Source organism: Prionailurus bengalensis, chromosome E2 (genome assembly GCF_016509475.1).
Source record: "Prionailurus bengalensis isolate Pbe53 chromosome E2, Fcat_Pben_1.1_paternal_pri, whole genome shotgun sequence".
In the NCBI taxonomy this organism is placed as follows: domain Eukaryota; kingdom Metazoa; phylum Chordata; class Mammalia; order Carnivora; family Felidae; genus Prionailurus; species Prionailurus bengalensis.
The window spans coordinates 12,581,289-12,707,395 of NC_057352.1; the positions used below are offsets into that span (position 1 = coordinate 12,581,289).

General features: G+C 42.5%; 3 protein-coding genes, 2 long non-coding RNA genes and 1 other non-coding gene across 10 annotated transcripts; 2 read left to right on the forward strand and 4 right to left on the reverse strand.

Moving 5' to 3' along the window:
• Positions 1–268: 268 nt before the first annotated feature.
• On the reverse strand, positions 269–2,979 carry LOC122493928. Its single transcript, XR_006300066.1, has 2 exons — positions 2,781–2,979; positions 269–799 (listed from the first exon to the last, which is right to left on the reverse strand). It is a non-coding gene; the product is annotated as an uncharacterized LOC122493928 (long non-coding RNA).
• Positions 2,980–13,179: 10,200 nt separating this feature from the next.
• LOC122493930 (zinc finger protein 227-like) lies at positions 13,180–26,444 on the reverse strand. 3 transcript variants are annotated; one of them, XM_043598673.1, is made up of 7 exons: positions 26,354–26,444; positions 25,680–25,842; positions 23,910–23,979; positions 23,408–23,469; positions 21,168–21,294; positions 19,987–20,109; positions 13,180–16,264 (listed from the first exon to the last, which is right to left on the reverse strand). In XM_043598673.1, exons 4-7 carry the CDS (start codon positions 23,465–23,467, stop codon positions 14,148–14,150), a joined length of 2,427 nt encoding a protein of 808 aa, XP_043454608.1. In that variant the 5' UTR covers positions 23,468–23,469; positions 23,910–23,979; positions 25,680–25,842; positions 26,354–26,444; the 3' UTR covers positions 13,180–14,147. The 3 variants fall into 3 exon arrangements, with proteins under 3 accessions (XP_043454608.1, XP_043454609.1, XP_043454610.1); XM_043598674.1 differs by having other exon boundaries at positions 26,163–26,382; XM_043598675.1 differs by lacking the exon at positions 23,408–23,469.
• On the forward strand, positions 26,081–35,683 carry LOC122493935. The gene is made up of 2 exons (XR_006300068.1): positions 26,081–26,186; positions 35,562–35,683. It is a non-coding gene; the product is annotated as an uncharacterized LOC122493935 (long non-coding RNA).
• Positions 35,684–44,439: 8,756 nt separating this feature from the next.
• On the reverse strand, positions 44,440–59,209 carry ZNF226 (zinc finger protein 226). 3 transcript variants are annotated; one of them, XM_043598677.1, is made up of 5 exons: positions 59,057–59,209; positions 58,483–58,530; positions 51,466–51,592; positions 50,528–50,620; positions 44,440–47,115 (listed from the first exon to the last, which is right to left on the reverse strand). In XM_043598677.1, the coding sequence occupies exons 3-5, from the start codon at positions 51,497–51,499 to the stop codon at positions 44,930–44,932; spliced, it is 2,313 nt and encodes a 770-aa protein (XP_043454612.1). In that variant the 5' UTR covers positions 51,500–51,592; positions 58,483–58,530; positions 59,057–59,209; the 3' UTR covers positions 44,440–44,929. The 3 variants fall into 3 exon arrangements, with proteins under 3 accessions (XP_043454612.1, XP_043454614.1, XP_043454611.1); XM_043598679.1 differs by lacking the exon at positions 51,466–51,592; XM_043598676.1 differs by lacking the exons at positions 58,483–58,530; positions 59,057–59,209 and adding an exon at positions 52,693–53,462.
• Positions 47,862–47,945, forward strand: TRNAQ-UUG. The gene has a single exon. It is a non-coding gene; the product is annotated as a tRNA-Gln (tRNA).
• Positions 59,210–69,169: 9,960 nt separating the features above from the next.
• On the reverse strand, positions 69,170–115,938 carry LOC122495282 (zinc finger protein 234-like). The gene is made up of 11 exons (XM_043601018.1): positions 115,831–115,938; positions 110,839–110,929; positions 108,350–108,476; positions 107,736–107,828; positions 97,586–98,977; positions 89,913–90,072; positions 88,322–88,389; positions 85,357–85,464; positions 83,886–83,980; positions 81,196–81,322; positions 69,170–72,771 (listed from the first exon to the last, which is right to left on the reverse strand). Exons 2-11 carry the CDS (start codon positions 110,851–110,853, stop codon positions 70,904–70,906), a joined length of 4,053 nt encoding a protein of 1,350 aa, XP_043456953.1. The 5' UTR covers positions 110,854–110,929; positions 115,831–115,938; the 3' UTR covers positions 69,170–70,903.
• Positions 115,939–126,107: the final 10,169 nt, after the last annotated feature.

Genomic DNA, 126,107 nt, shown 5'->3' on the forward strand with positions numbered 1-126,107 from the left:
CACCAGTAAGTCCTGCAGACTTTTTTCTCCTAGTCTATCTATTTTCTGTAATTTTTTCCTAATGTCCATGGCCAACTGGTTTACAAAGGCCATGATAACAGCTGCCTTGCTTTCCGGAGCCTCTGGATCCATGGGGGTATAGGTACGGAATGCCTCCATGATCCGTTCTAGAAAGGCAGCCGGAGATTCATCTTTTTCCTGTTGCACATTTCCTACCTTGGCCAAATTGGTTGGCTTCCTAGCAGCCATTCGGAGACCCCCCATTAGAGTCTGGCGGTAGACCCGGAGCCTCTCCTTACCTTCTGCTGTGTTGAAATCCCACTCGGGCCAAGTTAAGGGGAAGGAGGCATCTATCTGAGCCTGGTTGGTGGTGGGATTCCCGTCTGCACCCGGAACTAGTTTTCAGGCCTTATTGAGGATTCTTTCTCTTTCCTCAGTCATGAACAGGACCTGCAAAAGCTGCCGGCAATCGTCCCATGTGGGCTAATGGGTAAAAAGAACAGAGTCTAATAAATCAATAAGCCCTGCTGGTTTCTCGGAAAACTTAGGATTCTGAGCTTTCCAATTGTAGAGGTCACTAGTGGCAAAAGGCCAATAGTGATGGGGTTGATTCCCCTCCGCGTCTGGGGGTCTGGTGGCTCGCAGGGGCAGAATAGTAGAGTCAGCGGCAGAGGTGGATTGCTCCCTCTGAGTCCTTTGTCTGGTAAAGGGCGGGCTTCCCACTGGAGCGTTTCTGCCTCCCGCTTTCGGAACAGCTTCTGCCTCCCCTGGAGGGGGACGATGGTGTTCTTCCGGCATCCTAGGGGCGGGTTATACAGGGGAGGAAAAATTAATTCTTCTTCAGTCCCCCCTTATAGGACAGGGTAGAGGGGTGCTGAAGGCTGGATAAGACTTTTCTTGTTCTCCTCCTTCTCTGTCCCCTGCAAAGCAAGAATGGGTTTCGGCTCCAGAGGGCGTGGGGCTAGGAAGGGCTTAAGCCAAGAGGGTGGGTCTTCTACAAGGTCCTGCCAAGTGATAATGTAAGGGAGCTGATCAGGATGGCCCGTCTTAGGCCAAGAGATGATACCCCTGACTCGGTGGATGGCAGGGAGGTCGAAGGTCCCCTCTGGTGGCCATCCAACATTGAAAGTTGGCCACTCGCTAGAACAAAAAAACTGCAACCGACCCTTTCGGACTTCCACACTGAGGTTGTTAGCTCTTCCCCTCACATCCTTAAAGTGATCAATCATAATACTTAGAGGAGTAGTCTGAGTCTGTCCCATAATGTCCGTCCAGTAAGTCCACAGAACAAAACAGAGAAACACAGAAACAGACAGAGGGCCCCTAGAAACAGTCTTCCAACTCCATAGAAGCAAAACTGAAAGCTAGACGACGGCCTCACACCGACCGGCGGGAGCGACCCGCCTCGTCTCAGACCTTTGAGGGGAATCCACGTCCCTCCAGAAGGGGGATCGGAATGTCTTCCGAAACTCCCGGCCCGTGGTCCTCCAGTGCGTCCACTTAGACCGCACCAGGCACTACCAGAATTTCAGAAATGAGCTCACACAGAAGAGACAGGGAACGAACAGACACTAACCATGGCCAGTCAGGCTCTCCGGGTCGGGGGTCCCTCGGGGGTCTTGGGGATCCTGGACGAGGCCCCAAATGTTATGCCCAGAATTTGTGATTCCCCAAAGACCACCAGGGAGCCAAGTCCAATGCAAAAGCAAAGAGCCTTTATTTGAGCTAGCTCGAGCTCAATCCCCTACCTGCACCGACACAGCGGTGAGATGCCGGAGAGAGAGAGAGAGTTTCAAAAGCACAAAGGTTTTATAGGGATCTAGGGGCAGTTGGTGGGGTGATGGTCATGGCCTTAGCCGAGGCTGGGGAAGGGTCATAGTCCCGTTGCGCAGGTTGCCGTGCGTGATTTGAATGGGAAGTTTGAACGGGTGAGCGGGAAGTTACTCCAGGGGAGTAGGCGTGGTCTGAGGTTTGAGCGGGAATTTCTTTCTGTGGTTCTCCCAGAAAGGGGGCCATGTCAGGGACACAGTCACTCAAGATGGAGGACACAGAACAAAATGGAGTCGGCCAGCCTAGGTCCGCTCGTCCAGTTAGCAGGACGCTGGGGGTCACTTCTCCTCTGCACCCTCTGAGAACTTGGGGCAGAGACAGGAAAGGAGGCTGGGAGAGATCACAATTTTGTCTCTGGTCCAGGATAAATCACGGAGGACAATCACAGGCCCGAGCTGGGAGAGAGGCCAGCCCTTCTTTTAAAAAGGGGGTGGGGTGGGGTAGTGAAGAGTCAAGAGGAATCTTAAATGGCCCTGCTTCGCGCAGGCGTCAGAGAAGGGCCGGCGACGCTGCAGCGCTGAACTCACCCCGGGCTCACAAGCTTCCAGGAACCGAGCGCTTCTTGGAAAGAAATCGTAGATTGGTAACAACCGGCCACCGTCCCTGTGCCAGGATCGCTTTCAAGCATTCTTACATCTACTTACTTCACGTAAACCCCACTACACTAGTGCCTACTAGGAAGGTACTACCCTTAATTCCACTTTACAGAGGACAAATGGAGAAAGTAAACAAGTCCACAAAATGTCGCTAGAAGGCGGCAGAGCGTGTAGGAGGCGAGAGAAACCGAGGTCGCGACCCCCGCCCGCCCACAACGCCAAGGTGACACACCCCGCCGCCCCGGCCCTCAGCGGCTTCTATGCCTCGTCTATTCCCCGAGTGAGAGGGCGACACTTGCGGGCTCCGCGCCCGGGCAAGCTTGGCAGAGACGCAGGGGCTCGGCATCGACTCACCTCCCAGAAGGTACCGATGAACGCGGCTTCATCCTCCCAGGGCGGAAGTGCCCTGTCGGCCACCGTCCCTAGACTACGCTTCCCAGAACCCTCTGCGGTACAAAGGGCTTATAGCTTCTTTCCGTGGCAGTGGCTGTGACTCCCACAGGCCTGGACTACACTTCCCAGAATCCTCCGTAATGCGACTCTAAAGGTTGCCACTTTTCCCCCCCTTAAATGTATAACAGTTGCAGTTAAGTCCGTTCTCAGGTGCTATTAGCGTTTGACCTTTCTTTTCTTTTTCTTTTCCTTCTTTGCTTGTTTAAAAAAAACCTTCCTTAGGAACGCCTGTGGGTGGCTCAATGGGTTGAGCCTCCGACTCTTGATTTTGGCTCAGGTCATGATCTCAGGGTCTTGGGATTGAGCCCAGCTTCTGGCTCTGCGGCTCTGCGCTGAGCGTGAAGCCTACTTAACATTCTTTCTTTCTCCCTCCCCCCACCCCCTCAGTCTCTCTGTCTTCTTCTCTTTAGGTTATCACAAATTACATCTTTACACCTTATATACCCCATTAATATAGGTTTATAATTGTCGTTTCATGTTTTTTTGTTTTAAATCATATAGGAGTTATCCATTGCCTTCTGGATTCCATGGTTTCTGATGAGAAATGGGTTGTGAGATAATAGAAATATATATTTGTTTCTGCCCCCCCCCATTCCTCTCATAGAGCTCCTGAAACCCTTATAATTTTCATCTTTTGTTCCAATATAGACGGAACAAAATCAAGCACATGGCACCAGTCCTTCAGGTGATTCCTGATGGAATCATCCCCCAGATGATTCCGAACAGACAAAACACAATTCTTTGAGAACACAGTTAGCTCTGGTCCCTCTGAAGCCAACGATCTGGTTCCTACCAGATGTGAGTGTAGGCTGTCCCCATCAAGACCATTGCTGAGTAGGGGAGGTGGGTGAAGCAAGGGCAAGTAAAATACCACAAAGCTCCCCTACCATCTTCAAGTTGTTTTCTCAATTCACCATTCACTGGGTGGTTGTACATCTTTAGCCATCTTCCAGATCCCGGTGAAGTTGATTCTGAGCTTTTGACCTTTTATTGTTGTTTCTGTGGAAGCTGGGCCCTTGGAACTACTTTCTCCATAATTTTTGCTGACATCACTCTGCAGTTCTTAAACAGTGCAATTTTAAGGGGTTAAAAATGGGAATATTTTCTTTTTCTTTTAATTCCAGTATAGTTAACATACAGTGTTATATTAGTTTCAGGTGATTCATATAGTGATTCAACAATTCTATGCATTGCTCAGTGCTTATCATAAGTGAGACTCTAATCAAATAATTAAACTGTTCAAATGGAAACATGAGCTCCAATTTGCAATTTGGGGAGAATTTTTAAATTGAGTTTTTTCCTACACTTGGTAGTATGATCATATGGTTCATAATTAAAATTATACAAATATACATTGAGAACTCTTATCCCATCCTGACCCCAGGTTTGCCTTTACCAAATGTCCATGCACTAAGTTTTGTTAGCTTTTGTGTGTGTGTGTTTCTAGTGGTTCTTCGTGCACATAACACAAATTCAAGAGGTATATATTCAAGTTAAAAATCAATTTTAAGGGGCGCCTGGGTGGCACAGTCAGTTAAGCGTCCGACTTCAGCCAGGTCACAATCTCGCAGTCCGTGAGTTCGAGCCCCGCGTCAGGCTCTAGGCTGATGGCTCGGAGCCTGGAGCCTGTTTCTGATTCTGTGTCTCCCTCTCTCTCTGCCCCTCCCCCGTTCGTGCTCTGTCTCTCTCTGTCCCAAAAATAAATAAACGTTGAAAAAAAAATTTTTTTTTAAAAATCAATTTTAAATATTCCATAATATATGACTATTCTTTGTGAAAGTGTGAGTTAATTTTTGGAACTAGTTCTTTGATTATGTATTAAAGTAAAAGGGTTTAAAAGTGAAGGACATTAGAGAGCTACAAAATATAACCAATGACAAAGTGTATACAAACAAGGCCCTTCTAATGCTTTAAAAAATATATCCTTCAACATACAATGGAATATTACAACATGGATGGACCTAAACAGTGTTATGCTAAGCGAAATAAGCTAGACTGAGAAAGTCAAATACCATATGATTTCACTCATAAGTTTAATCTTTAGGGGCTCCTGAGTGGCTCAGTCAGTTGAGCATTGGACTCTTGATTTTGGCTCAGGTCATGATCCCATGGCCATGGGATTGAGCCCTGTTTAAGATTCTCTCCCCACTCTCCTTGTGCCCCTCCCCCACTCATGTGCACGACCTCTCAAAAAATATATATAAATATATTAAAAATTAAGTCTTTTAAAAAAATGAACAAACAAAAAGCAGAATCAGACCTATAAATATAGCAAACAAACTGATGGTTGCCAGCAGGGCGGGGGTGGGAAGTTGAGAAAAATGGGTGAGGGGAATGAGAGATACAGACTTCCAGGTACAGAATGAATAAGTCATGGGAATAAAGGCCACTACATAAGGAATAAGAAAGGTAATAGCAATTTATCAGGACAGATTGTAGCTACACTTGTGGTGAACATAGCATGATGTATAAACTTGTCAAGTCACTATGTTGTAAACCTGAGATTATTGTAACATTGTGTGTCAACTATACTCAAATTTAAATACACACACACACACTTCAGTCATTTCATTTATTACATGAAGTGTCTTACTGATAAGGGGTAAAACAGTTTCTAGGTGAATGAGTATTTTTCTATGGGTTTTTCCTTCGTTTTTTTAATTAAAGGTTAAAATAAAAACATAGCTAGACACATTATATTGAAACTGCAAAATATACAAGATAAAGAGAAAATTTTGAAGATAGCCAGAGAGAGGGGGAAGGACACAACACACACACACACACACACACACACACACACACACACACAAGGGACAAAGAGACAGAGAATTACAGAACAATTCTTATCAGAAACTATGCAAACCAGAAGACAATACAATATAGAAAAAAAAAAAATCTGTCAACTCCAAATGCCACACCCAGCAAAAATACCTTTCAAAAATGAAGTAGAAGGGGCATCTGGGTGGCTCAGTCGGCTAGCGTCTATTTTTGGCTCAGGTCACGATATCAGTTTGTGAGTTTGAGCCCTGCATCAGGCTCTGTGCTGACAGCTTGGAACCTGGAGCCTGCTTCAAATTCTGTGTCTTCCTCTCTCTCTTTCCCTTCCCTGCTCGCATTCTTTCTCTGTCTCAAAAATAAATAAATATTTTTAAATTTTTAATTAAAAAAATTTTTTAAATGAAGGAGGAATAAATACTTCTTAAAACCAAAACAAACAAACAAAAAAACTGAGAATTCATTAGCAGACTAGCACTACTAGGAATCTTAAAGGAAGTTCTTCAGGCAGAAAAATAAGATAGTACACAGAAATTTGGTCCTACAAAGAAATAAAGATTGCCAGAAGCAGTTAAAATTTTAATTGGTATTTTTAATTGCTCTAAAAGATAATTGTCTAAATCAAAAACAGTAGCAATGTATTATGGCTTTATAGCATGTGCAAAAGAAAAATATTTGACAAGTGCACAAAACGTTGGAGGGAGGAATTGTGGGTATATGGCTGTATAAGTAGAATACATTATTTGAAGGTAGACTGTGATTAATTATAGACGTATATTGCAAGTCCTATGGTAATCACTAAAACAATTACAAAAAGTGATATAAATAATAGGTCAATATTGGACATTATATGAATTCACAAAAAAACTTCCAATTAACAAGAAAAGGAAGAAAAAAACAGTAGGCAATGAAAATATAGATTTATATCCAAGCATATCAATAATTATATGAAATATAAATGGCACAGAGACACCAATTAAATATAAATGGCATACAGACAACAACAGAAATTGTCAGATTGGAATAGGACATACTATATGTAGTCATGCACTTTGTATTAATATATTAGAAAGCTACAAATCTGTTTTGTACTTTTTATACTGTTGGATACTTATACTCAAAACTTTTACTAGGGGGGCGCCTGAGTGGCTCAGTCGGTTAAGTGTCCAACTTCAGCTCACGTCATGATCTTGCAGTCCGTGAGTTCAAGCCCCACATTGGGTTCTGTGCTGACAGCTCAGAGTCTGGAGCCTGCTTCAGATTCTGTGTCTCCCTCTCTCTCTTCCCCTCCCCTGCTCATGCTGTGTGTGTGTGTGTGTGTGTGTGTGTGTGTGTGTGTGTGTGAAAGATAAATAAACATTAAAAAAAACACTTTTACTAGGGTATTGAATAAATTTAGTCTTGCTAAAAAAAAAAAGAAATTGTCGGATTGGAGAATAAAGCAACAATAATCAAAAGAAAGCTGGAATGGCTATGTAATTTTAGGCAAGCACTGATTTTTAAAAAGCAAGAGTGATTATATGATAATCAAAAAGACATCAAGACAAAGAATATTACCAAGGGAAAAAGGAACATTACATAATAATAAAGGGGTAATTGGGCCAAAAAGGCATGAAACACGTATGCACAAAGAAATAGAGCTTCAAAATATATCAACAACTTAAAGGACTGGATGGCTAAACAAATCCACAATCACAGAGACTCCACCACCCCTCACCAATCAATAGGATAAACAGAAAGAAAATCAGTAAGGAAACAGAAGAGCTCAACAACATTATTAATCAACTTCACTTAACTGACATTTATAGAATGCTTTACCCAACAATAGCAGAATACACATTCTTTTTTAAGGGCATATGGAACATACACCAGGATGGATCATATCCTGGACCATGTAACTAACTGCAACGAATTTAAAGGAAGTGAAGCCACATAAAGTACATTCTCAGACACAACAGAATTAAATGAGAATCAATCACAGAAAAAATTAGGAAAATCCCCCAAATCTTGAAATTAAATTAACCATGGTCAAAAAGGAATTACAAATGGAAATGGGAAATAAATTAAATCAAATCAAATCAAAATATAAAGACAATATATAAGAACTTGTGGAATGCAACTAAGGCATGCTTAGAGGGAAATTTTAGAGTATTGGGAGACAAAAGCAGAAGGAAGAAAATAATACATGAAGCAGAAATCAATGGAACTGAAAGGTGAAAAACACCAGAGCAAAAACAATAAACTTCGAAAAGAGGTTACAAGAAATTACCAATGGCAGGACTGCAAGACATTTTAATAGATCCTAAAGACATTAAAAGAATAATAAGGGAATTTTATGACAGCTTTGTGCCACAGGTGACAACTTGGATCAAATGGACAAATTCCTTAAAAAGACACAAATTACCTAAATAATTCAGGAAGAAATAGACAACTACAGTATTCCTGTATCTATTAATGACATTGAATTCAAGTTTTAAAAGCTTCTAAAACAATGAAACCAGCCCTAGACTGCTTATATACTACTAACCTTTAAGAAAACAAAACAATTCCTCAAAAAACTGAGCAAACAGAAGTGGAGAGGGGTGCCTGTGGTTCCGTCAGTTAAGCATCCCACTCTTGATTTCAGCTCAGGTCATGATCTCACAGTTGTGGGATTGAGCCTCGCATTGGGCTCCATGGTGAGCATGGAGCCTGTTTGAGATTCTCTCTCTCCCTCTCTCTCTAACTCTCCCCAGCTTGTGCACATGGGCACAGTCTTTCTCTCTTCTCTCTCTCAAAATAAATATTTTTAAAAAGGAAGAAAGAAAATAGAAGTGGACAGAACACTTCTCAACTCATTTTATAAGGGCAACATTACCTTGTTACCAACGCAAGAAAAAAAAACATTACACGAAGAAAGACCATAGGCCAATATCCCTCGTAAACATAGATGCACAATTCCTCAACAATTACTATTAACAAGCAGAAAACAACAACATTTGAAAAGAGCAATACATCATGTCAGGTGGGTTTATCTCAGGAATGCAATATCATTCCAACATTTGAAAACTAATGTAATTTACCATATTCATAGACTACAGAAGAAGTGTATGACATCTTAACAGATGCAGAAAAAAAGCACATGAGAAAATTTAACATCTGTTCATGATGAAAAAATTTCAGCAAACTGGGGATAGAAGGATTGTCCTTAACTTTATAAAAGACATCTACAAAAACCTACAGTTAATGTAATACTTAAAAGACTAAGTGCTTGGAGAGAAAGGCAAAAATGATTTCTCTCAACATTCCTATTCAACAGCACTCTGGAGGATCCAGACAGTACAATAAGGAAAATAACCAAACAGACACAAAACCAGATCGGATAAGAAATAACGTTGCAGACAACAGACAATTTGCAGACCATATATATAGAGGCTATAAAGAATGAAAAAAAAATTCAGGAAATACTTAAGTATAGGTCTAACAAAACACAGGCAACATCTGTGTACTGAATAACAAAAATTACTGATGAAATAAAAGATCCAAATAGAGCTATGCCACATCCACAGACTGGAAGATTTAAGATGTGAAATATTCCAACACACTTCCCTTGAAAGTCCCAGCAAATACTTTCTTAAAGAAATCAACAAGATACTTCTACAACTCAAAGCAAAAGACCTAGAATAACTAAAGCAAATTTGAAAAAGCCAAGCTTCTCTACTTGATTGACAGGCTTATTATAAAGCTAGAGTAATTAGGAACAAGTGGTATTGATACAAGAATAAACACAAAGATCAATGTGACAGAATAGAGTCCAGGAAAAGAAAAAACCCATTCATATATGGTCAATCAGTTTTTGACAAAGATGGAAAACCCAATTCAATGGAGAAAGGATTGTCTCCTGAACAAAAGTGGTGTTGGAATAACGGAGCATCCACGTTTTAAAATGAACCTACATTTTGTACCATGTACAAGTATCACAATGAATGATCAAACATGATCAAAATGGATCAGAGACCTAAATGTAAAACCTAACTTATAAAACTTCTGGAAGAAAACATAGGAGAAAATCATAGGGACCTTGGATTAGGCAAAGATTTCTTCTGTATGACACCAAAAACATGATCTATAAAAGAACAATTTCAAAATTAACCTCATAAATATTTAAAATTTCCACTTGAGAACTTGGTGAAAATCTTTGCAAATCACATACCACATAAAGGATTTGTACTCAGAATATACAAAGAATCTGCAAAACTGAAAATGGTGTTCAGTTTGGTTACAAGTGCCAAGTTAAAGCTTTCAACGTGGCTGGTCTTTCTCAGTTTGAGTTAATTTTCAGAGTTGGCTCTTGAATCATCAAAGAAAAATGTTAGAAAATTAATGGCATTAGTGAGGTCAGAAACAGTCAAGGAAATACAGAATATAAAACGTATCCCTTAGGTTATTGATTTACTATAAACAAAAAAATAAAAGCCTGAGTAGAAATGTAACAAAGGCTTCCTAGATAAATCAGGTATTTTTCTATGGATTTTCCATTCTTACATTCATGATTCATTCCTGTGAGACAGGGAGAATGCTCTACAGAGCAATTTTAGGGGTTCTGGCCCTGCAATGTAATTCATGCAGATGGCAGTTAAAAGTAGCTTCAAAGTCTGTCAGAATGGAGTTCAAACTCTGGTCGTGCTATTTATTATCTACTGTCTCGGGGGAAATGACCTCTTAAAGCCTAAATTTTCTTACATGCAAAAATGGAGAAATAAATAACCTGTATTCTTAGCACTGCAGGTTAATCAGACATTAATAATAGCATAATAGCATATTGCTTCTTCATAAATGGCCAGAACCTTGTATTAAAAAAAAAGTTTTCTGATGTTGCTTTGGGCATTTTTTAGACTTCCTGAAGGTTTAAAGTGCTCAAAGTTTTAAATCCTGTGTTTTGAGAAGTGCTAAATTGAGCTAAAACTCTTCTGTATTATCACATATTATGTATATATCTCAGAAGAGTTTTTGAGAAACTGAAATTTGCTCAGACCAGACGATGGCAAACTTTTTATAAAGGCCCAGACAGTAAATGTTTGAGGCTTTATGGTCCATACTCTTTGCTTTCTCCTTACAATTCTTTACAAATGTGAAATTCCAAGGTCTCAGGCCATACAAAAATAGGATACAAGCCGGCTTTGGCCAAGAGCCTATAGTTTATTATTCTCTGGCTTAGAATTTAATAATATAAATATATAGTAATAATTTCATCTGTCGAAGATAATACCTAAATACCTACAGCTCTTACTATTATAGTTTTAATGCCCATAACAGAAGAGCTATTACCCACACTGAACACACAAGCTGCAGAACAGAGAGGTTAACCATCTTGTCTGCCCTTACTCAACTAGCAAACAGCTCAACTGGACAAGTCTGGTTCCAGAATCTGCTTTTTAATTACAATATACTGCTTTGTAACCAACATTCTGGTTTGGTCTCTTTAACATTAGTTTCTCCTAAAATACTTGTGTTTTGTTTTTTTTTTTCAAGAAGCAATGGAGGGGTGTGGTCCTCAATGGCCTGAAAATTGTCAAGCTCCTTCTAAGTATAGGGGGGAATGGGAGGTGAATAGTAGATGACATAATGCAGGGCTGGTCAATGGCCAGAACTGCTCCCCAACTCACCCTTCAAAGGAACTATTCCTTTACATTTGCTGTCCTAGTATCTGCAAGGGATCATTAACTGATGAGTTCTCATCTGGATATGCCCATCTTTGGATTAATGTTTCTATCAGATACTTTTCTTCATGGTCCAACAAGGATATATTACTTGGTTTAGAGTTGGTGACCTGAGACTGGGAAAACTTACGGTGGAGACTATGCCATTCAAAAGTCGCTTCTAGCTTTAGTTGTCCAATACTCCATTCTTTTCCCGTGAACAACAGAACCAAGTTGTAGCTGGGAGTGCATGTCCATACTCTTCAGTTAATATGTGGATGATACTGGGAGTAACATTCTTTATGCTTAGAGAATGAAGATGCAATTTGTAATGGGGCAAGGCTAGAAAGAACACTATACTGTTGAATTAAGAATTGGTGGTTCGAATTCATGGTTCATTCTTTCTACCTGTGAACATCCTTATCTACCTACCTATCATTTTCATCCCCTCAGTAGTGAGGGGCATATCTATTTCTCAGGCCTTAATTTCTAAATACCATTCCCCACTGTGAAGAACAAGGTCTCCTAAAGAAATAACAGATTCCATGGCTGGGGTGGGGGACTACAAGGTAAGTATGGGATATTATATTGTGCCAGAGTAAGGATGTGCTCAAATTTATGAAGAGTAAATAAGTAGGGGCACTGGCGGGGGGGGGGGGGGGGGAGGTGGTATGTCAGTTAAGTCTCACTCTTGATTTTGGCTCAGATCATGATCTCACAGTTCATGGGATCAAGACCCGCATCAGGTTCTATGGTGACAGTGCAAAGCCTGTTTGGGATTCTCTCCCTCTCTCTCTCTGACCCCTATTCACCCGTACACTCTCTCTCAACATAAATAAACTTAAAAAAAAAAATAAGCAAACAGTACAGATATTGGCTAACCTATGTTGAGGGAATGATGATGGTAGAAAACCACTCTTTTGCAACCATCAGTAAGTCGATTTAGGCCACATTTAGCAATGGATGCTAAAACCAGTGGACAAAAATGTGTTGAAAAACAAGCTATTTACAGAACCAGAATATACCTCCCCACAAAGTACTAATTACAAAGGTAAAAATGGTAACTTTGCAGTGGAAAAACCCAGCTTACCTACCTTAATCGAGTTAACCAAGTTAACATCACCTATTAATAGGACTAACATACCATGTTTCCTTATGGGATACACCAAGGACACATCACTTATGGAATCCTTATGCCAAAAAATGCATAATTTAAATCCAATAATGAGAAAACCTCACACTGATCCAAATTGTATAACACTCAAAAATATCAAGGTCATTAAAAATAAACAGTAAGGCAGTGATCCAGATTAAAGGAGTCTAAGTGAAATGTATAAACCTTGACTAGATTCTAAACCAGAAAGAATGTGATACATTATCAGGACAGCTGATAAAATTTGAATAAGGTTTGTAAGTTAAATAGTGTTATGTATCTGTATTAAATTTTCCTGATCACTATACTTGTAGCTGTGTAAGTAAATTAAACATCCTTGTTCTTAGCACATACACTGATGTATTTAGCTGCAAGGGGCAAGAGGTCTGTAACATACTCATGGTTAAAAATTCTATGTGTGCAGGGACACCTGGGTGGCTCAGTCGGTTGAGCAGTTAAGCATCTGACTTTGACTCAGGTCATGATCTCATGGTTTGTGAGTTCGAGCCCTGCATCGGACTCTGTGCTGACAGCTTGGAGCCTGGAGCCTGCTTTGAATTCTATGTCTCCCTCTCTCTCTGCCCCTTCCCCCCTAGTACTCTGTCTCTCAAAAATAAATAAACATTAAAAAAATTTTTTTAAGTTCTATGTGTACATACAGATATCAATATGTGTGTATATACACACATTCACATACAAGGAGAGAATGATTCAAACATGTTAACTCATCAATCTGAATAAAGGGAATACAAGAGATGTTATATAACTTACATTTTTTGGAAAGTTTGATATTATTTCAAAATAAGAAATTTAAAGAAATGCAAAAATACATATGAAACAAAATATCATCATTTAGCGATAACCAGAAATACCTATTCATCTATACCTTTTCTAATGAGATCACACAAAATCCCATGCCTTGTTTTTTTCAGGTTAATATATTCTGGACATCTTCCAATATCCCGAACTACAAATTTACCTTTTCCCATCTGATGTTCGCATAGTGTCCTACTGGATTAATAAATCATAAAATACTCTATCCAACTGATTGTTTGTTTCCTATTATAAACAATGATGCAATGACCATTTTTTTTATACATCTGTAGCAAATACAAATTTACTTCTGAAGATCAAAGCTTCATCCCAGGGGATCTATTCCTTAATTTTAATCCAATATACCATATGAAATAAAGCAATCATTGTATGAATTCTTGGTTATAGGAAATTTAAGTCAGTAATTTTATTCACTTTTCACAGCTTTACAGCTTTAGTAAAAATAATGGTCACTGTAAATAAGTATAAAATATAAGTTAAAGTAATCCAGAAACCTCCCTGACCACCCCACCCCTGCCCCCGCCAAAAAACTAGCTAGTATATATATGGCAAATATCCTTTTCACACAGTATCTTTAGGCATGTATGTACTTTTAAAGACTCTAGCAGATGGATCTTGCCAAGAGGGTTACAAGCTATTCCTCCCCCTTAATATTAGTTCCATTCCTGGCATTATGGTTCCACGTCATCATTTTAATGGATGTTAGAAAGATTCCATCTGAAGAAATCCCTTTCCACTCTCAACACTTGATAGGTCTTCACCAGCAACGACCCTCCAAATATGTGACGATGTACATCCTGACAGAAGCCATTAAGACATTCTTCACTTTTAACGATTCTTGCCAGTGTGGACTTTCTGATGGTACGTGAGACGTGAAGGGTGACTGAAGTCCTTACCACATACATCACATTTGTATGGTTTCTCACCAGTGTGTACTCTCTGATGGGCTTGAAGACGCGAACTCTGACTGAAGCTCTTACCACACTCTTCACATTTAAATAGTTTTTCCCTAATGTGAACACTCAGATGGACTCTCAGATTTGAGGGGAGACTGAAGGCCTTACCACACTCTTCACACCTATGGGGTTTCTCTCCTGTATGGACCCTCTGATGATGGCGAAGGTTCAAGCTCCTCCCAAAGCCTTTCCCACACTCCTCACATTTGTAAGGTTTTTCTCCAGTGTGGCCTCTCTGGTGGTATATAAACTGTGAACTATATCTAAAACCCTTTCCACAGACATCGCATTTGTATGGCTTCTCCCCAGTGTGGACTCTCTGATGGGACTGAAGACCAGAGGACTGACTGAAGCCCTTACCACATACACCGCATTTGTACGGTTTCTCTCCAGTATGGACTCTCTGATGTACCCGAAAGTCTATGGCCTGACTGAAGCTTTTGTCACACTCCTCGCATTTATAGGGTTTCTCTCCAGAGTGGACTCTCTGATGAGCATGAAGATTTGATCGCCAGCTGAAGCCCTTCCCGCACTCCTCACATTTATATGGTTTTTCTCCAGTGTGAATTACCTGGTGCAGTTTAAGATTTGAACTGTAACTGAAGTCCTTACCACACACATCACATTTGTATGGCTTCTCTCCGGTGTGGACTCTCTGATGGGTTTGAAGCTTTGATGACTGGCTGAAGCCCTTCCCACACGTTTCACATTTGAATCGTTTCTCCCCAGTGTGGACGTTCTGATGGACTTGAAGATTAGAAGCCTGACTGAAGCCCTTCCCACACTCCTTACACTTGTAGGGTTTCTCTCCTGTGTGAACTCGGAAATGGATATGAAGATCTGTATTACGGGTAAAGCCCTTCCCACACGCCTCGCATTTGTATGGTTTCTCTCCAGTGTGGACTCTCCGATGGCATATTAGCGGTGAATTATGACTGAAGCCCTTACCACAGACATCACATTTGTAAGGCTTCTCCCCAGTGTGGACCCTCTGATGTATGTGATAGTGTGCAGCCTGAGTGAAGCCCTTACCACACTCCTCACATTTGTAGGGTTTCTCACCCCTGTGGACCCTCTGATGAACACGAAGATTAACACTCCAGCCGAAGCCCTTACCACACTCTTCACATTTGTATGGTTTTTCTTCAGTGTGGACCCTCTGATGGCACTGAAAATTTGAACTCTGGCTAAAGCACTTACCGCACTCTTCACATTTGTAAGGTTTCTCTCCGGTGTGAGTCCTGTAATGAATGATAAGGCCTGTGCTGCTACTGAATCCCTTGCCACAACTGTCACATCTGTAGGACTTTTCCCCTGTGTGGTTAGACTGATGAGGATGAAAAGCGCTCTTACCGAAGCAATCGCCAGGTTCATGACATTTACTGTGTTTCTCTCTTGGGCGAATTCTCTGAAGAGCCTGCAGGTGTGGCCACCGCCTGGAGCATTTCTCTCCTGGGTGAACGTTGTAAAGTGGAAGCACTGAGCTATAACTGAAACCCTTTCCACACTCACGACACGGAAAGAGATCCCCTCCTGGGGGTACATGTCGACTGAAACCATCGCAAATGCTTTTGTCGCATTCATTGTATTCATAGGGTTTCTGTTCTGTGCCAGTGCTAATACAATCACTAAGTGACTGCTTCATGAAGGCCTCACATATACTCAGGTTATTTTTCACATTTACTTGCGGACCTCTACTCTGCTCCGGTGGCTCACGCGGGTAGGTATTCCCACAAGAATCCTGAGTTCTCAAAATAGATACACCTGCAGTGTAACTGGAGCTACCTGCTTTAGGATTCATTCCATTATTCTCACTTTCAGAAACCTGAACAGAATCACCGTGGAGTAACTGGGAACGCTTCCTCTGAAGACAGCTGGTTAAATCACTTGCCACCTGCTTCCAGATTTGCCAGCAGGATAGTTCTTCGTGTGAAAGGTATTTTAATGCAACTTTTCGAAGAGTCTCCATCTCCTTTTGATTCTTGCTGCCTATAAGAAAAAGCAATATTCAGAGATAAGGACAAGTGAATGCTTAGGTCCAGAAACGTCAGGATTTCACATAGAGGCCCTACGATAAGGCCTCCACAAACCATGGGGAGGGTCACGTCTATACCGTATCATGTAACCTTTTATGTGTTTCCATGCAAGTGGAAGCAAAAAATGGGGTCAACAGACTCTTAGCCACTAAGTGTAAATGTAACCCATTTTAGAACCATAAATTTCATAGATTAAAAGGAGAGCTTTAAGTTTGAAATCAAATGACTGCAGGGCAACAAAGACAAGCCACATTCTATCCTCCAATAACATCAATTAAAAGCCTACTCACCTTTGCCCTAGTAGGCTTATGGTAAGAGGCATCCTCCCCACTAAGATTAAAAAAGCTTATAGGCATTAAATAGTATTTTAGGTCCTGGCAGAAATCACACATAGTAAGGACACCACTGTATGAAATGCTTGTTTCAAAAAAAAAAAAAAAAAAAAAAAAAAGAAACAAAGAAAGAAATGCTTGTTTCAGTTCTAAACACACACCTAAATATTATATTTATGCTGGATAAAGATGTAAAATATCTGATCGAAGGTCATGGCTAAAAATGTATGGAAGCCACTGGCTTAAAATGTTTGAGCGGGGCTGGGTACCAAAAGTCCTTCATTAATTTGCTTAAGCGGAAAGTTACATTCTAATAACATAAGCTGAAAACTCTCAACAGGTATATATACACTTCTAGGTATGTTAGGTGAAGATGTCCATGCCCTAATCCCTGGAACCTGTATGTTCATGTATGTAGCAAAAGGGCTTTAGATCTGATTAAATTAAGGATCCTGAGATGGGGAAGTTATCCTGGATTATGTGGATGTGTCCAAAGTCATCACAAGGGTCATTATCAGAGGGAGGTGGGAGGGAACTGTCCCGGGCCTCACCCTATGCATCTCTGCCTTTTGCTGGTTCGGATTTGCATTCTTTTCGGGGCACCTGTCTGGCTCAATCGGTTGAGCACGTGACTCAATCTCGGGGTGTGAATTCAAGCTCCACGTTGGATGTAGAGATTACCAAAAAAAGAAAATCTTTTAAAAAATAAATAAATAAAAAGGCTGAACCTCACTCCTGAGGCTAAGTCTGCAGGTGAAAGCGAGACCCAGTGAAGGGAAGCAAGTATCCAACATCCTGAGCGCATCAACCATGAAGCGACATAGGAAGGGGAAAGGACAAAAGAAGGGGTACATCCATCACTCGCTCACAGAATTCATTGCCTTTGTATTCCTTTGATTATAATGCAGTTATAATTATAAGTACAGAGCTTTCCTGTGTTCTGTCATTTTAGTGAATGCCAGCTGGGTCCTAAGAGGGTAGCCCTGGAGAGCCCAGCTGGTGTCTGACGTCTTGGTGGGTGGTCTCATGGAGGTCTGTGCCCTTAACCTGTGACGCTGGAGCTAACTTCGGGTGTTTCGTATCAGGACTCACTACAGCATGTCAAAAGGCTTCTCACATTGCTCTATCAGCTAGTTAATATCACTAGGATGCAAATTACACTGGAAAATTTAGAAAGTCTGTAATTTTCTTTCCTGTCAGGACCCTTCTCGTGTCCACAGGTACATATACCAGTCTTCTGATGCCTGGAAATGTCCAGTTTGAAACTACTGAACATCTACCATATATGCGTTCTGTGATCGTTTAGGTGTTAGCGAGAGGGCAGGCGCTCAGCTGGGAAGCTGGTGGCTTCCATTCATATGTGGACAACCTGAGCCTCTTCCCTGAGAACTGATGAACTGAAATGCCTTGCGTCCTTGGCACTGATAATTTCTGATAGTTTAGTTATCCATTCTGATAACTGGGAATAGCTTTTATCTTCTAAGTTTACTCAGTATAAATCTTTACATATTCCAAGACATCTTAGAAATGAGAACTATAAGGGGCGCCTGGGTGGCTCAGTCGGTTAAGCCTCCGACTTCAGCTCAGGTCACGATCTCACGGCCCGTGAGTTCGAGCCCCGCGTCGGGCTCTGGGCTAATGGCTCAGAGCCTGGAGCCTGCTTCCGATTCTGTGTCTCCCTCTCTCTCTGCCCCTCCCCCGTTCATGCTCTGTCTCTCTCTGTCTCAAAAATAAATAAACGTTAAAAAAAAAAAATTAAAAAAAAAAAATTAAAAGAAATGAGAACTATGTTAGACATTCACTGGGAGACGATGTTCCAGAACAATCCATTAGTCACATTAGTGGGCTCTAAACCTATGAGCCACCTCTAGAAGTGACGGAGATGGGATGCCCACTTGTCTCCAGTATCTGTAAGCTTTTTGTTTTTAAGAATCTACAAAAATAAGCCCTTTAATTTGTCCTCTTGTGACCTGCAAAGAGCACTTTAGCACAGTTTTTGTATGTGGGGCATGGCTGCAAAATCCTGAAACATGCTGATGGTGAAGAGGTCAAAAAACCTTTGAGACAAGGTGACAGCAAATGCTACAAGATTTGTTAAAAAAGACAGACTTGGTCTATTATGCAAAACTGAGAAGTGACAATACTTAGGGTCGGCATTCCTGAGGTTGAGTCTGCATGTGAAAACGAGACCCAGTGAAGGGAAGCAAGTATCCAACACCCTGAGCGCATCAACCATGAAACGACATAGGAAGGGAAAAGGACAAAAGAAGGGGTACATCCATCAATCACTTGCAGAATTCATCGCCTAACTTATCACGTTTGCAGACAAGCTACTGTTTCATTTTCAGGCAGAGGGACAGCCTGTGGATTTACTTGATCTCGGAATATCTAATTTTTAACTTCTAAATGGGTAGAACTGAGAAATATGCCAATTAAAGAGAAAGGACACTAGGGAGAGAAAGGAAAGGAGATCGAAGAGTGAAGTGAAAGGTGAAGGAGAGAGAGAGGGCAGGAGAAAGGAGGGTGGTAAAAGGCTGGGCGGGAAAGTAATCAGCCTGTCTGGGGACATGGACACGGCATTCTTCCCATCCGGGAAAGGCTGCTATTGAAAGGCTGGTATTGTAGCTCACTTCTACAAGAACAGTAACTAGGTAACTGACTTACTCACTTAACAAGCACGTATGGGATCACCTTCTGTGCAGAAGGCCCACCCGAGGCTTTGAGTAGACACAGCAGATAAAACTGCCCAAATTCCTACTTCCTGGAGAGATAGAGGACGCACAAGTAAATAAAACTGTGTTACCAGGTCAGGAGGTGATCGGTGCTTAGACACAAAATAAGGCAGGGTGAGGGGATGGAGAAGGGAGAGGATGACACATTAAACAGCAGACACAGAAGGCCTAGCTGATGTAGGTGAAACCCGAGCAAAGACCTGAGTAAGGGAGTGGCTGCGGACTCTATGCCCAGGCAGAGGGGGAGCCAGTCAAAGGCCCTGAAACAGCAGACGACACTCCAAGGGGGCCAGGACACCAGGGATGATGGAATCCAGGGTAAAAGCAAGGCTGATCATAGAGGAACCCGGTGAGGCATCCACTGTGCAGGCCACTGTGAGGACACGGAGAGAAATGGGAAGTCTCTGGAGGGTTTTCAGCAGGGGAACGGCGTGATCCCACTTGCTCCCTAAAGAATCACTCAGGTCCCATGTTGAGAACAGATGACAGGAGTGCAAGGGAGGAGGCAGGGAGACCAATGTGGAGGCTGCTTTCCCAGTCCAGGCAAGGGATGACAGTACTGGGACAAGAGTGGTAATCACGGGCGTGGTGAGAAGCAGATTAGCTGGTACCTGAAGGAACAGCCACATGGTTCTCACTGGAATATCCATTTCTTTGGGTTTCTCTTTCCATCATCCAAAGCTTTTCTTCTGCCTCCAACTGGGACATCATATCTGGCTTGAAGGGAAGATGTCCTATGAAAAGGCAGATACATATTTTTAAGATGAACACAAAGCTGTATTTTTGTCCAAATTCTACAATCCTTAGAACCTCTAAAGTGACAGTTTAAGAACTTTTTTGATCACAAACCATAAGAAATGGATTGAGGTCATGACCTAGTCCGTGTCTGGACAGAGATAAAATTAGATCTAGCCAATGGCTGTTCTCATCCTATTTCTCACTCTCACACCACTCACTGCAAATGGTCAGTTTGTGCCTCAACGTGAGCAGGTCTTGATAAGGAACTTTGATGGTTTCTGCCCTTATTCTTGTTTATTCTATTTCACTGAAAAATAAAATTCCAGTACAATGTATTAATTCCATGACCCACCAGTGGGTCACAGCCATAATCTGAAAGATAAAGTATTTGAAAAACATAGAAGCCAATTTGTAATTTATAATTCCCATTTATAGTTAATTTTTAATTTTGTTTTTAATGTTTATTTATTTTTGAGACAGAGGCACAAAGCACGAGCAGGGGAGGGACAGAGAGAGAGGTAATACAGAATCTGAGGCAGGCTCCAGGCTCCAAGCCGTCAGCACAGAGCCCAATGCAGGGCTCGAACTCACGGACCGTGAGATCATGACCTGAGCCGAAGTCGGACGCTCAACTGACTGAGCCACCCAGGTGCCCCTCATTTATAGTTAACTTAAAGAGGATTTCTCAACTGCGGCACTATGAATATCGTGGACCAGCTACTTCTTTGTGGTGGGGGTTGTCCTACACGCTGTAGGTTTAGAAGCATTGGCAGCCACTAGGTGGCAGTAGCACCCCTCCCCTCTAGTTGTGATGATCAAAATAGTCTCCAGACATTGCCTAAGGTGGGGGGGGGGTGGGGGTGGGGGTGGAATTATCCCTGGACAGAACTTTGCCTGAGCAGAAAGACCAGGAAAAACTATGCCTGCAGTCCCAGGGATTAGAAAAACTTGTGCTTTCAAGGTCAGGGAACCATTTTGAAAGGTCCAAAGCTTTGAAATGAGGACACGGGCTCTCAGTAGGGGTGAGGTTCAGTGTCACTACGCCTGTTCTCACCCACTGAAAGCAGGTTCTCGAAGTTCTCCACCATCACATCTCGGTACAGCTTCCTCTGGGCAGAGTCCAGCAGTCCCAGCTCCTCTATAGTGAAGACCACAGCCACGTCCTTGAACGTCACTGCCTCCTACGACATCAAACACACACAACCTCGATCCCATAATCTCCACTGGAAAAAAGCCAGGATTGAAAAGGGTAAAGAGGATTACCAAAAATCTTGTTGCTGATTTGAAGGGAACCCAGGCAGATTTCAGTCCCAGAGCTGTCCCCCATTCACCGTCCCCTCCCGATCGCCCCACAAAGCTTGGATTCTGTCCCTGCAATTTTCACAGGCCTTTGGCAGTCCTCCAGGACAGGCACACGGCTTTCTGTGTTCAATGCATATGCCGTATCCACCTGCGGCATTCACAGCTGGTGAAGGCACAGACTGAGTTCAAATTTCAAAGTTTTAATTACAGGACCTTGGGGGAAATTCCATAACTTGCCACTATCTCAATTTCCTCTTTTCTTTAATGGTGTCTAAACCACAAGGTGTTTGAAAACGTTAGATGAGTAAGTGCATGCAAACCACAGAGAGTGGTGCCTGGCACATCTCAAAGTGCTCAATAAATGTGAACAATTACTATTATACGGTCTCATTCCATTTTGCGACCAGAGACTCTAACATTCCTTAGAATTTACGATTTGTCTTTAATCAATACAAATCATGTCTAATTAGTTCCAGATTTTTATTTTGTATTTATTTTTTCAGTTTATTTATTTTGAGAGAGGGAGAGCATGCACACCCGAGTTGGCGGAGGGGCAGAGACAGAGGGAAAGAGAATCTTAAGCAGGCGCCACACCCAACACGGAGCCCAACACAGAGCTCGATCTCACGACCACGAAATCATGACCCGAGCCAAAATCAAGAGTCAGTCGCCCAACCGACTGAGCCATCCAGGCGTCCCATAGTGACAGATTTTTAATTTTAATCAGTGCTGCAAAGATCCTTTTACGGAGATTTTGGCTAAGAGCAGCAATTGCAAAGTCACAGAATAAACCCTTCCAGATTTTTCAAAGAATAGCACATTTCCCTCTCAAAAGGTTTTCCCAGTTCACCTTTCATGCAAGAGTACAAGTGTTCCTGAATCTCTAGACTCTGGCCAAAGAGGACAGAACTCCTGTTTAAAAAAATCTTCGACAACCTAAGTGATAAATACACAGAAAGACTTTGTTCACATCTGCATACGTTTACTTATGAGTGACCATTATTTTCTCCATAAATTTGCCTTTTTTAACACTCCATTTCTCTTACTCATATACCAATTAGGTTTTTCTTTATCATAATAGTCTTTTTCTTTTTTTTAATGTTTATTTATTTTTGAGAGAGAGAGAGAGAGAAAGACAGAGCATGAGCAGAGGAGGGGCAGAGAGAGACAGAGACACAGAATCTGAAGCAGGCTTCAGGCTCTGAGCTGTCAGCACAGACCAGAGCCCGACACAGGGCTCAAACTCACGAACTGCAAGATCATGACCTGAGCTGAAGTCAGACGCTTAAACAACTTAGCCACTCAGGCGCCCCTCTTACTAATCTTAATAGAGTTATTAAGCCTTTCTTTAATGTATGTAAGTACAGCTGACCCTTCAACAAGGGTTTGAACTGCATGGGTCCACCCTATATACAAATTTTTTACAGTACTGTAAATGTATCCTCTCTTAAAATTTTCTTAATAATGTTTCTTTTCTTCTAGCTTATTTTATTGTAAGAACATAGTATATAACATATACAAAATATGTACTAATCAACTGTTTACGTTATTGGTAAGGCCTCTGGTCGACAGTACGCTTAAAAGATAAGTTTCTGGAGAGTCAAAAGTTAATATGTGGATTTTCAACTGTGCAGGGGGTTCAGCATAGTTTGAGGGTCAACTGTAGATCCCACCAATGCCAATATTGCACATACAGAGTTAAGAATGCACGTGAAAAAGGAATGCGGGAAAGTGCAAAGAGCTGGTTTGTAAGCAAAGCAGGAGTGTGCATCACTTTTGTCTATTTCAAATTGCTATTACTTTTTTCAGAGATCCTTTTGTGAAATAATAAAGATAAAACAGCACCCACACATGCACACAGAGTCTGGCCAGAACATGCACTCAAAATCTGTTGTTTTCCACGAACCTTTCCAAGGAAGAGCAAAAAGGATGTGCCTAATCTCTGAAAAGTAAAAACACACCTTGGGAGCCACAAAAGAATGCCTTATTTACCTGGAACGTGGTCATTTTCTCCTGCTCCTTCTCGGAAAGGTCAGAGTCCTGAGAAGGCATAACTGGGGAAGGACAAAGAAGCCATGAGATGCAGGCCAGGGCGGCCATGAGCCCATGCGGATCTTTGCAGAAATTATACGAGAGTTCTACTTCCAGTTGCAGTCACATACAGCAATGTAAGGAAAGCACGGAGTAGATTCCAACTACTAATAAGTTGGTTAGTCAGGGGCCACTGGACAGTCAATAGCCTGCAGAATCAAACGCAGTAACCCTACTATAAGAATTTTCCATCCCGGGGACAGTAGGAAGTGAAGGGCATTGTTAACAACATGTATAGGCTTAAAAAAAAAAAAAAATGTGGTTCTAAGTCAAAGGCCTCGGTTTAAATCCTGGAAATGATGCTTGCATGTATGTAATGTCAGGGGTGTTAAAGAAAAAACTCTGTGCCTCACTGTGGTCATCTGCACGTGAGGACAGGATACGAACTGCAAATCATACTCACCTCATGAGGTTTTCCCCGGATTAACAGCAGATGGAAAGTTCAAAGGGCCAGGAATCCTTTTTTCCTGCACCTGCAAAAAAGCAGATGATACTTTGCATTATAAACTGTATTTGCACAGGTCTTTTCTCAAAGCAGCAAAAAAGACCAGAAAAGTACCTGGACTTCATAACGCTCTCCTATGAAACTCACCTTTCTTCTCTGAAAATCCTAATTTTGACTTAAAATTTTCTCTTACTTAACAATTCTTTCCCCAGGGGTGCCTGGTGGCTGGGTTGGTTAGACATCTGGCTCTTGGTTTCGGCTCAGGTCATGATCTCCTGGTTAGTGAGTTCTAGCCCTGTATCAGGCTCTGCGCGGACATGGCAGAGACTGCTTGGACTTCTGTGTCTCCCTCTCTCTCTGCCTCTCCCCCACGCATGCTCTCTCTCTCAAAGAAAAAATAAAATAAACATTTAAAAAATAATAATTTGTTGCCCAGCTAGTAACATTTCGACACTGGTATTAGTTTTCTAAAAAGCATCATTTCGAGTCAGTTTACTTCATGAAGTCAATAAAAGGCTTCTTGGTAAGAGCCTTTTAATCCTATGTGCATAGAGATAAAGATACAAAATAAAAATCAAGAAACACAGAAGACAGATTGAGAGGCTCCAAGATTTGTCCAATAGGAGTATGAGGAAAAGAGAATGAAATAAATGGCAGAGAGGTCTACTTCAAAATTCTGAACAGTATAAATAAAAATACTCTCTTAAATCATACTGAAACTCAAGAATGCAAAGAACTAAAAACTGTACGTAAATAAGAACTAAAAACAACAAAAATCCTTAAAGCTCCCAGAAAGAAAATACGGTTTACCTAATAGAAATGACCATTAGACTGACAGAATCAGGGAAACAGAATGGAGATCTGAAACAACTGAACGAGATCTCCAAAAGGAAGGAAAAAAAAAATAATGGTCAACCTTGAATTCTATGCTCGACAGAGTGACTACTGACACAAGGCAGGAAAAAAAAAAAAAAAATTCAGCTGAACAAAGATGAAGAACATTTATAACTAAATGAGCCCTAAAGAAGAAATGGTAAAATAACAAAACAACAAAAAAAAAAACCCAAAACAAACAAAAAGACCCTTGTAAGTATGTCGGTAACGTCTTTGTGATTTAAAACAAACAAACAAAAAGCCCAAGAAAGATCTGACCAATTTGGAGGGTAGTCAGAACAAAAATATAACCTATCCCACAGAACCTACCCTACAGTTTAAAAAAAAAAGGGGGGGGGGGGCGCCTGGGTGGCTCAGTCAGTTGAGCATCAGATTTCGGCTGGGGTCATGATCTCACAGTCTGGGTTCGAGCCCCACATCCGGCTCTGTGCTGACAGTGCAGAGCGTGCTTGGGATTCTCTTTCTCTTCCTCTCTCTCTGCCCCTTCCCTGCTTGCTCTCGCTCTCTCTCAAAAAAAAGAAAACATTAGTCTCAGAGACAGATAACCGTTTTTTATCCCAAAGCAGTTGCGAGTAAATAAAAGAGGAATAAGACGAAAGGAGAGCAAAAGGAAGAAATGTAAAACGTGGTAAACTGAAAAATGAAGACATATTCAAAACATATGCGCGTGTGGTATAAAATCCACACTCACACCTGCCAACGGGGAGATTAAACACCGGCAGGCTGATGCGACAAATATTTGCACATTTTCCTACTGCGAATTTACTGGCTGACAGAAACCTGATGAACTGAAAACAGAGGACAGGACAAGAAAGTACCTTCGCTGGTACGTACCCGGGGCTATGCCGTGGGCAGCCAAGAAGTCCGTCCTTTCTCCCCTTTGCGACCCCAGGGACGCGGAAGAAAAGGACGCGGTGGGACGGCACGGCTGGCTCTGTCTCCGGGATCAAGCGTAGCGGACATCCCCAGGCGCTAGCGCGGGGTGCCTCGGGGCTTCCTAAAAGAGATCGATAGAGCTGGGGAAGACCTCGGTGCCCGGGACGACGACAGCAGGGCCACGCTGTCGATGCCCCTAGAGCCCTGAGCTCCCTGTCTTCACTGGGGCTTCCAGGCAAAGGGGCGCTGGTGACCGAATTGCTCTATCACGAGCGAGAGCCAACCCGTCATCCCGTGCCCCGCCGTTCTAAGCTCTGGACACGTACTGTCTCGTTCAGTTGGAATCACAACCCTACCCAGTAGTTTCTCGCTCGCTCGCTCGCTCGCTACCGGACGGAGGAGGAAAGTAGAGCGCAGAGAACAACTCGCCGGGTATTGTACCGATAGAAGTAGCAGCGCTGCTCGGTAAGTGGGGGAGGAGAGCTGAGGGAATCCAAACTTCTGCCCTCCGTCTCTCGGCCTCCGCCGGCGGCAGCGACTCCTCCATCCTAAAAAGGCCGCCTCGGTAGCGACTAGTCCCACGCTCAGGCCGAAAAGGCTCGGAGGGGTGGGGGGGAGCAAGGCTGACTCACCTCCCGACCGAAAAGATGGTGGCAGCCTCGCTTTTCCGGGGCGGAAGTGCCTCTGCCTACACGGCGCCCCAGAACTACACTTCCCGGAAGCCCCAGGGGGAACAGGCGGCGCAGCCGCCCCTTGTTTCCGGAAAGAGTTAAGGACTACATTTCCCAGAAACTCAAAGAGGAGGAAGAACTTTGCCCGCCCGCCTTAGGCCACTCCCTTCCCTCCCAGCAAATCTCCCAGCTAGTAATGCGAGGACTACAACGATCAGAAACCGCTTTATGGCTTCCCATTTTGCCGCCCTAAAGCTGTTCTGTGACGCCAGTGAAACTGAGTTTTTCCCACTGACAAACAAAACGTAATTAGCAAATATTTGAAGAGTCAGAGACTTAAAAACAGTTTGTAAGAAGATCACGTGACCCTTCAATAACGAAGTTGTACCTACTAGTAGACGAGAGAAAACGATAGCCTTTATTGTGCAGTTTCAGACACTTTTTAGATATAAAAACGAATGAAAGACCAAAAACAAAAAGTGGAGGCAAAACGTATTGTAGATTTCAACTTTTGTGAATAGCACAAATAATTAAGAACTTGGCTACTGAGGACAGCCAGACATACTCAAGAACAAAAAGACAAGCTTCAGCATATTTGTATGATCGATTTCCCAAGCGGGGGGGGGGGGGGGGGGGGGTTGTAAACATTCCTCAGAGAAATTTCCGAATTTGAGGATGAATACATTATTAATTAGATTTTTATCCAACAGTCACTGTGAAACTCTCGTTTGCTGATATCTATGATAGAACAGATGTTTCAAAGAAATGAGGGTGGAGAGCAGAGAGGAATACCTAAAAATATCTACATATCCACTACAATATATGTTTGCATTTCTTATTTACTGAACATGTTAGGAAAATAGGCATGAGCGACAGGAGGATGGACCTTAGATGTCCTGACAGAGACCCCCAACCAAGGACCGCCCAGGGACCACCCCATTCCATCCACCTAGCGGTAGGTTTGCGTTACAACATCCCAGCAGAGGAAGAGTTAAGTTTGTTGCACTTGTGCAGAAAGCAGCCTGTTGTCCTTATTTAGCTTAGATCTCTAGAAATATGAATAGAAATAATGTTGCGGTTTCCTTCCCCTGCAAGCATTTCGAATACATATTGGGAAAGGACATGTGTGGCTAATTAGTATGTAATCCAGGCCCGTCAATCAAATGTTGAGATCCAAGGACCCTCCAAAAGAAAAAATTGATATAAGCACATAGCCCAGAGTTTCTGTGGGGCCATTCCTTCTGTCATACACCGTTTCTTGTGAAGTACTTTGTGCATACTAGGGCCTATTCCAAACACTTGAGACTCTGGGACTCTCCATTCACAACTGTCTTTTTGAGGTAAATACTATAATTTCCTCCATTTTACAGTTTAGGAGGCAGAGGCAGAGGAAGGGTAAGTACTTTGTCCACGTTACTAAATTAGTAAGTGCCAGTGCCAGGTTTCAAAATTTGGCATTTGACACCCAGAGCCTGAGCGCTAACCACTCATTAGGCACATCTCGTATAATCAACACGAACAGATACTTAATTTCAATCAATTTTTTGGCCTCCCTGATGCCAAAGAGATAGAACATAACATGGAAATTCAGTTATCTTCACCTGCATTTCTATCCAGTGCCCTCAAGGCAAGTCACACAAACAGGAATCTTCTATGTCGTTTTCCGCTTCAAACCCGTCTTCCACTCATGTCCGGCCATGGTGAATAACTTGTACTCCTACAAAAAGCCTCTTTGTATCTACTGTTCATTACATCACACCCCACTGCTCTATTCCCTTCTAGGGCTTAGTCTTCATCTACAGCTTAAATCTTCCCTGTTCCCGTAAGACTTCTCGTGGGTTTTGTCTCATACATGAATAAAAGCCGTGTGTAATAACACAGACTACAGATTTGGAATCAGGCTGCCTGGGTTAAAATTCAGTTCTTCCACTTATTCTGTGAACTCTGTTCCATTTTTATTCACTTGCAAAATGGAAATAATACTATGACTGATATGATAAACAAATTAGTAACTACACTGAAGGGCACTGGAAACTCTACCTGACTCATAACCACCCTATAAAAAGCAAGTATTATCCTCAGGTGACGGGAAACATGAATAAGGGATGAGTGGTTTAGCAACTTTGCTTTAAGATCATTAAAATTAAGAGCAGGGCGCCTGAGTGGCTCAGTTGGGCATCCAACTCTTTTTTTTTTTTTGAGAAAGAGAGAGAGAGAGAGAGAGAGAGAGAGAGAGAGAGAGAGAGAGAATCCCAAGCAGGCTCTGCAGTAGTAGTGGGGGGCTCAAGAACTCAGCTCAAGTTTGGGGGGCTCAAACTCAAGAATTGTAAGATCATGACCTAAGTCTAAATCAAGAGTCAGACGCTTAGCCAACTGAGCCACCCAGGCACCCCAAACTCTTTATTTCAGCCCAGGGCATGATCGCAGGGTCATGGGATCAAGACCCACATTGAGCTCCACGCTGATAATGGAGCCTACTTAAGATTCTCTCTCTCCCTCTGCCCCTCTCCCTGGCTTGTTCTTTCTCTAAAGTAAATGAAAAAATAAAATAAATTAAATTAAATTAAAATAAAATAAAATAAAAATTAATTTTTAAAAAGAACTATTTCCTATGTTTGTTTTAATGTACAGCATTGAGATTAAAAACACAGACTTGAGGCTGTAACACGTTGGGCTCGAATGGCAGTTCTGCCTCTTAAAGCGTTAAGTTTTGGGCAAACAGTGTAAACTCACAAAGAGTAAATGAAAAAGAAAAAAAAATAATTTTCCTTGTCCAAAAGATGCATTTTCTCTGCCCTTTTTCTTAGAGCATTTCCATAGGAAACCCAGTGCTTTTTGGATCTTTTTTCTGACCTTTAAATACATATGTAAATCTTGTTAGAGGCTAAGTAACTTCTTACCAAGTTTCCAGAAGTGTTTTTCAAAGGTCTGGGCTTTGTCCCTTTTAAATGTAAATGTCCGGGCAAATAATCTAGTGTCCCTATCACTGTGGGAGTTTAACCAAGGTTTCTTTCTCTGCTAGCAGGGGAGATAAGATACATTTCATTATTCCCTTGGATAAGGTCAATTAACTAAGAAAATTCCCAAGAAAAATTAGCATAAATTTGTCAACGAATTTGCAGCAAATGGTGTAATCAAGCCCTCTTATAGGAAGACAAGATATCGTTAATACTGAGAATACGTGTACCCAGTAGTTAAACATTTAACAGTATAAAAAGCTTGTAACTGCTCGCCTGTATAAACAGGGCGAAGCTTCTTTACTTGTAATCTCTTCCCGCAAATTACCTACAATACGGTACTCTGAATATGAGTATTCAGTAATAAGCTTACTTTTCTACATTATGTAGCGAGAACTTTGTGTTAGTAGGAGGTTGTATTTCCAGCTACCTCTGCTGAAAAAATAAATAAAAGGCGAATAGCATTACCTGGCTCATAAGGCTGTTGAGGTCATTTCATAAATTAATTCGTATAAAAATGATGAGGGACCACTATACCAATGACACTACTTGAGAGATGAGCATAATGAGACCAAGAGAGATTAGGTAACTCGCATAGCGTTGTTCTGCTAGGAAGTGGCAGCGCTGACTGGTAGGTGAGGAAAGCCGGCTGGAGCGCCGGGAGACCGCAGACCAGGCGACACGGAGACCTGGGCCGCCCCGACCCAGGGAAGCCAGAGGCGCTGCAGACGGGAGGCTTGGCAGAGGGGGACGCAGACCTCTTCCAACTCCACCCAACGCTGCCTCGGGCAGCTCCGGGCTCGGAGAGCTCCCTGGGAGGGAAGACTCCTCTACTGGACAGGAAGGCGCGCACCAACCTCGCCCTCCTACCGCGAAAGCGGCTCTTTCCGACTAGAGGGAGCTCCTGGACCACTTCCCAGAATTCCCTCGCCAGGCCTTCCAGAAGCGGAAGTGCTCCAGGCTACATGTAGCCCAGACTACATCTCCCAGAATGCCCGAGATAAACGATGCCCTCAGCTCCGCCTCCTAAAGCGGAAATACTTCCGGGTACCCTGAGCGGCTGGGTATTAACTCCTTTAATGCCAGAGTGAATCTTGGCGGGATTGTGTCATTTTAGACTGCAAGGGTCTTCCACGGTGGCTCCTACAGATTCTGTTGTTGCAAGCTGATCAGCACTTTTTCAAGGCGCTCGGAAGGAGGTCGGGGTAGGGCAGTGAAGAATCCCAAAAAGCTGCCCTGTAGGAGTAAAAATAAGAGGGAAATGGATTGTCTTTGGTAGAGACCCAAGACAAACTCCAAATCACCTCACTAATTGAAATTGGATTAGAGTGAAACGTTACTGTCTTCAACCAGCTAGCAAAAACAAATGAAAATCTTTTCTAGAGAAAGAGAGCATCATCCTAGCCTTCAAATTATTTCTGTAATACTAAAATATATTAATAGCGGGCAAAATAGCCCTTGGAGATAAAACCATTATGAGGCATGGAAAGAAACACTTCATAAGTTTCAAATTATCAAGAATAACAGCTTTGCATGATCAAAAGCAAACTTTAAAAAGCAAAACTGACAGAATTACAGGGAGAAAAACATTCACAATTAGACTGGGAAGTTTTAACACATATTTAGGAAGAATGTAGAGTCTGGAGAGCATTTACTAAAACAGAAGAGAAGCTGAAAATTAAAATGGAAACATCCATCTCAGGAATTTAATAAACAGAAAACAAAAACTATAGTAAGTAGATGGAAGAAAATGATGAAAATAAGAAATTCATGAAATAGAAAACAAAATAGACTGAAGTTTTTGTGAAGGGCCAAAAGACGAGTCAATGAATAAACCAATAAAATTGACAACGTCCAGTAAGAGTGGCTAAGAAAAAAAAAAGACAGCAATGACATACTACCAATTTCAGTGATAAAAATGGAAACACCAATAAAGATATTAAGAAAACATTGTGCAGAAAATTACAATGATAAATTTGAAAATACATGTCAAATGGTTATAAACTCCTAGAAAACTCCAGCTTAAAGCTAAAATCAATTTCTACTCCTGAAACCAATATTACACTATACGTCAACTAACTTGAATTTTTTTTAATGTGGAAAGATACCTAAAATAAACGTATACAACAATTACACATAATACTTAGTGATAAAATGTTGAAATTTTTATCTTTGAGAACAGGAAACAGAAGAGAATGCTAAATACCACCCCTTTCATCAAATTGTACTGGTTCTTGTATCCAGCAAACTGGTCAAATTTACTTGTCAATTCCAATAACTTTGTTGTAAATTATTTTAGATTTCCTAAATACATAAACACGCCATTGGTAAATAATGACAATTTTGTTTCTTCTTTTTCAGTCTTTACATTTCTTATCTATTTTTCTTTCATTTGTACGTTGAAAAGAACTCTTGTTCCTTTTAGCCTATTCACACTTTTTAAAAAGATTTTTGCGGGAGTATTTTAAAGCAAATTGCAGAACCTTTTTTCAGTAAAATTAAATTGAAATCCTGGACACATGTGATAAAATAATTTTGTATTTATTCCTTTCTTTTCCCCATCGAACACTTTCATTTGCTCCTCTGACCCATAGGATATTATTTAATCTGAATTACAGTTGATTCGAACAACACAGGTTTGAACTGTGCAGGTAGACTTATATGTGGATTCTTTTTCAATAAATACAGTACAGTACTATAAATGTATTTTCTCTTATGATTTGCTTTAAAAATTTTTTTAAAGTTTATTTTTAATGAGACAGAGACAGCAGGAGAGGGGGAGAGGGAGAGAAAAAGGGGGACAAAAAATCCCAAGCAGGCTCCGCGTTTCCAGGACAGAGCCTGACTTGGGGTTCGAATTCACGAAACCATGAGATCATGATCTGAGCCAAAACCAAGAGTCAGACACTTAAAGACTGAGCCACCCAGGAACTCTTCTCTTATGATATTCTTAATAACATTTTTTTCTCTAGCTTACTTGAAAGTACAGTGCAACATTCAAAATACATGTAACAACATATTTGTGGGGAATAAGCTTAGGAATCCCCTGGGCTTACACCAATGGGTTAACAAGGCATAAAGAATTACAAAGCGATAGGATGCTCACACCCGAGTTTGGGTAAACAAGATTAGCAACCCAGAATAGGGAGGTGCAAAGGCACCCCAGAATAGAGAGGGGTGCAAAGGCCCCAATACAAAGTTATATGAGGTAAGCAAGATTAGGCATTCAGGAAGAAAACGCCCCCCCAATTTAGTGTTATAGCATAAAGCTGCTTTCGCAGGAGGGAAGGATCAAATTAGGTAAACAGGTAAATTGAGTTATAGACCACTGTGCTGAGGGTGAAGTTGCCCAGAGTGGAGATGATTAACAAAAGAAAAGGTGCCTTGTTAACCTTGAGGTTATTTCCCCTGTCTTATCCCCTAGGCTAGCTAAGATAAACATATACAGCACCTCCTGTCTGCCGTTAACAACCATCTGCCCATCTTCCCGGCACCAGGATTTTGTTTTATATTGACCCAAGCCCCAAACACTGTGTATCTTCAAAACCCCCTTTTCCCCTCATGCCCATGAGCTAATGTTCACCGATCCAATGTCTCTTTGTGCACACCCATCGTGTTTGTAAGGCTTTTGATCTTAATAAATATGGGGCAAGGACACTTATTCGGGGCTCTTGTCTTTTCCTGGACATTAACCATCTCTCACTTTTTATCCTGCATCCTTCTCTCTTGCTAGACGAGAGAGAACTTTAGACCCAGTCTATGACAGATATTAATTGTTTATTGGTAATGCTTTGGTCAATAGTAGGCTATTAAGTCTGGGGGGAGTCAAAAGTTATACACAGATTTTTTACTGGGTGGGTTAGTGTCCCTAACCCCTGTGTTGTTCAAGGGTCAGCTGTATTTCTTTTTGTGTGTCTTCTTATGCAGAATATGTGTGGTGTGTTTTTGTGTGAACATATTTTTAATTTATGTAAGTAGTATTGATGAGGGAGCCAAAGGCAAGCTGAGGGTAAAGCTAACACCATGCAACTCTCTCTCTCCCCCGAGGTGGGATATGTGTGACATTTCTCAGGTACCCCTAGCTGCCCAAGAACAAAGGAAAGGGAAAAACAAAGGGTTAAATGATGGAGATCACAATCATGCAGGGCATGAATCTCCATCAGTTTGCAACTGTCTTAATGATTTATAAGAAAAAAGGAAATCTCCAGAAACCTATAGACTCAGTTTCCTGGAGCCCCAACGTCACCCTCCCCTCCATAGTGATGTGGGTAACGAAGGCAAGAAGAAAATGTACACAAAATTAAATTTGTTTATAACCTGCAGCCCATTGACAAATACTTGAGATAGGCAGAGTAAAACATTCCTCCAAGAAACTCCCATCTTTCTTAATGTTAATGCCTTACTAGAGGGAAAAATAACTTTGGCTCAACCATAGCAAGATCTCCAGTATCTTGTGAGTCTTCTTTAGCATATGAAGGTCCTTTTGGAAACTTCCCCTTGCCTTTACCCACCCCCTCAACTCCCAGATATACAATCAGTCACTCCTCACAACCCCAGTGCAGCTCTTTCTACCCACTGATCATGTCCCCTTTATTTAGTAAAATCATCTTTTTGCACCAAAGACATCTCAAGAATTCTTTCTTGGTCATTGGCTCTGGACCCCATCATCACTCCAAAAACACGTCAGTATTGTGTTATAAAACTTAATTGATTTTTTTAACTTTCTTCATTCAGTATTATATCTTTAAGATTTGTCCATGTTTTTAGCATACATCTAATTTACTTTATAAAATTCACACACAACATCTTATCTATTTACTCTTCCATGAAAGATACCCAGTTTTCCATTGGCAATAATGATGTGATATGTCTCCATACTCCTATACAAATGTATGAGAATTTATTTAGGACACATATCTAAGGAGTGCGTTTGTTGGTTCACAGCATATCCATATACTTATATTTATAAATAATAGCTAGTTTAATCTTTTTTATTTTCAAGAGAGAGAGAGAAAGAGCGTGTGTGAAGGAGAGAGGGAGGAAGAGAGAAAAAGAGGGAGAGGGAAAGAGAGGGAGGGAGGGAGGGAGGGAGGGAGGGAGGAAGGGAGAGAGAGAGAGAGAGAGAGAGAGAGAGAGAGAGAGAGAGAGAATCTTAACCAGGCTTCATGGCCAGTGCAGAGCCCAACATGAGGCTCCAAACAGGGCTCAGTATGGGGCTCGATCCAACCACCCTGGGATCATTACCTGAGCTGAAATCAAGAGTTGGATGCTCAACCAATGAAGCCACCCAGGCGCCCTGCTAATTTAACCTTTTGAGAAAGTGCTGGACTGATTTTCCAAAGCCTTTGCACATTCCAAAACATCTCCACTCACAGCATATGGCAGTTTCAATTTCTCCACTTCCAATCATTTAATTATCAAGTTTTGTTTTGTTTTGTATATAGCCAATCTGGTGAATGTGGAGTGCTATCTCATTATGGTTTTGATTTACATTTTCCTAATGTTGACCATCTTTTCATGTGCTCACCGGCCATTTGCGTATCTTCTTTGGAAGAATGTCTATTACCAAATGCTTTGGCACATGGTTTAATTGGGCCATCTGTCTTTTTATTGATGATGTGGGTTATTTGTCTTTTATTACCAAATTGTAAATGATCTTTATATATTCATTCTAGTTATAACTTCATTATAAGAGATACAACTTCATATATGATATGAAAACAAATATTTTTTTCTCCCATTCTGTGGATGTCTTTTCACTTTCCTGGTGGTATTTTTTGAGACACAAAAGTTTCTAATTTTGATGATGTCCTACAAATCTATCTTTTATTGTTGTTCCTTGTGCCTCCATGTCATATCAAGAAACCACTGACTAATGCTAAAAGTTTTATAATGTTTGGTTCTTACATTTAGGTCCTTGATCCATTTTGAGTTGGTTTTTGAAAATTGTGTGTGGTACGGGGTGCAACTTCATCTGCGTGTATATATCCATTGTCTCAGCGCCATTTGTTGAAGAGACTGTTCTTTCGCCATTGAGTTGCCTTGGCACCCTAACTGGATTTTTAAAATTCATTTATCGTGTCCTACATTGGATAAACAAACTTGATGATGAAGAAATCAATTTAACAAACTTTGTCTTAATTTCTGGGCTTTTGAAACTCCCAAATTTCAAATTTTCAAAATTAACTTTATAATTTATCCTTTATATTTAGGGCCTTTAATCCTTTTGGAGTCTACCGATGCATGTGTTATCAGGTGAGGAACCACTTTGTTTTTCTGCATATACAAAAGAAATGCTTAAAAACGAGTAGTGCTATTTATGGATAGAAAATTCCATAATTTAAAATATGCTAAACTAGTATAGTGATCTACAATATCAGTGCAAACCCAATAGAAATGCTGGCTTTATGGGGTACCTGGGGCTCTCAGTCAATTGAGCATCCAACTTTTGAGTTTTGTTCAGGTCATGATCCCAGTGTTGTAGAATTGAGCCCCATGTCAAGTTCTGCAGTGAGCATGGAGCCTGATTAGATTCTCTTTCTCTCTTCCTCTGCCCCTCTCTTCCACTTGCATTTTATCTCTCTCAAAAAAAAGAAATACTGGGGTGCCTGGGTGGCTCAGTCGGTTAAGCGTCTGACTTCAGCTCAGGTCATGATCTCACTGTCTGTGAGTTCGAGCCCCGCGTCAGGCTCTGTGCTGACAGCTCAGAGCCTGGAGCCTGCTTCAGATTCTGTGTCTCCCTATCTCTCTGCCCTTCCCCTGCTCATGCTCTGTCTCTCTCTGTCTCAAAAATTAAAAAAAAATTTTTTAAAAACATCAAAAAAAAAAAAAAGAAATACTTTTTTTCCTGGAAATTGATGCAGTAGTTATAAAAATTTTGTAAAGAAGCAAAGGGCTAAAAATAGTTAAGATAATGTTAAGACAACAAAATGGAAGCCTTTATCAGATATTAAATAATATTATACAGCTACAGTATCTGAGACAGCGTGGTGTTTGCTTAAAGACGGCCAGATAAAAAAGGGAGGAGAATAGAGACCAGATCAAAGCAGACACTTTCATCTGATTCATGAAAATGAGACATTGCAATAGAGGGCGAGAGAAGTATTTTTATGTATGTTCCTCCATCAATCGGACATCCATATGGAAAAGTATATTTACTTCTACTTCACAGAATCTACAAATATAACTTTCATAAGGACTGTAGATCTAATTTTGAGAAGTAAAATAATGAAGCTTTTAAGAATAAAACCTTAAAAAATTTTATGTTTATTTATTTTTGAGAGCAAGAGAGACAGAGCTCAAGCAGGGGAGGGGCAGAGAGAGAGGGAGACACAGAATCTAAAGCAGGCTCCAGGCTCTGAGCTGTCAGAACAGAGCCCAAAGCAGGGCTCAAACCCACAGACCACGAGACCATGACCTGAGACGAAGTCAGACGCTTAACCGACTGAGCGAGCCAGGCGCTCCTTAAGAATAAAACCTAAGAGAGAATGTTTGTTACCTTAGAATAGGGCAATAAAATTCTTAAACAAGTCCAAAAGCAAACTACTAAGTGTTGACAAGGATATGGAGCAACCATAACTCTATCACTTTGCATGTGAGAGTGTACATTAGTTCAGTGACTTGGAAAATGTTTGGCAGTGTCTGCTAGAATTAAATATATGCATCACCCATGACATGCAATTCCACTTCCAGCAAGCAGAAAAATAAACACACTACACACACATCCCAAAATATACGCAAGATTTGGCCCCTAGGATGTAGTTTGCCTACCTCTGCTCTACAGTAAACACGTAAACAATTGCTTATAAACAGCAACATGGTTCAAGCTCACAAACACGATGTTGAGCAAAACAAGCGGGGCACAAAATAATATATACAACGTAATCCCATTTATGTAAAGATAAACAAAAGGAAAAGTAGTCAATAGTAATAGAAGTTAGGGAAGTGCACTTGAGGCGGGTGGGTAGTAACTGAAAAGGAGCAGCAGTAATGGTTTGTTGTGTCTGTTAGAGCCTACTGGTGGTAATGGTCTTGGTTATGGATGCCTGAAGTACTGGCTCAGACTCTGTATTACTTGTATAGAGCCCCACAGACGTTTCCCCAACTGGGGCCAATGTTGTGGCTGGACCAGCCCTTATTGGTTATTATGATCACAGGACACACTTCAGCAAAAAAACAGGAGTAAGATTTATAATTCCCATGTCCTGGAGGGTACATGGTATGCCAAAGGACCACACAGTGAGATCAGAGAGAAAGAGCAAGCTGAGACCTGGGGCTCTGCGTTTAATTGGGTCCAGGGGTGGGGTGTCTGGGGTTTCACAAGAGTTCACTTAATTATTTGAAACATACAAGTGGGATTAGAGGATGGGAGAGAAGAGACAGGGTCACCCAGGGTCTCTGAAAGGGAAGTTCATGAATGTGGGTGGCCTAGTTCCTTATCTGGTTGTTTTGCTAGAAACTGCCATATAGCTGGCAATATGTTTACCCAAAATGAGTAAGCGGATGCCTCAAAATTTTTAAGCAGATGCCTCAGGAATCAATAGGCTAATGTCAGGCACTTACACTGCAGGGTTCAATATCAGCCAGGGTTCAATCAGAAAAGTTGTGTCATTATGATTTTAGAGATAAGTGTATTTTTAAAAAGGAATTAGATTTGGGGCACTTGGGTGGCTCAGTCGGTTAAGCGTCTGACTTCAGCTCAGGTCATGATCTCGCATTTCGTAAGTTCAAGCCCCACATCGGGCTCTGTGCTGACAGCTCAAGCCTGGAGCCTGCTTCGGATTCTGTGTCTCCCTCTCTCTCTGTCTCAAAAAGAAATAAACATTTTTTAAAAAAATAGGAATTAGACTTTACACAAATGTGGGAGGAGAAATCAGAGTTTAGGAATTCTGAGAAGCCCAGCTCATCCAGCTTCTGAAGCAGAATTGTTAATGGGGAACATCGTGTAAGATCAGTGAATCCTGTGAACATTAATTTTGCTACAATTCTTTTTTCTTTTTGTAAAATTCTTTGCCTGGTCACAAGCAATGGTGGATGGAATATTATGAGAGAGAATAAGGCATTTTGTGAGGTCCACAGATGGTGTTTCTGGCAGAAGCACTGGACCGGGAAAGGCAGTTCCATATCTAAAAGCAACTTTTCTCCAGTGAAAACAAAATGCTGTCCCTTCCATGATGGAAGTGGTCTTGTGTAATCAAATTCCTAGCAGGGGCCCGGGTAGGTCTCTTTGGAGAACAGCACCAAAAATTTCCCTTCTCATTCAGCTGATCACAGACACCTCCTCATGAAGCCACAGGCATGGGTTGAAAGATGGGACTCACAGTAGCAAGAATTGGAGCTATGGAAACCTGAGTCACTCGTTCATGCAGCTTACTTGTGACTTCTGTTTAGACCCAACCTCATATGGATCACTTCAACATCAGCACCAGTATAGCTGCTGGTATACTCAAATTTATGACTTCATCACATGGTAATTTTCTGGCTTATGGCCAGATAGTTTCAATTAGGGATTGAAAAACCCAGAAGTTGCTTTCTCAGGATTAATGCTATCAGCAGAGAATGGCTTAATTTTGTTCCCAAATCCTAAATATGTATGCTGTAAGTTCTGTGCAGTGACCCTACCTGTCAGACACTTCATACATCATCAGATATATATCAGGGGTCACAAAATTATTTCAGTCAAGAACCAGAGAGTAAATATTTTAGGCTTTGCAGACCACACAGATCTCTGTCACAACTACTCAACTCTGCCATCTTAGCATGAAAGCACTGTGGACAATATGTATAGAGTCGTCATGGCTATGTTTCAATAAAGTTTTATTTACAAAAAACAAGTGGCAGCCAGATTTGACCCATGGATTGTAGTTGGCCAATCCTTGGAACTAAACTATGAAGACTGGAAAGTTGGTGTAGCCCTGAGCTGGAGCTATAAAAGTGTATTGATGCCCCTACCAGATGAAACTCAACTTCTTTGAACGTTTACTAACATTCAAACAGGTATAGGAACAGGTATAGGGAAAAAAAAGAAAAAGAAAGCATGTTGGTGTAATGGCTGCATATCAGGTGCCAGCAGATGATTGACGTGCTCCAGCAATAAAACCTCATCTGACGCTACAAGTGATGTCAAGTCCTAATTAAATTTACAATAATCCCAGGTCATTCCCCCAAGATCCACCTGTCTTTTTTCACAGGTCAAATAAGTAAATTAGGGGCGCCTGGGTGGCTCAGTCAGTTGAGCATCCGACTTCAGCTCAGGTCATGATCTCACAGTTCGTGGGCTCAAGCCTTGCATCAGGCTCTGTGCTGACAGCCCGGAGCCTGGAGCCTGCTTTGGATTCTCTGTCTCCCTCTCTGTCCCTCCCTGACTCACACTGTCTCTGTCTCTCCCAAAAATAAACATTAAAAAAAAATTTTTTTAATGAGTAAACTAGAGGGATATGATAGAATAACAGGACTCCTATCTATGACTTTCAAGATACTGCTGTGGCACTAATCTCTAGAATCCCTTGAATAATATGGCATTTCTTTTGTTTTTCTATTTTGGTACATACAAGGCAGTTACAGTGTTTATTTGTCCTTTCTTACCAAAATAGCCTTTGTCTCATGGGTGAGGGAACCAATGTGAGAATTCTGCCAGTGGTTGGGTATTTCTATTGCAATTTGGCATTCTGGAACTTCGGAAATAACCATACAATGGGTTCCACCACATATGGACCTGAGCAAAAGTTAGGTTATTATTTGTTGTTTATAAGCCCCAACTACTAACTGGTGGGCACAATGCATTTGAGGTTCCAGGAATTAATGTCATGTCTACTGTCCAGTAATCCCTCCGTATTCTACTTATTTCCACTTATCTAATGCAAAACTTCCATAAATATGGCTGCAAGTCACTTTGAGGAAGTCTAGAACAATTTATGGTATATACTTTTGGCAGTATATCAGATGCTTTCCTCAAGGGAACCTGGCCTGTTCTTTAAGATGCTCTGGAAATGGGAATGGACTCACTCACCAAGACTGCCAATGCTCCCCTCACCAATGAACTTCTTAAATCTTTGGCAAAGGCAGTGTTCTTTAAACCCTCCCAGGGCACATAGAGGGTTACGTTGAGCGGGTCTTACATGACAAATTCACTTCAGCAGTCTGACATTCCCATGTCTTTGTATACCTTCTACAGCAGTTCTTAGCTGGGGACAATTTTGTCCCCCACCCTGGGGCATTTGGCAGTGTCCTGAGACATTTCTTATTGTTACAGCTGTTGGGGGGGGGGTGCAACTGGCATCTAGTGGATAGAGGCCAGAGATGCTGCTGCAGAGATGCTACAATGCACAGGACAGCCCCCAACACCAAAGAGCTATCCAGTCCAAAATGTCAGTTGTGTCAAGGTTGAGAACATATTTTACAACATACTTATAAAGTTCTAGCATTTTGACTTTAGTGTATATAGGATAACTTTAGGTTCAGGTTTTAGTCATTTTACTGAACAAACTGTTGAAGGCATTCACAGATGCTCAAACAGTCTGAAATTGATGTTCAGTGCACTCGTATCAACAAATCCACCCTACTCCAATATTATATTACTTCCACCTGATCCCATACCCTTAAGACCCACAACCATATAGATTTCTCAGGTTTCTATTGATACAAATTATATAAAAATATTTTGGCAAGGTATAGTGTCTCCTCATGGTTATACTTTATACCTGATGGCTCCCTCCACTCCCACTACTTTCCCCTTCCCTGCAAGGATTTAGTTATGATTAACAGGTCTAGAAAAATGAGAGGCAGTAGAGAAAAGTCTTAAGGATCTAGTCTCCTGCAAGGAACCCATCTTGGGGGAGATCATAACAGGTTCTTCAGGCAAGAAAAAACTACATCAGAAGAGAGAAAAAGGCTTCCTTCTAATGGCAAAGGAGGCTCACCTAAGTTTAGAGATCAAAGGCCTCCGTTTTGTTGGAATCTACCCATATTATTTCTTCCTCAATTTTTCAGGATTCTAGTCCTTCCCTTTGATGCTCTGTACCATAAGAGAATCTACAAGTTTGTGAATCGATGTATTCTCATTCAGCTGGTTACTGAATTTGACTTTGGGTCTCCTTTTTGTTAGGAAGGAAGGAAGGAAGGAAGGAAGGAAGGAAGGAAGGAAGGAAGGAAGGAAGGAAGGAAGGAAGGAAGGAAGGAAGGAAGAAAGAAAGAAAGAAAGAAAGAAAGAAAGAAAGAAAGAAAGAAAGAAGCCAACTCTTTACAACAAGCCCTCAAACTATTAATATGTAGCCAAGTTCAAATCTAAGATAGGAAAATCCTCCAGAGGCCATGAGTGTGGGCCCATGGTGTCAAGTGGGAGTTGAAACCGAATGGCCTACAAAAGCCAATGGAACTGGATACACAGCTAGAGGTTTAATCTTTATGTAGATGGGAGTCAAGGTCAGAGGAGCCAGGCACACTGGGAGAGAGTAGTGAACTACCCAGTATTACAAAGGAAATTCTCTTTCACTGACTGAAGAAACAGGTAGTCCCCACTGCTACCAGCATCTTTGGACCAACCCAAAAGAACAAGATCAACCAGAAGGCCAGATACAAGAATCAAAAGGAAACCATTCTGAAATCCTGACTGAACCAGGTTTAAGGTCTGTTCTACTTGTAGTCTTTCCAGTTATGGGAGACAAATGTCTTTGGTTTAACACAGGGATTAACAGGCATTTTCTGTATAGGGCCAGAAAGTTCAGTATTTTAGGTTTTATGGGCCAGTGTTTGTCACAACTACTAGTGTCACTGCAATGAGAAAAGTCACAGATGATATATAAATGGGCATTGCTATGTTCCAATAAAGCTTTCAATACCTTGCCAAACTTTGGTTTAACCCATTAAACTACAAATTACCTTGAAATGACAGGCTATCCTGGTATCCATTAAACAAAACAAAACATGCAAGGCCTAGGATTTCTCACATCTAATGCAATTTGAGGTAGCATGGACTTCATTCACATAGCATGTGAAGGTGTGGTCCAAGAAATCAACTTGGAAACCTTTCACATTATATACATTATATATACATATATGTGTATATATATGCATGTGTATATATATGTATATGTATGTATATATACATGTGTGTATATATATGTATATGTGTATATATGTGTGTGTGTGTGTGTATATATATATATATATATATATATATATATATATATATATATAAAATCTCCATTGCTGAGCAAAGCCCTTTAACCAAGTAAGCATTAAATATCAGTAAAATGACTAAGTAGAAATGATATTCAAACCTCACACAGCTTGCTTCCATCATGCTAGATGTTCCCCTATGCACATCTTTTCCTTAGGAAATCTTTGTTAAATTTTACCTCAAAACAGATGTACTTTCGTTCTCCATCTTCAAGATTTGCCCAGTTACTCTGTAAACAAGTTTTTCATCATCCCTTTTCTCCCACAGCTCAAGGTTCTCTGTTTCATGGTGTCTGGAAAGAGCCAGCTACCACCCTGATCAGAGCAAGCCAGTACTGTGGGATTCCGTTCACCCAGTAGGGAAGTCTGACAAGAAGTAGGGGATGTACAAATCTCCACTGTTGGAGTTACACTAGAATCTTCTAAGCCACATAGATTTATGCCTAAGCTTCAAATATATTAATTACAAATACAGTTACACTCACTGTATGTATCTGTATCTTTGAATGACTACAGAATTTTTTTTTCTTTTTACAACTGATTTCCAGGGTTCTATTCCTTAATTTTGGCCTTACATGCCACATGATATGAGTTTACCGTAAGAGATATGTTCTTAGAAATTTTTAAAATTATATTTTACATAGTTTACTCTGCTGCTGTAAAATAACAGTATTTTACTATAAAACTGATGCTCAATGAAAAATCTGAGTTAAATACTATAAAATCTCTGAGAATCTTCCTTGCCACTATTTACATAACGTAAATATCCCTTCACATGACTGGATGCATTATTAACATATTCATAGACACACACACATTTGATTAAGGTACTTGATGTCCCTAAACTGCCTTAAACTGTTACATTCTTGTCTTGGCTTTAAGCCTTAGCCATCATTTTAATGAATGTTATTGTATATCAAAACATATTTATATAAATCCCTACTGATGAACATTTATTTCCACTTTAAAAAAATTCAGTTATGGGGCGCCTGGGTGGCTCAGTCGGTTAAGCATCCGGCTTCAACTCAGGTCATGATCTCGCGGTTTTTGAGTTCGAGCCCCGCACTGGGCTCTGTGCTGTCAGTTCAGGGCCTCCAGCTTGCCTCGGATTCTGTGTCTCCCTCTTTCTCTGCCCCTCCCCTACTCTTGCTCTTTCAAAAAATGAATAAATGTTAAAGAAAAAAAAATTTAGTTAACAGCACTGATGTGCTACTGACCTTTTCTATTTGAAACTCCAAATCGTAAGTTCATATTCTACCTTCTCCAGATCAAAGGGATTCCACATTCTACATTTTGATAAATACTGACCAGTTTCAAAACAAAAAGCAATTATTCAATCCACTGCTAGGAAAAAGCGTGAAAGTCAGTCATGCCTCAATGGTCAATGTGTTTGAGGAAATTCTCAAATTCCAACAAATAATTTTTCTTTCCTTCTTTCTCAGGGTGGGGAGAGGACGCAGTAATGGGATAGAGAACTTGACAAAAGTAATCAACTTCAAATAGCCTCTCTACCTAAGAAGTTTTGATGAAAGTAATGCTAAAACCCTTAGAAGGCAATGACGTCAAAGTCTGGATGGAAATATGGAGAATAAGACACCAATGATCAATTCAACATTTACTAAGAGATGTGTGTCATTAGTGGAACTTTGACACTTAAACCCCTGCTTTGATATTCTTGAAAATAACAATCGACAGTGTTAAGGTCTTATTATTGTAAGATCAGCAATTTTTTGGTCTATGCTGTCACAAAAGGTAACTGTCTGGGATTCTATTGATTTTATGCAGACTAAGTTCAAGGTCCAATGATAAGACCCAACCTGATGAGAGGCTGGAGAAGACAGGAGCTCATCACAACAGGGCAACGTCAAACTACCAGGACAGACTGCAGTACTGAGTGGTCTCAGTTCAACTGTCTCCCTGAACTAATTTCATGAAGGCCGATTTTAGGTCACCTCTTCTGAATATAAATTTTTGTGAAATTCCGGAGGTGATCTCAACACAATTTTCAAATAAACCATTTTCCCCATTCATTAATTTAACAAACACTGAGCACCTCCAAAGTCCCCAGCATGTTAAGACTCTGCAGATCCAGAACAAGTCGCTGCATTTATGGAGCTTACATTCTAACGGGCATTCATTCTAGCATGTCCATCAGACTTCTGTACAAGGCCTGATAAAACTTGTACTTTCCAAAGCCTCTCCCCTGAATAGTATTTAATAATAAAGCTCAAAGTTCAAACTGTACTTCGCTATACAACCCACAAGCATTCTCTGCTGCGTGGCCTCCCGACTACTGGGATATGTCAAGCTGGGGCTGAACACTGACTTTAGTGAAACAAACAAGTTCTTCTGAACTTTATGATTGGAAGAATTCACGGGACACTGGGGTTTTCTTTTTAAAAAATCATTTTATGCAACTATTTTCCTGGGTAGATTCTCTGCTGTTCTTACCACTCCTATTGCTTTTATAAGATTTATCACCGGCGTGGATCCTGTGATGAATGGTAAGGTTGGATCGCCAGCTGAAGCTCTTGCCACAGGTCTCACACTTGTAAGGTTTCTCCCCTGTGTGAACCCTCTGATGAGACTGCAGCTGCGAAGAGCGACTGAAGACCTTGCCGCACACATCACATTTGTACGGTTTCTCTCCAGTGTGGACGCTCTGATGCAGCTGAAGACTCGAGGCCTGACTGAAGGGCTTCCCACACTCCCCACACTTGTAGGGTTTCTCTCCCGTGTGGACCCTCTGATGCATGTCCAGATTCAAGCTCCACTTGAAGCCCTTCCCACACGCCTCACACTTGTATGGCTTTTCTCCGGTGTGCACCTTTTGATGGGCTTGCAGGTGTGAACTGCGGCCAAAGCTCTTCCCGCACTCTGCACACTTGAAAGGTTTCTCGCCGCTGTGGACTCTCTGATGCGCCAGAAGATTTGAGGCCTGCCTGAATACCTTCCCACACTCCTCACAATTATATGGTTTCTCTCCTGTGTGGATTCTGCAGTGGATTTTGAGATCTGCTCTACGACTGAATCCCTTCCCACACTCTTCACATTTGTGTGGCTTCTCTCCGGTGTGGATCAGCTGGTGAATCTGAAGTCGGGAACTCTGATTGAAGCCCTGCCCGCATTCCTCACACTTGTAAGGTTTCTCCACGCTGTGGGCCTTCAGATGGATTTGAAGATATGAACTCTGACTGAAGCCCTTCCCACATACCTCACATTTGTAGGGTTTCTCCCCTGTGTGGACTACCAGATGAACTTGATAATGGGAGTTCCTCCTGAAGCTCTTCCCACACTCATTGCATTTGTATGGTTTTTCTCCTGTATGGACTCTCTGATGGGCTTGAAGATTTGAACTCAGAGTAAAGCCTTTACCACACACATTACATATGTAGGATTTCTCTCCAGTGTGGACTCCCTGATGGGCCTGAAGACTTGAAGGCCGACTAAAGCCTTTACCACATTCCTCACATTTGTAGGGCTTTTCGCCCGTGTGGACCCTCTGATGAATGTATAGATTTGAGCTACAAATGAAGCCCTTCCCACACTCCTCACATTTGTATGGTTTCTCTCCTGTATGGACTCTCTGATGGGATTGAAGATGTGAATTCCGACTGAAGCTTTTACCACACGCATCACATCTGAATGGTTTCTCCCCAGTGTGGACCCTCTGATGGTCCTGCAGATGAGAGGCCTGACTGAAGGCCCTCCCACACTCCTCACAACTATACGGTTTTTCTCCTGTGTGGACTTTGCAATGAACGGTAAGTGCTGATCTACGACCAAAGGCTTTCCCACAGTCCTCACATTTGAATGGCTTCTCTACAGTGTGGACATTCTGATGGGTTTGCAGAAGTGAGTTCTGACTGAATCCCTTGCCGCACTCACCACACGTATAGCCTTTCTGTCCCACGTGAACTCTCTGATGAATACGAAGAACTGAGCTGTAACGGAAGCCTTTCCCACACTCACTACATGTATGAGACTTCACCTTTGAGTGTAACTGTTTATGAAGATCAAAGGTGGAGAGGTCACTGAAGGTTTTTTCACATTCATTACATCGGTAAGGTTTCTGTCCTGTGTGAATCACACTATCCTGGTTCAATGCTGAAACCTTCATGCCGTCTTTCTCATAATCATCGTGGCAATAAGATTTGTCACTTCTGTGTATTCCATGATTAAGGGGATGTGAAATCCAACCGATCGCGTCAACATCTTGTTTACACCGACACAGATGATTTTTCATGGAAATTTGCTGATATCTGTTCTGGTAACTCTGTGACTCGGTCAAAGACGTTTTCCTCCAAGAGTCCTGGACTCTCAGAATTGGAAACTCTGAGTTTTCAGTACCACTGGGACCAGCCACTTTACAATTTAGCATATAGTTCTCATCTTCAGAAATCTGAATAGACAGTCCCGCTCCAAGCTGGCAGGGGGAATCACCCTGCTTGTGAAACTGAGAACTATTTCTCATGGAGTTCTGCCATCTGGTTAGGTCACTTGCGATGTGTTGCCAGATTTGCCAGCAGGAAAGCTCTTCACGTGGTCCTCTGTCTTGAAGAGTCCTCAGCTCACTTTGACTGTTCCCTCCTATAGGGTCAGAATTCAGACATGAGGACAAGTGAAAGCACTGTTCAGGGTCAAGATTTCACACTTAGGACACAGTACAAGACTTTACTGAACCTCAGGATGGTCCGGCTTATCTTTTTCACCACGTATGAAATACTCTGGCTTATATACTGATAGAAACCAAGAGGTAGTCCATTAAACTCCCAACAGCTTAGCATCAATGAAACCTACTTGAAACAAAATTACTGCCATCTGACATACCATTTAAATGACGTCAGAAATGACATGTCTTTCCCACCACAATGCATGATCAGTAAGGACAAGCGTGTTGCAGTGTTGACAGCTTTTGACAGTGCGTAGCAGTTAGCAGGCACTCAAGAAGCGCATGCATAGATGAATCCCAGTTTGAGGTCTGAGATGATGATGATGATGATGATGATGATGATTAGAATTAGAATTATAAATCCCAGTTTAAGTGTGAACAGGACAGAGGAGCCAAAGAACTTTTACAAGTATTTGAAGTAAGAAAAGAAGGGGCACCTGGGTGGCTCAGTTGGGTGAGTGTCCGACTTCGGCTCAGATCATGATCTCATGGTTTTTGAGTTCGAGCCCCACATCAGGCTCTTTGCTGACAGCACAGAGCCTGGAGTCTGCTTTGGATTCTGGGTCTCCCTCTCTATGCCCCTCCCCTGCTCACACTCTTGTCTCTGTTTCTCTCTTTCAAAAACAAATAAACATTAAAACAAAAAAAAATTGAAATAAGGGGTGCCTGGGTGGCTTAGTCGGTTAAGCAACTGACTTTGGCTCGGGTCATGATTCCATGTTTGTGGGTTCGAGCCCCACCTCAGGCTCTCTGCAGACAGCGTGGAGCCCAGACCCTGCTTTGGATTCTGTGTCTCCCAATCTCTCCGGCCCCCCCGCTTGTGCTCTTTCTCTCTTTCAAAGATAAACATTTAAAAAAATTTTTGAGGGGCGCCTGGGTGGCTCAGTTGGTTAAGTGTCCAACTTCGGCCCAGGTCATGATCTCACGGTTTGTGGGTTCGAGCCCCACATCAGGCTCTGTGCTGACAGCTCAGAGCCTGGAGGCTGCTTCAGATTCTGTGTCTCCCTCTCTCTCTGCTCCTCCCCTGCTTATGCTCTGTCTTTCTCTCAAAAATAAATTAATGTTTAAATAAATAAGTAAATAAAAATTGAAAAAAAATAAAAACAAAACATTTTTTGAAATAAGAAAAGGACAGGTAAAAACAGATTACTAAGAAAGTGAAAGGCGGCACCAGAGGCAGCAGTACACCAAGGGGGTACTGAGGAGAAAATCAAAGGTGCTAAAGAAAGAAAAGCATGAAGACTTATGCACTAGATCCTTCTGAGACTTTTGTATTATCTAAAATTTTTTTTAATGTTTTTATTTTTTGAGAGAGAGAGAGAGAGAGAGGGAGAGTGCACGCGCATGAGCAGGGGAGGAGCAGAGAGAGGGGGAGACATAGAATCCGAAGCAGGCTCCAGGCTCCAAGCTGTCAGCACAGAGCCCAACGCAGGGCTCAAACTCACCAGGCGTGAGATCATGGATGACCTGAGCCGAAGTCGGACACCTAACTCACTGAGCCACCCAGGCGCCCCTGTACTATCTCTCTAAATATACCCTAATCACCCTCCCCATACTACCCTGCCAAGTAAGAATCAAATTTAGAGGCCAGGGACGAATGCCGACTCTTTGAAGACAGTGTGGAAAAATTCTGGATATAGATCCATTGGTCTTCAACAAGAATAATTTTCAGGGGCGCCTGGGTGGCGCAGTCGGTGAAGCGTCCGACTTCAGCCAGGTCACGATCTCGCGGTCTGTGAGTTCGAGCCCCGCGTCGGGCTCTGGGCTGACGGCTCAGAGCTGGAGCCTGTTTCCGATTCTGTGTCTCCCTCTCTCTCTGCCCCTCGCCCGTTCATGCTCTGTCTCTCTCTGTCCCAAAAATAAATAAACGTTGGAAAAAAAAAAAAAAAAGAATAATTTTCAAAGTGAAGAACGGTTTCTTAGTGAGCTGGGAAATCAATTCCATAGCTTACAATATTTAGAAGAAACAGATCAGAAACGATTAGAGAATCATCGCAAGCCATAAAGGTGTCATTATACGAAACGCCTTCAAAAGTCATACATTTAAATACATACACAAACACAACGTCTGAGGTAACAACGTTAAGATCCACTTCTTATTATACCTGTGGATTTTGGAAGCAGCAAATGGGATGCAGTTGGGCAAATCTTTTAAGGGAAAGGCTAACTCACAAGCTTGCTATTTTCTGAGACCTTTCATTCTCTGATACAAGAGACACGGAAACTGAATATTTTCCCTTCTATGGAGGAGCTGCCTAACTGGACAGAAGAATCCACAATTAAAAAAACAATTCCTCCCCAAATGAATATGCTCTGCTACTAATGGAAAGTCACAGGGAAAGAATGTTATTCAGTTTGGTTATAATGACAGCGCTGCAGGTTCTGTATAGGTTTCTGTACAAGTTGGTGCGGGTCAATTTGTACAGAAAGGCACACACACACATGCACACGCACGTATACCAGGGACACCAGAAACATCGGAATTAGGTCAGGAATTCATTTAAAGACAAAAACTGGTTTGCAATATCCCCTATTCACGTGGATCTGTTCACCACCTATCAGCTATCTCCACTGAAGGCAGGTTTCCCTCTAAGGGAACTCACTCATTTATTCAACAAATATTTACAGATCCCCTGCCATGTACCAGGACTGTTCTAAGCACTAAAGATAGTGAACAAGAAACAGAAAAATCCCCCCACTTTAAAAAATTACACTCCAGTGAGGAGAGAAAGGTAATAAGCAATGAACAAAAATATATGTGAGGTGAGGACCAGGGCTCAGACACAGAATAAAGCAGGGCACAGAGAGGAGAAAGGGGAAGGCATCTTCAACAGGGCGGTCAGAGCCCAACATGATATTAAAACTGAGTGACCCAAAAGAAGGAGAGAAGGGGCCTGAAGGATCGGAGGTGGAAAAGTATTCCAGGCAGAGAGAAGAACGAGTGAAGGGCTCTGAGACAGAAGCTTCCTTTGCGGTTCTGGGGAACGGCAGAGAGGACGCTGTAGGCAGAAAAGATGGGGCAAGAGGGAGGACGGATGTATTCGGAAAGTGGGGGATGAACGGCAGGCCACAGAGGACGTTCCGGAGGCTGTTGTCAGTGGTTCTCATTCTACGTGAATGAAGCCGTAAAAGAATTCTGAACAGAAGACTAGCCTGACCTGGCCTGAAGTTACAAAGGATCACTCTGGCTGCTACTCGAAGAACAGACTGTAGGAGGAGTCACACAATCCAGGAAAGAGGTGTGGCAACTTGGACACGGGCAACAGCACAGGGGTGGCGAGAAACAAGGATGGTCAGGAAACTGAGAACTCACACGTGCTTGGTTCTTACCCACATTTCTCTCCATCTGGGCTGCGGTCTTCATCGACCAAAGCTTCTCTTCTCTTTCTATACGCCATTTATCTTGTTTCAAGGATTGGTGTCCTGAGAACACGCAAAGTCACGAGTTAGAACGAACACACGAGAGGGGCGCCTGGGTGGCTCAGTCAGTTAAACGGCCAACTTCGGCTCAGGTCATGATCTCACAGTTCATGAGTTCAGGCCCCGCATCGGGCTCAGCGCTGACAGCCTGGAGCCTGCTTCAGATTCTGTGTGTGTCTCTCTCTGCCCTCCCCCCACTCTTGCTCTGTCTCTCTCTCTCTCAAAAATAAATAAACGTTAAAAAAAAATTAAAAACAAAGAACGAACACACGAGGGCTAAAATTTACTGGAAACTTTTTGAGTTCCAACTGCAGATTCGAGGTATCGAAAGTTGTGTTTTTCCAACCTGTTTTAAATCATGACCCAAATGCTAAATACATAGCATTTATTTCATGACCCAAATACATACCTAAAGATATGTACTGTTGAAACAACGTTTGAATGCTCTATTTCTGACCAATGTCCGTGTTCCCTAAATCCCTCCCACTGGCCCTCACACACTCCTGCACTCAGCCAGTTTTTGCTGCAGTGCGTCCTCAGAAGCTGATATCCTCTACCTTACTTATTTCATTCAAAGTTGCTCACAGACCTCAATAAACCAGTTTTACAATGCATTAATGGGATAGGAGTGAAATCTGAAATCGAATAGGCAAAGCGTAGCAGTATACATAGTCCATTTATAGTTCTTTACCAAACCCAAATAAAAAAGACCTGAAAGGTCCCGTTCACAAAGACCAGAGACATCCTGTGTCCCGTAGGAAATGGAAAAGTTCAATCCCCAAACTCAGAGAACCATCTCAAGAGCCCCCAAAGGTCACAAAGATACTCCAGAGGGGGGCTGTCCTCACCCACGGAGACCAGGTTCCTGAAGTTTTCTAACATCACATCCTGGTACAGCTTCCTCTGGGCAGAGTCCAGCAGTCCCAGCTCCTCCTCCGTGAAGGCCACTGCCACATCCCTGAACGTCACTGCCTCCTACGACAAACACACACAACCTCCATCTTACACCCGATGTCCACTGCGAGAGGTGGGAAGGATCGGGGGGAAGTTGCTCTGGCCCCTGAGCAATGTGTAGGTTTCCCAGCGCCGCTCCTACCCCACCAGTGCCACACGCGGATTTCCCGCAGCCTCGTCACAAGTGCTGCTATGAGGGGCACCTGGGCGGCTCAGTCGGTTACGCATTCGACTTGATTTCAGCTCACTCACGGTGTTTTGGGTTCGAGCCCTGCATCAGGCTCTGCACGGACAATGTGGAACCTTCTTAGGATTCTCCCTCTCTCTCTGCCCCTAGCCCACTCATGCTCTCTCAAAATAAATACAGAACCTTAAAAAAAAAAAAAAAAAAAGTGTTGCCATGGAAAGGAAAGCTTGTCTATTCACCCAGCCCTCTCAGTGAACACTATAAAAAGCAAACTCCCTAGAATTTGAATCGCTGTATCCTATACTAAAAAGGTTTTACTTTTTAACTAACGTTGCCAATTACCCCAGGAATGTTTAACAGTTTAGCCGCAGCACTGTTTGATGGCACCTGCCGTCCCACTGAGGTGGGATCAGGTGAGAAGTAGCATTCTGTGTGGAAATAATCCAAAGGGCATGCCAGGTCCCTGAATGAAACACTCTCTCCTCCTGTACCTGTCTTCACTTGAACACCACAACTCTGCCTCCAGATCCCTGGTTTTCTTGTGTGAACTTAAGCAGGTACCTTTTTCCCAACCCCTTTTCTTTATATTTAAAATGAAGATAGGGATGCCTGGGTGGCTCAGTCAGTTAAGCGTCCTACTCTTGATTTTGATTTTGGCTCAGGTTATGATCTCGTGGTTTGTGAGTTCGAGCCCCACATCGGGCTCTGTGCTGACCGTTCAGAGCCTGGAGCCTGCTTGGGACTCTGTGTCTCCCTCACTCTCTGCCCCTCTCCCGCTAGCTCCCACTCACTCTCTCAAAAATAAATAAATGTTAAAAAAATTTTTTTTAACAAATTTAAAAGACAAATAAAAACTAAAGAGAGAAGACCTTATGTCCAGCCTTGCAGGACTAAAAGGACATTTTTAACAGCAAAAAAGGCAAGCCCTACTCACCTTGAACAAGCTCATTTTCCCTTTCCTTCTGGAGAAACAGAATCCTAGGAAGACAGACTGAGAAAGGAGAAAGAAGTCAGTGGCAATCAGTCAGGTACGTCACTAACCTAGGGGACGGCTCACTGTGAATCAGCAAGGGCACTCCTTCCTCGGCACGGCGCGGGTGAACAAGCCTTCACAGGCAGAATGAGACATGTATACCAGTTACCCGCCCTCTATCCCTTCCATAGTAGTTCAAGGAACACCTGTCCAACCACAAAAACGGCTCCACCACAGTGCCCCTGTAGCTTCTGCTACAGGGAATCCCCGTAGGAATTCTTATCCCGGGTATGATATAAATTGAGACCGCACCAGTAAGAGCTGGCTCTGGAGTCAGTGTGCATGGGCTGAAATCCCAGCTAGGCTATTCAGTAGCAGTGGCATCTTGGGCAGATCATTAACATCTCTCTGCCTCGATTTTGTCATGTGCAAGTGGGGGAGAATAACGCTACCAACGAAGAGGTGGAAAGCTCCCAGAGCCCTGCCAGTTCCTTATTTCTTTGCAAATGCAGGGACACATTCTGCAGAATAAGACTCTATAGTTTAGATTCTCTCTACCGAGAGAATATTGTTAAAATACACAGAGATCAAAGGTTGTCACTGTCGGGTGAGAGTCTTATTAACTGCTCCACATCTCCGGTTGTCTTCCTAATAATCTGAAACCTCAATGACAATATTTAGAGAGACATGGCCAACTTTTTATAAAAGTTACAAAAATAAGTGAAGTTTCTTTCTTTTTTTCTTAATGTTTATTATTTATTTTTGAAAGAGAGAGAGAGAGTCTGGGCAGAGAGAGAGGGAGACACAGAATCCAAAACAGCCTCCGGGCTCCGAGCTGTGAGGACACAGCCTGAAGCAGGGCTGGATCTCACGGATCGTGAGATCGTGACCTGAGCCGAAGTCAGATGCTTAACCCACTGAACCACCCAGGCACCCCAAGTGAAGTTTCTTTTTAAGCAGGAAGTGCACTTTTGACAAGTATGCATGGAGATAAAGAAAACTAATAAAACCCAAGCTTCTACAACAAAAAATAGGTTGACAGTCCTGACCTAATTTAAATAAAAAAGACAAACATCTCAGTTGTAACCATACTGTTACAAATAAAGGAATGTATAAGAAATAAATAGGTAGGAAGAAAAAGTTCCCCCTCTGGCAGAAGGCAAGGTAAAAAAAGTAGAATGAAAGAAAGATAGTTAGAAAATCATCAATGGATGCCAAAAAATGGTGAAAGTTTGGGAATAAATAAATAAAGTAACTGCAAAAGGGAAAACAGGAACCTGGCAGACACCTTACCCAAGAAAACAAATTTGACACCAGCAGTTGGGTCAAACCAACAACAAACTGACAGGTGCCTCCCGTGATGCACCAAGAAGGTGGCCTTACCACTGACTTCTGTAACATCCCTGTTGCTAACGTACAGCCTGAATCAAATCATAAACAAATATCAGATAAACCAAAAAAGAGGGACATTCTACAAAATAATTTGCCAATATTCTTCAAGAATACCATCATCTAAATTACATAAATGAAGTCTGAGGAATTATTCCATCTTTTTGTTTTAGGTAACCTTTAAAAAATTTTTTCAAACGTTTAATGTTTAATGTTTATTTTAATGTTTAATGGGGCAGGGGGGAAGCAGAGACACAGGCAAAGAGAAAATCCGAAGCAGGCTCCAGGCTCCAAGCTGTCAGCACAGAGCCCGACGTGGGGTTTGAACTCATGGACTGTGACATCATGACCTGACTCGAAGTCAGACGCTTACCCAACTAGCCATCCAGGTGCCCCAAGGTTTTTAAAAATTTTTTTTTTAATGTTTATTTTTGAGAGAGAGACAGCATGTGAGCAGGGGAGGAGAAGAGAGAGAGGGAGACACAGAATCTGAAGCAAGCTACAGGCTCTGAGCTGTCAGTACAGAGCCTGACATGGGGCATGAACCCACAAACCAAGAGATCATGACCTGAGCCGAAGTCCGACACTCAACTGACCGAGCCACCCAAGGCACCCCAAGTTTTAAGTAATCTTTATATCCAACAAGGGGCTCAAACTCCTAACTCCAAAATCTGGAGTTGCATGTTCTACAGAATGAGCAAGCCAGGCACCCCAGAATCATTCTAGAATAAAGACTAATAAAACAAAAACTAAGTTCAACGCATATCACAGGACTGAACCCTGAACTAGAAAAAGGAAACTGCTCTCAAAGACTTTCTTGGAAAAACTGAAAAAAACTGAAATTTGTACTGTGGATTAGATAACAGTACATTATCATAATTAATTCCATATTTTTTTTTTAAATTTTTTTTTTCAACGTTTATTTATTTTTGGGACAGAGAGATACAGAGCATGAACGGGTGAGGGGCAGAGAGAGAGGGAGACACAGAATCGGAAACAGGTTCCAGGCTCTGAGCCATCAGCCCAGAGCCCGACGCGGGGCTCGAACTCACGGACCGCGAGATCGTGACCTGGCTGAAGTCGGACGTTTAACCGACTGCGCCACCCAGGCGCCCCAATTAATTCCATATTGATCAGTCTATAGCTCACTCTCAAATGGTTCAGCAAAAAACATAATATACAAGTATGATAAAGCTGTGAAAGAGAAAAAAAAAAAGGGGGAGGCCTTGAAAGCTAACAGCAGCAAACAGCTAGAGCTTGGTGTTTGCCACCGATCAGTGAGAATCTGACAGGGCCACTCAGTCATCATGATGAACAGGAAGAGGACAAGACACAGGACGCCTGGGTGGCTCAGTCAGTTAAGCGTCCAACTTTGGCTCAGGTCATGATCTCACGGTCCAGGAGTTCAAACCCTGCGTTAGGCTCTGTGCTGACAGCTCGGAGCCTGGAGCCTGCTTCAGATCCTTTGATTCCTCTGCCCCTCCCCTGCTCGTGCTCTCTCTCTCACTCTCAAAAATAAATAAACCTTTTAAAAACAAATTTTTTTAAAAAGGATGAGACACTTTGTAACACAGACACAAAGACATTCTTTGTTGTAGCCCACCCCCAGCTAACATGAGTGACTAGTTTATTAATAGTGACAACTGCAGTCTCATTTTATTTCTCCCATCTACTAGACAAAAATTATTACAACATTCAGTCATCAAATTGCTTCTGCTTCCTGACAGCAGGAAACTCTCACTGCTTAAAACTCCCCAACTCAGTTAACACAAGGCAAAAACCCTGTAAGCAGCCCCACTTAATAGCCTCTTACCAAGACACCCTGGGTGTGTGGGCTTCCTTGCTTCCACAAGCTGAAACCAACCTAGTGCTTTGATTACAGAGACGTCCCTGGTGGTTTGGGGCTGACACTCACTGACAGAGCAAATAGGCAAAATATAAGTTAGTAACTGATGAATCCGATGAAGATATGAGACTTCGTTATGCTATTTTTGCAACTTTTCTAGAAGTTTGAAGGTACATAAAAAGAAAAAGTGAGGGGTGCCTGGGTGGCGTAGTTGGTTAAGTGTCCAACTCTTGATTTCAGCTCAGGTCGTGATCTTGCGGTCCCTGAGTTCAAGTCCCACATCGGGCTCTGTCTGCACTGGCAGTGTGAAGCCTGCTTGGGATTCGCTCTCTCTCTCTCTCTCTCTCTCTCTCTCTCAAAAATAAATAAACATTTAAAAAATATATTTTAAAAAAAAGATGAAAGAAAATAGGAAATAGTCATAGCTATAAGAACAGTAATGGGGCTCCTGGGTGACTCAGTCGGTTAAGCGTCTGACTTCGGCTCAGGTCATGATCTCACAGTTCGTGAGTTTGAGCCCTGCGTCGGGCTCTGTGCTGATGGTGCAGAACCTGCTTGGGATTTTCTCTCTCTCTCTCTCTGTGTCTCCCTCTCTCTCTGCCCCTCCCCCACTCACGCTCTGTCTCTCAAAAACAAACATTACAAAAAAAAAAAAAAGAATAGTAATAATAGCAGTAGTTCTGATAAAGGTGACTATAGCAAAAATATCTTATGTTAACAGTAACTACCAGCTGATCTTCAAACTTCCGGAAGAATTTCTCTATTACAAAAGATGGCAACAAATTCACTCCCCAATTACACACATCCTCCAATTCCCTCCAGTTTGACTCTACACTTGCCAGCTGCCTTCTGCTCAAGTCAATACACTGCAAGCAGACATGACAGCTGACAAGAATGAGTCGGGGGGTGGGGGGAGAAACCACTGGACTGAGCGGGGCTATGGTGTACCCAGCTCAGTTTTATCTGTGACCTCCAGCAAGGTCCATTTTCCAGGTCTCAGCTTCCAGACAAGAGCCTTTTCCTGAGCTTCTGGAATTTTCACGTGCACAGGAATCTCCCCAGAATCTTGCTGGAATGCAGATTCCTGGGCCCCATGGGCAGAAAGTTTAAATAAAAGGTCTCGGAAGGGGCTCAAGGATGAGCATTTCTACCCAAGTGATGCCAAGGCCACTGCTCTGTGGGCCACAGTTTCAGGAGCACTGCAGTATCCCACCGGGACCAAAGAAAGCAACCTCCACTAAACACAAATATACATAGAGCAACCAGACAGGCTAAAATGTTGTTGTTGTTACTGTTACATTCCAAGGTTATGGGTAGTTAACATTTGTATTTATATGCATTTCTGTATTTTCCATAATGATTAGGTTACTTCTATGATATAAGTATTATTTAGGGGCGACTGGATGGCTCAGTTGGTTAAGTGTTTGACTTTGGCTCAGGTCATGATCTCACAGCTCGTGAGTTCGAGCTCCACAACAGGCTCTGTGCTGACGGTGCAGAGCTTGCTTGGGAATTTCTCTCTCTCTCTCTCTCTCTCTCTCTCTCTGCCCCTCCCCCACTTGTGCTTGCTCTCTCTCTCAGATACGTGAACTTTTAAAAATTAAAAAATATGTATATTATTTAAAACAAATGACACAGGCCAAAAATCTACTTTAGAGATTTCGGACACCGAGGTGCCTCAGTAGGTTAAGCATCAGATTCTTGGGTTTCAGCTCAGGTCATGATCTCATGGTTTGTGGGATCAAGCCCTAAGCAGGGCTCGGTGCTGATAGCAGGGAGCCTGCTTGGGATTCTCTCTCCCTCTCCCCCTCCCCCACCTGCACACACGCACTCTCAAAATAAATACACTTAAAAAACGGTTTAAAAAAATATAAGAAATTCTTAGAATACCTTAAACCTTGCTCTCAAGGTCCCTGCAGTCAAGTCCCAAAATGTTTTCACAATGATTCTAGCCAGTCCCTTATGCTCAAGGAGAATATATCAAAGAGATTCATGAACTCAGGTGATGGCTTCAGAATGTCCCGCTCCGCCTCCTACTACCTGGATGCCCATGGACAAATGGGCTATGTTCTCCACCTCAGTCTCTCCTCATCTTTAAAGTAGGAAAAACATGGGGGCACGTAGGTCCGTGAAGCATTTGACTTTGGTTCAGGTCATGATGCCCAAGGTTCGTGGGTTCCAGCCCCATGTCGGGCTCTGTGCTGACAGCTCAGAGCCTGGAGCCTGCTTCGGATTCTGTGTTTCCCTCTCTCTCTGCCCCTCTTCCTGCTCCTGCTCTGTCTCTCTCAAAAGTAAATTAAAAATATTAAAAAAAATTTTTTTTTTAAGTAGGAAAAACAGCAGTACTTCAATGAGCCATTGTGTGAGGGGGGAATGTGTTCATCTGGGTAAAGCTTTTAGAACGGAACTCTGCAATGAAGGCTCAGTTGTAATCATCACCGATGCCCAAGAGCGTGTCCCACACTTTCTCCAGTTTACGTGACTATCTTGGTAGAAGAATGGCAAGTCCTACTCACGTGGGGCTCTGTTGCCTCCTCCCTGCAGTGCTTGTTGAGAAGTCAGGGCTGGGGAAGGAAAGGAGGTTGTGAAATACCAGTATTCTTTCCATTCCCAATAAATCACATTCCCCGGTATCAACTAGAAGCAACCCTCTCCTTCCAAAAAAAGGTCAGGAGTCCAGGACAATTCAGCATCCTGGGCTCGCAGATCTGAGAAACAGGCGCTTCTCGGATAATTACAGTAGTATTAATAACCACAACACTCCCGCCAGGTAGTTTTAAATCTTTTGCTTGTACTATCTTGGTTTTCTCCCCACGGCACTGTATTAGGAGGAAGGTATTACTTTTACTCCCCTTTTACAAAACAGCAAACCAAGGCATAGAGGGATTAAGTAACTCACCCAATGCGATACCGCATGAAGAGGGGTAGGTCGTAGGCGGGGAGCCAGGACACAGGTGCAGAGAGCCCGGGACACCCTCTAACCCGGAGAAGCACAACCAGAACCCGCCCCATCCCGGGCACTTCCCCAACGCGAAGAAGCTCCGCCCAGGAGAACGCAAATCACCCCCCCCCCCCCCCCGGCCATCTAACCTCCGTTTTTAGCCGCTGCTCCTCTTTCTCTCCCAATGAAAGGCTGGTGGCTGCTGGCCCCGGGTGCGTTCCGGGGAAGTTTGAACGGGTCGTGAACAGCGGACCTGAAACCCTACAATCAGAGAAAAGATGGCTGCTACGGCGTCCTCCTGGGGCGGAAGTGCCTGCGGTCACCGGAGCTCCTGGACTACACTTCCCAGAATTCACCCGCACCACCGTGTTGAATGGAAGTACCTGCGACTACTCGGAGTTCCTGGACTACACTTCCCAGAATGCCGCAGGGAAAAACGTTTACAGCCGGGGCTTACAGTCGCTGCGGAGTGCGAGACTATACGGAGGTCTGGACCGCAGGGGCCAACCTGCGTCGCGCTGCGGCTACGGTGACAACAAGGCTCTCCAGACTACCCTTTGCCTAAGGTCGTAGCGGAAAACAGACAAAGCCACGCCCCTGATACGGAAGTGCTCGACTATTCTATTTCACTTCCAGGGATCCCTGAAAGGGTCTCCTGCAGTTGCCTTGCCATTTTAGCACGTCATCTCAGCACTTAGAAGAGTGTAGATTCTGTTCACGAAAAGCCGAGAAGCTAAGTAGCACTTTCGATATGCTCAAGGGACTAAAGCACGTAAATCCTTTTTTTTTTTTTTTTACCACAGATGCTTCCTAGTAAATCCCAAAGAGCTCCACCATAGGAATAGGAGCAAAAGGAAACTGGGCCTTCATTGGCAAACGTTAAATCAGCTCAGTCCTTGAAACTGCATGAAAGTGAATTGTTGGCATCTTCGGACCCTTGCAGAAGCGAGTGGAAATCCTTTTGTACGGGAAGATATCGGTCATCATCCTAAGCCTCAAATTATTCCTATCATTATAAAATTTGTCATATCAGTATTAGGCCAAGTGAACTTTAAGGGGGAAAAACATTACTTGGCATAGGGCCACTTTTCGTAATGATAAAAGTTTCAAGGTACCAGAAAGTAATAACTTCAGTTTGTATTTTATAAAGCGAAAATTGAACGATGACAGAGAAAGATTCAAACTCAGTTGGAACTGGAGATTTTTTTTTTAATTTTTTTTCAACATTTATTTATTTTTGGGACAGAGAGAGACAGAGCATGAACGGGGGAGGGGCAGAGAGAGAGGGAGACACAGAATCGGAAACAGGCTCCAGGCTCTAAGCCATCAGCCCAGAGCCCGACGCGGGGCTCTAACTCACGGGCCGTGAGATCCTGACCTGGCTGAAGTCGGACGCTTAACCGACTGCGCCACCCAGGCGCGCCAGGAACTGGAGATTTTAACAGATACACACATAGGGGGAAAATGTTGAGCCTTAAATGCATGTATTAAAATAGAGGAGAAGCTGAAAATCCCTCCGGAAAAAGACTAATCTCAGAAATTTAATTAACGAATAACAAAACCAAAGAAAGCAGATAGAAGGAAATAAGACCAGATTAGTGAACTACCAACAAAATTAAGTGGATCCCGCCTTCCACAGAAGGTCAAAAGATCACCCCGTGGGGAAAGCAATGAAATTGATAAAAGTATGGTGAGAATGGTTTTTAAAAAAGACATATATGAAAAATAGCAAGTATCAGAAATTAAAGAGAACATCATGAGATACCATGATGATACTGTAAACACCTTTATAAAAATATATTTGTAGAGGTGTCTGGGTGGCTCAGTCAGTTGAGCGTCCAACTCTTGATTTTGGCTCAGATCATGATCCCAGGGTCATGGAATCAGGCCTGGCATCAGCTCTGAGCTGAGTGTGAAACCTGCTTAAGATTCTCTCTCTTCCTCTGCCCTTCTCCCCTGCTTGTACTACTTTCTCTAACAACAACAATATATATATATATACGTATATATATAATATATATGTATATATACGTATATATGTAATATATCTGTATATATATGTACATATATTTCTGTGAAATATATAGATGTATATGTGTATATGTATATGTATATATGTAATACTTGATGAAATGACAGAAACTTCACTTGCCAAACTCATCTATACATTTCAGTGTTAACACCACATTCATCTGTGACTGAATTCATGGAAAATCACATTATTTTCCCTACACTTTCAGTATTTTGGATTTGGTTCATTGCTTCAACAACATTGAAACCCAGAAGTCAGTGGGATAATAATTACAGTATTCTTGTGTCTTTTTTTTAATGTTTTTGTGTTCCAAATTCTGGGAAATCATCCTCTAAGAACCGTGCCTGGCTTAATGCAACATGGCACACAGAGCAGACACAGAAATTCCTCCCAATGTACAAGTCAATTGAAATCTTGAATGTAGTATGATGCAGTTTGTGCACATGTGTTTTTACTTTATATAAGTGATACTGTGTCATAAAATTTATCCTGGTGTTTATATTATCCACTCAGGTGTATGTTTTTAAGATTTATCCACCCATTTTATCTAGTTTATAGATCTCCATTTTCTGCGCCCACATTTTTTTAAAGTTTGTATTTAAATCCGAGTAGTTAACATACAGTGTAATATTAGCTTTGGGTATATAATTTAGCAATACCTGGTACTATCACAGTAAGTGCACTCCTTAATTCTATTCTACTCTATTCTATTCTATCCTATCCTATTCATTTAAGATTTTATTTTTTTTTTTTAAGTAGGCTTCACACCCAACATGGGGAGTGAACTCAACAACCCTGAGATCAAGAGTTGTATTGCTCTACTGACTGAACCAGGCAGGTGCCCCTCCCATCACCTATTTAACCCATCCCACACACACCTCCCCTCTGGCAACCATCAGTTTGTTCTGTATAGTTAAGAGTCTGTTTCTTGGTTTGCCTCTACATTTTTTCCCAACATTTCATCCATCTACTCTTCCCATTCCTACTGCCAGAAACAATGAAATGAACACACATGTTCACTTACGGACCTATGTGAGAATTTCTTGGGAAGACATATCCAAGAGGGAAATTACTTCATAGCATACATGTATACTTAAATTTAGTATCAGCCAGATTGAATCATTACACCAGTGCACATTAACAAGAGCTGTCTTTTTTGTGTAACTATCTCTTCACCTCCATTTGGAAGACTTATCACCCTAATTTTTGCCAGTTGTTACTACTGGCAGTATAACTATTAAATGTATAGTAGTATCACACAGTTTTAATTAAATTTCTCTAGTTTCTTTTTTTTTTTAATTTTTTTTAATGTTTATTTATTTTTGAGACAGAGAGAGACAGAGCATGAACGGGGGAGGGGCAGAGAGAGAGGGAGACACAGAATCAGAAACAGGCTCCAGGCTCTGAGCCGTCAGCCCAGAGCCCGACGCGGGGCTCGAACTCACGAACTGTGAGATCGTGACCTGAGCCGAAGTCGGCCGCTTAACCGACTGAGCCACCCAGGCGCCCCTCTCTAGTTTCTAGTAAGTGATAATTTTTTCAAATGCTCAGGAGCCTCATTTGTAAATGCCTACTTATACCCTTGGCCCCTTTTCTCTTGTGGATGCTACCTTTTTCTTTCCTCATTTTCATTGCACATTCTGATTATTGATACCTTGTCAGTTTTAGAAATTACAAGCATTCTTTCCTAAGTGGGCATGTGTTTTTAAATTTTGTCTATTGTGTCCCTCATTGAATAGAAGTCATTAATTGTGAGATAACTACTAAATTTCTTCTTAACCTCTGTCCTTTGACACTCCTAAGGCAAAAGTATCTATTTCTTCCTGCTTAAAATAAATTTCTAGACCGGTCTTTCATATGTAGGTCCTTTAAATGTTTTGGAGTCTATGTATGTGCATCTTATTATATGGGGATTCACTTTTATGTTCTCTAAGGAAAACTCTTAAAAAATAAATAATGATATTCATGGCTTCAAGACTCAGTATTACAAAGACCTCAATATTCACCAAAATGACCTATAGTATCAACCAAACTCCAATAACAATATCAGCATTTTCCCCTAGAAAATGATAAGATGATTAGAAACATTAGAAAAGAGCTAAGAAGAGTCTAAGAATAAAACAGAGGACTTATTTATATTAGTATACACTAAATCTTCTTAAAAATCTACAATATAAGTCTGGAGTTTGCTCTAGATGAATGAGTGAATAGACATCAAAATCTATATTGAAACAGACATTATACCTTGATGTGTATAAAGAAAACACTACAACAGAGAGGGTAAAGAGGTCTCTCTAATACACAGTTCTCAGTCAGTTGGATATCTCTACAGGGAAAAAATGCTGACCACTGTCTCATAGAATATAAAAATACAAATTCCAGAAGGTCTGCAGATTTAAATTTGAAGAGCAAACAATGATAATTTAGGAAAGAAACAGGGGCGCCTGGGTGGCTCAGTCGGTAAAGCGTCTGACTTCAGCTCAGTTCATGATCTCATGGTCTGTGAGTTTGAGCCCCGCATCAGGCTCTGTGCTGAGAGCTCAGAGCTTGTTTCAGATTCTGTGTCTCCCTCACTCCCTGCCCCTCCCCTGCTCATGCTCTTTCTTGCTCTCAAAAATAAATTTAAAAAGATAAAATGTTTTTTTTTTTTTTAAAGGAAAGAAACAGAATTTCTTTCTTACTCGGACTAGAGAGAATTTCTCCCTCCCTCTTTTTAAGTAGGAAGAATTTCTTAACCAAAAAACCAAAAACAAATAAAAATCAAATATTGAAATAAAAAATTGAAAAACTGTACTATTTTATATATATTTTTATATTTTTTACACTTGTTTTTTAATTTTTTTTAATTTACATCCAAATCAGCATATAGTGCAACAATGATTTCAGGAGTAGATTCCTTAGTGCCTCTTACCCATTTAGCCCATCCCCCCCTCCCACAACCCCTCCCATAACCCTCAGTTTGTTCTCCACGAGTCTCTTCTGTTTTGTCCCCCTCCCTGTTTTTATATTATTTTTGTGTCCCTTCCTTTATGTTCATCTGTTTTGTCTCTTAACGTCCTCATTTGAGTGAAGTCATATGATTTTTGTCTTTCTCTAATTTCACATGGCATAATAACCCTCCAGTTCCATCTACGTAGTTGCAAATGGCAAGATCTCATTCTTTTTGATTGCCGAGTAATACTCCACTGTATATATAGACCACATCTTCTTTATCCATTCATCCATCGATGGACATTTGGGCTCTTTTCATACTTTGGCCATTGTTTATAGTGCTGCTGTAAACATGGAGGTGCATGTGTCCCTTTGAAACAGCACACTTGTATCCTTTGGATAAATGCAATTGCTGGGTCGTAGGGTAGTCCTATTTTTAGTTTTTTGAGGAACCTCCATACTGTTTTCCAGAGTGGCTGCACCAGCTTGCATTCCCTTGTACTATTTTAAAGTTAAGAAACACTGCTAATCAAAACACACTAAAAGAATGAAAAGGCAAAAAGAGAGATTTTCAAAATGTGTGGAACAAAGGACTGTTATGTAAAATCTAAGTCTTCAGATCAATAAGATAGGCATCCCGACACAAAGTATGGAAAAAAGACTTAAGTAAATTCAGAAAAGAGGATGTCAAGTGAGCCAGTAATCATGAAAAGGTACTAAACTCCATGTCATAAGGGAAATACAAATTATGTTGTTATGAGATACCAGCACATTCTGATTAGAAAGGCTAAAATTAAAAAATATATATATTGAGTAAAGATGCCACCACTTGCATATTACTATTGAGAAAGTATGACTACACTGGTGTCACTACTTTGGAATATTCTAAGTATCTACTAAAGTTGAACATTTACCTATAATGTTTTGGTTCCATCCATATAAATATTCCTCAAGTAAATGTATCATATATTAAGCACAAGACACATTTTAGACTGTTCATTTCAGTACTAAATGTGATATCCAAAAATTAGAAATTACCTGATACCCATCAACAATAGAATCAATAGATTATGGTATGTTTACACACTACAATGATCTCCACCAACTAAAGTAAAACAAAGTCCTCTGCTCCCAACAATGTTGGTGAATGTCATAACATGATGTTGAGTGAACGAAGCCAGCGTGTATGTATTTTGTGTACACTGTATAATTCCACTTATATGAAATACAGAACAGACTAAATGAATCTGTGCCATTGAGTTAGTGGCTACCACTGGGAAAAGGAAATAACGGAATGAGCCTGAGAGGTGTGTTTCTTTTTTTTTTTTTTAAATATATGAAATTTATTGTCAAATTGGTTTCCATACAACACCCAGTGCTCATCCCAAAAGGTGCCCTCCTCAATACCCATCACCCACCCCGAGAGGTGTGTTTCTAAGATGTTGGGTTTGTCCTGGTTCTCCAAGGAGTGGACGCCAAGATGTTAAGCAAGACTTTTAAAGAACAGATATTTTACTAGGGGGAAACATCTGAGAGAGAAAATGGCCGGGAGCTCAGGGAGGGAATCATCAGAATCATCAGATCATGGTACAAACGTGACCCTGAGTGAAGGAGTTTTGGAAGATTTGGTGATCATCCTAGACTGCCTTATATCTAAGATCTTGAAAGCTGTCAGGGGGAGGGGGTCCCCGAAGAAAAGGCTTTGGACAGAGGAGTCCCAGCCTCCAAGAATGGATCCGTTTTAGGACCCCTATTGTGTTGACGGGGAGCAATCATGGGAAGATTGGCCTCCATGTAAATGTAGTGTGGTGGTGCATTTTAGAGCACAGCAGCTGGGCCCTTTGGCCAATTATACTCCTGCAGTCAGGCAATTGTGAAGAAACTATCAATTTGGGTTTATCTGCTATTCCCTCAGAATGCAGGATACAAAAATACAAAAATATTGTATTGGCGGTAATAACAGTGAAGCAACATCATACACTTCTTGGTACATATCAGACCTAAAATGTAGGTTTGTTCTATTATCAATAATATGAACATCTTGGCTAAGGGAGTGTTCACCTAGATTTCTCCATGATATACCTACATTTCCTTTAAAAAATTTTTTTTAACGTGTGTTTATTTGTGAGAGAGACACAGAGTGTGAGCAGGGGAAGAGGCAGAGAGAGAGGGAGACACGGAATCCCAAGCAGGCTCCAGGCTCTGAGCTGTCAGCACAGAGCCTGACGCGGGGCTTGAACTCGCAAACCGTGAGATCATGACCTGAGCCAAAGTCGGAAGCTTAACCAACTGAGCCACCCAGGTGCCCCTATATTTCTTTTTATAATAATACTGTACTTTGTGGAGATATTTTGGGCTCTGTAGCACCCATCCTGTTTTTCAGTAACTTTCAACCTGTAAGCCGTACCTGCAGTCTTAGAAGTTGTGAGGGCAAATCTTTTTTTTTTTTTTTTTCATCTACTGAGTTTTCTGTCACAAATTCCCTGACGACACATTATGGTATAACAGCAAAAAATGGTAAACAAAATACAAAAAAACAAAACCAAAAAAACAAAACCAAAATGAAGGCACTGGGCTTCTGATGTCATGTGTACAGAAAAGTTTAAAATAGAGCTGAGACTGAGACCCTTAGAAAGGCCGGTGTGCAAGGCTGGCTCTTGACAAATATCTGGGTAGTTGGATTGGTCAGGAGGATTCCTACCGTTCCCTAAGTAGTTCACAGTGCCTAAGCTCTTTGTGCAAAGTGATTTATCCTGAATATCTATTTTCCTTCTGAGAATCTCTAATTTTGGTACATGCCAGGCAGAGAATGCCTAAGTAACCGCCCTCCCAAAAAACCCTAGGGCACAGAGTCTCTGATAGTGACACTTCACACGTGTTACCACAATTCAGTGCCAAAAGAATTCGGTACACTATGATTCCACAGGGAGAGAACTTTTGGAAGCTTGCACCCAATTTCCTCCTCCTGACTTCATCCTATGTACCTTCTCCTTTTGCTCATTTTATTTTGTATCCTTTCAGTTAACAGGTCAGTTGTTGGGTACTCCTAGGGAATGAAAGAACGTGGAACAGCTTTAGGAACCCCCAATACACGAAACTGAAACAGCACGGACCTAATTAAGTACCTAACATCCGATGAGGGTGTGGTCCACAAAATCAATTGTGGGAATCTGTCTCCAGCAAATAGAGTTTGCTGAGGAAAGCCCCTTTAATCAACTATAATGAATAATCACTATCATGTCTATGCAACAGCATCCAAACCTGGTCTTCACCTTTACTGGTTCCACAGCCAGAGGGTCCACATTGCTGTTATGGTCTTCCTTCATGCATACCTTTTCAAAAGGAAATGTTTTTTTAATGCCTCCACAATGCATTTATACCAATGTTGTTTGTAGCTCCAGGATTTGCCTTCTCCCTGTTATGAATTTATACTTAAAGCACAGCATGCGTTAACTACAATTGTTAAAATTCATCCAATTCTTGTATATGCAAAACCACCAGAGAATTTTTTGGTTTTGCAATTGGCTTCCAGAGACCATACCTTAATTTTGATCTTATATGCCAGATGACAATACGGAACATTCAAAGCAGCTTAACTGCAAGGGATAATTATTTGGTACTTTCCTAAATTCCATTGTAATTTACTGCTTTGGTACTATTCCATGAAAAACTGAAACATAACTTAAATGGAAGAATATGGGGGGGGGGGATGAAAAATGTGAAAATGCTATAAAATGTTCCTTGCCAAGGAAAACCACTATGAAAAAGGATCCCTTTACACATTATCTATGTATGTAGATACATACATTCCCACAAACACACAAAGATTTATGTGTGATTATGCTATGAAGGCTACAATCTATGATTTCTCAAACCCCGTATATTTCTCCTCTTGTCACAGATATCTGCCATAATCTTAATGGCTTCAAGTTAATAAATGAATATTCGAATTTCAAGTTCCTACAGACGTGCACTTATTCCTATTAAAAAAATCAGTGATATCATCAATGTGGTGCTCATCTTCTTCGTATTTTAATCTCATAATGTTAACTTCTGATTATATGATTTCCAAATCAGAGATGTACAACCTATATTCTGACATATACTCCTTTCCAAGAACCATGCTTTAGTGCTGCCAGTAGGGAAAAGCATGTATCAATTTCCCCTCAAAAATACATTTGATCAGGGGTGCCTGGGTGGCTCAGTCGGTTAAGCGTCCGACTTCGGCTCAGGTCATGATCTCACAGTTCGTGAGTTCGAACCTCGCGTCGGGCTCTGTGCTGTCAGCTCAGAGCCTGGAGCCTGCTTCACATTGTGTCTCCCTCTCTCTCTGCCCCTTCCCTGCTCATGCTGTGTCTCTCTCTGTCTCAAAACTAAATAAACATTTAAAAAATTAAAAAAAACACATTTGATCAAATTATCAAATTCCCACAAATGTGTGTGTGTGGGGGGGTATTCCTTTCATGAGCATGGGGGAGAAAGAGGGCATAGACCCCACATGAAAGTTTTGATAAAAAAAAAAATTGCTACAGTAATTAGAAGGCAACATTTTGAGTTGGATGGAAATGCAGAGTTATAAATCAACGATAAACTCAAGGTCAGTTAAGAAAATTGTTATTGGTAATTAATTGTGACATTTTCTTTTTTTTTTTTTTTTCAACGTTTATTTATTTTTGGGACAGAGAGAGACAGAGCATGAACGGGGGAGGGGCAGAGAGAAAGGGAGACACAGAATCGGAAACAGGCTCCAGGCTCCGAGCCATCAGCCCAGAGCCCGACGCGGGGCTCGAACTCATGGACCGCGAGATCGTGACCTGGCTGAAGTAGGACGCTTAACCGACTGTGCCACCCAGGCGCCCCTAATTGTGACATTTTCAAAGTGTTACAGTAAATTCTTGCCTTAACACTGATGGATAAAAGCAGCTGTGTGAAATGCAGTTAAGTCCTTGCAAACAAAACTTTCTCAGTCTGTAGTATCAGAAAAATGACAAAAGACAGTTCAACGTAACTGTATACAATGCTTGGAAAAGTACACAGGGCCCCAGATAAGAACCCAACTTGAGAACAGAGGCTGTGGGAGGAGAGGAGCCATTCATAGTAGAGGAGTAACATTAACGTTGTGAATTGTAATATCCAGTGGTTTTCTACAGTTCAACAAATGTACTGCTTTGTACTGAAATTTACTTTGCAGGTTTCCTCCTCTGGATGCAATTGTCATATGCTGTTTATTTAACATACAGGTAGAGAGCACACCTACAAGGGCTAGTCAATATTAAGGCTGTGCAGACTTTTTTTTTTGGTAAAGTTTTTATTTAAATTCCAGTTAGTTAACATACAGTGTATTAGTTTCAGGTGTACAATATAGTGCTTCAGAAATTCCACATATCACCCGATGCTCATCACAAGTGCACTCCTTAATCACCATCAACTATTTAAACCATCCCCCCACCCACCTCCCTTCTGATGACCATCAGTTTGTTCTCTATAGTTAAGAGTGTTTCTTGGTTTGCCTCTCCTTTGCCCTTTGCTGGTTTCTTGTTTCTTCAATTCCGCATAGGAGTGTAATTACTATTTGTCTTTGACTTACTTCACTTAGCAATATATCCTTTAGATCCATCTACATCATTGCCAATGTCAAGATTTCATTCTTTTCTATGGCTGAGTAATATTCCATCGTATATATATACACATACCACATCTTCCTTACCCAGTTATCAACTTATGAATACTTGGGTTCTTTCCATATTTTGGCTATTGTAAACAATGCTGCTATAAACATCGGGGTGTATGTATCCCTTTAAATTAGTGTTTTCGTATTCTTTGGGTAAATTCCTAATAGTGCAATTGCTGGACCATAGGGCAGTTCTATTTTTAATTTTCTGAGGTACCTCCATACTGTTTTTAACAGTGGCTGCACCAGTTTGCATTCTTGTCAACAGTGCAGGAGGGTTCCCCTTTCTCCACATCCTTGCCAACACCTGTTGTTTTTGTTCTTGAGTTTAGCCATGCTGACAGGTGTGAGGTGAAAGCTCACTGTAATTTTGATTTGCATTTCTCTGAGAAGAGACGTTGAGCATCTTTTCATGTGTCTGCTGGCCATCTAGATGTCTTTTTGGAGAAATGTCTAATCAGGTCTTCTGCCCATTTTGTAATTGGATTTTTGGGGGAGGGGGTGTTGAGTTTTATAATTTCTTCATCTATTTTGGATAGTAACTCCTCATCGAATGCATCATTTGCAAATATCCTATTCAGTAGGCTGCCTTTTAGTTTTGTGGTTTCCTTTGCCGTGCACCTTTTTCTTTTGATGTAGTTCCAATAGTTTATTTTTGCTTTTGTTTCTCTTACCTCAGGAGATCTATCTAGAAAAAAAAGTTGCTACAGCTGATATCAGAGAAATTACTGCCTATGCTTTCTTCAAGGACTTTTATGGTTTCAGGTCTCACACTTAGGTCTTTAATCTATTTTGGATTTATTTTTGTGTATGGGGTAACAATGCAGTCCAATTTCACTCTCTTGCATGTTGCTGTCCAGTCTTCCCAATGCTATTTTTCCCATTGGATATTCTTTCCTGCTTTGTTGTAGATTAACTGACCATGTATTTGTGGGTTCGTTTCTGGGTTTTCTATTCTGTTGTAGTGACCTATGTGTCTATTTTTGTGCCAGTACAATACTATTTTGTTTGTTACAGTTTTGCAATATAACTTGAAGTCCAGAATTATGATGCCTCCAGCATTGAGGGCTATGTATATTTAGCAGCAAAGTCCCTGTCCTCATGCAGCTTACATTCTAGTGCATATGAATTCTGGCATGCACACCATTATACTTGTGTTAAAGGCCAGACCAAACTCTATTCCTAAGTACTATCTAAGTGCTTCTGAACAAAGACGTATCACACCACTTAAGGGTTCTCCACTGTGTGATCTGGTGAAAACCGGGATCGGTTCAATTATTGCTTCAATACCAACTAAACCAAACAAGTATTTTCTCTCTTATGAGACTCGATGATGGTAAGAATTCAGGGTTTCACACAACGTCATTTTGGAGAACTTCTTTCCACACACAATTCCTTCATGTTCTTACCACTCTTGTTACCTTCATAAACCGTACTGCCACCATGAGTTTTGCGATGATGTGAAAGTTTGGATCGCCAACGGAAGCTCTGACCACAGGTCTCACACTTGTAAGGGGTCTCCCCTGTGTGAACCCTCTGATGAGACTGTAGCTGCGAAGAGTGGCGGAAGACCTTGCCGCACACATCACATTTGTACGGTTTCTCCTCACTGTGGACACTCTGATGAACCTTAAGACTTGAGGCCTGACTGAAGTGCTTCCCACACTCCCCACACTTGTAGGGTTTCTCTCCCGTGTGGACCCTCTGATGCATGTCCAGATTCAAGCTCCACTTGAAGCCCTTCCCACACTCCTCACACTTGTATGGCTTTTCTCCGGTGTGCACTTTTTGATGGGCTTGCAGGTGTGAACTGCGACCAAAGCTCTTCCCGCACTCTGCACACTTGAAAGGTTTCTCTCCGCTGTGGATTCTCTGATGCGCCAGAAGATTTGCGGCCTGCCTGAATACTTTCCCACACTCCTCACAATTAAATGGTTTCTCTCCAGTGTGGATTCTGCAGTGGATTTTGAGATCTGCTCTACGATTGAATCCCTTCCCACACTCTTCACATTTGTGTGGCTTCTCTCCGGTGTGGATCAGCTGGTGAATCTGAAGTCGGGAACTCTGATTGAAGCCCTGTCCGCATTCCTCACACTTGTAAGGTTTCTCCACGCTGTGCGTCTTCAGATGGGACTGAAGATATGCTCTCTGACTGAAGTCCTTCCCACATACTTCACATTTATAGGGTCTCTCTCCCGTGTGTACCACCAGATGAACCTGGTAACGGGTTTTCGTCCCGAAGTTCTTTCCGCACTCGTTGCATTTGTATGGCTTCTCTCCTGTGTGGACTCTCTGATGTGCCTGAAGATTTGAACTCATAGTGAAGCCTTTACCACACACTTTGCACACATATGGTTTCTCACCAGTATGGATTCTCTGATGGGCCCGAAAATGAGAAGGCTGAATGAAGCCCTTCCCACACTCCTCACATTTATAAGGTTTCTCTCGCGTGTGGCCCTTCTGATGGATGTGAAGATTTGTGCTACAAAAGAAACACTTCCCGCACTCCTCACATTTGTACAGTTTTTCTCCCGTGTGGACCATACAATGACTATTAAGTGATGATCTACGACGAAAATTCTTACCACATTTATCACATTTGAAGGGTTTCTCCCCGGTGTGGATTCTCTGATGTTCCTGAAGATGGGAAGCATGAATGAAGGCCCTTCCACATTGGTCACAACGATAAGGTTTCTCTTCCAGGTGCAATTTATAATGAACATTAAGTGCTGATCTACGACAGAAGCCATTCCCACACTGCTCACATTTGAATGGCTTCTCTATGGTGTGGACTTTCTGATGAGTTTGCAGGCATGAGCTCTGACTGAATTCCTTCCCACACTCATCACACTTATAGCGTTTCTCTCCCAGGTGAACTCTCTGATGAATATGAAGTGCTGAACTGTAACAGAAGCTTTTTCCACACTCACGACACGTGTGAGACTTCACTCCCGAGTGTACTTGTTGATGAAGATCAAAGTTGGAGACATCACTGAAATATTTCTTAAATTCACTGCACTGATCAGGTTTCTGACCTGTGTGAGTTTCAGATAGTCCGGCCCCAACCTGTCCAGGTGAATCACCTTGTTTGGGGTACTGAGAACTCTTTATCATGGAGCCTTCACACTGGGTTAAGTCACTTGCAATCTGTTGCCAGATCTGCCAGCAGGAAAGCTCTTTGTGTGGTTCTGTTTCTAAAACAGTCTTCATTTTATTTTGGATCTTTCCTCCTGTAAAGACAGAGAATGCAGAGATGTGGACAACTGAAGGCTTTGTTCAGTATTTAAGATTTCGCATTTAGGAGAGACCATAAGACTTTACTGAACCCAGAGAATGTCCAGTCGGTCTTTTCCACCATGTATCATAGTCTCTGATTTGCAGGTGTAGGGAACACCGGAGGGGGGCCAGTGGGCTCCTAATCACTAAGCCCATATTCCCTCCCCCTCCCCCCATCAACCCTCAGTTTGTTCTCTGTATTTAAGAGTCTCTTATGGTTTGCCTCTATGGCCATTTCTGTTGAATTTGAAAGTCAGTGTAGAATATTGAATAGAAAATTATGTAGTTAATAAATTATGTAGTCAGAAAAGTTATATAGATAATATCAATCAATTAGAACTTAAAGAAAAGCAGTAACATAACCAAATTTTGGATTTATTATATGTCCTAATACCAAATACCTTGAAATATTTATATTTCTATATTCAAAGCATTCCTGGAAATTCTGCACATGTTCACCTAACCTTATCTTTCTGTGTTGACAGACATTAAATGGGTTGGCTACTATTACAAACTTTTGACCACCTCTAATAACTTAAGTTCAGAAATGTGTTTTCTAAAACATTTACCCCATTCATATTCCCAAGTCTCTGTATTTACATAAAGATTATCTAAACATCTGAAGATTCTTTTTTCTTTTTTTTTAAATTAATTAATTAATTAATTTATTTATTTATTTATTTTTTGGGACAGAGAGAGACAGAGCATGAATGGGGGAGGGGCAGAGAGAGAGGGAGACACAGAATCGGAAACAGGCTCCAGGCTCCGAGCCATCAGCCCAGAGCCTGACGCGGGGCTCGAACTCCCGGACCGCGAGATCATGACCTGGCTGAAGTCGGACGCTTAACCGACTGCGCCACCCAGGCGCCCCTGAAGATTATTTTTTCAATAAACTTTTCAAAAAGTACTTTTCTTAAAACTCAACAATAAGGAAAAAGAACCTGATTAAAAAATGGACCAAAGACCTTCTTAACATTGAAGAGGATCGGGGCACCTGGGTGGCTCCGTTGGTTAAGCGTCTGACTTTGGCTCAGGTCATGATCTCATGGCTCGTGGGTTCAAGGCCCGCATCAGGCTCTGTGCTGATGGCTCAGAGCTTGGAGCCTGCTTCAGATTCTGTGTGTGTCTCTCTCTCTGCCCCTCCCCCGCTCATGCTCTGTCTCTCTCTCTCTCTCTCAGAAATAAACATTAAAAAAAAAAAACAGGGGCGCCTGGGTGGCGCAGTCGGTTAAGCGTCCGACTTCAGCCAGGTCACGATCTCGCGGTCCGGGAGTTCGAGCCCTGCGTCGGGCTCTGGGCTGATGGTTCAGAGCCTGGAGCCTGTTCCTGATTCTGTGACTCCCTCTCTCTCTGCCCCTCCCCCGTTCATGCTCTGTCTCTCTCTGTCCCAAAAATAAATAAACGTTGAAAAAAAAAAAATTAAAAAAAAAAAAAAAACATTGAAGAGGATCTACAGATGGCGGTAAGTGTATGACAAGATGCTCCCATGTTATTTTATGCAAATCCAAACACCAAGATACCATTACACATGTATTAGAATGGCCCAAATCTAGAACACCAACACCACCAGTGCTGGCCATGACGTGGAGCACCAGGAACTCATTCATCGCTGGTAGGAATACAAAACGGTATAGACACTTTGGAAGACAGTTTGGTGGTTTCTTACAAAACTAAACATACCCTTACCGTACTCTCCCACTACTGCACAGTTTGCTATTAACCAAAAGGTGCTGAAAATGTACGCCCACACAGAGATCTATACACAGACAAAACCTGGACAAGGTTTATTCACAAGGACCGAACTTTGAATGAACCAAGATGTCCTTCAGTAGGCGGACAGATAAAAATTCACTGTGGTACATACACACAATGGAATATTATTTGGTGCTAAAAAGAAATGAGCTACTAATCCACGAAAAGATATGGAGGAAATGTAAATGCGTATTACTAAGTGAAAAAAGCCAAACTGAAAAGTATGAGTCCAACTATATGACATCGCTGAAAAGGTAAAAGTATGGAGACAGTAAAAAGATCAATGGTGGCTAAGGGTTAGAGGGGAGGGATGAACGGGCAGAGGACAGAGGAATTTTTAGGGCAGTATAACTACTCTACATAATACTATAAAGATGGATATGTGGCTTTATCCATTTGCCCAAGTCTATATAATGTATGATACCATGAGTAAACCCTAATGTATACTATAGACTCAGTGACAATGATGTGTCAATATAGGTTCATCAATTGTATCTGGTGGGGATACTGATCATGTAAGAGGTGAGTGTGTGGGGTAGGGGATACATGGGATATCTCTGTCTCTTTCGCTCAATTTTGCTGTGAACCTAAAACTGCTCTAGAAAGATAAGTCTTTGAAAACACTGCTGAAGAAATGTTTAAAAGGGAAATTCACTCGCCTCCCCGTATGAAAAGTCAATTAAAAGCTGCCCCCGTTTCGATCCACTAGACGTGTGGGAAACAGCCTCTACAGAGCCCCGCCTTGGGTCACTTTATTGGAAAGTTACTTCAGCGTCCAGGTGACCTGGAGTATCTAGAATGACTTGCGGGTTTGGGAGCAAATACCTAATGGCGCACTGACTAAAACATAGCATAAAGCAGACAGCAGAACTTTATCTTCTACGGGCAAGTTTCCTTCGTGAGGACAAAAGGGAAATAAAGTTGAACAGAAAACATACATGGTTCTAAAACCTGATGGTAATTCAAAACTCCAGAAAAAAAGTAAAAACAACAGAGACAGAGCCTGGGAAAAGGAAAAGATGAGGTTATGGTGTAACCTCCGAAAACCAGCCCAACTGTGGGAGTCTGATCTTGCCAGGAACACTTCCTGGACAGACACACGGATGATTCCTCATGACTTGTAGGTCTCTGCTCAAAGTCAGTCCAGCAACAAGCCACTTTACAGCCCAGCATAAAATAATCAGTCCTGTCCGCCCCCAGTTCACCTCCGGCAACTCCCATCCTTCCTTATGTTCCATGCACCCCTCTCACCATGTGACTTGCTAGGTCATCTGTCGGGCACCATATGTCTTTCCCACCACAGTGCAGCACCAAGGAGGGAAGCATGTTATACCTTGTACGGTGAACACATTTTACACTTTCCGACTTTATAACCAATGTCCAGGACTCTGCCTGGAGTGTGGAAAGTACTCCACAAGTGCATGTTAAATGAAATAAATGAATCCTGGTTCAACTATTCTGGTGAGAGTTGAAGCCACACCCTAGAAAGAAAATATCTTTTCCAGGTAAGTTATTTGATACAGGAAAGGGAAAGAATATTGCAGTTTTGCCGGGAAGCTGAAAAGCTGCACAGGGGACATCGAGAGACAAGGGTACCTCAACCAGGATGCTAACAAAAACAATAAAACGTGGCAAGCGTCTCTGGGGTGAAAAGAAAGGAAGGCCTATTGCTGGTTCCTTCTGAAGCTTTAGGACTATCTCTGTGATAATAGGATGTGGAAGAACTGTGGATGTATGGATGTGTGGATAACATAACCCACCACAACAGTTTTTCAAACTCGAAAACTTTCGAGACTCTAGTAAGCTGAAAAGTTTTAAAAGCTTGTAATAAGCTGTCAGAAAAAAGAACCAGGACAGAAACTATCAGAGCATCAATGCCAACAGGGCAGGTGTCATTATGCGAAATGCCTGTGAAAGTCACATATAAATCTACAACATGCAAAATGTTCTGGTTACAATGAAAGATGTGTTTCTTACTATGGCTCACACTCGGAAAGACTCGGAAACTTTGCGTCTACAAGTTACCCAGTCCCTAATTAAATTGTCCAAATGGAAAGATAAGTTACTAGAATCTTGGGAAAATGCTAATAGGGGAGTATGTACTTTTTGGTGAGTAATTCCGTTTATGGTTATATTTAACAAACCGACCCCTAAAAGGAGGAGTTGTGTGAGGGGAACAGGGAGCCTCTCTGAGGATGTTGACAATTTTAAGCAGGAAATTTCCTGATTCTTTCTACGTCAGAATGTTCACTAGTTGAAGGGCACCTGGGTAGCTCAGTTGGTTGAATGTCCGACTTTTGACTTTGGCTCAGGTCATGATCCCAGGGTCACGGGATCGAGCCCCGTGTCTAGCTCTGTGCTAAGCATGGAGCCTATGTAAGATTCTCTCTCTCTCTCTCTCTCTCTCCTCTCTGCCCCTCTCCTCTACTTGCTCTCTCTCGGTCTAAAATTAAAAAAAAAGTTCTAATTAAAACACAATGAATGTTTACTAATTGAAAAGCACCAAATCTTCATTTAAAAAATCAAGGAGGGGCGCCTGGGTGGCGCAGTCGGTTAAGCGTCCAACTTCAGCCAGGTCACGATCTCGCGGTCCGTGAGTTCGAGCCCCACGTCGGGCTCTGGGCTGATGGCTCAGAGCCTGGAGCCTGTTTCCGATTCTGTGTCTCCCTCTCTCTCTGCCCCTCCCCCGTTCATGCTCTGTCTCTCTCTGTCCCAAAAATAAATGTTGAAAACAAAAAAAATTAAAAAATAAATAAAAAATAAAAAAATAAAAAATAAAAAATCAAGGAAAAATTGTATGAAATCTATATTCTTTCACATTTGTTTAATGGCTAACTTTGTAGAAAATAAAAAGCATGATCTATTTTTGAACCAGATGCAGGCAGCATTCGGGTATGTGTCTCCTATCGCTCTCACCTAAAATCTTCCCCTCCGAGGACAGGGAAGGGGAAACCTGGAGGCAGTAACGTGGGTGGGTGCTTTGAAAGAGGCAAATGGGCTGCAGATGGCAACTCTTCAAAAGGAAGGCAGCTTGCAACCTGGCTGATACTGCCTGATACAGAAGAAGAAACATATAGAAGAAGAAAGAGGAAACATATCTTTCTTCCTTCTGTTGGGGGATCTGAGAACAGGATATCAGAATCCTCATTCCAGGGGCGCCTGGGTGGCTCAGTCGGTTAAGCGTCCGACTCTTGATTTCGGCTCAGGTCTCGATCTCAAGGTTCATGAGTTTGAGCCCTGCATCAGGCTCTGTGCTGACAGTGCGGGGCCTTCTTGGGATTCTGTCTCCCTCTCTCTGCCCCTCCCTGGCTTGCTCTCTGTCTCAAAATAAATAAAAATAAATTTAAACACAAAACCAAAACCGAAAAAAGAGATGCTTAACCGACTGAGCCACCCAGGTGCCCCAAGCATCTGGCTCTTGATTTCAGCTCAGGTGGTTACCTCATGGTCATGAGACCAAGCCCTGCATCAGGCTCAGCACTGGGTGTGGCGGCTGCATGAGATTCTCTCCATCCTCCTGCCCCTCTCCCCAGGACACACATGCTCTCAAAAAAAAAAAAAAAAAAAGAAGAATTGTCATTCCAAAAGTATTCTTCCCAGAAATGAAAATGCTCCCCTGAGGCGCCTGGGGGGCTCAGTCAGTTAAGCTTCTGACTTCTGCTCAGGTCACGATCTCACTGTCTGTCAGTTTGGGCCCCGTGTCAGGTTCTGTGCTGACAGCTCAGAATCTGGAGCCTGCTTCGGATTCTGTGTCTCCCCCTTTCTCTGTTCCTCCCCTGCTCATACTCTGTCTCTCTCTCAAAAATAAACAAACATTAAAAAAAAATTAAAAAGAAAAAAAAAAATGCTCCCCAACAGAAGGTTCCAAGAAAGCCACAGAGCACAGAGACAAAGCATGTTACTCAGTATGCCCACAAGCACAATGCTTACCAGTTGCCCTGGGACACGGGTCAAGTGCACATACCCAAACACACTTTCATGCCAAGGGCACCCAAGAAAGTAACAAACAGAAAGAAACTGGATAGGCATTCATCAGAAAACAAACAATGTTCTGCAACATCCTTCCTTCGCTCTGGTTTGCACACGACCTATAGCTATCTCCAGGACCCATGGACACGTGGAGGTCTCCCTTCCATTAACACATTCACGAAGTCAGTACATGCTTCCAGACACCTGCCACATACCAGACGATTCTAGGCACTGAGAATAGAGCAATGAACGAAAGAGGCAAAATCCCTTGCCGGGGGCGGAGGAGGTGGGGGGCAGGGATCAAACTCCAGCGGGGACAGAGAGGAGATGAACAAGCAAACAAAAATGTATGAGGCACAACATAAGGCAGAACAAGAAAAGTAAAGAGGGTGATGTTTTACTTAAGTTGGTCAGAGAAGGCCGTTCCTGTGACATTAAAACCGAGCAGACACAGGAAGGGAGGGAGGAAGGAAGGAGGGAGGGGAGGAGTGAAGGGACAAAAGGATTTCAGGCAAAAAAATATGTCAGAGAGAGCCACAGAGAGTAAGTAAGGGCTCTGAGGCAGAAGTATGTGTAGTAGGGAGATTAACTGGCTCCGGAAGAATCCACGTCCTGATTTTTGGAGCCTAAAATACGTTAAGTATATGACAAAGAGGAATTAAGGCTGCAGATGGAAATTAAGGCTGCTAATCAGCTGACCTTAAAATGGAAGACTATCTTCTATTGCCCAGGTGGACTCAAGGCAATCAAGAGGATCCTTCAAAGTGCAAGAAAGCTACGGAAGAAGGGCGGAGGAAGGCAATGCGACCACAAGAGAACGGGCAGGGAGAAGCAGGGTGCTGGCGGTGAAGACGAAAGAAAGGGGCCGTAAGTTCAAAAACGGGGGGTAACCTCTAGAGGCTGAAAAACCCAAGACACAGATCCTCCCCTAGAGCCTCCAAAAAGAAATGCAACTGTGCAGACACCTCGACTGTAGCCTGGTTAAGAACCATGCCACACTTCTGACCCAGAGAAGCGTAATCAACCGTGTTGCTCTAGGCCATGAAGCGCATTGGCAGTTTGTTCCGGCAGCAGGCGCTAGGGCGTCCCTGGCAGGTCTGGGAGCCCCGAGGGGCATGGTGTGGGTGGACGAGGCGGAGCAAGAGGAAGGGGACGGGCGAGGTATTCAGAGAGGAAGTGGGGGACGGGGAGCACACCATGGAGGACTCAAGAAGCCACTTCGAGAGGTTTCAACTCCGGGAAAAATAAGCCCCAAAGGGTCTTGAGCAGAGGAACGGGGCTCTGACTTCCAGTTCCTACGGATCACACGGGCTGCTACGCGGAGAACAGACAAACAAAGAGGAAGCGTGGAAACAGGCAAGCGGCTGAAAGGATTCAAGAAACAGTTTAGAAGTTTGGACCAGGTGACAGCAAAGGGGGCGGAAAGAAGTGAAGACACACAGGAGAACACCTACGAGGACTCCCACCTGCTTGGCTCTTACCTGATTTCTCTCGTCTGTGGCTTGCTAGCATCATCCAAAGCGTTTTTACCTTCTCTAAGCGGAATGTATCATGTTTGAAGAGGCGGTGCTTTGTGAGCATGCAAAGTCCGTATTTAAAACGAACACATTAGGGGCGCCTGGGTGGCTCAGTTGGTTAAGGATCTAACTTTGGCTCAACGCATGATGTCATGGTTCGTGAGCTCGAACCCACTTCAGATCCCGTCTCTCCTTCTCTCTGCCCCTCCCCCACTCACGTGCTTGAGCACACATGCTCTCAAAACTAAATAGACATTTAGAAATAAATAGAATGCACACTAAAGGTACAATCGACTGAACATTTGGATTCCTGCACATACTGATCAATTAATCAAAACCAGCATTTTTCAAACATTTTTAAAAACATGGCCCATATTGGGGCACCTGGGTGGCTCAGTTGGTTAAGCCTCCGACTTCGGCTCAGCCCATGATCTCGCGGTTTGTGGGTTCGAGCCCTGAGTTGGGCTCTGTGCTGACCGCTCAGAGCCTGGAGCCTGCTTTGGATTCTGTGTCTCCCTCTTTCTCTGCACCTCACCCGCTCACACTCTGTCTCTCTCTCTCAAAAATAAACATTAAAAAAATTAAAAAAACAAACAAACATGGCCCATATTTCAAGACCCAGACATACATGCAGAAACGTGCATTACAAACACCTATTTCTTTAAAAAAAAATTTTTTTTTCAACGTTTATTTGTTTTTGGGACAGAGAGAGACAGAGCATGAACAGGGGAGGGGCAGAGAGAGAGGGAGACACAGAATCGGAAACAGGCTCCAGGCTCTGAGCCATCAGCCCAGAGCCCGACGCGGGGCTCGAACTCACGGACCGCGAGATCGTGACCTGGCTGAAGTCGGACGCTTAACCGACTGCGCCACCCAGGCGCCCCTACAAACACCTATTTCTAACCAATGTCTATTTTCACTAAATCTCCCGGGCTCCTACACCACAGACAAAATTGGCGGGAGATCTTGCTGCAATATATTCTGTTCTAATAAACTGAGATTTTCCACTTTATGTTTTTAAAAATTGTTAGTATACCATAAATACAAGGGACCATTTCAAGATCCCCAAAGCTTTGAACACACAAACACAGAAAGCCAATCCAGGAAGCTGACACTGAGTCACAGAGCGCCTGTCCTCACCCAGAGAGAGCAGGTTCCGGAAGTTCTCCAGCATCACGTCTCCATACAGCTTCTTCTGGGCGGGGTCAAGCAGCCCCAGCTCCTCCTCCGTGAAGACCACAGCCACGTCCTTGAACGTCACAGCCTCCTACAACACCAAGCACATATAACCTCAATCTCGCACCCAAAGGCCACTGGGAGCGGGGCAGCACGGAAAAGCTGGAGAGGATGGTGGGACGTAATTCCAGAGTGTGAGGGACTCAAGTCCATCTGTAGCCTTCCAGGCGCTTCTCCTTCTACCCGGCCAATGCCATGGTGAGTTTCGTCAGCCTCACCAAAATGTGTGGCAATGACAACGTCCTTGTGTTTTTGTGTCCTCGTGGAGTCTACTTACAAGTAACCGCCAAAAACTCTAAACACGCATCCTGGACAACACACGTTTCACTTCGCGACGCGTGGTGCTGACTGCCCCAGAAGCATTCAGCAATTTAGTTCAAACGTTTGACAACACCCACCTTCTTCCTCTCACACACGCACGAACCCTATCACTTTGCTTTCACATGTGCCACTAACGAGCTTTTGCTAACCTCGTGGGACAGCTACGTGGTTCTCCCATGTAATGTTCAGCATCATGTTCCGGAGCCGATTCCGAAGGGCCTGTGCCTTACTAGCTGTGTGACTTTGGACAAGTCTGTCCATGTGCCTGAGTTTCTTCTCCGTATGCGGTCCTTCTGTGACAGAGTTCCTTCAAGATTTAAACAAGGGAATATCCCTAACACTTGGAACAGTGCATGGCACAGAGTAAGTGCCTAACAGACCTTTATTATTCATATTATTTCTTCACGTTGCCATTACCAACAACTATCTCATCAGGGCACCCGGGTGGTTCAGCTGGTTAGCGTCCAATCTTGATTTTGGCTCAGGTCATGATCTCAGATCTCACGGTTGTGAACTCGAGCCCCAGGGTGGGGTCTGCAGCAGGCGTGGAGCCTGCTTGGGATTCTCTCTCTCCCTCTGCCCTTCCCCCACCTGCATACACTTGCTCCCAAGCTCTCTAAAAAAATAAAAAATAAAAATATTTCCCCTCAGGGTGACTGGGTGGCTCATTGGTTAAGTGTCCAACTCTTCATTTCAGCTCAGGTCGTGATTTCATGGTTAGAGAGTTCAAGCCCCACATCAGGCTCTGTGCTGGCAGTGCAGAACCTGCTTGGGATTCTCTCTCTTCTTCTCTCTCTGCCCCTCCCCCACTTGCTCTGGCTCTCTAAAATAAATAAATTAAAAAAATATTTCATCTCATTTTGCGGCTGTTACCCCAGAGAACAGAAAACTATACTTAACGACACCGATTAAACAGTATTTAATTTTACGCATTTTTCTCATTACAACGTATCCTGCAAAGAACATCATTTTACGTAGACCTTGTTTCCCTGACCACTTGAAAATGATCGCAAAGGAAAATGAAAACGTCAAAAATGAGCACGTGTAAAATTGTGATCATATGATGGCAGATTTTCTTCCCCCTCTTTTTCCTACACCGCTAATCTTTCAAAAGAATACAACAGTCCTGGGTCTCCAAATGACAGCCAAGAGTAGGCTATACATTTTTCCACGGTTTTGGTAATCTGGTTTATAAGAACAACTTGTATTATTATTGCCACTTATCTGACTGTAAATTCACAGAACCACCTTTGAGATGTTTATTTGTGTTTCTCATTTTTCACATGCCTACTCTCATCCTTGTTTGTATTTCACTGGATTTTTGCCCTTTACCATATGCATAAGATTCCTATTATGGGCTCTGCCTTTTTATCTTGGCATCCCTGTAGCAAGCATTTTTGCCCCAGGTATTTGCTCCTGGTAATTCCGTATCAGGTATCTCTGGCCACAGAGAAATTTAAAGATTTTACATTTAAAATTTAAATTTTATAAACGACTGTGCTAACTGCTATCAACGTGCCTGCAGCGCTGAGCAGGTCAGTGTGGCGGGGTGACTCTGAGAAAGGGGTCAGGGAGCAGGCCAGCTGTGGAAATCATCTCTCGAGGGGTGCCTGGGTGGCTCGGTTGGTTAAACGTCTGATTCTTGGTTTCAGCTCAGGTCATGATCTCATGGTTTGTGGGTTCAAAAGCCCTGCATTGGACTCTGTGCTGACAGCATGGAGCCTGCTTTTATTCTCATTCTCTCTCTCTCTCTCTCTCTCTCTCTTCTCTCCACCCCTGCTCACGCTCTCTCTCAAAAATAAAAAAATAAAAAACAGTAAAATCCCTAAACCACATACATGTCTTTGAACAGGAAGTAAAGATAAAAAGTACATCGATTCCATGGGGACAGGATGCAACTGTGAAAAATGAACATTACAAAACATTAAAGGAAAAAAATCAGAATTAAAATCAGATGTATATCACAAATACAAATTGAGTTATGGATACTGACAAGAGAGGGAGAAAATAAAAATAGCTCACTTGTCAGAAAGGAAGTAATGAATTGGAAGAATTGCTTATTTCTAGTAATTTTTCTACTCCGTAAGAAAAATAATAATAAAACAAAAACTAAAAATACATGCAAAGTAAATTCAAAAGGGACAAGGGAAGACCCTGGCACAAAACAGGTCCTCAAACGCCTGGAGTTCTGCTTGAGTCATCCCCAGAAAAAGGTGTGATCATCTGAATAATGAGATGGAATCTGGAAAGTGAGAAAGGCAAGCCCTACTCACCTTGAACATGGTCACGGGTCCTCCGACTTCTGGCAGTGTGCAGAGCGCAGAGTTGCACAGATCCCAGGAAGGCAGAACGGCGCCTGGTGGGGGGCCTAGGGAAGCGGAAAAAAGACATTAAAGGTAGCCCGGGATGTCACTCCCCTCCCGTCCCGGGATGATTACTGGAAATCCGTACATGAGTGTTCACAGCACCATTATTCCTGATAACCCTCCAACCGGAAACCACCGAAATGTCGACCTATGACCTATGCACGAATAAACAAATTGTGACAAATCTGTACAGTGGAATGTTTTTCAGATACTTTTACTATAATTAAAAGGAATGAAGTATGGGTCATGCTGCAACATGGATGAACCTGGTAAACGCTGCTGAAAGTCAAAGAAGCCAGTCACAAAAGGCCAGATATTTTATGATTCCATTTCTAGAAAATGTCCAGAAGAGGCAAATCTAAAGAGAAAGAAAGCAGGTTGGTGGTCACCTGGGTATTAGGGGAGAAAATGGAGGTGAACTGAAAATGGGCCCGAGGAATCCAACTGGGGGAATGAACATGTTCTAACTGAATTACAGCAATGGCTGCACCACTCAGCGAAGTTACTAAAAATCACCGATTTGTGTAACTAAAATGGGCAGATTCTATGATATGTACAATACACATCAAGTTGATATAAATAAATGTTTGTTCATCTACGTGTCATTTAAATCACAAAACTAATTGACAGATTCTGAGTGCATCTTGATAAAGGTATTTATATTTGAGGGGCGCCTGGGTGGCTCAATCGGTTGAGCGTCCGACTTCAGCTCAGGTCACGATCTCACGGTCCGTGAGTTCGAGCCCCGCGTCGGGCTCTGGGCTGATGGCTCAGAGCCTGGAGCCTGCTTCCATTCTGTGTCTCCCTCTCTCTCTGCCCCTCCCCCGTTCATGTTCTGTCTCTCTCTGTCTCAAAAATAAATAAAACGTTAAAAAAAAAATTAAAAAAAAAAAAAGGTATTTATATTTGAGTGAATAAGCAGGGAACATGGGGAAGCCTGGCCTCACAGCAGAATGCCAACCAGTAAGTGTATCTCCCCATAAACTTTACTCATTTTGATTTAAAAAATAGTAACTTTAGGGGAGTCTGGCTGGTTCAGTCGGTAAAGCGTGCGACTCTAGATCTGGGGGTTGTGAGTTCCAGCCCCACGCTGGGTATAGAGGTTACTTAAAAAATACGATCTTTAAAAAAATATAATAAATAAAAATTAGTGACTTCGCAGTGGAGAAACCTAATAGAAATCACCTTAGCTTAGGTAACAACGTTGAGTTCACCGATATACGGACAGACCGACGTCCTTTGGCTCCTGTTATGCTGCAATGTCAAGGACGCCTCAATGTTCTATGGGATCCCTGCTAATGCCGCATTACCGAACCTAAACATGTAGTCAGTACATCTGATAAACCCCAAATGGAGAACTTTCTCCAAACTAACTTGCCTCTACACTCTTCAAAAGCATCAAGAACAGGGGCACCTGGCTCAGTCGATGGCACGTGTGACTCTTGCTCTCCGGGTTGTGAGTTCGGGCCCCACGTTGGGTGTAGAGCTTACGTGAAAAACAAAAAGTAAAAAAAAAAAAAAAAAAAAAAAAAGAAGCACCATCAACAAAAAACACAAAGGTTATGGAATGCATTCCACATTAAAGAATATCAAGTTTATGATAAAATTTTTGTACAATGTCTATCAACAAATATACAGTTTAAGGCAGTACATAAAGTTGGACTTTGAAATGAGATGGGGGAGGGGAGACTGGTGATAAGGCGTTTATACATGAAAAACAGAACGAAATTAAATAGAAGACTGCAGATTACAAACCAGGATGTTATATGTTATCTAGCATTATTTAATAAGTAACAACACCATTAACTACTATTTGTAATTACTTACTAAACATCTAACATCTGATAGATAATTCTATCATATAGTATAACATCCAATATTACCAAGCACGGGATGTTAAAATTCTGTAATCAGCCTCCCCTAAATCCTTTTTACCAAGATACCTGATTACCCATATGTGGGGCTTCCTTCCTTCAGAAAGCTAAAAGAAGCTGTCATTGAATTGCAGGTATATTCCTGGTGTTATGTGGCTGACGGAGCCACAAGACAGACAGGCAAAATGTAAACAATTGGGGAATTTGTGTAAAGAGTATTTGAGGGGGCACCTAGATGGCTCAATCAGGTAAGCATCTGGCTCTTCATCTCAGCTCAGGTAGTGATTTCAAGGTTCGTGGGATTGAGCCCTGCATCAGGCTCTGCACAAGACAGCAAGGAGCCTGCTTGGGATTTTCTCTCTACCTCTCTCTCTGCCCCTCTTCAACTCGCTCTCTCTCAAAACACATAAGTTAGAAAAAAGAAAACAACTTAAAAAAGAGTATATGGGAACTCCTTACACTAGTTTTGCAACTTTTCAATGGAAAAATTTTTAATTTTAAATTATGCAAAAATAAAGTCTTATACTGTCAGGAAACAGTCACAGGAACAACAATAATAACGGGGATAATAAAGATGATCATGAAATTAAATGGAAATTCATTTTTCTTGGCAATGTTTAAAAATTGGCCATAGCTCTGTGGCACCTTGCCTGGCTGGCTCAACTCTTGATCATATGAGCCCCACAACGGGTGTAGAGGTTACTTAAAAATCGTTAAAAAAAGGGGCGCCTGGGTGGCTCAGTCGATTAAGCCTCTGACTTCAGCTCAGGTCATGAAGTCACAGTTCATGAACTCGAGCCCCGCGTCGGGCTCTGTGCTGTCAGTTCAGAGCCTGAAGCTTGCTTTGGATTCTGTGTCTGCCTCTCTGCCCCTCCCCTGCTTGTGTTCTGTCTCTCCCTCTCTCTCTCTCAAAAATAAAGAAACATTAAAAAAAATTTTTTTTTAAATCGTAAACAAAATTTCCATAGTTAAAATACATCAGAAGTTACACACAGAAAAATATGATCATTGTGTAAAATGTTCATAAACAAACATACAAATATACATAACCACCAAATAGAAATTCATTAAAAGCTTCACAGTTATTATCTTTACATCCTCGATTACCAGGTAATTAAAATTTTTTCCAGAGCGCCTGGTGGCTCAGTCGGTTAAGTGTCCGACTTCGGCCCAGGTCATGATCTCACGGTTCCCGAGTTCAAGCCCCGCGTAGGGCTCTGTGCTGACAGCTCGGAGCCTGGAGCCTGCTTACGATTCTGTGTCTCCTCCCTCTCTGTCTCTCCCGCACTCACACTCTCTCTCTCAAAAAGTAAACATTTAAAAAATTTCTTAAAAAATAAAATAATTTTTCCCTCATATTTCTGTGTTTTTTGATTGTTCCATAATGATACAGTTCTTTAAGGAGGCACGTGGGTGGCTCAGTCGGTTAGGTGTCCGACTCTCAGTTTCAGCTCAGGTCATGTCTCATGGTTTCATGGGTTTGGGCCCCTATATTGGGCTATGTGCTGGCACTGCTGAGCCTACTTGGGATTCTCTCTTTCCCTCCCCCACTCACAATGCCTCTGTCTCTCTCAAAATACATAAATCAACTTCAAAAAAAAAAAAAAGAATAAAGCATATTACTAGTAATAAGCAGAATAAAATAGTTCACAATGCTTCTAAAAACTCAGAAAAGTCAAAGCCCGTTAGCCTTGCTTTTAAGGTCCTCCAGACCCAAGTACTAACTACCCCAGGGTCTGATGCCTGCTGGTTCCTACAGCTGCAGAACATGCTCAAGAGATTAGCAACCTGAGCTCTGGACTCAGGCTGCCTTCATTCCAACCCCAGTTCAGCCTCTTACTAGGTGGGGACTGTGGGCAAATCACTTATGCTCCCTGGGTCTCAATCTCATTTTATTGACTAGGAAAAAAAAAAAAAAAAGGCAGAATTTCTTCGCATAGCTGTGGTGTGGCCCAATATATTTATTTGTATAAAACCATCATGGTTGAGGTTGGCAATTAAGGATTATTACTAAGACCCACGCCCAATTACACAACCTATACATTATCTAATTGATGTGACTATCGTTGTAAAAGAAAAATGCCCAGGGGCCCCTGGGTGGCTCAGTCCGTTAAGCGTCTGACTCCTGATTTCTGCTCAGGTCATGATCTCAGGTAGGGAGAATGAGCAACCCCCCTCCTTCTCCCAGGCCGTGACAGGCTCTGTGCTGACAGCAGGGGACCTGCTTGGGATTCTCTCTCTCTCCCTCTCTCTCCCCCTCCCCAACTCACCCACACACGCTTTCTCTCAAAATAAATAAACATTAAAAAGAAAGAAAGAAAGAAAGAAAGAGAGAGAGAGAGAGAGAGAGAAAGAAAAGAAAGAAAGAAAGAAAGGAAGGAAGGAAGGAAGGAAGGAAGGAAGGAAGGAAGGAAGGAAGGAAGGAAGAAAGAAAGAAAGAAAGAAAGAAAGATGCCAAATCCCACTCACGTGGAACTTTGCTGTCAGTAGCCAGGGGAGTCACTCTTTCCACCTCTGTGCAGCCCTTTCTGAGAAATCAGGCTGGGGAAGAAAAATATAATGTCATGAAATGCCATGATCATGTCACTGTCCTCAATAACAGTGCAATCTAGGGGGGCGCCTGGGGTGACTCAGCTGGTTGGTTGTGCAAGAGACTCTTGATTTCGCCTCAGGTCGTGATCCCAGGGTTGTGGAGCCTGTTAAGATTCTCTCTCTCCCTGTGCCCCTCTCCCCAACTCATGCATCCTCTCTCTCTCTCTCTCTCTAAAATAATAATAATAATAATAATAATAATAATAATAATAATAATGCAATCTGGAAGCAACCCTCATCACCAACTAGACCCCAAGACCTGACATCTAACGCCCACCTGCTTGTACTCACCCACCTATGTCTTACATTTTCCCTTAAGCTCTCTTTTCTAGCTTACCTCTTAACTCCGGCGAATGAAACCGGAAACCTCAGGTGATGACAACTGCCCTGACAAGACCTGCCGCAGACCCAGACCACCCAGAACTTCTGCGCTAGAACCCCAACTCGTGCCTGCACAGAAGGACCATGGAGTGGCTTCTGGACTGACCTACAATTACCTTTACCTCATTATAATCCTAAAATTTCTGCCCAAGGAGGAACCTCAGCCTCACGTACATAACACACAACATATAGGCATGTTTCCTTAGGGCGCATGCTCATCCCTATGCCTGCCTCTACATACCATGACAAGCCTTCCCTATCTAAATATCCATCCTAACCCTAAACAAAAGGAAGCCATCCACCCTCTTTTGGGGATTCCTGGCTGCGGAAGCTATTCCCCTGTGATTTCCTTCTTTGCTTGCAAATCAAAGTTTTCTTTATGCAACAACTCAATCTGGTAAGGTTTCTGAGTCACCAAGATGGGAACTCAACCTTAGTTCCATTACTACCCACACCTTCTGAAAAGAGAGATTAGAAGGGGCCCAGGATGGGGTGCCTGAGTGGCTCAGTCAGTTGAGCGTCCGGCTTCCGCTCAGGTCATGATCTCACAGTTTGTGGGTTCGAGCCCCACATTAGGCTCTGTGCTGATGGCTTAGAGCCTGGAGCCTGCTTCGAACTCTGTGTCTCCCTCTCTCTCTGCCCCTCCCCCACTCATGCTCTGTCTCTCTCCCCAAAACAAATAAAAACATTAAAAAAAAAAATTTTTTTTTTTTTTAAAGACGGAGCCCAGGATGATCCAGCAACCTGATCCACCAGGAATCAGAGAAGAGCAAAGATCACCGCAGTTGGACATGTGACCCTAACCTGGGGACTTGACTGATGCTCGGGAAATTAATACCAAAAAGAGATCACCATTCACCATACGCCAGGAGCTGTTTTGAGATTTTTATTGCCACAGCCATAGCTGGCGAGCGGCGGCGGGGTGGGGAGGAGGGGGCAAGAGCATCTGGCTTTGGGGAGGTCCCAAACAGACCGACCCCATTTGGTCCCTCGCTGCTGACAAAATCCGAAGGCAGAGAATCTAGTCCAGGTGAATAAGAAAAGAATTTATCTCAGTAAGGCGAACGCCAAAAGACTGCAGACTAACGGCTCCAAGACTGTCTTCAAAGTGCCTGAAAATACGTCCAGGTTTATACAAGCAAAAGGTGGGGTGAAGGCGGGCGGGTACTGCAGGTGGGCAGCGAAGGTCAAATGGATTACTATCTTGGGGTCAATCACAAACGGGGTCTTGCTGGCGCAGGGCAGCCCTTACGGCTTGAGGGGTTAGTTTAGGTTCTCACCAGGGGCTGCTTTGCCCTCAAGGCTGTGCCACCTGCGCCAAGAGACAAGCTGGAAAGAAGCCAACCAGAAAGTTTGAGGTCAAAATGGAGGCAGCTGAAGTCCTCTTTCACCACCTCTTACAATCCTGGAACACCAGGATGCACAGGCACGCGTGGGTGTAGGGAGGCGGACGGGGCGAGCGGAGACAAGCAGAAACTCAAGCCAGGCGATAGGTGACCCCACCCCACGCCCCACCCCGGGCCTCGGGACCCACCACGAACGCAGAGACTCCCCCAGAGACGCACACCACTGCCTTCCGCCCCGCTAATACCTGCGTGCTCCGCTCAGGCTTTTTTTCCCCCCTAAGTCGCCCTGTCGCTGCAGGTTCCAAGCACAGATTCAGGAAGTTTGGAAGCGCTGGGAGAGGCGGAACTGACGCACCGCTCCCATAGAAAATTCAGGAGCAACCTCCCACTCCCCCAGCGGAAGTGCCCGCGAGAACCTGGAGCTTCTGGACTACATCTCCCAGGATGCACCAGACCCGCCTTCCTGAGCGGAAGTGAGCGCGACTACACGGAGCGCGGGGACTACATCTCCCAGAATGCTAAAGGCAAAAGGTTCTCAGGCTCGCGCTCCTAAACAAGTTGCGGCTGCTGGAAGCTCCTTGTCTACGCTTCCCCACATGCCAGAATGGAAGGGGTCACGCAGTCCCGACTTCCTAGGTGGTAATACGGGTTTCCATGTTAAGAGTCTGTGTTACCTCTCTGCCTGAGTCCTCAGCGAAATTATTCCATGGACACGACTTCCGAATTCGAAATGCCTCCAATTGTGACAGGAGTGTTGTTGGAAAGGGATTAGGTGAGGAGGTGCAATCTTCAAGAAATTAACGGGGAATGATTGCTTAAGGGACGCTAGACGACTGAGAGGGGGAGGATGTTTAATGTAATCTGACGATATGAGGCCAAAACAGAGTTCAAAGAATGGGTGAGGGAGAATTATTCGGGAGGGGCGGTGAGAAGCGAGGAAGTTACCCGCTTCTACTCCAGACACACCACAGACTTGGGAGGAATTTAGGGCCCAAGTGGAAGCTTGTCCTCATGGAAAAGCACGCTTCCCTCATTTAAACTGTATATTAAAATTATTATCCCGGGGTGCCTGGGTGGCTCAGCAGGTTGAGCATGTGATTCTTGATTTTGGCTCGGGTCATGATCTCAGGGTGGTGGGATCCGGCCCCACGTTGGCCTCTGCGCTGATCAGGGAGCCTGCTTGGGATTCTCTTCTTTTGCCCCTCCCCTATGTGTGCGCTCTCGCTCACTCTGTCTCTAAAATAAAAAAATTTTTAAAATTATTATCCCTACTTTGGAGGTGAACATGTCAAGCTTCTGTGAAGTTACAAAATTGTCCAGTATCTCAAAGCAAGGGTAATAGCTGCAGAACTTGACACTGGAGTGATTCTGACACCCAAAGCCCATGATTTAAAGGCAAATCACGGAGGAGGATTCTGTAGGTGAGAGAGCATATTTTAGTATTGAGTTTTTTCCTTTATACTTTCTGATAAAAATATCTTATATTTTATAGTTATTTTATTGCATATAGTTAATTTTAAAAGATGTATGTTACTAAAAACTAAAAATAGTATGAAGCAAAATAAGAAAAATGCACCTAGAATCCTTCCTCCTGAAGGTAAAAATTGTCTCCCCATAAACATATATCAATATATATCTATATCTAGCTATCTATCAACATATATATTTAATTTTTATTTATTTTTATTTTTTTAAAGAATTTTTTAAATGTTTATTTGTTTCTAAGTGAGACAGATGAGCGGGGGAGGGGCAGAGAGAGAGGGAGACACAGAATCCGAAGCAGGCTCCAGGCTCTGGGCTGTCAGCACAGAGCCCGACGCGGGGCTCGAACTCACTGTCTGAGATCATGACCTGAGCCGAAGTCGGACGCTCAACTGACTGAGCCACCCAAGCGCCCCTGTATTTAATTTTTAAAATGAAGTCTCAGGGTGCCTGGGTGGTTCAGTTGGTTGAGTGTCTCGCTCTTGATTTTGGCTCAGGGCATGATCTCACGGAGGTGAGATCAAGCCCTTTGTCAGGGTCTGTGCTGGGTGTGGAGCCTACTTAAGATTCTCTTTCTCCTTCTGCCCCTCTGACCACCCCCCACAAACACACAGTCTCTCTCTCTCTAAAAAAAAAGTAATTGAAAAATAAAATGAAGTCTCATGTTCTATATCTATATAAGCTGAACATTTTGTAATACCAGTTTTGAAAGTCTAGGGGCGCTTGGGTGGCTCAGTCGGTTAAGCATCCGACTTCAGCTGCTTCAGATTCTGTGTCTCCCTCTCTCTGCCCCTCCCCTGCTCATGCTCTGTCTCTCTCTGTCTCAAAAATAAATAGAAACATTTAAAAATTTTTTTGAAAAAAGTCTAACTCCTTCCAAATGATGGCTGTAGAATGTTACACTGGATGGACTGAGAACTAAAAACGAAACAGCCCGACATCTGGAAGCTGGTGTAGCCCTCGAAGCTAGGCCATGTTAGTCTCCTTTGGACATAAATGAATCACAGAATACCATCCTCGAATGAGCGTTCTCTGAGACCATGGTAAAGTGAGACGAAACAAGTCCCCTTCTTAATTTTGTTGAGATGCACACAAAAACGAGGTCACTGTGCCATCACACAATGCCTAACATCCCTTTTTTGCTAGATGGGTGACTGCTACTTCTTTGTCACTTGGACCTTTATTCTTGTTCCAGGCTGCCTTCCCAAAAGGTAACACCTGTTGAAATACTCACTCTTAGAATTCCTCCTGCTTTCCGACGGTAGTTCATCTCCAGGAACCCTGCTTCTTTAGGCCTTCCCTAAACCACCCAAACAGAGCTCAAATCCTAGAATAGATTCTTTCTGACACCCTCTTTCTCTCGTGACGCTTCATGGTTTTCCCTGGTGGGTGTACTCCACTGCAACAAATAATAAGCCCAACTTGTCCAACTACTGGTGTGTTTCTGGATGAATTAAGCGTTTTGGCACATCCCCTGAGGAGTAGTAGGTTTGCTATTATATATGGTCCTTAGGCCTGCTTGCAAGGCTGGATTTCGGCTGGTGTCAGGGAACATGGATTTGGGAAGACTTACTCCGTCCATCACTGGTCAGAGCTGTTCACTGTGTCTCAACTGCGCAACAAGGTTTCTTTTGAACATCTGCTTTCTCTGTTGAAGGTTTGAATTTGTCACGTGCTAAGTAGATGGCGCCTACATGACCAGCCCTCATTAAGAACCCTAGGTTCTCAGGGGCGCCTGGGTGGCTCAGTCGGTTAGGCGTCCGACTTCGGCTCAAGTCATGATTTCACAGCTCGTGGGTTCGAGCCCCGCGTCGGGCTCTGTACTGACAGCTCAGAGCCGGGAGCCTGCGTCAGCTTCTGTGACTCCCTCTCTCTCTGCCCCTCCTCCACTCACACGGTCTGTGTCTCTCAAAAATGAATAAACATTAAAAAAAGAAAAATAGACAAAAACAAGAACCCTAGGTTCTCAGGGGTGCCTGGGTAGCTCAGTGGGTTGAGCATCCGACTTTGGCTCAGGTCATGATCTCAGTTTGTGAGTTCAAATCCCACATTGGGCTTGCTCCTGTCAGTGCAGAGTCCACTTCGCATCCTCTGTCCCCCTCTGTCCCTGTGCCTCCCCCACTCATGCTATCAAAAATGAATATTTTTTTTAAAGAATCCCTTTTAAAACCCCTTTCTTTTGTAGTCCTATTGTAGGCATTTCACACATGTATTCTTTCACTGAAATATAGTCCTAAATCCAACTATATTCTGTGTCCTCTCAGCAAGTCACAGAACCTGAAGGTGGTAGAAGGGACCCTCAAGCCACTATGCAAATTGAGATAGCATGGATCGCAGTATCTAGTATTCTGTGGAGATACAGCCCAGAAAATTGATTATGAAAATGAATCTATTAGATACACTTTGTAAGTAAACCCCTCAGTCAATACACTTAAAATAACACCATGGCATCCACGGAGTGTGGAATGGCATCCAAAGCTTCTTTCTCCTTAGAGGCTCCAATGCTATAATGCTCTGTAAGATCCCTACCCATGCACCTTTTTTTCTTCAAAGCATTTTTCTTAACCTCCACAACATAACTACTTTACTATCTCCAGTATTTGCCTGCTCCCTGGCTTATGCCTCAAGATGAATCTTGTGCATCAACAACAAACATGGCTGACCATACTCATTAGTTTATCTGTGAATACAAATTGTGTCTTATTCCTTAGTTTTGATCTTATCTGCCATATGATAATGCAGAACAATCTTAGTAGGTGACCCAACTATAAGGGACTCCTAATCATCTTTCAAATTCTATTGTAATTTGCCAGTTTGATCAAATTGATGTTCACTGAGAAATAACACACAGTAGAATTACAGAATGGAAAACGCCACCAAATACTCCTTGCCGAAGAATATCATTTAGAGTATCCATTTCTATGTTATGTATGTATATAAACACATAATACACAGAATTATGAATTTATTACACTATGAAGGCTATGGTCTGATTTCACAAAGCTTTTATTATGTTCTTCTCCTGGTATTACATGTCCTTGACATTAATTTAATGGCCCCATGTTATTATGGGAATATATGAAATTTAAACAAATTCTTATTGAACACTTGTTATTTCCATTGTTAAAACTCTGTGACGTTATTGATGTGGTATTCATCTTTTCATTGTTTGAATCTCATAGTATGTTCCTATAGTATGATTTCCAGATCGAAGTTGCATGTTACACATTCTGAAATATACTGCTTTTCAAAAAAATGTTTTTATTGTCACCAAGAAAAACATATAACTGTCATTTCTGCACCCTGTAGTTAATGTATTTGATGCAATCACCACATCCCAAATTTTTCTAGTATTTATTTTCATGGGGATGAGGGGAAAATATGGGAAGCTGACAAATTAAATGTCCTTCAAATTGGCATAAATTTCTACCACAGAAGTTTGATTTAAAAAAAAATCCTACAATTAGAAGGCAATCATATCAAAGACTACATGGAAATGCAGAAATTTAAAACTCAATGACAAATTCAAAATTAAGAAAAATGTTTTTATCACTACTATATAAATCTGATGTTTTTAGTGTTTCTTTGAACCCTTGCCTTAACTTTGTTGAGAAAATTCAATTAAGATATGTGCAGTGGCCAGTTATTGTGAAGTTAAATTGTTTCAGTCTGCAGTGTGAGAAAAAAATCACAAGAGTTCAACTGCTACTGCGTAAACCAATGGGATATGAGATCAAGACATGAAAAATAAGAACTCAACCTCAGAACACAGGCTGATAGCCAGAGCCAACCATAATAGGAAACTACCAAAATAATGCTGTGGAACACAGTACTCAGTGTATTTCTGCATTTCAACTATTTGTTCCTCAGAATTATTTATTAGTTTTTTGCTGGTTTCCTTTTCCAGATACAATTTGTAAAGATTGCACATTTTGCCTCTTAGGTTCATTTAAAATATTTTATCACTTTTTGCCATTTTAACAAATATGTATCTTGGTGTGGACATCCTTGGGCTGATTTTTTGGGTGGATCTCTGCCTCCTGGATCTGGTTATGTTTCCTTCCTCACATTAGGTAAGTTTTCAGCTATTATTTCTTCAGGTAAAATTTCTGCCCCCTTTTCTTTTGGGGTCCCTTTAATGCAAATGTTATTATGCTATTATGCTTGACGGAGCCATTGAGTTCCCTATCCTCAATCTCCATGATTTTCTTCCTCTCATTTGTGTGGCTTACTTTCCATTACTCTGTCTTCCAGGACATTCATTCATTCCTGTTTCATCTCACCTTCTTCTTATCCCATCAAGTGCATTTTTAACTTATTGTGTTCATCTCTGCTTGGTTCTTTTTAATCTATTAAGGGTCTCAGTGATGTCCTCCACTCTTCTCAAACCAAGTGAGTATCTGTGATCATTACTTTAAATTCTCTGTCTGGAATATTACTTATATCCATTTCGCTTAGGTCTCTTGCTGTGGTTTGGTCCTGTACTTTCATTTGGGAGATATTCCCATCTCATTTTGTCTCCATGTCTATTTCTGCATATTAGGAAAGTCAGCTGTGTCTCTTGCTCTTGAAGGTAATGCCCTTATGAAGAACAAGTCCTGTAGTGCCCTGCAGTGCACGGTCTCCTGTTTCCTGGGACCTGTCGCTTCAGGGGCAGGGTCTCCTATGTGTGTTGCCTGTGCCCCAGTGCTGTGTCCTGGGCTCTTTTTATTCAGTCTGGTCACCTGCAGAGGCTCTCTTTGCCTATTGTGGGCAGTGTTTGGTCCCAGCTGGGTAGAGCCCATTTTAATGATATGTGCTGGTCTGTTTGTGAAATGAGACCTGTTGAAGCTGCCACCTCTAGAACTGATGTTCTGCAAAACACACAGGTCAGGAGACAAGGTAGGCTTGCTCTGGTCTTCACAGTGCCGGGACTGAAGCAGGTGTGATTGGGAAAGGCAGACCCACCAGAGCACAGGGGGGCAGGGGCTGGTGTAACCAAGTTAGGTAAGGAGTGTGGGCGCCATGCTGGTTCCAGCAGGTACCCACGTGCTTATGCTGGGGGGGCCAGGGAGGGAAATGGTTCCCTCCTTTGTTCCCAAAGGAGTGTCCCCATGATCCCTGCTCTCCAGGCCACACTCAGTAAATTGCTGTCCCTGCTGTCTGCCCCTGGCATTTGCCAAACTTGATTCCTGGTTGTGTCTCCACCAGCTGTTCATCGTGCTCTCCCAGAGCCCAGCCCACAGATACTGGAAATCCAGGCTTTAAGTCCAGCTGGCTGCTAAGAACTCATGCCACTTGGCCCCTCTCGCTTTCAAAGCCAAGTGTTACAGGGATTCATCTTCCCCATGTGGGCTCCCCAGTGTGACAGTCTGTTTTTTGTCTTCTCTACACCACTGGTTCCTTCCCCTCCACAGACGGCCAGTCTGGCTCACTCCCAAACTGCATCTTTGCCCTTCCTACCTTCTCTGATATGGCCTCTTTTACACCTTTAGATGTTGACTTTGTTCTGCCAGTGTCGGGGTCCATTTCTGGGTTATTTACGCTGATGTGAGTGTTGTCTAGTTGCATCGATGAGAGGAGAGGAGCTTAGCGTCCTCCTACTCCACAGTCTTCCCTAATTCTCTCTTCCTTTTGATTCATTTAACAAATGTGTACTAAGTGCATACACAGAGTGCTATTCAATGCTGATTGTATAGATTCAGCAGCAAACAAACTCCCTGCCCTCATGAAGCTTCTATTTCAGGGGACATCGATTTTAACATGCACCATTAGAATCTGATAAAGGCCTAAAGAAATTGTTATATTTAGGCCTTTTTCTGGAGTGATAGCTACAACTGCCAAGGTTCTTGTACCTTGTACAACTGCACCACTTATGTGACCTTGGGATCACCAGGATGCATTCAGCTACGGCTGAAACATTCACTTTAATGAAACAAATGTTTTCCCTCCTATGAGACAGAATGAGATTTATCCTCAACGTGGATTCTGTGATGAATTTTAACATACGAACTTGAACTGAACTGCTTACTGCATATCTCACACTTGTACGGTTTCTCCCCTGTGTGAACTCTCTGATGAGATTTTAAATGTCCAGATTGACTGAAGACCTTACCACACACATTACATTTGTACGGTTTCTCTCCAGTGTGGACTCTCTGATGAACTTTAAGATTTGAGGTCCTAGTGAAGTGCTTACCACATGTCCTACAGGTGTATGGGTTCTCTCCCAAATGGACACTCTGGTGCACATCAAGATCCAAGCTCGTCTTGTAGCCCTTCCCACATTCCTCACATTTGTATGGCTTTTCTCTGGTGTGGACTTTCTGATGAGCTTGCAGGCACGATTTCTGACCAAATCCCTTCCCACATTCTTCACATGTGAATGGTTTTTCTCCACTGTGGACTCGCTGATGTGTCAAAAGAGGTGAGACCCACCTGAAGCTCTTCCCACATTCCTTACAATTGTAAGGTTTCTCCTCTGTGTGGAACCTCCGATGATAATAAAGATGTGTCCTAGAAAAGAAGCTCTTTCCACATTCTTCACATTTGTATGGTTTCTGTCCCATGTGGACCTTCTTATGGATACGAAGACGTGAACGCCAAGTGTAGGACTTCCCACACTCCTCACACTTGTATGGTTTTTCTCCCGTGTGGACCACACAATGACTATTAAGTGCTGATCTACGACGGAAGTTCTTACCACAGATATCACACTTGAATGGCTTCTCCCCGGTGTGGACTCTCTGATGGTCCTGAAGATGGCAAGCATTAATGAAGGCCTTTCCACATCCCTCACACTTATAAAGTTTCTCTCCCGAGTGTAACCTGCAATGATTACTAAGTTCTGATCTACGACTGAAGCCTTTCCCACATTCCCCACATTTGAATGGCTTCCCTATGGTGTGGATTTTCTGATGAGTTTGCAGGCATGAGCTCTGACTGAATTCCTTACCGCACTCCTCACACCTATACCGCTTCTCTCCCAGGTGAACTCTCTGATGAACACGAAGCGCGGAGCTATAAAAGAAGCATTTCCCACAATCGCGACATGTGTGAGACTTCTCCCCTGAGTTTATGTGTTGGAGATCACAGTGGGAGGTATCACTAAAGATCTTTTTGCAGTCATTTCCCAGGGAAGTCGTCTGGCCTGTGTGGGTTATAGACCGTGCTGCCTCAACGTGGCTGGGTAAATCCCATTGTCTGTGGAATTGAGAACTCTTTATCATGGAGTCGTGACACCAGGTTAAATCATCTGCAATATGCTGCCAGATTTGCCAGCAGGAAAGTTCTTCATGTGGTTCCACTTTAGGAATAGTCTCCATCTTGTGTTGGATTTTGTCTCCTAAAAGACAAAGAATGCAGAGATGTGGGCAAATGAAGGCTTTGTTCGGTGTCCTCAAGGTTTAACAGTTAGGAAAGAGCATGAGAGTTTAATGAACCCAGGGAATATTCCCTACATCCTTCTAGTGTGTACCATGGTCTCTGGTTTAAATGCCTACAGAAACCAAGAGGTAATCCAGTAGGGTCCTATCCACTAAGCACCAATGAAACAAATTTAGAATCATGCCAAGCCTCATATGTAATGGACAAGTTAGAAATCAAAGAATTAACAAAAATGATAATGATACATATTAATTTTGTGACTTCCACTCAATTTCATAAATCGGTGTAAATTCTTAAATAGTAAAATATGCAGCAAATAAGTTACATAAACAACGAGGCCTGTCCTCAACATCAAAGAGACAGTTCTAAGACTCTGGAATGTCATGCCTGAAATGAGCGCAATAGGGACTTCGGTCACATTAGATTACTTTAACAGTATGATTTAGGGATGACACTGACCACACCAGAAAAACTAAGAACATGATGTTGGGCGGGGCTTTCAATCACCTGGTGGCGTGGACCAAGAGACTGAGAATAACCATATGAAACCATTCAGTCTATACTGAATGGTCATGTGACAGAGCTCCAATAATTACTCTGGACACTGAGGATCACATGAGTTCCCCTAATTGCCAATATCCTGTGTATAACTGTACACTTTCATTTTGGAAAGTAACACAATAACAAGTCCCTGAGTCTATGGAGACAAGACAATGGAAACTGCATATGGTACTTCTCTAAACTCTCTCTCCTATGCTTTTTCTCCTGCCTTTCCTATAATGAACTAAGCATAACAGCTTTCAGTGAATTCTACCAGCCCTTTTAGAAAATTATTCAATCTGAAGGCAATTTTGGGAACCCCTCAAACTTTTAGTTGGTGTCAAGTACAGGAGGTCCGTGTGAACTGTCCCTCGAAACCTTACAGTTGCTTAGACTCTTTGCAATCCTACATATCAAGCACCCAGAACTGATTATATCTATATGTTCTAAGTATTCCCGCAAATTCTACACAGTATGTGTAACTCATCTCATTTTTGTGCTAATATATGTAGTAACTTAATTAAGATACCTGAAATTAAAAAGGGACAGGAAACTGCAGTTTTACTGTGAGGTCAGAAATTTGTACCCCACAGGAATACAAGGAGGGTGGTGTTCCTAATGAAAGAACTGGAAGATGGCAAGAACCGCGAGGGGTGGAAAGGATACATAAAGGCTTATGCACCGGTTTCTTCTGAGGCTTCTGGACTGTCTCATACTAAACAGTGTGGAAAATCTTTGGATGTAGAATATTAGGCTTTCACATGAGTTTTTCTGACTGAAAACTAAAGCCTTTTAGTTGGCTGTAAAATAAATTTAAAATCATTTAATAAGCATTTAGAAAAAAAGGGACAGAAATCATCAGAGTATCATTATTCATAGGAATGGGGTGATTGCAAGAATTCTTATAAAGTCGTACACATAAATCTACCCACAAATGAAATGTTTCTTTTGGGTACACTGAAAGATGCATTTCCTAGTAGGGCTTGTGCTCTAGAAAGTTTGAAAACTTAGTTCAGGAACTCAGCAAGTCTATAATTAAAGCGTTCAAATGGAAAGTCCTAAGGGCAAAAACTTGGAAAAATATTAATAGGTGTGTATGCACCTCTTGGTAGATGCTAGTTTGTGGTTATATTTAATAAACTGTCCCTTTAAAATAGTTTTCTTTGGGGCATCAGGGTGACTCAGTCGGTTAAGCATCCGACTTCGGCTCAGGTCATGATCTCATGGTTCGTGGGTTCAAGCCCTGCATCAGGATCTGTGCCCTCAGCTCAGAGCCTAGAGCCTGCTTCAGCTTTTGTGTCTCCCTCTCTCTCTGCCCCTCCCCTGCTCACATTTTGTGTGTGTGTGTGTGTGTGTGTGTGTGTGTGTCAAAAATAAATAAACATTAAAATAGTTTTCTTTGGGCGGGGGATATAAGAAGTCTCTCCGGGGCACCTGGATGGCTCAGTCGGTTAAGCTTCTGACTTCAGCTCAGGTCATGATCTCACGGTCTGGAAGTTCGAGCCCCACGTCGGCTCTGTGCTGACAGCTCAGAGCCTGGAGCCTGTTTCGGATTCTGTGTCTCCCTCTCTCTCTGACCCTCCCCCATTCATACTCTGTCTCTGTCTCAAAAATAAATAAACGTTAAAAAAAAATTAAAAAAAAAAAAAAAAGAAGTCTCTCCAAGGATGTGACAATTTTGAGTGGGCTGTTTCCTGATACTTTCCAGGTTATAATGTTCATCAATTGCAGATGAAACAATAGGCTTCATGATAAATGTATGGAAATCATGTGAAATGATTATTCTTTAATGGCTAAATTTGTAGAAAATAAAGGTGCAGAAATAGATACCTTAATTTTTGACCAAAATGATCAGGTATAGACAACATTCAGCTGTGTGACTGGGGTTACTTTCATCTCCTCCCCTTCTGGCACATGGAGAGGAAACTTGGCAACAGTGGGGTGGATGTAGGCTTTGTAAGATGCCAACGCGCTGTAGATGGGCAAACTGTGCAAAACAAAACCTTTCAAGCTGAATACTATCTTGAGAGATCAGGAAGTTGAGATTTTTTTTTTCTTCTCCACTTGTTGGGCAGCTATCTAGGAAAAGACATCAGAATCCTCATTTTTAAAAAAGATTTTCTTGGGGCGCCTGGGTGGCTCAGTCGGTTAAGCATACGATTCTTGGTTTTGGCTCAGGTCATGATCTCACAGTTCGGGAGTTTGAGCCCCGTGTTGGGCTCTGTGCTGACAGTGCAGAGCCTATTTGGGATTCTCTCTCTCTCTCCCTGTCTCTGTCCCTCCCCTGCTCATGCTGCCTCTGTCTCTTTAAAAATAAATAAACTTGGGGCGCCTGGGTGGCGCAGTCGGTTAAGCGTCCGACTTCAGCCAGGTCACGATCTCGCGGTCCGTGAGTTCGAGCCCCGCGTCGGGCTCTGGGCTGATGGCTCAGAGCCTGGAGCCTGTTTCCGATTCTGTGTCTCCCTCTCTCTCTGCCCCTCCCCCGTTCATGCTCTGTCTCTCTCTGTCCCAAAAATAAATAAACGTTGAAAAAAAATTTTTTTTTAAAAATAAAAAATAAAAATAAATAAAAATAAATAAACTTTTAAAATATTAACAACAACAACAAAAAAAGATGTTCTAGGGGTGCTTGGTTGGGTCAGTCAGTAAAGCACATGACTCTTGATCTTGGTGTTGTAAGTTCAAGCCCCATGTTGGGCGTAGAAATTACTTAAAAAAATATTTTTTTTAAATAGAAGTATTTGAGGGGAAGAAGGAAGATGGCAATGGAATAAGAGTACCCATGGACTGTTCCATGAATACAAGTAGGTAACTATGAGACATCCTAAATACCCCAGAAATCAACCTGAACAATGGCAGCACAAACTCTGTAACTAAAGGTAGAGAAGAAGCCGCAGAGAAGTCAGGAAGTGTGGGGACACAGTTTGGGAGAGAAACGGATCATGGCTGCTGTGGTGAAGAGGGAGCTGTAGTTGTGGAGAAGGGGGTGAGACAGACGAGCACATGGGAGCGCACGGGGAAAATGAATCCCCACGGCAATTGGCTTGGAAAGCAAGAGGGGCCAAATTTCATGAGTTCTTGCAAGCAGCGGTGCTTAAAGCCTGGAGCTGTAAGTCAGCAGGCTTGGCTCGAGGACAGCCTGAAGTCTTTGGGGCTGCTCTTGGAAGGAAAGCAGGACAAACAGCCCATGGACATACAGCACGGAAACGGGAGATCTGAAGAGCACCTGGGGGGCACCTGAGTGGCTTAACCGGTTAAGTGTCCGACTTCAGTTCAGGTCATGATCTCATGGTTTGCGGGTTCGAGCCCCACGTCGGGCTCTGTGCTGACAGCTCAGAGGTTGGAGCCTGCTTCGGATTCTGTGTCTCCCTCTCTTTGCCCCTCCCCTGCTCGTGCTCTGTCTGTCTCTGTCTCTCTCTCTCAAAAATGAATAAACATTAAAAATAAATAAATAAATGAAAGAAATAAAAAGCATACACATCAGTAAAGAAGAAGTCAAACTTTCACTATTTGCAGAAGCCATAATCCCCTATATAGGAAACCTGAAAGATTCCACCAAAAAACTGCCAGAACTGATAAATGAATTCAGTGGAGTCACACGATACAAATTCAATGTACAGAAATCCGTTGCGTTTCTACACACCAGTAATGAAGCAGCAGAAAAAGAAACTAAGGAATCAATCCCATTTACACATGCACTAAAAATAATGAGATACGTAGGAATTATGCTAACCAAAGAAGTGAAAGACCTATACTCTGAAAACTATAAAACACTGATGAAAGAAACTGAAGACGACCACAAAGAGATGGAAAGACATCCCATGCTCTGAGACTGAAAGAGCAAATACTGTTAAAATGTCTGTACTACCCAAAGCAATCTACATATTTAACGCAATCCCTATCAAAAGACCTGTCAGAATGGCTAAAATCAAAAACACAGAAGATAGCAAGTGTTGGTGAGGAGTTGTGTACTGTTGGTGGGAATGCAAACTGGTTCAGCCACTGTGGAAACAGTATGGGGGCTCCTCAGAAAGTTAAAAACAGAGCTAACCTACCATCCAGCAATTGCCCTACCAGCTAGTCACCCAAAGAATATTAAAAAACTAGTTCAAAGGGATACGTGCATGCATCCCTATGTTTATAGCAGTGTTATTAACAATAGCCAAATTGTGGAAGCAGCCCAAGTGTCCATCAACCGGTAAATGGATAAAGATGTGGTATATATACACAATGGAACATTATCTGGCTAGAAGAAAGAACGAAATCTTGCTATGGGCAATGACATGGATGGATCTAGAGAGTACAATACTAAGTAAAATAAGTCAAAGAAAGACAAATACCATGTGATTTCGCTCATCCGTGGAATTGAAGAAAGAAGACAAATGAACAAAGGGGGGAAAAAAAACAGAGACCAACCAAGAAACTACAGAGAAAAAAACTGGTAGTTACCAGAAGGGAGATGTGGGGGGGTGGGTGAAATGGCTGATGGGGATCAAGGAGTGCCTCTGTTGAGATGAGCGTGAGGTGATGTATGGAATTGCTGAATCACTATATCGTACACCTGAAACTGATGTAACATGGTACCTTAACTGGAATTACAATAAAAACCTTAAAAAAAAGAAGTATTTCTTTCCAGAAATGACTATGCCCCCTCTAAAAGGAAAGCCCTAGGGAAAGCATGTTTGCCTGTATGGTCACAAGCACAGTGCTTAGAAGTTTCCTTGTGAAAACAGATGAACATAAGGGAAGGGAAGCAACAATAATATAAAAACAGGGAGGGGGACAAACCACCAGAGACTCTTTTTTTTTTTTTAATTTTTTTTTTTTTAACGTTTATTTATTTTTGAGACAGAGAGAGACAGAGCATGAATGGGGAGGGGCAGAGAGAGAGGGAGACACAGAATCGGAAACAGGCTCCACGCTCTGAGCCATCAGCCCAGAGCCCGACGCGGGGCTCAAACTCACGGACTGCGAGATCGTGACCTGGCTGAAGTCGGACACTTAACCGACTGCACCACCCAGGTGCCCCCATCAGAGACTCTTAAATACAGAGAACAAACTGAGGGTTGCTGGCAGGGTGTTGGGTGGGGGGGATGGGCTAAATGGGTGAGGGGCATTAAGGAGGACATTTGTTGGGATGAGCACTGGGTGTTCAAAGTAAGTGATGAATCACTAAATTCTATTCCTGAAATCATTATTACACTGTATGTTAACTAACTTGGATATAAATTAAAAATACATAAAAAGTAAATCAATAAATATTTTAAACATCAAAAAAGAAATCTCCTTGTGATACAAGTCAAGGGTACATAAAGAATCAAACTTAAGTGTGATTACATCTAAATAAGTAGAAACCGGATAGCCGGCCATTTGAGGACAAGACATGTTCTGCAGTTTCTTCAATTCACTCTGGTTTATGGATCACTTATTAGCGGTTTCCATGAGTCATGGAGTGACTGGGTGAAAAGGAAGCCTACGCACTGGTTTCTTAGAGAAGGTCTGGATGTTTCTTTGGGCTGTTTCGTTGAAAATGGGGTGGAAAAACTTTGGACATAGATAAATTGGTCTTCAGCAGTTTTTTCCAAATTGCAAATGAAAGACCTTTTAGCGCACTGTAAAATAAATTAAAAAGCCTGTAATAAGCGTTCAGAAAAATAAACTATCCTGCATCACCACAAGCAAGAAATACAGTCCATTTCTCCTATCCGTTAAGTCCTTCACTAAGTCAATAAACATTTACAGGTATCTGCCACATCCCAGGACTAGTCTAGGCACTGAGGACACATCAATGATCAAATCAATCAAAATTCTCCTCCTGAAGATTATATCCACTGGAGAGAGAGGGGTAAGAGGCAAAGACATATGAGACACAATATAAGGCAGGAAGAGTAAAGACGGCATTGTATTTTAAACAGAATGGTCAGAAGGCCTGTGTCATGGTAGTAAAGCTCTGCAGAGACCGGAATGAAGAAGGGAAGAGCCGGCAGGAAGTTTTGGGGAAAGACTGTTCCAGGCAGAGCAAAGAAGTAAAGGACCCTGAGGGAGAAGCTTCTGTAACAGACTTAATAATGGTTCCTGAAAGATGTCCGTGTCCCATCCCCAGAACCCGTGACCTTTTGTTATGTTACCTGGGTTGCAGATGCAATGCAGGCTGCTGATCAGCTGATCAGAAAAAGAGGAAGATCGTCCTGGATTATCCAGGAGGAATGTAATCAGAAGGGTCCTGAGGGGCGCCTGGGTGGCGCAGTCGGTGAAGCGTCCGACTTCAGCCAGGTCACGATCTCACTCACTGTCTGTGAGTTCGAGCCCCGCGTCGGGCTCTGGGCTGATGGCTCAGAGCCTGGAGCCTGTTTCCGATTCTGTGTCTCCCTCTCTCTCTGCCCCTCCCCCGTTCATGCTCTGTCTCTCTCTGTCCCAAAAATAAATAAACGTTGAAAAAAAAAAATTAAAAAAAAAAAAAAAAAAAAAGAAGGGTCCTGAAAGGCAGCAGACACAAGAGGCAGAAGAGGGGCAGAGGGAGAGTACCCAAGAACGGTCAGGGAGATGCAGTGTCACTGGTTTCGAAGACGGAGGAGGGAGAATGAGAGTCGAGAACTGGGCAGGCCGCACATGCTGGTAGCCCGAGGGAAAAACCTCTCCCCTTGAGCATCCAAAGAGGAACACGGCTCTGTAGGCACCTTGCTGTTATCCCAGTGAGATGTGTCAAAGTTCACACCTCAAGAACAAACACACCTTAAAATTTTGTCGTTTAGTCTACTCCACTCATAGTAATTTGGAAAGTCAGCAATAAGCAAAGTACAGTATACTGGGCAGGTCCTGGTAACAGCAGGGAGGGCGATGTGGGTGGAGAAATGGAGTGAGAGGAGCACCTGGTTGGCTCCATCGATAAGAGCATGTGACTCTTGATCTCAGTTGTGAGTTTAAGCCCCATGTTGGGTGTAGAGACAACTTAAAAATAAAAAAAAACTTGAGGTGCCTGGGTGGCTCAGTCGGTTAAGCGTCTGACTTTGGCTCAGGTCATGATCTCACAGCTTGTGGGTTTGAGCCCCGCGTCGGGCTCTGTGCTGACAGCTCACAGCCTGGAGCCTGTTTTAGATTCTGTGTCTCCCTTTCTCTCTGCCCCTCCCCTGCTCGTGCTCTGTCCCTCTCTCTCTCTCTCAAAAGTAAATAAACATTAAAAACATTAAAAAACAAATTAAAAAAATTTGTTTTAATCTTGAAAAAGAAAGAAAAATGGAGAAAACAGGAGATGTATTCAAAGGAGAGGGAGTGGGGATGTAGAGCAGACCAGAGAGGACTCTAAGAGCCACTTTAGGGGCACGTGGGTGGATTAGTCGGTTGAGCATCTGATGTCACTTCAGGTCATGATCTCACGGTTCGTGGGTTCATGCCCCACATTGGGCTCTGTGCGGACAGCTCACAGCCTGGAGCCTGTTTTAGATTCTGTGTCTCCCTTTCTCTCTGCCCCTCCCCTGCTCGTGCTCTGTCCCTCTCTCTCTCAAAAGTAAATAAACGTTAAAAAAACTAAAAAATTTAAAAAATTTTTTTAAATCTTGAGAAAGAAAGAAAAACAGAGAGAGAACAGGAAATGCATTCAAAGGAGAGAGAGTGGGGATGCAGAACAGACCAGGGAGGACTCTAAGAGCCACTTTAGGAGCACGTGGGTGGATTAGTCGGTTGAGCACCTGATGTCACTTCAGGTCATGATCTCACGGTTCGTGGGTTAGAGCCCCGCATCGGGCTCTGTGCGGACAGCTCAGAGCCTGGAGCCTGCTTCGGATTCTGTGTCTCCCTCTCTCTCTGCCCCTCCCCACCTCAAGCTCTGTCTTTCTCTCTCTCTCAAAAAAATAAACATTAAAAAAAATTTTTTTTAATTTAAGAAAAAAAAAAGAGCCACTTTAAGTGGTTTTAACTTTAAGGGGGAAAAAGAAGCCATAATGGATTTTGAACAGAGGAATGGCAATCTCGTGTACACTTCCAAAGGATCACTGTGGCTGCTCCCGTGGATAACACACGTAGGATGGGAAGTGTGGAAGCAGGACAACCCATAAAAAGGCTGTTGTAATAATCCAGGAAAGAGGTTTGGCAGTTTAGAACAAGGCGATGGAAATGAGCATGGAAAAATGTGAAAGAGACGGGTGAGTTGCCTCCACGACTCACAGTTACTTGGATCTTACCCGAATTGCCTTTTCCTTGGGTTGCTAACTTCATCATCCAAAACTTTCCTTCCCTTACCAAGTGGACCATATCTCGTTTGAATGGTTGATGCCCTGCGAGCACACAAAGTCATACGTGTTGTAGGTAAAATTCACTGGAGAATTAGGTTCCCACTACATATTCTTCAAGCATTCAGAAGCAGCATTTTTCAAACTTTCTTTTTTCATGACCCATTTGAAGAAATATCATTTGCCAAGTCTCCTACACATATATGTTAAGAAATACTCTTCTTCAATGTTTTGGAAGAGTGGGAGAAGCTTGCTAACATCTCGTTTGTTTATTTCATTAAAAGTTGATCATAGGGCTCCCTGTACTGGTTTTATAACTCATGATAGGGTCAGAAATACAAAAAGTAGAGCTGTATACTGTTCATTTAGTTCTTCAATAAAACAAAAACTTGCCTGTTGATCAAAACAAAACAAAACAAAACAATGCTGTGTGTCCCATATATATTAGGACAGTCATATCCCCAAACTCAGAGAACCATTTCAAGCGCCCCAAAGCCTCAAAAACCCACGGATACAAAGCTACTCCTGGAGACTAACATTCAGTTACAGAGAGCTCATGTCCTCACCCACAGAGACCAGGTTCCCGAAGTTCTCCAGCATCACTTCTCGGTACAGCTTCCTCTGGGTGGGGTCCAGCAGCCCCAGCTCCTCCTCCGTGAAGACCACAGCCACGTCCTTGAATGTCACTACCTCCTACAACACCAAGCACATATAACCTCGATCTTACAACCAACCTTCACTGTGAGGGATAGCGCTGAGATACTATCTTCTTATCTGTCACTTTTACTCAACGGAATGGCTAATGTTCTTGACCGTTGGTTTCCTGTGTGAACCTGAGCAGGTTTCCTATATTTTACATATGTAAGTGGAAGATGCAATCAAGAACCTCCTTATACAACAGCTCTGAGGAGTAAATGCAGAGACAGAACTAAGTGCCTGGAAAATCCAGCAAGACTGGATATTTTAAACTAAAGTTATACCTTAGTTTATAGCTGGAGGCAAGCAAGATGTCCCTTAGGTGGTGAATGGATAAACTATGCACATCCATACCAGAATATAATTTAAAAAACTTTTTTTTTTAACATTTATTCATTTTTGAGAGATAGAGGCAGACAGAGAGACACACACAGAATCCAAAATGGGCTCCAGGCTCCAAGCTGTCAGCACAGAGCCCGATGCAGGGCCTGAACCCATGAACCGTGAGATCGTGACCTGAGCCGAAGTCAGATGCTCAACCAACTGACTGAGCCACCCAGGTGCCCAACACCAGAATATAATTTAAGGGGGAAAAAAACAACTATCAAGCCACAAAAAAAAAGATATGTTTTTACCTTAAATTCATATTACTAAGTAAAAGCAGCCAATCTGAAAGGTTATATACTGTACAATTCCAACCATATAACATTCTGGAAAAGGTAAAACTGTGGAGACTGTAAAGAGATCAGTGGTTGCCAGGGGTTAGGGAAAGGGAGGGGTAAATAGGTGCAACACAGGATTTTTTAGAGCAGTGAAACTACTCTGTATGATACTATAATGGTGGGGCCATATCATTATAAAGTCCCAACCGACAGAAAGAACAACATCAAGAGTGAATCTTAATGTGATCTAGGGACTCTGGGTGATAATGATGTCCCAATACAGGTTCATCGACTGTAACAGTGCACCACTCTGGTGGGGGATGTTGACAATGGTAGGGATTGTGGGTGTGTGGGGGCAGGGGGTACACGGGCAATCTCTGTACTTTCTGCTGGATTTTACTGTCAATGCTCAACTGCCCTAAAAAAATAAAATCTATTACTGAAAAACACATATGCAAACCTAAGGTTATATGTTATTTTGAAAAAACTCATCAATACGTGAAGGAATAAAAGTAGACCAGGGGTGCCTGGATGGCTCAGTTGGTTAAGTGTCTGACTCTTGGTTTTGGCTCAGGTCATGATCTTAACCATTCATGGGTTCAAGACCTACATCGGGCTCTGTGCTGACAGTGCAGAACTTGCTTGGGATTCTCTCTCTCTCCCCCTTTCTCTGCCCCTCCCTCTCCTTCTCTCAAAATAATTAAATAACAAATAAAGATAATAAAAAGTTTCAAAAAAATTTTTTTAAGTTTCTTCTTTTTTTTTAATGTTTATTTATTTTTGAGAGAGAGACAGAGCATGAGCAGGGGAGGGGCAGAGAGAGAGGAAGACACAAACTCTGAAGCAGGCTCCAGGCTCTGAGCTGTCAGCACAGAGCCCAAGGCAGGGCTTAAACTCACAAACCATGAGATCATGACTTGAGCTGAAGTCAGATGCTTAACCGACAGAGCCACACAGGAGCCCCCCACCCAAAAAAAATTTTTTTAAGTACACCAGTAAGTAATAAGAGACATGCAGGGTATGACTCAGACACAGGAAAGACAGAATCTAGCTCTTCCTGTGTGAAAATCTCCAACAATATTTGCATAAAGCAGTGGTTAGAGCCTGTTGCACTATGCTGTATTTGAATATCTGTCTACAAAATCCTAACACGGCATGTATCATGTGTACTCTTTCGTTACTGAGTTCTTAGTACACTGAGGATAAAAAATAGGCAGCGTGTTCGGAGAATTGATTTTTTGGAGAAAAACCTGCAGGCAGGAAAATGATCAATGCAGTGTGCCTTACGACAAACTCCTAAGCCACCTTAATGTCTAGAAGCAACCATAAATAATGGCTGTTATATAATGCTAAATGAAAAAGACACAAGTCAACGTTAGATGTATATCATGAATGCGAATAAATCTATGAATGTGCACAAGAAAGAGTATGGGGAAATAAAATAGTTAATGTGTCAGCAGTGAAGCAAGCATTCCTACTAATTTGTCCACACTGTTTTCAAATAAAATGAATAATGGCAAAATAAAACAAATGCTAAAAAAACCCAAAAACCAAAAACCAAAAAACCAAAAAAATAAAAAACAAACAGGTCATTTAGCCTGGTGCTCTCCTTGAGTCACCGAGGAAAAGACACAAATGTGTGACACTTTGAGGAGTGAAATGGAATTTTACCAGGAAGAAAGGGAAGCCATATGCACCTTGAATGTGGTCATTTTCTCTTGCTACTTCTGGAGATGAACAGATTCTGGGAATAGAGTCCTGCTGAGGCAGATCTGTGCCTGGTAGTGTCTGGAAAAGGCAGAAAAGGACATGAATGGGTGACCTGGGACGATGTTCACCCACATGAATGCTTATTGTGAATTACCCAGGAGCCCCTTTCTTGGGGTGGCTCCTGCCATACACAACTTGAAGAGCAGATCAGGGCATGGATACTCCATTCCTGCCCCCCATGCACATTCACTGTCGTGTGTTGACTTGGTGTGTTGACTTGTGTCATCTTGTGGCTTTCAAGGTGGCAGCTGAGATTCTGATATGATGGAAATTGAGACAACATAATGCACCCAACAAGAATCATCTCTGGGGCAGAACACCTAAGTGGCTCAGTGGGTTAAGCGTCCAACTTTGGCTCAGGTCATGATCTCGCGGTTCATGGGTTCGAGCCCTGTGTCGGGCTCTGTGCTGACAGCTCAGAGCCTAGAGTCTGCTTTGGATTCTGTGTCTCCCTCTCTCTCTGCCTCTCTCCTGCTCATGCTCTATCCCTATTGCTCAAAAATAAATAAATGCTAAAAAAAAAAACCCAAAAACTTAAGAATCATCCCTGGGGCGATCATATCTGGGTTCAAATTCTACCTCCGCTTCTCACTAGTTGTATCATTTTGGGTAATTTAATAACATCTCTTTCCCTCAGTTTTGTCATCTGTACAAATGGGAGAATAATATTTCCAAATCCTAGAGCTGTTGAGAGCTGGAGAACACTTTGAATACAGTCAGAGTTTCTTATTTTTGTAGCTAATATTAAAAAAGATGACATTCTGTAATGTGAAATTTCTCTTATAAATGTGATTTTCTACCAAAAGACACTGTATGATATCCGAATCTGACACTGACTATTCTGAGGTCACTCATAACCTTTGAAAAATCGGTTAACTCTGCTTCATTGTCTTCCCTAATATTGTGTTAGCTGAACAGTAATTTTTAAATTGTTGTGGACAAGTGTTTTCCCCCACAACATGGAAGCACCCAAATATATAAAACAATAACAAACATAAAGGAATTCACTGATAATAATACAATAATGGTGGGGGACTTTAATACTCCCCTTCCATCAATGGACAAATCATTTAGGCAGAAAATCAACAAGGAAGCAATGGTTTTGAATGAAACACTGACCAGATGGACTTAACAGATAATCCAGTTAAAAAATGGTCAAAAGACATGAACATTTTTCCAAAAAAGACCTATAGATGGCTAACAGACACATGAAAAGATTCTCAATGTCACTCATCATTAGGAAAAATACAAGTCAAAACTACAATGAGATACCACCTAACATCTGTCCGATGGCTAAAATGAACAACACAGGAAATAACGGGTGTTGGAGAGGATGCGGAGAAAGGGGAAACCTCTTACATGGTCGGTGGGACTGCAAACTGGTGCAGCCACTCTGGAAAACAGTATAAAGGTTCCTCAAAAGTTAAAAATAGAACTATTGGGGTGCCCAGGTGGCTCAGTTGTTCAAGCGTCTGACTTTGGCTCAGGCTGTGATCTCATGGTTCTTGAGTTTGAGCCCCTCATTGGGCCCTCTGTTGCCAGCAAAGAGCCTGCTGCAGATCCTCTGACTCCCTCTCTCTCTGCACTTCCCCTGCTTGTGCTTTCTCGCTCTCTCTCACTTTCTCAAAAATAAATAAACATGAAAAAATAGAACTGGGGTGACTAGATGGCTCAGTCAGTTAAGCGTCCCACTTCAGCTCGAGTCACGATCTCACAGCTTGTGAATTTGAGCCCCATGTCAGGCTCTGTGATAACAGCTCAGAGCCTGGAGCCTGTTTCAGATTCTGTGTCTCCATCTCTCTCTGCCCCTCCCCTGCTCATGCTCGGTCTCTGTCTCTCTCTCAAAAATAGATAAACATTTAAAAAATTAAAGAAAAAATAGAACCACCCTATGACCCAGCAATTGCACTACTAGGTATTTACTCCACCCCGATGTTTATAGCAGCATTATCAACAATAGCCGAAGTATAGAAAGAGCCCAAATGTACAAGAATGGATGAATGGATGAATGGATAAATGGATAAAGAAGTCTCTCTCTCTCTATATATATATATGTATATATATGTATATATATAATGGATATATGTGTGTGTGTGTGTGTGTATATATATATATATATATATATATATATATATATATATATACACAGATAGATAGATAGATATAGATACGATGGAATATTACTCAGCCATCAAAAAGAATGAAATCTTGCCATTTGCAATGACATGGGTAGAGCTAGAGTGTATTACGCTAAGTGAATTAAGCCACTCAGGGAAAGACAAATACCATATGATTTCACTCAGTGTGGAATTTAAGAAACAAAACAGATGAACATAGGGGGGAAAAAGAGAGACAGGCAAACTATAAAAGAGACTTTTAACTGGAAAACAAACTGAGGGTTGCTGGAGGGGAGGTGAATGGCAGGATGTGTTAAGTGGGTGATGAGCATTAGGGAGGGCACTTTTCTTTAAAATAAATTTTTTTTAACATTTACTTATTATTGAGAGACAGAGACACAGAGCATGAGCAGGGGAGGGGCCAGGAGATGGAGAGACACAGAATCCGAAGCAGGCTCCAGGCTCCAAGCTGTCAGCACAGAGCCTGATGAGGGGCTCGAACCCACAAACTGCGAAATCATGACCTGAGCCGAAGTCGGATGCTTAACCGACGGAGCCACCCAGGCGCCCCAGGGAGGGCACTTTTTGTGATGAGCATTGGGTGTCGTATGTAAGTGATGAATCACTGAATTCTATTCCTGAAACTAATATTATACTGTATGTTAAGTAGCTGTAATTGAAATAAAAACTTGAATCAAACCATGAAATCTATCACACAAACTTCACAAGATGGACTTTCTCCAATACAGTGTGCTTACACATCGTGAACAAAAACATCATGATCAAAATGAAGGAATCATTCCAGATTAAAGGAGTCAATTAAAGAGTGTTTCCCTCTCTCTCTCTCTGCCCCTCCCCAGCCTGCACTCTTGCTCTCAAAAATATTTAAAAATTAAAAAAAAAAACAGCACAAATTTAAATATGGACTGTGGGTTAGATAACAGCATATTAACAATGTCATTTTCTGATTTTGACCCTGTGAGTATAGGAGAGAATATCCTTGTTCGTAGAAAATAGACACTGTTTAAAAGAAAAGCACAGCCCTAAAACGCTGTCACTTAGGCCAAGTGACCAAACTGGGGCTTAATGCCTAACCTAATTGCAGTTTCAGACTCCCCCAGAAACTCAGAAATTCTCCGATAAGCACCAGCTGAGTAATCTGTCACACAGACCCTCTCCATCCCGGCAAGATGCATAAGATCCCCTGCTCTTCCCTCTAAGGGAAAGTGACCGTGCCCAGAACAATCCTTTCTTTCCACTTGCTAATAACTTCCTTGCCCCACCCTCCTTCCCATAAAAACCTTCCATTCTGTACAACTCCTGGGAGATCCCTCCTACTTGTTTTATGGGATGCCACCCAATTTATGAACCGCTTAATAAAGCCAATGAAGTCTTCACGTTTACTCAGTTGAATTTTTGCTAACAATACAAATATTTAGGGACGAAGAAGTATTTTCTACAGCATAATCCCCAAGTCTTAAAAAAAAGAGATGCGTGAAGAAAAAAAAAAAGGGCAAGGACAGTTGACAGCTGGCAGCAGCTAGGTGTTGGTGTCTTCAACTCATCATACGTAACTCCAAAAGCATCAGCAATTTTTAGACATAACCACAATGGTGCAGCGAGAAACACAATTTTTTTTTTTTTGCGACAAAAAACAAGGAAAGAGAGGAGGCTCTGAAATGCCACAATTATGTCTCTGTCCCTGAGAAATCATGAGATATTCTGCCCTCCTCCAGACCCCCTACTTTCAGCCAGAAACGGTTTGGGACTGTTAACCTTAAAAATAAAACTGCCAGTTATTTTACTGGAATAGTAGAGAACTGCAATCCAGGACGAGCAGGATATGGCAAAACCACAGGCAAGTCCGCAGAACAAAGGAGAAACCCACTCTTACAGAGGAAAGGGAGAAACTGGGCAGGCTGTCATAAACAAAAAGCCCATTGGATTAACCGGGACTTGGAAATATGGTGGCTTTTCATTGGCTGAGTTTTGACAATCTTTCACTGGTTGGGCTGAGGCGGAGCTGGGGGAGGAAAGCCATTCTGGTTCCCTCTGGGATAGCAACGAAGAGCTACGGTAGTTATCAGCCTGCAAGGTGGTCTCTTCCAATAGGGCCTTCCAATTGGGTCTCTTACAATTGACAAGAGCGACAGGGTGTGAGGGCTCTCCCTGCCAGCCTCGGACGCCATCCTAAAGGAGGTTTTCTCACTAACTTTCACAGGAGGAACTCTTCAGAAGGGGCTGGGGACTATGAAGCTAACGATTGGGATCAAAGAGAAATGGCAGGGGTCACTGCAGCTGAAGCTCTCATTCCATCCGATATTCATGGCTTTCAGGTTACTAAGCACTTAAAAAAATTAAAGAGTCTAATACCAAGAGATCCCCATTCACCACGTGGCAGGAACTGTCTTTAAGGCTTTACTTAACCCATTTGTTTAATTCTCAAACCGCTGTATTATAGGAAGGTAGGAAAGTCACCCCAACGTTACAAAAAAAAAAAAAATTGGACACAGATGTTAAGTCCCCCAATGTTCAACCGAGTGAAAAGGCGGAGCGAGGGAAAGGTGGCTGCCCTGGGGTGGGGGGCAGGACCGTAGGCAGAGAGCCCGGGAGCCCCCCCCCCCCCCCCCTGGCCATGCACAGCACAAGATCCCCAAACGCCAAGAGGGTCCCTGGGGAGGGAAACACCACTCCAGTCCTCAAACCACCGCTGTCTGACGCAGCTCTTTTCCCCAAATCAATGGCCGGTGGTACTGGCACCCAGGGAAGTTCAGAAGGGCCTCGAAACGAGAACCCACTCACCAAAGCGACGGAAGAGCCTGTAGCAACCTGGCCACCCGAGCGGAAGTGCCTGAGACCGCCCCGCCCCAGGCTGCGGAAGGATGAACTACCCAGAATTCACGTTTCCAGACGGCCTTGGGAAAGTGTACGACTGTCTACGGGACTTCCGGACTACACTTCCCAGAAAGCCAGAGAACCACCGCCCCATTCCCACCCTCTTTGGCCGGAAGTGCTTGCGCCTCCTGAGAGATTCGGTAGTATAGTTCCCACAGCGGTCATGGGGGCGGAGTTCATACTGTCGACTTCAAGGGCGGTAGTAACGTGGGTTCCCACAGTGGGGGCAAGAATTAACCTCTCCGAAATCCGGCAGCAGAAAATATTCTAGGTTATTTAAGCTGCTGTTAGTTTTGTCTCTACTATAACACTAAATCTAGCTGTTATCCAAATATATCAAATATATATATATATTTGAAATCATATATAAATATATATATATGATTTCAAATATATATATATATATTTGATATAGGAATATATAAATGATATATATATATTTGATATAGGAATATATAAATGATATATATCCCTAAAATATATCATTGGAAAGTTCAGTTCAGTTGCAGTGGTGAACTTCAGATACTCTGAAGAATGCACAGGGTGAAGGCTTAAGAAGCTGCGCGTTTGGAAATCTACACAGCAGAACTGTTGATAAAAATACTTTAAAACTGTACTACAAAATTCATGGGCCCAAGACAGTTATGGTGATTTGACTGATTCTTTATTACTCTTCCATATGGGTCTGAATCATGAGTGCCAGAATCCATGAGTCACCTCCATTCTGGCAGTGCACTCATCATGTGACGGCTTAAAATATTGTGCCACAGAGAAGCAAGGACCAAGGCACCTCGACACAACCTCATGGGCACCAGTCTTGGAAGTTTCCTGGGGTATCTGATAGACCACTCAAATGGGATAAAGACCAGAGACAACCCCAGAAGGAGAAACCAGACTGGACACACACAAGTTCAGATCCAGGCTCTAGACACCCTAACTGGATAACACTACCAGTCATAACCAGACTCAGGCAGCAGAGGGCAACATGAAAAATTTGGGCACTGCATACTGTAGGCCCTCCTGAGGCACAGGGCCTGACCCCACCTACTTGGACCTAAGAGTGATACAGTCTCCTTTATTCTAACGGATGTTCTCACCTCTTTAAGCATACATAGTCTTATAAGCTGCACAGCCATGAGTATCTTTATTTATCTATGATGTCAGCCCTAGCCGGATATCAGCAAAACTGACCTTCAAAAAGATTGGGTCTATGACACAGAAATTCCGCTCCGAGGTATATACCCAAGAGAAATGAATCACATGCCCACAGTTGTACAAAAGTGTTTATAGCAGCATTATTGATAATAGCCAAATTGTAGAAACAATCCAAATATCCAGCAACTGATGACTAGGTAAATAAAATGTGATATATTTATACAATGGGATCTTACTCTGCAATTAAAAAATGAAATACTGATTCAGTCAAGGATTGACCTTGAAAACATGCTTAGTGGAAGAAGCTAGACACAATAAACAATGTGTTTTATGATCCCATTTATATGAAATGTGCATAATACATCAACCCATAGAGGAAGAAATTTGATTAGTTATTACCAGGGACTTGTTCATTGGGAGTGGAGAATGAATGCTAATGGATGGGGGGTGGGGGGGTGGAGGGGTTGGTGGGCTGATGAAAAAGCTCTGGAATGAGACAGTGGTGATAGTTTATATCTTTGTGAATATACCAAAAATCATGCAATTATACATCTTACAAGTGTGAATATTCAGGTATGTGAAGTATATCTCAATCAAAAAGAGAGGTTGGTCTGTTTGAAACTATTTCCCACTCTCAAGATACTATGGACTGATTTGTGCCCCCTGCCCATGCATACTGATGCCTTAAACCCCAATATGACTGAATTTGGAGATAGGCTCTTTAAGAAGGCAATTAAATAGGTCATTAGAGTGGGGCCCTATTCTGATAGGTTACAAATAAATGGAAAAGTATCCATGTTCATAGACTGGAAGAATTGATACTGTTAAAATATCAAGACTACCAAAAGCATCTATAGATTCAATGAGATCCCCATCAAGATTCCAATGGCAGCTTTTTTTTTTTCACAGAAGTAGGAAAAACAGCCGCAAAATTTACATAGCACCACAAAAGACCCCCAATAGCCAAATAAATCCCGAGAAAGAACAAAGCAGGAGGCATCACACGTCCTGATTTCAAACTATACTATAAAGTTATAGTCATCAAAACAGTATGGTACTGGCACAAAAACTAATACCAATGGGACAGAATTGATAGCCCAGAAATAAATCCAAGCATATACAGTCAACGAATATTTGAAAAGGGAGTCAAGAACACTCAATGGAGAAGACTCTCTTTTCAATAAATGGTGCTGGGATAATTCGATATTTACATTCAAAAGAATGAAACTGGACCCAAATCTTATACCATTCACAAAGATTAACTAAAAATGAATTGAAAGACTTAAATGTAAGAAATTCCTAAAAGAAAACAGGAATAAATCTCAACATGGCCCTTAGCAATGATTTATCGGATATGACCCCTAAAGCACAAGAAACAAAATAAAAAGTAAACAAGTGAGACTACATCAAACGTAGAAGCTTCTGCAGAGCAAAAGAAATCATCCACAAAGGGAAATTACAACCTATGGGATGAGGAAAAATATTTGCAAACCATGTATCTGATAAGAGGCCAATATCCAAAATATATAAGAACTCAAACAACTCAACAGCAAAACAACCCCTCTCACAAATAATCTAGTTAAAATGGGCAGAGGACCTAAGTAGACACTTCTCCAAAGAAGATATACAAAAGAACAACAGGTACATGAAAAAATGCTCCACTTCACTAGTCATTAGTGAAATGCAACTTAAAACCACAACGGAGGTATCACTTCATCCCCGTTAGAACAGCCATCATCAAAAGACAAGGGATAACAAATGATGTTATGGATGTGGAGAAAAGAGAACACTTGTGCACTGCTGGTTCGACTGTAAATTTATACAGCTACTGTGGAAAACAGTACAGAGGATCCTCAGGAAATTAAAAATAGAACTACTGTAGGATTCACCAATTCCACTTCTGGGAATAGATCTAAAGGAATGAAAACACTGATTTGAAAAGATATCGGCACCCCCGTGTTTGTAGCAGCAGCAGCAGCAGCAGCAGCAGCAGCAGCAGCATTCACAATAGCCAACACAAGGAAACAACCTCAGTTTGCATCAATGAGTGAATGGATAAAGAAGCTTTTGTATATACTAACGATGGAATATTATTCAGCCATAAAAAGAAATGATGAAATCCTGCCATTTGCAACCATATGGATAGAACTTGAAGACATTATGCTAAATGAAAAGTCAGAGAAAGACAGATACTGCATAAGTTCACTTATATGTGGGATCTAAAACACAAACAAAAAAACAAACTCACAGAAGAAACAAACTCATAGACTGTGGTTACCAAAGGCAGAGGGTGGGGGGAAGGGGAATTGGGGGAAAGTGGTCAAAAGGTACAAACTTCCAGCTATAAGTACTAGGGATGTAATGTACAACGTGATGACTACAGTGAGCACTGTCATATAATATATAGGAAACTTCGTGAGAGTAAATCCTAAGAGTTCTCATTCATCACAAGATGAAAATGTTTTCCTTTTTTTGTTGTTTATTTTTGAGTGAGAGAGACACACACACACAGAGTGCAAGCGGGGGGAGGGGCAGATGAGACACAGAATCTGAAGCAGGCTCGACTCTGAACTGTCAGCACAGAGCCTGACGTGGGGCTCGAACTCACGAGCTATGAGATCATGACCTGAGCCAAAGTCGGATGCTTAACCAACTGAGCCACCCAGGCTCCCCTTCTTTTTATTTACATGAGAATATGGACGTTAGCCAAACCTACCGTGGTAATTATTTCACAATATATGTAAATCATACCATCATACTATATGACTTAAACTTATACAGTGATGTAGGTCAATCATTTCTCAATAAAACTGGGGATAAAAAGAAAATAAATATTTTGTGAGTATGTGAAAATATAACAAAACAATGAATGTTTATAAGCATTACAGTCATCATTTCTGGAACTGATGTAATGATCTACAGCTATCATCATTCACTACCCATTCCATATTCTCCTTGCCCTCAGCAAACACCTCAGTTCATTGTGGTTCTTTTCCTAGCAGGATGAACCAAATTTTCATTCTTCAAGGTTGAGACATTAACAGTCCTGCCTGAACTGTGTTGTATTTTTCCACTGGTTTTTGATCATTAGACATGGTGCTTTTAAGAGACCCCTAAGTGATCTCTTGCATTCCAGACGTACTCTTGCTTACCTCCACTGTGCTGTAGCAACTCAATTGTTTGTTATCGGAATCAATTACCCCAACCAGTAAAATAACCCCCTTCTTCGACTATTCATTCAGAAGTAGGAGACATCAAGTGCCCAGTCTGAAATATCAAGTTCAAGTTCAATGGAATCATTGTTGTGTTTTCTGATGAAATCATTCACCCCCTTGGAATTAAGATCTCTTTAGAGCCTGCTCATGGAGACAGGAAGCAAAATATTTGCTATTGGAACACTAGAAGTAGTAGTAAGTGGAGCCACTCAAATTTCTACCCCTGGATTCCTGATCTTGGGAAGCTTGGTTATGGACACCATATTCTGAGCACTGATTTAAATCACATACAGTATCTATGAGAACACTGCCACAGCTCAACAAGATACTGCCACCTACCAGGTAATGTAACTGAATTCTCAAAGGGCCAGTCCACTTTCTATCAATCCAAATATGTCAAGGTAATGGGGAACAGGATCGAAACAATGCACTCCGCAAGGATGGGCTCACTGCCACACTTCATTTGCTATGAAGTGAATTCCTTATCAGAAGCAATGCTGTGTGCAGGTTCCTCAAAAAATTAAAAATATAACCATCATATGATCCAGTAATTGCAGTACTGCGTATTTACCCTAAGAACGTGAAAACACTAATTCGAGGGGATATATGCACTCCTATATTTACTGCAGCATTATTTACAATAGCCAAATTATGGAAGTAGCCCAAGTGTCCGTTGATAGATGAAGAGATCAAGGAGATGTGATTTTTTTTTTTAATTCAGCCATTTAAAAAAAAGTTAAATCTTGCTATTTGCAACAACAGGGCTGGATCTAGAGAGTACAATACTAAATGAAATAAGCCACTCAGAGGAAGTCAAATACCATATGATTTTACTCACATGTGGAAGTTAAGAAACGAATGAACAAAGGGGAAAAAAGAGACAAGCAAAAAAACACTCTTAACTACAGAGAACAAACTGATGGTTACCATTGGAGGGTGGGGTGGGGGGTGGTTGAAATAGGTAAAGGAGATTAAGAGTACACTTATCTTTTTTTTTTCTTCCCTTTTTTAACTTTAGAGAGCAAGGGGGCACAAGTGGGGGAGAGGGGCACAGGGGCAGGGAGGGAGGGAGGGAGAGAGAGAAAGAGAGAAAGTTTAAGCAGGCTCCAGACTCAGCGCAGATTCCAACATGGGACTCAATCCCAGAACCCTGGGATCACGACCTAAGCTGAAATCAAGAGTCAAATGCTCATCCCACTGAGCCACCCAGGTGCCCCTAGTACACTTATCTCTTATCTTGATGAGCATTGGGTAATATACGGAATTGCTGAATCACTATATTGTACATCTGAATAAATATAACACTGTATGTTAAGTACACTGGAATTGAAATAAAAATAAATTAAAAAAAAAGAGAACGAATGCTGCGTGGAATACCACAAAAATAGTGGAAAAGGACTGTTAGAGTACCTAGTTGGTAGTTTTGGCAAAAGCACTGCAGGTATGGAAGGTGAATCCATATCCAGAGTGCCTATTCGATTAAAAACAAGGTACTGCCCCTTCCATGATGGAAATGGTCTAATGGAACCAATCATCCTGGGGAAAGGGACTATATCAAGGAACCAATGTTGGTCTCTGATGCTGGCACATGGCACTCAGCAATAGCTATAGCCAGGATGGCCTTGGTACATGGAGTTTACATTGCTAAAACCATGGATAACCTCCATTCCTGCCATTATGGCCACTTGGCTCATGAGTTCACTGGGCAATGACAGAAGTGGCTGTTGACAGAAGCTAAAAGAGAGAGACACACTGGATCAAACTACTTGTTTATTGAAACCCTCCTCTACTGAAAGTACCATACGGTGGTTGTTTACGTGGAGCACACTTATCTTCACATTCTTTCCCCACTCAGAGTGGTCTATCCAAAATACCTCTCCCTTAGGATACCTTGCAATTAATTTTCCAATCACATATCTCTGAAGAACCTGAAAATCCAGCCAAACCTTTGACCACAGCCTGTGAAACTATACAGACTCTTAATTCTAGCCATTTGTTCTTTTAGGCCAAATGAGCAACAAAGGCACACTGGTCAAAGTTCTGCCCATTAAGAGGTTTTCCCTTCACAATTGCCCTTTAGGGACATCCCAGAAAGAAGCTGTTATATTTTAGTTGAACAATTTCAGGTCGGTGCCTGTCTACCTACCGTGCAGAACCATCTGCAAATTGGCCAGGAGTGAACTTTCCCTTCCTCGCCCAACTGGTCATAAGGAACTTTCCACGAAGCTATAGGGGCACACTGGGAGAAAGTAACATAATACAAGTATGGACCGTGGGCATTTGGGCCATTTACTGATGCTTCCAATGCTTCATATAAATATACTTCCATTTACTTCTCATGTATATCTCTTCCATTTGACAACAGAGTGCTTCTGTTGTCAAATCCAAGCCTACATTGGTGAGCTGACACCTAGTCCATGAAGGAGAGTCAGAGTGTGTGGTAATTTGGGAGCCCATGGTTAACTCTTCAGTCTAGTAAAGTGCAATGACAAAACCAAAGTGGTTTCTTTATGTATAATATAATATAATATAATATAATATAATATAATATAATATATATAACTTTTTTAAAGTTTATTTATTTGAGAGAGAGTGAGAGCATGAGTGGGGGAGGAGGAGAGAAAGAGGGAGAGAATCCCAAGCAGGCTCCATGCTATCAGCGCAGAGCCTGATGCAGGGCTTGAACTCACGAACCCTGAGATCATGACTGAGCTGAAATCAAGAATTGGGACGCTTAACTGATTGAGCCACCCAGGTGCCCCCCAAAATTATTTCTTAAAGAGAGGTGGGTGTCTATAGAGGATACAGGGCTTGATGCCAAAATTCTAAGGGTCTGTGCTGTGAATTATCTTTAGGAGCTAGCCAGACATTCCAAACATCATTTCTGTCTGCCACTGACATTTCAAGAACCTTTTAATCTGCTGGGTCATATGGCCCAAGTGGTAGAGAGCTTCCATGGAAGCCTGGACCTGACAGCCTTATTCTCCTCTGGGCTCCAGGCAGAAGGTTTTCAGGTCACACATAAAAGGGCATAGTAGAACACCCCAATGAGAAATATGCGTGTTCAAAAATCTGAGGGAGCACACTAGGCATGGTGACTCTCTTTTGGTTGTAGGAGGGACCTGGATGCAACACGTCCTTTACTTTAGAAGTGGCATTTCAACATGCCAACACCAACGACCCCTTAGAAACTTTACTTAAGTAGAAGGCACCTAGATTTTTAGGGAATTTATTTCCCATCCCCTGGCATAGTCTTATCAATATGCCTAGGAGAACTTTGACTTCCCACTCGCCAGGGCCAAGCAGCATCAATCAATGGGCCAGTTCAGAGCCATGATCCAGTAATCCCAGCCAAATGGTCCCCTTGAGGGAAGCCCAGGAGAAAGATTAACATTACAATGTTTGGCAGGGTAGCAGGGTACTTAGGAAGACGAAGCCTTTTCTTTCTTTCTTTTTTTAATGTTTATTTATTTTTGATAGAGAGAGAGCACAAGTGGGAGAGGGGCAGAGAGAGGAGACACAGAATCGGAAGCAGGCTCCAGGCTCCGAACTGTCAGCACAGAGCCCAACACGGGGCTCGAATCCACAAACTGCGAGATCATGACCTGAGCCGAAGTTGGACGCTTAACTGACTGAGCCACCCAGGCGCCCCCAGCCTTTTCTTAATCCACTAAATTCTGGGTGTGAAAACTGGCTCATGTCTGGATACTGTCTAAGAGGTAGTCAATCTCTGTTTTTAGGATGAAGGTAGACTTCTGTTCACATGACCTAGAACTATTCCACTTGTACGTATCAGGTATACTTCACGTCTATTTATGTTTCAGGGACATCAAGGTCAATAGCCAATGTCACATATCAGACTATTCTGAGTATGATGTTGGCTCTGCTGTCCATTATAGTATCCCTATCCAACTTGCCTTTGGGATGAAATGCCACCACTTGACCAATACCACACTAGGATCTCATCATTTCAAGATCCTCCTCTACAGAGCACAAAAAACCTTCAGCTATTCAAAGATGCTGAAGTTCCTCTCAAATTATTTCTCAAGGTCATGATGAATTATGATTTCTCTATTCCTCCAGGGGCGGGTGACATGTCTAACATGATAAATCTGCTCTAACATTCAAATCTCCACAAGACTTTGAACATTTCCCTCTACATCGTACCAAAGAAATTCTGGAATTTTTTTTTTAATTTTTTTTTCTCTTAACGTTTATTTATTTTTGAGACAGAGAGACACAGAGCATGAACTGGGGAGGGTCAGAGAGAGAGGGAGACACAGAATCGGAAACAGGCTCCAGGCTCTGAGCTGTCAGCACAGAGCCCGACGCGGGGCTCGAACTCACAAACGGCGAGATCATGACCTGAGCCGAAGTCGGATGCTCAACCGACTGAGCCACCCAGGTGCCCCGAAATTCTGGAATTTCAACTCAGTTTAGTGAAGCTACATTTCCATCCATTTTTCAACCTACCAACCAACCACCACCAACAAAGCAAGAAACAGAAACAAAAAACAAAACAAAAAGCTCACACCTTTCTAACCAATGGAGCTGAAATATTGAATTCAGAATCTGTTTAATGAGCCTGTATCAATATATTCATCTCATCCAATTTTATACTCCTTGTGCCACAACCCCATATCCCAAAGATCCACCCCCAGACATGTGCCCAGATTTATCTACCTAAGCTGAAAAATCATGAAATTCTTTCAATGTAGCAGAGTACCACTTCAGTGTCATTTGTACCTAAGGCTTTGGAACCAGGTGTGACTTGAATCTGCGTACAGTTGTGGAAGCAAAGAGGTGTGGCAGGATTCGGTCCTGAGGAGAATCAGCAGTGTCTTTCTTTTTTTAATTTTTTTAATGTTTATTTACTCTTGAGAGACAGAGAGAAAGACAGAGCACGAGCAGAGGGAGGGGCAGAGAGAGAGAGGGAGACACAGAATCTGAAGCAGGCTCCAGGCTCTGAGCTGTCGGCACAGAGCCCGATGTGGGGTTTGAACCTACGGGCTGTGAGATCATGACCTGAGCGGAAGTCGGACGCTTAACCGACTGAGCCACCCAGGCGCCCCTGTCTTTCAAGGTCTCTATCTCAGAGGAAGCCATTACATGCTCTTTGGGGACAAAAGGGGTCATTTTCCTCAGGCAGTAGCAGAATGGCTGCTTCTAGCAGCAAGGACGACTTTGCAAAATTCAGGGGGTTGAGGGCAATCACTCCTGGATACGAGGACATTTGTAGGCATTCCATATTCCAACAGAAAAGCTCCAGCACTGGTGGAGCAGCAACAAATCTGAGAACAGATGCAGTGAAGGGGAGAAGAGTTTCTCTTTCCCTGTGTCACCTCTCCTCCACGACAGCAGAGCTCACCGTGAAGGCAGATCCCATTGGCCTGCAATTTCTCCCATGTGGGTGGGGAAGTAAGATCATGTGAGTCAAGTGCTAGGCTTCCCCAGCTGTGTGAGCTGCTACTCAAAAGGCCCACTTCTTTCCTGCTCTACCCACAATACCGAGGTGATCTGTATGGCCGAAGGGTTGGGAGAGGCTGGGAGCACAGCAACCAGGGCTTGGAACTCAACAAAGGTACACAGATGCTACTAAGTGCATCACAAGACTGCCAGGAAGCCTGCCCACAAGTGCTGGGGATACCTCTCCTGCAGGCTCCCCAAACTGCCCATTAGCACCCCAACACGCCACATGCCTCATTTCCTCTACTTTGTGGCTAGCTGCTTGCACCCACCCCAGAAGATGATGAGCATGAGCCTCTGCACACCTCTGGCACACACAGACGGTCATCCCAATTCTGCAGGATTGGG

Coding starts and splice junctions, on each gene's coding strand:
- LOC122493930 (XM_043598673.1), bottom strand. CDS start 23,467: ATGCCTTCTCAGGACTCTGACCTTTCCGAGAAGGAGCAGGAGAAAATG. Junction 21,295..23,407: donor AGAAAATGACCACGTTCCAG/GTAAATAAGGCA, acceptor TTGATGTCGTAG/GAGGCAGTGACGTTCAAGGA. Junction 20,110..21,167: donor CGAGAACCTGCTTTCAGTGG/GTGAGAACAGGC, acceptor GCCTTTTCATAG/GACATCTTCCCTTCAAGCCA.
- ZNF226 (XM_043598676.1), bottom strand. Junction 50,621..51,465: donor CAGGAACCTGGTCTCCGTGG/GTGAGGACAGCC, acceptor GCGTGTTCTCAG/GACACCAATCCTTGAAACAA. Junction 47,116..50,527: donor CCAGATGGAGAGAAATGTGG/GTAAGAACCAAG, acceptor CTGACCCTATAG/GAGGGAACAGTCAAAGTGAG.
- LOC122495282 (XM_043601018.1), bottom strand. Junction 107,829..108,349: donor CGGGAACCTGGTCTCTGTGG/GTGAGGACATGA, acceptor GTGTGCTCGCAG/GGCATCAACCATTCAAACGA. Junction 88,390..89,912: donor TTGAAGACAGTCTTGGAGCC/GTTAGTCTGCAG, acceptor TTCCCCAGCCTG/ATTTCTCAGAAAGGGCTGCA.